The 116392-nt window shown below is 39.7% G+C and overlaps 2 protein-coding genes and 1 long non-coding RNA gene across 8 annotated transcripts; 2 read left to right on the top strand and 1 right to left on the bottom strand.

Moving 5' to 3' along the window:
• Positions 1-12129: 12129 nt before the first annotated feature.
• On the top strand, positions 12130-29231 carry c1ql3 (complement C1q like 3). The gene is made up of 2 exons (XM_003222087.3): positions 12130-13673; positions 25466-29231. The coding sequence occupies exons 1-2, from the start codon at positions 13059-13061 to the stop codon at positions 25643-25645; spliced, it is 795 nt and encodes a 264-aa protein (XP_003222135.3). The 5' UTR covers positions 12130-13058; the 3' UTR covers positions 25646-29231.
• Positions 28346-56566, bottom strand: pter (phosphotriesterase related). 3 transcript variants are annotated; one of them, XM_003221956.4, is made up of 5 exons: positions 56391-56561; positions 41702-42145; positions 37627-37892; positions 36354-36494; positions 28346-32882 (listed from the first exon to the last, which is right to left on the bottom strand). In XM_003221956.4, exons 1-5 carry the CDS (start codon positions 56553-56555, stop codon positions 32672-32674), a joined length of 1227 nt encoding a protein of 408 aa, XP_003222004.2. In that variant the 5' UTR covers positions 56556-56561; the 3' UTR covers positions 28346-32671. The 3 variants fall into 3 exon arrangements, with proteins under 3 accessions (XP_003222004.2, XP_062839862.1, XP_062839863.1); XM_062983792.1 differs by lacking the exon at positions 56391-56561 and adding an exon at positions 51109-51278; XM_062983793.1 differs by having other exon boundaries at positions 32738-32882; positions 36343-36494; positions 56391-56566.
• LOC103279107 (uncharacterized) lies at positions 56523-102543 on the top strand. 4 transcript variants are annotated; one of them, XR_010007105.1, is made up of 7 exons: positions 56534-56715; positions 57790-57930; positions 73269-73467; positions 75622-75767; positions 94758-96801; positions 98429-98575; positions 100412-102543. It is a non-coding gene; the product is annotated as an uncharacterized LOC103279107 (long non-coding RNA). The 4 variants fall into 4 exon arrangements; XR_010007103.1 differs by having other exon boundaries at positions 98429-102543; XR_001730405.2 differs by lacking the exons at positions 94758-96801; positions 98429-98575; positions 100412-102543 and adding an exon at positions 85513-86800.
• Positions 102544-116392: the final 13849 nt, after the last annotated feature.

Below are 116392 nucleotides of genomic sequence, written 5' to 3'. Positions count from 1 at the left end.
TAGGATTTCTAGGAATTGAAGGTCAAAACATCTAGGGACCCACAGGTTGAGAACCACTGCTCTAAGGGATCTCTCCCAAAATATTCTTTGATGGAAGTTGTTTCATTATTGTTCTCTGAACTCAAACAAAAAAAAAAATTGGTCATCCACATGACACCCTTGGTTTCTAAGATCTACTTAACGGGTCCATTACACCCAAATTGATTAAAAAATGAACAAATGCTCCTCATACACACCTGGCCCTGATCTCCCACTTGTGCATATGTTAGAAGTGGAGACATCTTGATGCCTACGACTAATTCAACATTTCTTATTATTTATTATTAAAAGTATTTAGTAAGACATTTTCTGCATACTAGGTGCCCCAAAGTAACGCTTGACAAAATTCATAAAACATTGACCAAATCCAATTATTAAGTGGCAAGTAGAGTAGACCTAATGAATTAATTGCTGTATATGGGGGCAAACGTAGGTCAATCAATGTATCTACTCTACTTGGGACTAACAATAGGATTAATGTTATTTTAAAAACAGACCCAAATCCATGTTTAAAAACCTTCCCTAAAAATAATAGTTTGGAGTGCCTGCCAGATGCGATGTAAGAATGTCTACTCACGAGAGAGCATTTCACAGTCAAAAGAAAGTTCTGTCTTGTGAACATAGGTGAAACATAAAACAATGGGACATTTGAAAGATATGCTCTTTCAAATGTTATTTGTTGGAGTAGGAGTTCAGATTGTGCATTCTTCTAAACACTGTTGGACTACAACATCCATAGGTCTTCACTAGTGGTTATGCTATACTATAGGTGTTGGGAGTTGTAGTCCTAAAACAACAACATTCCCTTTTCTCCCTTCTCATACCTAGAAAGGGAATTGGTGTCCCCACCCCATCATCTTTCTGCCTGAGGTTTCGCATCTCATTGAATTTCCAGCATCAACACAAACACAGTGTTTCTAATAAACCTAATAAAGCAGGACAAATGGTATGAAAATGTCATAAATCATGGCTCGTCGGCCATCCTGTCAAAAGCAACATGTTTGACTTACTGCAAGAGGAAGGAACCAAACTGAATCACCTTTTTAAAAAAATCATTTCACCCTGCAGCACATTTTTTGTATTCTGTTGGTGTTTCAAAGAGTTCTCATGGCTCAACTCACCCAAGCATTCATCTTGGGTAAAAATCACACCCACAAGTTTCGACAAGAAGCAATGATTCTGCCTCCTTTGCCATCTCATCCAGGAGGCTGCTCAGTTCCCTTAGAACAATGCCACGTCCCTCTTTCAGAGTTTACTGGGAATATTTCACTGAGCAATTTTGTTTTTCTTCTCTTTCCAATAGGCTAAAAAATCACTGGCTGAAATCCTGGATCAGGGGACATAAAGTAAAGTTCTGCCAGGCAGACCTATGCCATGTTTTGTTGTAGTTTTAAAAGATCTTTAGCCTTCTCTGCCAAAGAAGGCTGGTGCCTTACCAAACTATAAGTCCCAAGATTCCATAGCATTGAGACATGGCAGTTAAAATGATATCAAACTGCATTAAGGCTGGATCTACACTGCCCTATATCCCAGGATCTGATTCCATATTATCTGCTTTGAACTGGATTATACAAGTCTATACTGCCATATGATCTTGGATAAGCAGATAATCCTTGATCAGATCCTGGGATATAGGCAGTGTGAAAGGGGCCACAGAGTAGATGTACCCTTAGAGAATATCTGCCAACCCACAGCTATGATGGCTACAAGATTCTGAGCATTGTAGTCAACAAAGTACTGACATAAGTAGTCCCTTATTTATTTCCCTGCATTCTCCAGTGAAGGACCTCATTTGTCATCTGTTGTGACTATGGACAATTATGATACAAGAGAATATCAGCATTTGTCTAAACTGTCAAACTTCTCACACTTGCAAGAAGGAGTCATTAAAATGAGTCTTTCTTAGGTTTACTACTGTGCAACTACCCTTGTCTGCTGATGCTTAGAAATGCCTTCGTCTTCTCAAACAGGTGCCAAAAACGTTTTTGCAGGTTGAGCCATCTCTTAGCCCTGACAATTAGATCATATAAAAATCTATTCTACTAAATCTGAACCTTTCCTAAACTTCTTGCCCCCAATCTTCACACCCGAGGATCCTCCGATTATCACTTCAACAACAAAACCAACCAAGGACCCCTTGTTAGAAGAATATTGCTAAGAACAGAGCTGGCATTCTCCCAATAGAGTAAGCGGAGCAATTTATCAGTAATGCCTGTGATGCTCCAGCCTTATGTTGATGCTTAATCCCAGAGTCGCATCGCATCCCTGATAGAAGTGGGCAGCTTTAAGCAAAGGCGGAGAGTTTGCAGTTGGGAAGGGAGGGAGCAGAGGGAACCAAAGCAGTAAGAGAGAGAGGTATGCTAATTATCTTGAGTAGGGGTCTTTGCCAGTTTTTATCAAGGCATGTAGAAGCAATTATTAAAATTAATGCAACTTACCATGTGTTCTGCTTCTTGGAAAAGCTATTTTTGGCGAGAATTGCCATCTGTCCCATTCAGAACGATCAAGCACTAGAGTTTTTGCTCTCTGTTCTGCCTCCTACAGTTCCCACGTGTAGCTTTGCAAACATACTCATCTGCAAAGAAAATTCCTGAAGATTGAGCTTAGACACACTCTTAACTTTTGTTAAAACTGACAAAGGAGGAGGGCAGGCATAGGATGCCATTGCTGCTACTTCTGTGAAGTCCACATATTCTCCAAGGTGGAGATCAAATGATTGCCTCAGGGTCTCTTCACACATTGTAGTCCTTTACATTTTTGAAAATACACACCTAAATGTCAAAAGTGTGAATGGAAAAAAGACAAGTGTTTGACAATGTGTGATTCATGCAGCCATACTTGTCAGTTAGATGTAACTGAATGAAGTTCACTCAATGAAGTTTTTCACAGGAAACTCAGGGGAATTTTTTACTACTGTTACTACCACTACTTGCTTCTCCAGAAGCGACTCAAGTTGCTCCTGACACGGAAAAAAAAAAAACCTACTTGCATCACACTGCTCTTTGTCAGTGCTAAATTCAAGACAGCACAGAGTTCTAGGGCACCTTTGAGATTAACAGGTTTACAATGGAATGTGTTAGTGTTTTATTTAGCTCACTTCTTCAGTGGGGACAGCAAGGAGTTTGATACAGAGAAAGGGTGAGCATAAGTATTTTTGCTGTTAAATGCTATCAAGTCAATGTTGATCTATGTCAGCCTTATGAATGAAAGGCCTCCAGCTACCTTATCACATTGAGAAATTTCCCAGTCTTAGGACACTTCAGCCTCTTTTCAAGCATGGAGAGGCACTGAATTCATCACATGAGTTAAACTACTTCTGGCTGTCCTGCATAGTCCTCCGTGGTTGAAAAGCGGCAAAAGTGTCCTGAAAGGAGGAAACTCCAGCAATCGACCTCATCATATTGAGAAATTTCCCCCGATAGGACACTTCTACCTCTTTTCAAGCATGGAGAGGCACTGAGCTCATCATATGTTCCACGGTTGAAAAGAGGCAGAAATGCCCTGAATGGAGGAAACTCTGAACACGGACCAGCAATCATATTCAGAGTTCCTACTTTTTATCATACTTTACTCCCATGGTTCTAACTGAAAACAGGTGGGATGGGAACCATCAAAGTTTCACATCCTATTCCCAACCATCAGCAGTCTCTTGTACCCTATGGGTTTGATGCAAAACAATATGATCCCATGGAACGAAATGGTTTCAGCCTGTATCCTATGCAGGTTAATGCAAAACTGTAAAATCCCATGGGAAGAAATAGTTTTAACCTAGATCATTGTCTCTTATATCATATAGGGTTTGGGGCAGAACAATTTTATCCCATGGAAAGAAGTGGTTTTAAACTGGTGTCAGTCTCCTTTAATGTAGGGGGGTTTGGGCAGGGCAAGGGATCGCTTGGTTTTCAGATATTGTTGTTTTTCCTTATTAAAAACAAAAAGTAATACTGACCTTGTGATAAATGTAAGATGCATGTATTGCCAGCTCTTAAGTTTCCATGTGAGAGTGTGATGGGTGAGGCAGAACTGAAATGGGACATAAGTCACCCTTCCTTCAAAAGTCTTGCTCAGGTCTTGTAAACTCTGGGCCATGGCTCCTTGATTGAGTCTATTCATCTTGAATGTAATCTTCCATGTTTCCACTGCTCTCCACATTACAAAGTATTATCATATTTTCTATTGAATTATCTGTTTTCATAATATGCCCAAGGCATGACAGCCTCAATTTAATCATCTTGGCTTCTTGGGAGTGCTCAGGACTGATTTGTTCTTGTCTCTTTGGCAATTCATGGTATTTGTAGAACTTTGGTCCAGTACCACATCTCAGATAAGTTTATTTTCTTCCTATCAGCTTTTTTACTATACAGCATTCACAGCCCTACATAAGCCAGTGGTGGGCAAATGTGGCAACTTTTATGCCTCAAAATACTCTATTAGCAGTGGGCATGACAATAAGCAGAAAAGTGCCACAGATCCTGAGATAATGAAGGAGGTAAAACATTAGTCAATTGTGTCTGCTTGGAGATACTCTCTTGCCACTGTTGTGAAACCCTAGGAAAAATGCAACTCTTGGTGTAATGCACCAAGAGGCCTAGTTCTCCTGAATACTTTGCAAATTTGCAAACTGCCCTTGACATGTATTGGAATCTGATGCTCAGCAACTTATGGAAGCAATCTGTGTGGTTGCCACATGAATAAGCTGCCCATTCTTCTATCTGGAAAGAGGACTCCCTGGTTTGAAAGACTCCTCATTTTGATTATCATTTTTTTATTTTTACAAATGAATAATTAAAATGATTGCAATTTGCAAAGTAAATTACGCCATTAGCAACTCAAGAATTAATAAGCAGGGAACAAAGAGAATAATATATTGCAAGGCTGACAAGAAAAAAAATAAATCTCCCGGCAATTCACCACTCTTAGGATTTTAATTTTGAGTTCTCCACTCGCAGCTATCCATTCTTATTGCACATCTATCACACTCCTGATGAATATAAAGGACCACAGTATATCATGCCATAACACTATAGGTTGGGAGGAATGATACCATGAGATTCTAGCAGGTTTTTGAGGAGGTTGAAAAGGAACCGTAGATGACACTTTAGAGGAATTTGTCTCTACATCCTGTTACTTCCCATCATCTCTGCTTAATGGCTCTGGCATTCCCATTTCCATTTCAAAGGCATCCAAATTCTCCTTTCCCGGCCATTGAGCGACTCGAACAAGTGACACAGCTTTTAATAAAAGTACAGCATGATTTATACCACAGTTTATTCATACATATCAGGTTCTCTGTTTAATTTCAGCACTTTGTAAGAAGCATCTGTCTTCACCCATTTCCCTGCTTAATATTTACTGTTTGCCTCCTAGTTATAAAATAAAAGAAGAAAGAAAGGTGGCAAGCAAGATCCTGCCATGTGAATAAATATCCTCAAGTTAACTTTCTCAGGCAGCAGGTACAGGATACATCCAGTTAATGAGTGATGATGGAGCATGTGGTTGCAGGACTTAGAATTTTGGAACCAAAATCCCACCACCCCAAACCTACCTTTTCCTCTGTTCCAGCCATATTTTCCTTTAACAGAACACACAAATGACACACAACTTCTCAGGACATCCTGAAAGTAGTTGGGCCTCTGTCACTCCTCCACTCACCACTCTTTGAAAATGAGCTGAAAATGGAGAAAAAGCAGAGGGTGAGGAAAGCTTTAGATGAGAGACATATCATAGTTACTTATGATTCCAGGAGTGAAAACTGGGAATGATTCCTGTACCTTTAATAGTTATTTAAAAGAGGGAATTTCAGCAGGTGCTGCCTACTACCTGGTTACACAAAAATCAATACTTGCTAAAAATTTCTTATTCTATACAACTATTATGTGTGTAGGAGAACTCTATTTTCAGTCTAGCAACCCTTGTTACACATGTGTGAAATACATTTTTACTAAGAGAGATGAAATAATGAAAAGTCTTGCACACTCATTTGTTTTGGTTCTGTATTCATCATTTACTTTGCTATGTTTTCTAAAATTATTGTTCATTCCTATAGCATTCAAGCTGGATTTGTTTTAATGCTACTGGTTCTTATAAAGGCTGAATTTCTTTCAATTAATGAATACATTATAGTACCCAACATAATTCTACTCTCTTTATAGGCTGTCTAGATTATTGATATGCCATTTACATAATCATTTTATAATTCTGAACGTGGCCCATTAAATAAATATTCTTTAACTTGTGATTACTTCAGTCTTCAGATGCATAGTAATAAATAATTTTATATCCTAAGTGATTCATCATTCAAAGCCACTACACAGAGCTCTTGATTACAGATGGTTTAAGTTTTTTTTGAGAACTTAGACCTCTGTACATTTATTAGTTCTTTTCTTTTTCTTATCAAAAATGCAAAAGATTTAACAGCAAAACAGTTCCAAACTACATTTTTCTTTGATTTTTTTTCATTCTTAGAATCTTTTAGTACAATTAAGTATGCTACATGTAAATTCCTTCAAAATGTTATTTTAACAAGCAATATGAAAATACTAGAAATCTACCTGCTTATCTATACATCTATTTTTGTCTATCCATGTCTGTCTGTCTGCTTGCCTTCTTTCTTTATTTTATTTTCTTCTTTCTTTCTTTCTTTCTTTCTCTCTCTCTCTCTCTCTCTCTCGCTTTCTCTCTCTCTTTCTCTCTAATCTATAGAAGACATTAGATGTTGTGGTTGTATTCTCATTAAGCAGGCTGGGGCAAACTTTGAGAAAAACAGCTGCAAATGTTTTTAAGTTTTTTTCTTGATCCGATTGACCATCACCTTCTGATGAAGCACAGGTCCTGTAACTGAAATGGAGAATATGCCTTTCATTATTTTTTTAAAGGGTGATTACCCTAAAACTGGGGATAAACCTAGACTAGTAGTTCTCAATCTGTGGATCTCCAGATGTTTTGGCCTTCAACTCCCAGAAATCCTAACAGTTGTTAAACTGGCTGGGATTTCTGGGAGTTGTAGGCCAAAAGAACCTGGGGACCCACAGGTTGAGAACTACTGACTTAGACCCTCATGTACCCTCTTTGGTTCCCACAGTTATGATTTGCCTACAAGGTGATTTCAGATTACGGTGCTCCTATCACAGATTTTTCTTGGCAAGACTGATTCAGAAGAGGTTTCCTATTGCTTTGTTTTAAAGCTGAGATTGTGACTTACCCAGAACCGTCAGTGGATTTCCATGGCTGAACAGACATTTGAATCCTTGTCTTCCCGAGTCCAACACTCAAAAACATTACACTAATATGGTCACCCTTCTGAAAGCTCCCAAAACAGAGGAGGAAAGTTGGCTAATAAATTATTTAAGGTGTTCCTCACAAATAGCAAAAACCTGTTGATGAACTGTTGTTTTGGTGACTGCACTTCAGTCAGTTCTAGGCATGGCCAGCCAACCAAGGGTCACAGAACATTAAAATGGCCTTCTGACATAAGGTGCATCTCCTACTCTTACCTTAAAGCAATAGTTTGTGGAAATTTCCTCTTGGCCGCTCTAATTCAGCAGAGAAACTCTTAAAATGTATGCTGAATTCTTCTGAATGCCATTGTTAGCATGTCCAAAAGAGGCCTTTAAAAGGGAAATCACAACAGTGATGTCCTGAATGGGTAGGAAATGCAAAACATATCTTAGGACCTCATCACATTAAGTCAGCTAACATGGGGGACAGTGGAGGGATTTGTCAGGCATTGTGGCAAATCCGTGGGGCAGTGAGGGAATCTGGTCCATGCACTGCATCACCCACAGCACCGCCTTCCCCAACACACAGGGGAAGACATCACTGCAGTGCATGGACCTCCCCCCTCCCCCCGCACGCACATTCGCCTTATTGTTCCCTCGTATGATGCTTTCAGCACAGTTCATGAACAGAGACTCTCCAGAAGTAGCTGTACATTGTTTGATGGCATCCAGCAGGCTCCATCCCAACTGTGCTGAAAGCATCATACAATGGGTGAATTTGCCTGTGTGATGAAGTCACTAATGAATGAATGAATGAACTACCAAAGGATGGGAAGCAAAAATTATGAAAATCAAAACTGGAGGAGATGAAAGTAGAGAGTAATTCAATGGAAAAAGGCAAGAAGGGGTTGGAAACATTATAATCTATATGACAGTTTGAAAGAGAGCTCTGGATTTGGAACATAACAGTTTAGCTAGTAGCTGAACCTTTTATGACACCTACAATCAGATGATTGAGACAGCCACCATGCTTCTGCTGAAAGAATTAGCCTTCTGTTTATCTATTTGTCTGAATGAGGCAATAACAAAACAGTATGGATTTTGCATATTGTTTATATTATCTCCTAAATCGTTGCTTCCCTTGTGCCAAGCATGATGAAGTTAGAGAAGTCTTGAATGTGGGATGAGCTAAAGTCAACCAAGACAGCAACATAACATTTGTTTGTGTGTTGGACTGTGACTGGAGACAGGGGTTTGAATTCCCACTCAACCATGAAAACCCACTTGGTGAACCAAGGCAAACCACATGCTCTCAGCCTAAGAGAACTGAGCAAATTTTGCTAAGAATATTGTGTGACTTACTGTCACTATAAATTAGAAATTGTTTGCAGGCACACAATAACAACAAACTCAACCAAATGCTTATAGCAGGATTAACTTGAGGTGGTAACTGAAAAGAGTTTAACTTGAATTGTTCCATTGTGAACCTGAAAATACAGACTGTTGTTACAGATCAATCTGTGGCTGCAATTTAATATTAATATAAAGGGATACACTATGCCAGTACTACCCTGTTTCCCCTAAAATAAGACATCCCCAGAAAATAAGACCTAGTAGAGGTTTTGCTGAATTGCTAAATATAAGGCCTCCCCCGAAAGTAAGACCTAGCAAAGTTTTTGTTTGGAAGCATGCCCAACGAACAGAACACCAGAGCAGATCGGTAAATGTACTTACCATAGAGTGTTGTAAATGGAAATATTGCTAGTAATAAGAAATTCTTGATAGGATTCAGAGTTTGTCTGGTTATGCTGGTTTGTGATGACAACTACTGCACAGTATATAATAAATGTTCATTTTTTTGTTAAACAATAAATGTGAATTTTTCTTCATGGAAAAATAAGACATCCTCTGAAAATAAGACCTAGTGCATCTTTGGGAGCAAAAATTAATATAAGACACTGTCCTATTTTCGGGCAAACACGGTATGCAGCCCCATGCAGAATAGCAACATTGGACAACACTGCGACACAACAGGTGCCACTGTTCAATGCACAATGTATGGTGTCCAATACACAATATACAACAGTGTAACTCAGCTTATACTGCTACCAGTAGAATTCCTCCATTGTTTGACTTATGCACAGCCCTACTGACACATGTTTATTAGCCTGCCTGTATTTGTGCCTCTGTGTTAGTACATACAACTGCTCACTTAAGAATTGTTCCACATAATATATGATTCCCTGCTTCAAGTTTTAAAGATTGATATTAACAACAAAGGGGACCTACTACAAAATGTTGCACTGAGAAGTGTTCCTCTTTTCCAAGATAGGTCATTTCATTCCCTTCTAAAATTAGTTGGCACTCCATCCATCCTCATTGGACTGATGTGCTAGGGGGCAGCTTTCCCCTCAAGGTTAAGTTTTTGTACTTCTGCAGACTTTGAGATTCTGTTCTTCGAAACATACTCTTGTTTATAGTTGTTTATAGTTGCCCTTTGCAAGCAACCATTATTCCTGGGAAAGCTCAGATACAGTAGTAGTCTTAATATTCCTTAGTGCTCAGTTATTTAGTATATTTCTGGTTCATAATTTCTTCAAGGGGGTTAACTCTGTAAAAGTTTTGATGGTACATTTTTGGCTAGTTCTGGAGGAGGCGTCGTCTTAACCCCTCAACTCCCCCATTTCAGGGTCCACGAGTAGTGCCTTTTTGGCTAGATCAGGATCCGTATATGCCGTGTGAGTCCAAGTATAGTACATAGAAGTTAAGTCGTTTACGGTCAACTATGATGATCTGAAAAAGTTGGAATTTGTATAAAGATTGAAGAAAAATAACTCTAAGTCTGACATTCTGAGATTCACTTATCTCTACCCCACCTCCCAAGGAATAAATTTGTATTTGAAGATGCTTTCCTTTGGGAGGAATTCATGAAGCATAAACAAGAATGTGCCCCCCTCCCCAAAGTCTTTCACAGAAGAGCAGAGGAGGCCAAAGCAAAGAGATGGAGCAGGTGGATTGTCTCTTCACAAGATAACGACTTTATTAAAGGTTGAATTCTGACAAAAATCAGAAGAAGGAGGTGGTGGTGGGAATATTTACCAGTGCAAGAAGCAAAGACTTTTTATCAGCTTACTGATAGCGATAAGAAGCTGGGTTGGCCATAGCAGGGCCACACATTCTATGGCTTCCTATTCTCTTAGGGAAGAACGCAAAGAGCCGCTGACATTTCTGCTTAAAAAGAGGAATCGATGGATCTTTGTTACCCTGCTGTCTGTCTCTTTGACCTTATTGTGCTGTGGAAGAGAAAAGAAAGAAAGGGAGTCCAGAGAGGGGAGTTATAAAGAAGGGATTCATGCTAGGCAAGCCTCAGACAAGATCACACCTTTCTGATCAACGTTCTCACTGGGGATTGTGTTATTTGGTTGTTTTCCTATTTGCGGCTTTTGCTCATTTCAGATTCCTGCCTTGCTTTCTAATAAGTCACAGGCTTTTCCAGCCATCATCCCTGTATTGACAGGCAAATGTCACCCACTTTTGATTGACGTCCAATTGCTTCTGAATACAGAAATATGATTTAGGAATCAATTCAGCCTATTTGTTTAATGCAGTAGTGCTCTCTGTTGTAGCATTTGTAAGAAACATACTTTCTTAATATCCATTTCAGAAATACACTATTTGTTTTACAGAACTCAGGTGGCTTGCTCACCTTTACCAGCAAATGACATTCATTCGTATGTGGAGATGAGGGTGGGTGGGTGGGGAAAGCGTTATTTAAGGGAAAAGAAGTCAGCCAAACAGCCATGATCAGGGCTTGAGAGCAATACATGTAGATTTGGCACATAAAGGTATTCCTTGTCTTTAATGCATATATCTTGTGGCACATGTGTGTACATGAAATACCTTTGACTTTTAGCTAGAACTGCTTTCAAGGGTTTTCAAAATGCACTTTTGGAAAGGGGCAAGAGATCTTTTACTGATACCTGCATATTCTGCACCTGCTATGAAACCGATAGAAGCCCTACTATTCTCTGTATAGGTTTTCTACGAAAAGAAGAAGAAAAAGAAAAGAGCAAAAGGGTTAGGACTTCCTATGTGCTTTAGATCAGTGGTTCTCAACCTGTGGGTCCCCAGATGTTTTGGCCTTCAACTCCCAGACCAGAAATCCTAACAGCTGGTAAACTGGCTGGGATTATGGGAGTTGAAGGCCAAAACACCTGGGGACCCACAGGTTGAGAACTACTGCTTTAGATCATGGGTTGTAAAGTAGATGAAATGTGCTGTATGTGTGTGCCTTCAAGTCACTTGTCCACTTATGGTGATCGTGTGAATGCCATAGGGTTTTCTTGGGAAAGGGAGACTCTGAGATGGTTTTGCCAGGTTCTTCCTCTGGAAGGCAGGCGACAGCACCTGTTATTGGTCAGTGGTCTTCCATCCTGCTTAGCTTCCAAGATCAGACAGGGCCTGGTGCCCTTGAATACCCAACTCCATTCTTGGCTGAGATGCTAGAATGGGTCCTATGGCTGAGAGACTTTTTGCTGGGATGCCTGAGGCTGAGGTCTGTTGCCCTTGCATTAAAAGGGATATTTCACATGACAAGAGGGAGGCCTCTGGGGGAACCATTAAACAAGGGGTTGACCTTTACAGCGTGGATCAGTGATCTGAAGGTTATTCCAAAGGTGCTAAGTAGATCTCTCTCGCTCGCTCTCTTCCTCTTATCCCCTCCCTTGATTTTCTTCAGAAAGAAAAGCTTGTCATCACTCAGGGCTCATCCAGGGAAACACGATTTTGCCGCTTTATGAGAGAGGGGAGGGAAAAAAAGAAATAGAAAAGGAGAGGGAGAGAAAGAGGGGGGAGAGGCAGCGAGAGGGGGGGAAAACATTTCCCCACACTTGTCAGCGAGATGCCAAACTCCGGGTGAGTGGGACGAGCGGAGCAGATGCTGGGATGCGATGCCAAGGCTGCTCCCCTTTTCCCCCTGCGCTTTTTGGGTGCCTATAAAGGAGCCCGGCAGCGCCTTGGCCAGCCTCTCCTCGCCGTGGCAAGTGGTTGTGTGTTTGCCAGATTGACAGAGAGAGACAGAGAGATAGAAAAGCTCCAGGCTGGGCGGTAATCGCGGTTTAAGCGAGGCAGGCAGCTCCGGTTGAAGAGGACTTCTTCCTCCCTTCGTTCCTTCTCGTTCCACCTGTGAGGCGAGCAGGACTTTCTTTCCCCCTCTGGCGGAGTTGGTGAAGAACGAATGAGTGAGTGAGTGAGTGAGGGGTGGGGGAAGAAAGAAAGAGAAAAAAAAGAAAAGGAAGAAGAAGAAGAAGAAGAGAGGAGTCGAGGAAGGAGGGGGGAAAGCGACGTCCAGAAGGAAAGGCAGGAAGAAGAGGAAGGAGGGGGGAAACTGCGGGAAAGCAGCGTCCAGAAGAAGAAGAAGCCGGGAAGTTGATTCGAGCTGGCACGGGCGGGAGGGAAAAGTCGATCGCCAGCAGCAGCATAAAAGTGCGAGCGGTCCCTCTCCGGGCGAGCAGCTCCAGCCACCGAGGGAGCCACAGGTGGCCCGCTAGACGGACGACGGAGGAGGAGAGGCGGCCGAGGATCTGGCGAAGCCGGGGGGCGTCGTCCGCCTGCGAGGGCGAGCAGGAGGAGAAGGAGGAGGGCGAGAAGAGGTCGCCCCAAGCCCCAGGGACGCGGGGAGGCTGCTGCCCCGCGGCGATTTCGGCTCGAGGAGGTCCCCCGCCAGCCATCAAGATTTTGTCCAAAAGCAGGCAAGAGGATCGCCCTGCCCTGAGCCGCTTGGTGGGCAGCAGGCGCCGGCTGATGGCGGCCGGCGCCCTCGGGGTGGTGATGGTGCTGCTGCTGGTCATCCTGATCCCGGTGCTGGTCAGCTCGGCCGGCACCTCGGCCCACTACGAGATGCTGGGCACCTGCCGCATGGTCTGCGACCCCTACGGCGGCACCAAGGCGCCCAGCACCGCCGCCACGCCGGACCGGGGGCTCATGCAGTCGCTGCCCACCTTCATCCAGGGCCCCAAAGGCGAGGCCGGGCGGCCGGGCAAGGCCGGGCCCAGGGGCCCCCCGGGGGAGCCCGGCCCTCCTGGTCCCGCGGGCCCGCCGGGTGACAAGGGCGAGCCCGGGCGGCAAGGCTTGCCGGGCCCGCCGGGGGCTCCGGGGCTGAACGCGGCGGGGGCCATCAGCGCCGCCACCTACAGCACGGTGCCCAAGATCGCCTTCTACGCGGGGCTCAAGCGGCAGCACGAGGGCTACGAGGTGCTCAAGTTCGACGACGTCGTCACCAACCTGGGCAACCACTACGACCCCACCACGGGCAAGTTCACCTGCTCCATCCCGGGCATCTACTTCTTCACCTACCACGTGCTCATGCGCGGCGGCGACGGGACCAGCATGTGGGCCGACCTCTGCAAAAACAACCAGGTGGGAAAGGAAGGGTCTCGGGGAGGGGGGGCCTTGGTTGCTGAGATTTGAAGTTCAAAACACCTGGAGGGCCAGAGTTTGCGGATCACTGGGTTAAAGAATGGTTCCATGGGAAGGTTTTTTTTTAGTATTCCTGCTTAGCAAATGGGTGGTCGGGATCCCTTCAACTCCGTGCTGAATTCCAGCCAATTTTGACACGTCCTAAACTAGTGGTTCCCAATCATTGGCCCTCCGGGTGTTTTGGACTTCAACTCCCAGAAATCCCTGCCAGCTTGCCAATTGTTAGGAATCGTGGTAGCTGAAGTCCAAAATACTTGGAGGACCACTGTCCTAAACAAAGGCTGCATAGCTCTCTATCTGGAGAGTTTTCATGGTGTGTTCCTGCCTGGGTGGGACTGGATGGCCTTTGAGGTCCCTTCCAATTCTGTGCTGAATCCCAGCCAATGACGTCAGCAGAAACCTTTGAATGTGAGTGATTGGACTTCATCACCGAACGCTATTGTGATTATTTAGATATTGTAAAAGAGAGGAAGGTTCACATACAAATAAAATCAAGAGGAACTTCTTCAGCCATTTGATAGTGGAATGCTCTCTATGACGGAGCCTTCTCCTCTGGGGGTTTTTAAACAGAGGCTGGATGGTCTATTGCAGGCATGGGCAAACTTCGGCCCTCCGGGTGTTTTGGACTTCAACTCCCAGAATTCCTAACAGCCTACTGTCTGTTAGTGGGAGTTAAAGTCCAATACACCTGGAGGGCCATGTCTGGTCTATCGGGAGGGCTTAGGTCGTGTATTCCTGCTTGGGTAGGACTGGATGGCCATTGGGATCCCTTCCAACTCTGATTCTATGCTGAATTCCAACCAATAGTTTGATTAACTTGCGGCTGAATTTGAGTAGCCGCACTTCACCACCGTACAGCACTCTCTTTTGGTTACTGGCAAAAGAGAGGAAACACAAGTAAAAAAAGAAATGAAATAAAACCAGGAAAAACTTCCTGAGAGTAAGAACTGTTTGATAGCTGAATACGCATTTGTAGTGAACTCTCCTTTGGAGGTTTCTAAACAGAGGCTGAATGGCCATCTGTCAAGGGTGCTTTGGTAGTTTATTCCTAGCAACTTTATAACTCACTCAATCAGAGCAGCTCTTCTCGACACCAAGGAGATAATGTAGCGGCTGTCGTATCAGAGCTGGCATTTTTGGCTTTTGTTTCTGATAAAACTCCCGTGTAATTTGATCCTTCAGAAATTCAACAGGTGAAGCGAGGAAGCAGCATCTTTTCAGTTTCTGCCAGTGGCAGGCCATCAAGGATGTGCCATGGCTCAATTTTATATGGAAGTTGTAAGGTGTAGCCTTATCAACCAAAGAGTGCTGGTGCCTCACCAAACTACAACTCCCAGAATTCCGTGGCATTGAGTTGAAGTGGTATCAAACGGCATTCCTTCTATAATGTAGATGCACCCAGTCTTTAATTTCTTGATTTCCAACACCTTGGGACTCCAGACAGGATTGGAAAGCTTTAACAACCTTTAGGAACCAAAGACATGGGGCTTGTTCTGTTTTCTCCACTTTTAACAGGTCCCGAAGTTCAGACTTACTGGCAACCCAGAAGGAAAATAGGAGGATTTGTTATATGTTCCAATGGAGAAGGAGTTTCAGGTTAGGATAGGCAGTGTAAAGAGCTGGGGAAGCCCAAAGGAAAAGCTAATTAACAATTGTAGGCGGTAATATAATAACCATAAACTTCTCTGTCTCCGTGGGAGTTTCATTGAATATATATAGAGCGCTGAGCGAGGCTGGCTGCCTATTTACGACGCCTAATTAGCTTAAGTTGTAAGGAGAGACGTGGAGTGCATCTACATCGTAGAATAAATGCGGTTTGACACCGCTTTAACTGCCATGGCTCAGAACTGTTGAATCCTAGCAGTTGTAGTTTTGTGAGACACCAACGCTCTTTGGCAGAGAAGGTTGAAGACCTTGTAATACTACAAGACCTAGAGCATTGAGCCATGGTAGTTAAAGTATTGTCAAACTGCATTCGTTCTGCAGTGTAGATGCACACCCAGTTTTGCCTTGAAATTGTAGTTCCTTTGGCCGCAGTTAATAATGCGTTAATTATTCTTCCGATGACTTGAATAGGTTGAGCTTCCGAGTGATGGAGGACCTTTTCTGCAAACAGCGTGGGCGATTGCCACCAATCCGATGGTTTCCTGCCCAACGTGGGTTGCATTTGTTTCCTGGCGGGGAAAACTTTTTTTTCAAGGTCGTGGGAACTCCTTAGTGACTAGGGAGAAAGAGGAATGAGCGGCCAGGTTCTCTATAGGGAAGGGACGGGATGTTGGGTTGCAATTCCCATCATCCCCAATCCGCGCAAAATTAGGCAAGAATAATGGGGATAGTAATCCAATTATTTCTAAGGAGCTTATACATGCGCATCCCGTAAAGGAAGTGACTTAATTGGGATACGCTGCCTCGGTGCATAGTGGAGTCTTTCTCTGCAGATTTATAAACAGAGGCTGTATTGCCATCTGTCGAAAGGGCTTTGATTGTGTCTTCCTATATGGCAGAATGGGGTTGGACTGTATGGCCCTTGCGGTCTCTTTCAACTTGATGATTCTATGAAGGCAAAGCCGCAAGCCTATTGTATCTTATGGTATACAACTGTGTGCTTTGTGTCTTCAAGTCGCCTGTGACTTTATGGCAACCCCTATGAATGTCATAGGGTTTTCTTAGATAAAGAATACTCAGCCCCCTTCTACACAGCCATGTAATCCAGACTATTTGCTTTGAACTGGATTATATGAGTCTACATTGCCGTATAATCCAGTTCAAAGCAGATAATCTGGATTTTATATGGTAGTGTAGAAGGGGCCTCAGAGGTGATTTTGCCTATTCCTTCCCCTGGAATATAGCCTGCAGTCCCCTGGTATTCATTGGCAATCTCCCATTCAGTTACTAAACAGGGCTGACCTTACATAAACTCAAAAGCCCCATCTCCATTACCATATAAAATCCAGATTATTTGCTTTGAATTGGATTACATGGCAGTGTAGACTCACATAATCCAATTCAAAGCAGACAATCTGGGATCAAATACTGGATTATATGGCAGCGTAGATCCAGCCTAAAATGAGCTCTTGTGCTTTTAGTGTATTTAGAGGCCCCTTTCAGTGACAGCATTACTTTTAGTGTCATGGTTGCTTCCTATGAAATCCTAGGATTGTAGGTTTGTTGGGTGTTAGCCTCTTCTGCTAGAGAAATCAAGGTGTCTCACCAAACTACACATCCCAGGAAACAACCAAAGCACTTAAAGCAAAGGAGTGTGAAACTCTTAAAATTTTCCAGTGCAAGTGAGGCCCATATCTTGTCTCTTGTGGGAATATGGACCACTAAATATCAGAATAGAGGTGTATGAGTCTGTGCTGCTAGTAGTAAAAAACATATAGCCTCCAGTCAAGTCAGGCATGGGCAATTTCTACCGGCTGTTAGGAATTGTGGGAGTTGAAGTCCAAAACACCTGGAGGGCCCAAGTTTGCCCATGTCGGAGTCAAGTCATGCCTATTAGGAAAGCCTTGGATTATGAAATAATCCCTCAGTGTTTCCAAAACACCTTGTTCTTCCAGATGATTTGGACTTCAATTCCCAGAATCCCTGACTGTTGGCCAATCTTAGCTGGAACATCAGGGAGTTGAAGTCCAAGACATAATTACTGAAATCACAAAAAGCAAAGGAGTCTAATGGCACTTGTTCGAGATTGCAGCCTTCTGCAGAAGATGAATGCAAGGGCATATCCTGATACACAAATGTGGTGAAAGGATATGAAACCCAATACAAACACAGAAATTGCTATCTTTTATCATCGCTACTTGGATTTTCTTGGAAGGAAGCAGAAAAAGAGGAATAAAGTTGAAACTATCCCATTATAATGTGATTTCTGGTAGGGCCTGAGGCCTTCTATGGATGGCAACCATATGAATTTGATAGACTTTTCCTAGGGAAGAAAATCTGTACTTTTCCGGTTTCCATGGGCCCCTTCCACACAGCTGAATAAAATCCCACATTTTATGCTTTGAACTGGGATATACGGTAGTGTGGACTCTGATAACCCAGGTCAAAGCAGATATTGTAGGATTTTCTGCCTTGATGTTCTGGGTTATATGGTTGTATGGAAGGGCTCTTGGTCTAACAAATAGCCCACAACACCTGTTCTGTCCCTGTCAAATAACACAGGCCTGAAAAATTGAAAAGTCATAGGAAGTGAAACTTTAAAAAGGAATTTATAGGAATTTGGCATTTTGAATCCTATCATGACTTCATTTGAACATCACATTTTTCTCTCCACACAATTTACTTTGATGATTCTATGGTTGTAAGATGTGACTAAAAGGCCCCTTCCACATAGCTGAATAAAATCCCACATTTTCTGCTTTGAACTGGGATATATGGCAATGTGGACTCAGATAACCCAGTCCAAAGCAAATATTGTGGGATTTTTGCCTTGATATTCTGGGTTATATGGCTGTGTGGAAGGGCCCAGAGAAATCAGTATTGAAAGTAGTAAGATGTGGCTAAAAGTATTGACAATAGTAATGGCGTTGGTGACACTATGTGTTTATTGCATTTTTGAAATGCAGTGCCCCAAGATACATTTTGACAAATAGCTACAATATTGGGGGGGAAATGTTTCTTTCTCTTTCCTCTGCCTCATCTTTAGAGTCAGAAACAAAACACATCTAAACATTTTCCCTCAGAGAGGCAGGACTGAGTTTGAGGCCCCTTCCACAGAGCTGAATAAAATCCCACATTTTCTGCTTTGAACTGGAATATATGGCAGTGTGGACTCAGATAACGCAGTTCAAACCAGATATTTGTGGGCGTTTTCTACCTTGATATTCTGAGATTCAGGGTTGTGTAGAAGAGCCCTCAGTTCAAAGCAGATATTGTTGGATTTTCTGCCTTGATATTTAGTTATATGGCTGTGTGGGAAAGGGCCCTGAGGCAACTTCGCTGAGGAGACTTCAAACCCGCAGCCGCCATTGTGTTGCTTATCCACTAGCAGAATTTGTATTAAGAATGGCGTCAAGTATAGACATTTCAGCCCCACTTTCTCGAAATGGCTTCCTCCTCTCCCAAGAAGGAAAGGCAACAAAAAGCGCGGGCGTTTTAATGGAGAGCTCAAAGGAGAGAATCCCTAAAATAGGGCGAGGAAATGGCGGGAGGCTCCGTGGGTGGCGAGGCAAGAGAAACAACTCCCGCCTGTCTGGAAAGCCGAGTGTTAACGTTTCAGTCTTACACTTCAGGCTGGAACAAAGCTCATATTTAAAGCGCTGATGCGACCATCTTTACACTTGTGTGGGAGGACTAAGGGCCCTTCCACAGAGCCATAAAACCCAGAATATCAATAACCCACAATGTCTGCTTTGAGCCCAGCCCCTTCCACACAACTGAATAAAATCCCACATTTTCCGCTTTGAACTGGGATATATAGCAGTGTGGACTCAGAAAACCCAGTACAAAGCAGGTATTGTGGGATTATCTGCCTTGATATTCTGAGGGCCCTTCCAGACAGCCCTAAGGTTTCCCCTGAGGTTAAGTCCAGTTGGTGCTCATCTCCATTTCTAAGCTGAAGATGTTGTCCGTAGACACCTCCAAGGTCATGACTGCATGGAGCGCCGTTACCTTCCCGCCGGAGCGATACCTATTGATGTACTCACATTGGCATTTTTCGAACTGCTAGGTTGGCAGGAGCTGGGGCTAACAGCGGGCGCTCATTCCGCTCCCGAGATTTGAACCTGGGACCTTTTGGTCCGCAAGTTCATCAGCTCAGCGCTTTAACACACTGTGCCACCAGGGCCCCCCACACAGCCCTATATCCCAGAATATCAAGGCAGAAAATCCCACATTATCTGCTTCGAACTGGAATAGATGGTAGTGTGGACTCTGACAACCCAATTCAAAGCAGATATTGTGGGATTTTCTGCCTTGATATTCTGGGATATAGAGCTGTGTGGAAGGGCCCAAAGGCCACACTGCCATATATCCCAGTTCAAAGCAGAAAATGTGGGATTTTATTCAGCTGTGTGGAAGGGCCCTTAGTCTGACTGGACTAAATGGAGCTTGCTTTTGAGGAGAGGAGTAGCAATGTATAGAATGGAGGCACTAGGGGCCTTTCCACACAGCCATAGAACACAGAATATAAAGGCAGAAAATCCCACAATATCTGCTTTGAACTGGGGGCCCTCCCACACTGCTCTATATCCCAGAATATCAAGGCAGTAAATCCCACAATATCTACTTTGAACGGGTTATCTGAGTCCACACTGCCATATATTCTGGTTCGAAGTGGAAAATGTGGGAATTTATTCAGCTGTGTTGAAGGGGCCTTGGTTTTAAACTTGCCTCCTCAGAGGTTCAATAGGGTTCTGCTTAAACAGGTTGAGCATCCCTTATGGCAGGCCTGGGCAAACTTTGGCCCTCCAGGTGTTTTGGACTTAACTCCCACAATCCTGGCTTTAAGGGATTGTGGGAGTTGAAGTCCAAAACACCCGGAGGGCCAAAGTTTGCCCAGGCCTGCCATAAGGGATGTTCAACCTTGTAATATCAGGTTAGAGCTATACCATGGGACTGATGGTAGGCGTCAAAAGGTGTATATGAAAAAATATATATTTTAAAATAAAAAAAGATGTAAGTGAAAATGTTGGGATGTTCCAAGAAGAAAATTTTGGAGTATGTATTGAGAAAGGGCATGTAGTGTGGCGAGAGCATCATTACGTAGTAAAGGTTTTCCCCTGACATTAAGTCTAGTCGTGTTCGACTTTGGGGATTAGAGCTCATCTCAATTTCTAAGCCGAAAAGCCGGCATTGTCCGTAGACACCTCCAAGGTCATCTGGCCAGCATGACTACATAGAGTGCTGTTACTTTCCCACTGGAGCAGTACCCATTGATCTACTCACATTTGCATGTTTTCGAACCGCTAGGCTGGCAGAAGCTGGGGCTAACAGTGGGAGCTCACCTCTCTCACTGGATTCGAACCTGTCTCAGTCAGCAAGATCAGCAGGTCAGCAGTTTAATCCGCTGCACTACCAGAAGCTCCTGAGAGCATAATTACAAAGCTGTTATCCCAAGTTAGATAACATCCCTTCAGCCCCATTGTGTATCACAGGACGTCACAGCTGGACAAACATCCATATAAATTGTGTGCTAGAGGCTATAATCTATGCACACTTACCCAAAGAAAAGCACCATCATACACTGGTGGTCTGACATCTAATAAGCACACGTATATTTTGTTGCCTGTATCCTGGCATCTATCTGTAATTGGCTCATGCTTAATACTGTTGGCATACTATTACCTCTTCTCTCTGCATCTCTAGCAACCCTCACTCCTTATTTTACTCTTATACTGTAACTGTCTTTGCTTGCCAGCATTTTTAGTCATTGCTTTCTTCCCAATCCAGGCAAACCCACTGATGCACCTCTCTATTCTCCCCATGCTTCACTAAGGTTATCATTAAAGAGCATGGGCTCCTAGTGAGACATAGGAACAATCCATTCTAATTAGTCAACATAGTACTGCGGTGTGTGTATATTATTATAGAGAGTTTTGTGCATCTATATAATGGTTAGCATTCATTATAATCACTTTTGTCCGGGTAAGCAAATTTGATAATTTGGTGGACTAAGAGAACAAACAGAATTTGTGTTTAGGTAAGCACTGATGCTTCAAAATCACAGTAAATGTTTCGTGAATAACAATATATGCAATCAGGTGTATTTAATACCACAAAAGAGGGGTAGATAGGTAATATGATCAGCCTGTTTGTTGCAAGACTAGAACTCAAATATGTATGCTGGGGTTACCAATCTTTTTATCAGAGCTGTACATTTCTTAGGGGAAAAAATACCTGGCATTAGTGTACCAGGTGTTCTATAGAAAACATAAATGGTGCTGTTTATTTTCCTCCCTGAAAGCTCAATGATCACTGCTTTCAAGTTTACAGAAACTCCCCAGAATATTAGAGACCCACTCTGCCTTGTTTACTGTAATTCTAGGTAGCACCAGCAATAAGCATAGTTTTGTTGCACTCTGCTAAGATTTCACAAAAGCTAGTAGGGAAAAAATGGGACTTTGTGTCTGTATAAGGCATATAAGATTGAAGGGATTCCCCCCCCCCCCCCCCCGAAAGGCAGAATAATGAAGCTGAAATTGCTGAGCAGTGGTACTGGGGAATACCAGTGTACCGTAACCAGATGAGAGCCCTTTCAGTCACTTCAGCTTTGTGTTGAAAGCAGGATCACAGATGGGAGCATCAGAGGCTGGTAAATTAATCTGATATGCCACTTAACCTTTTGTTTATGGTTTTCTCACAAGTGCTGTAAAAATGAAATTATGAGGACATCAGTAGTAATTAATCAAATTAGCAAATGCCTCCACCATAAATGCTCTTTAAATCTGAGATCACATTGCTAAATATTAAATGCAGGGCAGTTGATTTTCATGTCTCACATGTATGTCTGACTCCCCCCAACTTAAAAAAAAAAGAGTTACTAAAATCATTATTTATTTTTTATGCTTGATGGAAATAAAAATAGAATACAGCACAATGCATGGCATATTTTATTATCATAAATATTAAAATAAGCCTGAAGAAAAACTAAGTACATAATCCCAGACATTTATAAATTGTTTAATATAGTCACTATACAAACAAAACAGACAAATATTGATCATGCAGTACAGAACTCAGTTTGTATTCATGCAGTTTCTTAAGCCATTTTAATATAATTAGTGAGTAGCTTGATGGGGAAGGGAGGGCAAGATATGATCTTATGTTGACAGATAATGAATTTTCAATTTTGGGGTTTGTGGATAAATTACACTTGTGATAGAGGGAAGAATGTTAGAGATTCAGCACAGATTCAGTAGGGAAACATCATTAGTGCTAGAAGTTTATATGACTTGCGTGGGGGGATTTATTCAAGAGCAACATATATTGAATATTTCAAGGACTCCCATGTAACACATTGCCTTTCTTAATGGTTATCTTAAACACAGAAGTGCAGAGAGTATAACATAATTGGTTTCTTCAGTTTTAATGTGCCCTTTATACCACTATAGCACAATGAAATGAACAATCATGAAACTTACGTAATGTACACGTTAATTGTTTTAATTTTGGGACACCTTTAACGTGAACAGCAATGCACTTAGGAACCTTCTGAGACTGTCCTTATAGCCTTTGAAAAGAAATTGCATTGGTTACCAACAACAAAAGAGGCAGAGAGCAACCATAAAGGTAACATACTGAGTATAGGATTGAGGTTAATGCAGATGCAAAGCATTGTTGTAGCTGTACACAAAATGACTGCAATCGGCAAAGTATTTTTAGGAGCCCAGTCAATAACTCTATCAATTCTTTTAGTGTAGACAGTGTCCACTATTGTAGAGTGTGCCCACTCTCTTTATATAATGATATATGAAGTACATTTAATGCTAAAGGCAGTAACACAATAGAGTTCATGGTACTTTACGGTTGAAAATGTGGTGGGGGCAGGGCAATTCATAGACACAGTGACATAAAATGTTATATAAATTCAGTATATACTATTAAAATATAGCTTGAATGGGATTTGAGCAATAATTTAAACAGCCAGATTTAATAAAATGCTGGTGTCAATTCTCTTCAGCTCATGCTATAATAATCATTCAAATAAGCCTTTTTTCTTTACTGTTTGAAGTATCAATAACGATCTTAGAGCAAGGTAGTTCCTAGGGATGAATATTTCTGTTGTTAATGGTCTGAGGCAATCAACTCCTCCCAGATGCTCATTAATTCTTAGGAAATGTACTGTTTGATAGTTATTGCTTAAGGAGTGGTCAAGATGGATTATTTCAATAAACAGGGCAATATTTTCTGAAGCAATGAATTCAAAGCAAGCCTGCTTAGATTGTTATAATAATATTATATGTACATCAGTTTAAATTAGAACATTTGTTAAGCAATAACAAATTGCAAATCTTTTAAGCCTTTGTGAATCTTGCTATATGATGCAGAAGAAGGTTTCTCCTGCTTCTGTGATTTCTAAGCTCCATAATACCCTATAAGATCTAGCATGGTAAAAAGTGTTATCCATTGTTAACATTTCTGTATTAATGTGGGATCAAATCACATGAAAATTTAATTTGAAAACCTATGATTTATACTTTCGAGAAGCATTTTTGACTTATTGTACTTTCCCTATTCCAGAAAGATTTTTAAAATCCTGCAGTTGTATGCTAGATCATGAATTATTTCTTGGTTCAGGTTTGTAAAACCAGAAAATCACTGACAGTTATGTATAACTGGGCTAGAATAAGAGCAGGTAACAAAGCAGATTGTAATAATATAACTTATAATAAAAAAGCTTTAAGTATTTTACTAGTGGGACCAAATTACATATAAAATATCTATAGCGTCGTATTGTATTAAACAAAATTATATTCTAATTTGAGTACATGCTGGAGATCAAGTTTGTAATTGGCTCCAAAGGATTAGTTTGCTAATTATATTAAATTCAATGTAGCAAACTTTAAATAACAAAATCTTAATTTTTATGACTACTAAAGCATAGTATATGATAAAGAATTCAGGATTTTAAATGTAATAATCATAGATTAAAATTGGTAATTTCTATTTAATGTCAATATTAATTTAATGAATAATTCAGTATGTTGTAGTTATTTTAAATCCTGATGTCATGGCTTTATTTTGCTTCGTATAGCTATTTAAATTTCATTTGATGTACGTTAGGTTGTAAAGTATGATTAAAAAGTGAGGGGCATCAAGGGATTATTTTATCATATACTTATATGTTTTCCACACTATAATTACCTCATACTCTTTTACTTAGAGCAAGCTGATTCTTATCCTAAACTATTAGGAACTATTAGGTGCAAAGTTTCTTGTCACTATTTGAATATGGACTGAGATCAAGATTATGGCTCTAAATAACATTACCGTCCATCCCTGCCCCGATTCAGTCTTTCAAATATTCTCCCTAATTTCAAGAGCAGTTTGTCATGTGTTGTAGGAGCTTAAGTTAAAGGGGACCAAATGTGAAGTCCACTTGGATTCATGGAACTAACTTCATGGTTCTTGATATCTTGGACCAAATCTAGAGTGTCATTTGGTTTCTACTGATAGACTAGAAAGTACTGAGTCTGAATTCCTATGCAGCATTATGTTCCACGGGGGTACTCTGAGGATAACACAGGAGTGGGAAACGTGCCTCCTCATATGTTATTGGGCTGCAGCTCTTGGGATTTCTCATCATTTGCAGGCTAGGCCTGTTGAAAGTTGGAGTTCAACAACATCTGGAGGGCCACTTGATTCTCACAAGCAGTAACATAAAATGAAAGAGCCTTTGCAACCCACATGTATCATCCTGAAAGAAAATGGGATAGGAATGTGAGAGGCATGAATGTGTCATGTTATTAGTTGGGGATTTTTTAAAACCTGGGCTTACAGAAGTGCAAGGATATAGAGGAAATAGGTTTGTGTTAATCTTGCAAATGAGCTAACAGCTGGTGGCTTAAAATTTAAATGTTTTTCTGCAGCTGAGTTGGCAACTGTTCTGAGATATGTTGATGATCCAAGCAGTAGTTTTTAAAAAAAAAAAAACAAACACAAAAAACAAACCCCACAATGTACTAATAAAAGACATTAGACCATACTGCTAGCACTGCAATTTCATTCTACAGTTATAAGAATTATTAATATTGTAAACTACATATTTTTATGTTTGCTTTCTTTAGGTGCGAGCTAGCGCCATAGCACAGGATGCAGATCAAAATTATGATTATGCCAGTAACAGCGTCGTTCTACATTTGGAGCCAGGAGATGAAGTCTACATAAAATTAGATGGAGGAAAAGCACATGGTGGAAACAACAACAAATACAGCACATTTTCTGGATTTATAATTTATGCTGACTGATAAGAGTCAAAAACTAAATCACGTTCTTCTAAGTGATGGATTCACATGGCAAAAATCGATGAATCAATCCCAGAGGATACTGGCTGTGGATACCTCAGTAATGGGGCCAAATGCTATCTGCCTCACATCTGTACAACCCAGAGTGTGTTTTAAAATATAGAGCAAGTTAAGCAGCTATGTGATCCACTATCACCAAAGCAAAATACTCCCTGTTATTAGTGTCCATGTGAAGTTCTATTTAAATTACAACTTTTATAAAGAGAGAGAAATCCTTAAAGCACTGAATAATTTCTTCAGCATATATGATATTTTTGGTGTGCTATGATCTTGCTGCTTTTATCCATCCATCAGCTTTGGTACTTGTGACTTACCTGCTAACTATGATGCGTGTGGAGCCAACTCATAGTGTATGGTGAGGAATGGTTTTATAATAAAAAGATGATGTAACTAAATCCCGATTATTCCCTGACAAAGGCTATTTGACTAGCCCTTACATTCCTTCACTACCTAGGAACAGAAAGTAACTTGCTTCAAGCCTTAGCTCTAATTTTTCTGTATATGGGTGACATGCAGATGTTTAATATGTCTGCAGCACAATTTTGTCTAGTTTTTGGTTTTATTAAAATATCTGTATCCCACCCTATATCTAAAGACCTCAGTTACCTGGTATTGCTCTATTCCAATAATTCTTTACAAGATAAGAACTCTAGTGTACACAATGATTTCCAAGCCCTATAAGGGTTGACCCATTCATTTTAAACTGGGGAGGGTGGTAGGGTGGTAGAGTTACTTTGTTTACATGATTTGTGCATGCTGATCTATTGCCTCCACCAAAGCAAATGTGCAACATGAATTACAAAGGAAGCCACAGGCATGCTAAAACTACATAAAACTACAAAGAAAAGCCAAAGAAAGAGAAAAAGCATGAAACATTTCAGTTCTGGGAAAACAATATTAATTGAAAAGCTCCGCAACACAACCTGATATTTTGAATGCTAGTGGCATCTGGCATTTTCTCTCAAGAGCTCTGATTAAATCCACATAGACACTTCTTGTAGCTCCCCTTTTGAGGTGACCACATAGTTCTCAAGCATTATGTGCATATTTTGCATTCACTATGTAAATATTCCCAGGTTCAGCAATTCCCACCTCAGTGAGTAAGAACCACTGGCCTATATGGAAAGAAAAATGAGTACTCAGGAACACTATTTTGGGAGGAATTAATCCGTATTTATTGGCCAATTTCTTAAGTGTAGTGTATGATGATGTGATGTAGGAATATTATTTCATCATACCTAAATGTTACCAAATGCAATTTACTTACTATGTCCCATAGAATTCAGACATTAGTCTATATTTGAACCTGATTGTATCTATACAACACCATTCATGTTCCATTAGTTGGGCTACAGATACATGGAAGCTTCTCCCTTGAGGTGATATGTAAAATCTCCATAGAATGTGCAATCAAACTGTCTAAGCTTAGTTAGTTTCTAACCCCACAAGATAAAAATATCAGGAAATCCCCTCAAAGTATCTGTATCCATATAAACTTGCAGCATTAATTCATGCTGCCTCTTTTGTTTTCAACTTTCAGGAAGTAGCTCCTCTAACATCTAAATAGAGGTATGTACTACTTGAGGTCCCTCCGGATGCTTGAACCTTGAGGAGCCAAAGGTTGGTCAGCCCCAGTATGAATAGACAGACAGACAAATAGATAAATGTGTACATACAAATGCAGTTGATCCACTGCATGGTTAGAGAAAATGTCATTCAAGCAACATACAAGATACACAACTACATGCTTATGATTTGTGTTCCAAAATCTATTTGTGTAATAAAGTTTTCCAAAAAAGCACAAAGGCTGGTATTACACTAACAAGGACTTTAGAATGGTTCTTGTGGCCAACAAATCGCCATTCCTTTTCCAGGACTGATTTGTTTATATGGAGAATTATTTTCTGATTTTTCTATAATAATCATGTAAAATGAGCCAGCTAGATATTTAAAGGACCCAATAGTATAGTGTTTTGAAAGTTGAACTAGGACTTAGCAGGATTAGAGTTGGAATCCCTGCTCAGCCATGGAATTGGAATCACACTCTCTCTCAGATACTCCCCCCCCCCCCACCAAGCAAATCTTGCCAAGAAAACAAAGTCCAAGTCAACTTGAAGAACTACCACAACAAAGATATTAAGATGTAAGATATGTCAAAAGCACAAAAGTTCGAAGTTGTATATTGGAATATTCAGATCTGTCTGTTCTTACTCATTACACCATTTACTACTGGCATTAGATGTTAAAAATGTCCTTCACATAAACACATTTTACTCAAATGTCAGGCTGCAAAGAAGGATATAAAATAACAGATCTCATACCAGTTTAGTTTATACTTTTAAAATACAAATGTTAACATTTGATATATTAAAATTTTCATTATTTGCAGCCACTGCATGGAAGATTATTAAAAATAAAATTATTAGGCCGCAATCTTATACTCACTTCACTGGCCGTAAGTCTCACTGAACTCAGTAAGACCTGCTTCTAGTATGTGAATGTAAAAGATTGCACTGTAAGGGTGCTAAACATATGATTTGTCTCAAAATTAGAGGCCTTCAAAGACTGCCAGATTGTGGAATAACATTATGTAATATATGTATTATATTAAAGGTTAAAATATGCAAAGGAGACATTCTCAAATGTGGAAAACAAATGTTTATTTTATGCCTATTTTTCTTATCAAGAGGCTCAGCAAATATTTCTGTTATATTTCCATTTAAAAATCCCTCAATAATGCTTTTACAAATAACATGTTCTGACAATTATTTAAAAATATAATACAATTTATTAAATGGATTGTAGGTCTTAAATTGTACCATAAAATTCATCTGTGAAGAATTTTTTCTGATTGTATGCTTCCTAGTTGTATCCTAAATACATTCAAGTCAAAGCAAAAACAAGTTGAAATTACCTAGAAGTAAAATATAAGATCAAAAGGTAAGGGATCGACTGTCGTGAATACAAAGCTCATACGTAGCACAATAACATACCTTTCTACTCTGAAGTAAATCCTCCATCAATGGGATTTACTTCTAGGCAAATGTGTACAAGATTGCAGCCTGAACATTTATTTATATGGAAAGAAGCTGAATAAACTGCATACCTAATTTCAGCTTAACAGAATATCTCAGGAGGAAAAAGTTGAAAATAAGGTTTAACACATTTTCAAGCACGCAAAATAGTATCCTTCTTTCATAATCCAGTCTTTTTCGTTTCAAAATATGTGTCAGTCATGTATTAAAAGATAGAAAATCCTCTCTCTAAACAAAATATGTTGAATCATCATTATTCCATTATCTTCTCCATTTCTTTTGAAGGCATTCAGGTTCACAAAGGAGGCTCCACCAGTCCATCCTATGTATCATAAAATTGTCCCCCATTGCAAGTCAACATACCTCAAAAGATTGCTTTTTATTAGAAAATGCAAACTACATTCTTCTGAGAATGGCACCAATGTATGAGTCTGCTGCAATGACTTACTTCCATTCAACATGAGCATACATTAAACTGATCTTTTTGACATACACTTGACTTCATGGTGGTCAAACTCTAACTGTCAAAGGTTCAAGGTTTCAAAGACTATAAGCCACTTTGCTGTGTGTATGTGAATTAAGTGAGGACAGTCCAAAGCAAGCAACATATCCTCAGTTTCTGCTAGTCTCTTTTTTCTCACACTCATTTCTTTCTCCACTTCTCCCTTTGTCCTCCCACATAGCAGGCAGGGGCCTCTCTAGATTACTTGCAAAGGAGCTTCTGAAATTACTATATATGTCCACTTATAAATCTAGAAATTTTAGCCAAAATTTGATCCCAAAAACCTGATCAATGTATTCATGGATCAATATAACGACTATACCAGGGGTCCCCAAACTAAGGCCCGGGGGCCGGATGCGGCCCATTGAAGCCATTTATCCGGCCCTCACGGCACAAGGGGGTTGGGCTAAATGACCCAAGGAGTCTCTTCTTCTCTTACAACCATCATCATCATCATCATCATCATCATTATTAACATTGAGGCTGGGTGGCCATCTGTCAGGGGTGCTTTGCTTGTGCCTTTTGGTGCACAAAGGCAGAAGGGGATTGGACTAAAAGGCCCAAGGGATCTCTTCCAACCCTCTTTATGATGATGATGATGATGATTATTATTATTAACATTGGGGCTGGGTGGACATCTGTCAGGGGTACTTTGCTTGTGCTTTTGGTGATTAAGGCAGAAGGGGATTGGACTCAATGGCCCAAATGGTCTCTTCCAACCCTCTTTTTAAATTATTATTTTTATTTATTTATTTATTTATTATTTATTTATTATTGCTCAGTGGCCAACTATAGTCCAGCCCTCCAACAGTCTGAAGGATTGTGAACTGGCCCCCTGTTTAAAAAGTTTGGGGACCCCTGGACTATACCATAACTCTATATCAAATAACCTATTTTTTCTCTGAACAGAATGGCAAAAGCAACAGCTTAGTTCTTCTCAATCGAATATGATATCCCTTCTGCTATCTCCACCATGATGCCACTTCTGGTCTTTTTGGATGCCTGGGCAGGAAAATGGAGGCAGCCAGGGGCACCCGATTTCCTAAAATGGCTCTGACACTTTCACCTCTGTGGGATGACACTAGTTATATCCACAGGTCATATTAAAATCCTTAAATTTAGCCCCCAAACCTGCCCTCGACACATGGCATGAAGGTTCCATATAATACAATGCTATCAACTGGATTTGATGGAGAGAATATTTTGTATACACTCGCTGATGGTAAAACAGCATGTGATACTCCATGAAAGGGGTCATTTCAATGTGTTTTTGATCAAGAATATTGGGAGATCAGGTGCTAGGGGATCCCAAGTGTTGGAGTGGACCTCCCCACTCCAGGGCCATGTGCTACAAATCCCCCTACCATGGAAGTGAAACTCATCCTGTATAACAGCCAAAGTCATATCAGGGTTTGCTTTATGTACCCAAAGCGTATTATGGAATCAGAGTTCGAAAGAGACCACATGGATATCTAGTCCAACTCTCTGCCATGCAGGAAAAGCACAAACAAACTACCCCTGATAGATGGCCATCTAGCCATTGTTTAAAAGCCTCCAAAGAATTTGCTTCCACCATACTCTGGGTCAGAGAGTCCCACTGCTGAACAAGCTCTTACAGTCAGGAAGTTATTTCTAATATTCAGGTGGAATCTCCTTTCCTGTAATTTGAACCAATTGTTCCGAGTCCTATTTCAAAGGCAACAGAAAACAAGCCTGCTCCCCCTTCCTGATGACACCCTCTCACATGGCTATCAGGATTTCTCTCAACCTTCTCTTCTGCAGGCTAAACATATCCAGCTCTTTAATGTGCTCCTCATAGGGCATGGTCTCCAGACCTTTGATCATTTTAATTGCCCTCCTCTGAACACCTTTCAGTTTATCAATCTCTCTTTTAAGCTGTGGTGCCCAGAACTGGACACAGTATTCAGGTCTAACCAAAACATAATAGAGAGGCACCATGCTTTCCCTAGATCTAGACACTATACTTCTTTTGATGCAGCCCAAAATCCTGTTTCTTTTTTTTAGCTCCTGCATCACATTGTTGGCTCATGTTCAACTTGTTGTGCACGAAGACTCCAATATCTTTTTCACATGTACTGTTGTTGATTCAGGCATCAACCATTCTGTTTCTTTGGAAACTCTTCTTCCCAGCCTTTTTCACAGTAATTATGCTCTCATTTCCCTGCACTGACTGACCCAATGAGTCCCAATTATGGCTACAAGCTTCCATCCCAAGACTACTACGTACTCCACAAATAAAGGAATCTACCCAGCCTTTCCCATACATCCAATATAGTAGGAAATGAATCTCTGGTAAACAGAAACCCAGAGGTTCGGTAGCAGCCTTTTTTCTTTTTCTTTTTGAGACTCCAGTGTTCTCAACTGCATTCATTTTACTGATGTGAATATTTTCCATTCTATTCCTCACAATGGAATTTCCAAATATGCTTGATTGAAAAACGTCACTGAAATCATTTTGAGTTGGCATTCTTACTTCATTTTATGTGGATGCTATTTAGACATACTTTTTAAAAGCCCTAAACATGAAAGTACAGCTGGACAAGTACTTCATTAAAAAAAAAAATCAGCCTGTTTCAGAGAGAGGCAATTTCAGACTAAAATTCTAGGCACACCTTTTTGTGACAAACCCCCGCGGAATGGGCCCTCCTTCTGAGTAAATATCCATTCAGCTCCAATATTAGGTGGAAATCCCAAGTCGCAATACTATGTGTATTTACTTGAAAATAAATTGTGATCATCTGGGTAAACATGTATAGCACTAAGCTACAAACATTTTCAAGCAGCAACTTCAAAAGGCTAATATTTTTATGTGTCTATAGCATTCAGATCACTATTTGAGAAGTGCCACTTCAGCATTGTATTCACTCAGCAGCCCCATGGCGAGAAAGGACAAGCTGATGAGCATGCACTGGGTTTTTTCCCTTTCTAATTCATAGGCATTCCAGAGAAATAGCTTACACATTCCAAGGGTTCCACCGAAAACAAAAGTTCCTGTACACAGGTAGACACCTTATCCACAACAAATGAACCTTAATAAACTTCAGCTAGAATCAGGGTTTAAACATGGTACTTTGGCCCCAGCCCAAGACCCCCACCCCACCCCCAGCTGGGACAGTACCATCAAAATTGCACAGTATGATGCCATTCTCAAGGGTACTGTATATTTAAAGGGATCTACCCTACTTGCCAAACAAAGATATTGGTAGGTTCAATGATTCTTTAAGAGTGGATCATTGTGTTTTAATCCACTCACCCCTGCAGGGGTCAAAAAGTCTGGGACAAGATAAGATACTGTAGCCTTTTGTAAGGATCAATTAATTACCAAAGTTGTAGGAATCTTCCAAATATTTCAAACTCTCCCAGCCCCAATTTCATTAAAGCAAGCCTGATCACAGTAATATCTACATTTTCCTACTTAAAAGTCAGCCATTGCTTGGGATTGGCCACCAAAAGCTGATTGATTTGATTTTGGGATATGCCTCTAACAAGCATTTTGGGAACAATGTTTTCAAGTATATGGGAATAGCCATGACCCCCGTATTTCTTTAGTCTATTCTTTGTGTGTATGTCATGTGCAATTAAAAGTTTGTCTTCATAGCCTTCATTAATCAGCATCCGAATCCTATAAAACACAAACAATACATATCCATCAGTGCATTCTTGATAACTTGGTATTTACGTATGAATATTTATTGCATAGGAGCCCCGGTAGCGAAGTGCGTTAAAGCACTGAGCTGGAGACCGAAAGCTCCCAGGTTCAAACCCCGGGAGTGGCATGAGCGGCTGCTATTAGCTCCAGCTCCTGCCAACCTAGCAGTTCGAAAACATGCCAATGTGAGTAGATCAATAGGTACCGCTCCGGTGGGAAGGTAACGGCGCTCCATGCAGTCATGCCGGCCACATGACCTTGGAGGTGTCGATGGACAATCCCGGCTCTTCGGCTTAGAAATTGGCATGTTTTCGAACTGCTAGGTTGGCAGGAGCTGGAGCTAACAGCGGCCGCTCACGCCGCTCCTGGGGTTTGAACCTGGGACCTTTCGGTCTCCAGCTCAGTGCTTTAACGCACTTCGCCACAGGGGCTCCTATAGGCATATTCATATACAATATATAATCATATATAAGTTGATCTCAAGTACAATTTCCCTACCCAGACATTAAAAAAGATCAGAAGAGAGAATGATCAGTGGGGGCTGGTGTTTCTTTTAGGTTCTCCCAAGACAACTAAACTCTTGCCTTTTGCCACTTTACTCAGAGAAGGGGGTGGCTTCTTTTTTTATAGGAGTTAAGGTACAATATCTCAGTGACTTGTGGATAAATCGGCATAGGTTTTTGGGGGTGTATTTTAGATTAAAATTTCTATACTTGTACACTCACCCCATAGTACTATTATTTTATTTTATTTTTTACCCGCCTCTCCTTGTGGTTCGAGGTGGGTTACAGTACAGCTAAAACACATAATTATTATATAAAATACACATATTAAAATGTATTTCTCTATATACATAAGTATGTAGGGCATTGTTTGATGCAATTCTCTGTATGTGTTCCCTGTTTTTATTTTGCTCAGTGAGTCCTGTTAGCAAAAACATTGTGATACCCTGCATGTTCTTTTGTTAATCGATTTGAGAAAGTTGGAAAAAACCCAAAACATTATTAAAATAATTAAAATTCATTAAAAATACTGGAGGTAGGATCCAAATGAAACCATTCTGCTGAGGGAACTGCTTCTGTCAGATGGACCAAAAGTGGGGAAATTCCATCTTCCCTCTACAGGCCCTGCACACTCTCAAAACGTGTTGTAGAGGACTGGAAAAAGCCTTAGGAACAGTTTTTTGGTGGGACGGGATGGGAGATGGGAGAAGTTAAAAATGACCTGTCATTATAATAGCCATCCACTAGTTGTTGCCTACAAACTCAAATTTAGGCCAAGAAAGGCCCAAAAAACCCAGTGGATAAAATTCTGCAGCTAAACATACTAGTTCAATTGCATATTCAAAGGCTGGCTTTGGGATAGTCAACATTCTTACTAGTATGGACACAGGCATCATAGCATAATGAATTTAGAAAACCTGTCCACATTAAATAACTGTGGTTCTTAGCCTGCAGAACCAGCAAATACTTGGAAGAATTTTATGATTACAAAAAGGAAGGAAGGAAGGAAGGAAGGAAGGAAGGAAGGAAGGAAGGAAGGAAGGAAGGAAGGAAGGAAGGCCCTTAAATTTCTCTCAAAGAGCTGGAGTTCGCTTTTCTAATCTCCTCTTGCCAATGGTTTGCACAATGTTTCAGTATTGTGATTTTAAAAATATATGGAATCATTCTAATAAAAAAAATTATAATGTGAGTATGTGCATTTGCTTATTTTGCCCTCCTCTCCAAATATGAAGAACAATAAGCAACTTTAAACAAATATTTGAGGAATTTCAGAGCTTTACATTTTATGTCTGGTGTTAAGATAGCATTATCATTGATACTGAGCATTATCATTGATACTGATGCCAACTTTCACTAATTAGTATTTAAAATATTAATAGTAGGATACTAATCTAATCCACTTTGCATATATTTGGATGAACAGATTAAAATAAAGAAACCACTTAGTCCCAATAACATACTTTCAAAGAGGGAAAAATCCCAGTTCTCTCTGTATAAATTTTGTAAAATTGTACCATAACAGAATTAAACCCTCAAATTCATTGAAATTAGCTAGTCAAAAATTATCTTTGTGTATAACTATCCTGTCTCAGGAGATATAGTTAAAGATCCAAATGCAATTCATATATTTACCAGTTTTTCACTCAACAGCAGTGGAGCTAAACATGAATTAAATCTAAAGCATACCTTCCCCCACAATGTTATTTATACAAATAGACATAGAGGTCAGTTTGATTTGTATGAGTATGATGAATACAAGTCAAACATGAGCTGACTATAAATTAACAGTAGTCTGCCAGTTATCCTGGTGTGCTCAGCAACAATAAACTGAATGCACAAAAAAATAACTTAATGGCATTTCTAGTATAAATACACACACTGTGCTGAGGAAAAGGCAATCTTGTATCCCTGAAAAACCTACTGCTACTTTTGTACAATGCAAGTTTGAGGAAAGAATTATGATGGAATCATTGTGGCTAGGAAAAAAGAACACTGCACTGTGAAATGAACAAAACTACTCAATCAATAGCATAAACATTACTGATAAGATTCTTCATACCTGCCTAACTTCCAATCATACATGACCAAGACGTACTTCCATTTATTACAAAATTAATTCCAGTTTAAGCCAGTTCTGGGAATGATTTCCTGATGTACTATTTCAAGTCACTGTGAAACAGGTTTACAGGAAGAGAGGTTGGTGCAGTTTGAACCATCACTTCCACCTCTTTTAAAATTTCCTTTCCAATGAGCACAGCAGTGGAATTTAGCAAGATGTCCTGGGAAAGACCATCATCTGATCAAACCCCCAACTGGAAAGTATCCCCATCCACATAAAAGTGGGCTGATCAACCAATACGGATTTCTCTGCCAATAATTTCAGTGCCAACCTTTATTTTGTTAAAATGCTTTTGAAATATATACACTTGCCTGACCAATTATCATTTTACTTTACAGATTATAATTTTGTGAATCAGATATGTGTAGTATGCAGGAAAGGTAAAGGCTTTGTACAATGAAGTAAATGTAACATTGATTAGTAAAATGAGGAGAGGATTTAAAATATTCATTCTCTCCACATGTACATCAGTTCCCTCTTGTTTTGCACAGCAGCCTTAAATAAGATTAAGGAATCTCTTTACATAAGTTTTAACTAAAATTAATGATAAATAGATCTCCCATCACTTGCATGTTTAAAAGCCGGTTTGCAAACCACAGTCACAACAAAATGTTATCCATACCCACTCATACCAATGAGTATTGCATTTATTCTGGACCTTTGAGGCTAAAGAGAAAGACTTCAAAATAAACTACAGTACAACCCACGGAAAGCCTACATAGTGGAATGCCATGCTGATACAAGTCACTGTCAGATTCATGCTGTGCTTACTCCAAGTACCTGTTTTTAATATCTGTAAATATTATTTCACCTTGACAATACCTTAAAATCCTTTCATTGTCACTTGGCATGTCAATATCAGGACACATTTGGTATAAAAGGAATTCTGTTCCAAAAAGATCGTATTCTAAATAGCATCCAAGTTGAGCAAACTCCAACAACTTCTTTTCATCAAAAATAGTCCTGTACAAAAGAGAAGCTATACTTTAAACTTGGTTAATGCCGTTTCACCTCAGTTTGCCACAGGTTTTTATCTCTTATCACACTTTTCAAATTTATCAAATAATGTTGTTTTGAAACAGGATTAATTTCTATAAAAGTCACATTAAAGCAATGTCAGAGATTCTGACCCAGACATGTTTACAAATATTGCTATTTTCTGCACATCTAGTTTATCAATAAATTAATTTGAAAGACTGTCACCACAGTGTGATTTCCTTTTTGTAGAATGTCAACTTTATATGATAAAGTAAATAAGCAGGGAACTTTTAAACACCCAATGTAAAAAAAAATCATCTTGAATTTTTCTTTCCAATTCCAATTATGTGATTAAGCAGAATGGTATCACTTCCAATACTACTGGGATTCTGAGCTCTATGAGAAAATTTTACTTTTGGGGATGGCTTTTACATGAAACAGACATACAGATGAACATCAACTAGTTTAACTATTACTCATCTTTGAGACTGAAAGTTACAGTCTGAACATTTACCTTCATACACATAAAAACAAAGGGCTTCAAGAGTATGATTTGCCCAAGGTCACATTATGAAAATCTCTCCACACCACTTGGAAATACTTTAATAAATTCAGGGCAGCCTTAACTCAAGAATTCTCACCACATGATTTAGGGGTGTGTTTTTTTACTTAATGCAATAATAACTTAAGCTTGCTATGATTGCATCACAATCTGTTACTATGGAAATGACTGATGTCACAAATACAATATTATGACTTAACAGCAGGATTAAGTAGTAGGAACAGATGGAATGAATGAGAGAAAACCCCTTGTTCCAAAACAACAGTAAGAGTCTCATTATTGCAAACTATAATTAATAGACCAGTCCCTTTTGAAAGAGTCGTCACAGCTGACACAATATCAGAGATTAACACATAGTTTTTCAAAATGCTACGTGAGAGGAGCAGTTCTTGGTTTTGGATCTGAGGCAGCTTTATAGACACCAAAACATTTTATTATTGTATATGGATGCTGAAGGATTGTGGGAGTGTTTTTAATTTACAAATCATTAGGAACATATTGGAGGTCTTCTATAAATGCACAGAGTTGCAAACAATGAGACAATACTAAGCTGACCTATCAAGATGAGACATGACTGTTTTTGAGACATCACCCCCAGCTTCCTGAAGAACGCGCATGATTTGGAAAGGTGAATCGCTATGCCTGCCAGGATGGATGATAACAGGACAGCCAAGCTGGGATTGGGCATGTGCTGTTGCCTGAACAACTTTATTTTCACTCTCCGTTAGAGGCCAAGAGCAGCCAATTTCTCCTATTACACCACACTTGATGTCGGTTCCATCCGCTCCATTGAGAACTTCATTAATGATAACATCTGTCAGCTAGGGGAAAGGACATGCTATTTTGGTGAAAACATTTTTGCATTGCATAGTAACATTGTTAGCCACTTTAAGTCTCCTTTAAGAGAGGAAAGTAGAATATAAATAATAAATATAACAATAATAAAACGGTTATCAGTTTAAGAACTCAATAGATGGGTCCCTTTCTGAAACTCCCAGATTTTGTTCCCATAAAATTTATTTTAAGAGATCCACATAAATATGGCAAACATTTCTGAAATGTTACAGAAGTCCATTTGTGACATATGATTACTTAGAGAGGGAAATGGAAGCACAAAAGGGAAAAATAAGAGAAATCCGGGATATTTCAGAAAAGAGTTTGGACACAGAGCTGGGAATATGCAGGTAAAATTGAAAGAAAAAGAACTAGGAACTTTCAGTACTTCCAGATAATTTTTCCACTTGCGCTTGATCCCTAATTTAAAAAAAAATCAGCAAGAGACAAAATAAAGTTTTGCCTTTCTATCCTCTCGGTAGTTTAAACAAGCACTCTAAGACAGCAGAAACTCCATATTATTCCAGATATATGAACTATTTGTAAAGTATGTTATGCATCAAGGGAAACAGATAGGATGAATTATGACTCAATGTTAAAATGCAAAATACCTTATGGGCAATTTCAGAATAATACGCAACTGAACTCTATGAACTAAAGCTATTTCCATTTTATTTTTGTTTCTTGAAGTTATGATGAATAAATCACCATGCTTTGTATATTTCCAAATCACACACCTGAACCGTCTGGATGCAATTTTCTTCCCTAAAATTGGCTAAAAGTTAATTTAGGTGCATAGGAATCTAACATGAGTTGGATTATTGGTTCAACTCGCTCAGCACCATCAACTACTAGAAATGGTCTTCAAACATTCAAGAGGGATTAGCTCTATATGAAATTACCTGTCATTCCCTGGTAGTCTCCCTATCCAAGTACTAGCCATGAGTTCAGATGTGCTCATGGTGGTAAAGTAAGTGGCATATGGCTCCATGCAAAATACTGGCTCTAAATGTATCCACAGATATAGTAATATTTTCATTCTAATTAGTGGTCACAGTTGGGTACTTCAAACTTCCTGAACAGACGGAAGATCTCCTAATCATTCTGATTAATCTAAACCTAAAGTTCTGACTAGCTGATTAAATTATCATGGCTATCATTTATATAAACCTTTCTGTCTATTCAACATTAAATACTAGATAGTAGTCAGCAATAGGGTCTCAATGTGGTTCGGTCCTACCCACCCACTCCCTGCCCCCCAAACATGAAGAATCTTCATACATACATTTTCTCTTAACCTAATTAGGTACTTATTTGAAATATTTATAAGCCACTTTTCAGGTTAAAATCTATCAAGGCAGTGTGGAAAATGGGGGGGGGGGGGCACAAAATAAAAAATGCAATATCCTCAACAGAGTCCTTGCATCATTTATAGGCCAAGGTAAGCAAGTGAGATTGTAGAAATTGCTTAAGGAAACTGAATTAACATTTATTTGTTGCAGATATGATTCTGCCCATAGTGACTGCCAGTACTTTGTACTAACTCTCAGTGAAAACTGCTAATGCAAGTTCTGGAAGGTAGCTTTCAAAAAACTACAAGCTAACAATATATGAGCAACAGTGTTTCTCCATTTTCTTTTAAAAGTTTAGAGTAACAACCTCTATTCTTAAAGCATCTCTTTTCCCACATGCTGCTGCTCTACTGATTTAGTTTAAATTCTTTAATGGAATTTTGAATGTATTGACTTGATAGGTGGAAAGCATAAATGTGGAATTCTCCAAACCAACAGTTGTAATGCTCCTTGCAAAATCTCAAACTAAATGTTGTAACAAGAAACAATAGCTTTCTGCCAAAATTAATGAAGAAAATAGTGCTTTATGCACTTTGAATTCCACTCTCCACAATATTTTGATGCAGTTGAATTTATCACTACTGCAATTCACAGACACCAGATTGTTAATAATACAGTTTCAGAAATGAATAGAACGAACCTAAAATGCATTATAGGGTGATGAAGGTGGAAAAACAATCTTCCTTCTCCTCATCTCCATACACTTTAGGTACATAGTGAAGTTCTGGGACCTTTGGAATTACTGACTGAAAAGCAATTTGTAACACAAAACGATTTCTGTCAAATGAACCTCTGCATGTGAAAAGGCATGGAAGCCACATAGAGATCAAATAAAGCTAATCTTAAGACACTTTTCAGAACCCAAACAACCAATATTTCTCCAGGGAAGATCATTAAACTGCTTTATACCTGAAATACAGTTCTACATATTCATTTTGGATATGAAGAACAATAAGTTTGATGAAATAAATTTCTTGTGGCAGTGTGGTTCCACAAACGATTGTGATAGAGACACTAGAAGGAAAAATTAACACAATACACTTTGTTGGGTTCTTGGGTTCCTTACAGAATCATAGAAAGATGGAATGGGAAGAAACCACAAGTGCTAGCCATTCCAACCCCCTGCCATGCAGGAAGACACAATCAAAGAACTGTCAATAGGCCTGCAAAGGAGGAGATTCCACTACACTCTGAGGAAGTATATTCCAGTCTCAAATAGCTCTTACCATCAGGAGGTTCTTCCTAATTTCTTAATATTCAAGTGGAATCTCTTTTACTGCAGTTTGAATCCATTGATCCATGTCCTAGGGTTTGTTTACACTGACCACTTAGCACTGTGTTCTTTTTTTGTCCTGGATGACGATTGGCGTTTTTATGTTTCATCTTGTCGATGAATTCTTGAATTGTAGAGTCCAGAACTGGACAATATAGCTATAGTGCTAACAGAAGCCTTGTGCTAACAGAAGCATACCTGAGGATTTCAGCACCCTTCCTCATATAAAGACCCTAGACCCTTTCTGCTTACAAAAGGGTAATTCCACTAGGAAAACTTCACTTATTTTCTTGCCAAATGAAAGAAAATGTATGTGGATTCTATTTTATAATTCCAAAAATATGAAAAATGCATCATGACATAAATTCTAAATACTATTTTTCCACATTAATAACATTGTGTGTTTTATAAGTAGTTCATGTATTATTAATTTTACTAATTTTAACAGTGCAATTAACTCTAAACACTGTTTAATGTATTTTTATAGAAATCCTGTTATTGATTTTAACTTGCTACAGTCCAAGGTCTAATGCAGTAAAATTTAATAAACATTATTAGAATCTACCTTACTATTAAACACACACATTGAATTCTCAATGTGGAGGATTTTAATTCATTCACATTTAAATCCAAATATGGTATTTTGATTGCCTGATATACCCATGTATAAGTTTAGAAATTTTACTCAAAAGCCCCCCAAACTTCCTGGGTCAACTTATCCATGGATCAGTATAAGTACTGTACCTTCACTACTATAAAAAAGGGAACCATTCCTTTTCTGAGTAGAGTGGTGAAAGGCAAAACCTTAGTTCATCCTGGGAGAACCTAAAATAACCACTGGGTCCTCCTTACTTCTCTTCCATGGTGCTACTTTTAGCCTCTTGAATGCCTGGGTGGGAAAATGGCAGCAGCAGCATTGATGCTTTTGTCTCTCTGCAGATGACCCTTAAATTATCCATGGATAACAGAAAAATCCACAAGTTTGTCTCCCAAAACCTGCCTTCAGTTTATACAAGAGGTTGACTTATACATGAGATTATGGTAATCAGAGTCCCTTCAGCTCCACCATGAGTCCCTTTATGGAGAGAAGGCAGAATAGAAATAAAGTTTTATTATTTTATTTATTATTAAGGGAGTGAGTGTTCTGATTTCAGTACATTCTGATACCTACCTGTTCCACAGACATAGCTCGCGTCTCAGGAGAATGAGTGGCATCCACATAAAAACCAGCTCCAGCGATAATATGGACTCCAGTTTCCTCTGCAAGGTGCTTTAGGGTCTTCATGTCTCGCATGAGCCCAGTGGTTGTATTTTCCACAATGGCCCCACCACCTGCTGCCTTGTAATGCAACAGTTCTTCCCTCACAGCATCTGTCTCTTGATACAATAGAAGATTCTCTTTATTGCTGTAGGGGTTCTGCTTAAGCCAAAATAAGTTCTTCATTTCAATGGATTTTTCTGACAGTTCTTCCTGACCAGGAGGAGGAGGGTAGTAACAGCAACTGAAGCTCATTGTCAAGTGCTCATGGGTCAGAGTTGAACCAAGCTGACTTGGCTTGATAAGGCCCAATACCGTCTGAATTTTACCCCTTTGTGAAGACATCTCTACTTTATTCTGAAAATATATAGAGAAAAGTATGGAAAATGTTTAAAACCAAATACTAATTTGCTCCTCACATCAAATAGCAGACTAAACATATTTAACACAGAGAAGGAAATACAAGTTTCATATGCAGGTGTTTGCTAAATGATTACTGTTAAAGGAGCAATAAAATCCATTGCATACAACAAAATGGTTGAGATAGCATTCACTCAAATTTACAGACCAATTCATATTGAGGAGGCAAGAAATAACCATGACTTTATGAACCTTGTAACAGCAGAAATATTCACATGGAAATGGTACCACAGGAAAGGAAGATTGGGAATACAGGAATGGATGCAAAACCATCAGAATAATAAAATCTTAAGAATTGGAAAGGACCAAAAGGGCCACAATCCAACCTCCAGCAATGCAGGAAAATATAACTAAAGTACTCCTGAATGATGCCCATCCAGCCTTTGCTTAAAGATCTCCAAAGATTTACATCTAATATCTACTGAATATACATGTGTATATTCCACTTGAACATGAGGAAGAACTTCCTGACCATAAGAGTTGTTCAACAGTAGAACTATGTGCCTCGGACTGTGATGAAAGCTCCTTCTTTGGAGACTTTTAAACAGAGGCTGGATGGTCATCTTTTGGGGGTATTTTGATTGGGCAGTGGGCTGGACTAGATGGCCATTCTATGTATGTCAACCTCATATACATGTCAAGGGCTAGAATTATACAGGGTACATACAGCACCTATTCAGAAGTAAGTCTACTTATTTCAATGGGACTTACTCCTAGGTAACATCAATACAACAGCAACTTCTAAATCAAAACTAGCACTTTGAATTGAGACTGAAAACAAGAAGGAATCCATGTGGCTTTCTTGAGTGTAACCAAAGTACCATCCTGGCAATTCTGCATTGGTTTGATTATGTGAATGAACTAATTATTTTTGATTAATTGCCAGTTAACATTACTGGCTACCATTCAAAGACATATCACTCTTTGAATATAATATTTAAATGTGTGTTTTAATTTGATATTTTATATATATACTGAAAGTTAAGACTGCTGGTAAGTTCCCCCTATACTGTAGATACAGAGTAGGTTATAACATTTAACAAGCAGGGCTATGGCTGTTGTTAGACCATGGTAAAAAAAAACATGAGGAATATCTTCCAAACCCTCTGTTTACACCATTTATAATTAACTCAAGCTCTCACTTATTTTTAAGTTTACTCCCCAAATTAACACTAAACATAGCTGACTGACTAGCTCAATTCTGATCTGCCTGATGGTAAACGCAAAGGCTTGAGGATATGGAGTTATAAGCCCCAGTCAGCCAAAATCATCAGTTATGAAACAAAATACATGTTTAATGATGTCCAGAGGACAGGACTAACTGGAGCATACATTATTGATTAAACAGAGGCCCTTCCTGTCTGCCTTTTAGCGCATAATACCATAAACATTGGTTTGTTACTGGTACAAAGCCCTCAAAGCAGATTTCCAGCATCTCCCCTTTCCTCTACGAACACAACAGAAAAGTTAAAAGTCAAAAGGGCAAAGTGCCCACAAGCTCATTTCTAGTTCTGAAAAGATTAACAAAACATCAAGATGGCACCCTAAAGGATGACCTACCCGCAACATGCTACTATAAAAAGAAAGCACCCGCAGAGAAACAAGTAGAATTCATGTTATACAACAGACAGGGACAGTCCGAGCTGTTTTGTGGAATCCCACCAAAAACAGATAAAGACATATCAATAAGTTACTGCATTCTTGTCTTATGTAGGACCACAAAATTATACAGATTAGTAAATAAAAAGGAAAGGAAAAATCCAAACTAAAGTACTGCTATGCTAATCTTTAAAGTAAAGCGTCACTTCCGATAGAACATCCCTTATTCAAAATTCTGAAATCCTCCACAATCCAAAGTTGTCCACATCAGTGGATTAGTAGTGACATCTTTGCTTTCTGATGAATCAGTGGGTGCAAGATTTGTTTCATTCACAAAATTATTTAAAATGTTGAGTATAAAATTACCATCATGCTATAGGCATAAGGTGTATTTGAACTAAAAATGAAATTTGTGTTGAGCCTTGGGTCCCATCTCCAGCGTTCTCATTAGATATATGCATATTTTCCAAAAGCCAAAATCCCAAACACTTCTGGTCCCAAGCATTTTGGATAAAGGATACTCAACCTACACCAGGATAGTGTGAAAATGGGATTGTAGTATAGTAGAGTCTCACTTATCCAACACTCGCTTATTTATTTATTTATTTATTTATTACATTTATATCCCGCCCTTCTCACCCGAAGGGACTCAGAGCGGCTTATAACAGTGGCAACCATTAGATGCCCATACAAATCAATATAAAACAGCACATAAAACAGTTAAAACTATTAAAATACATTGTAAATTAAAATATACATTTCAAACATAAAATCAACGTTCTGGATTATCCAATGCATTTTTGTAGTCAATGGTTTCAATACATCGTGATATTTTGGTGCTAAATTTGTAAATACAGTAATTACTACATAGCAGTACTGTATATTGAACTGCTTTTTCTGTCAAATTTGTTGTATAACATGATGTTTTGATTCTTAATTTATAAAATCATAACCTAATTTGATGTTTAATAGGCTTTTCCTTAACCCCTCTTTATTATCCAACATATTCGCTTATCCAACATTCTGCCAGCCCATTTATGTTGGATAAGTGAGACTCTACTGTATATGGGATTAAAGTGTTGAACTGTTTACTAATGTTAAGTAATATTCAGTTTGGTAGGGTGAACTGTAAAGCTACAACATGTAAGATTTCTGAGAGCATATCTCTAGTGTTAATCATTAAGTGCAAAATGTTTTTTCTGTGCAGCCACAGTTCCTTCTGATTAAACTCAAGTTCTCTGACTCGACTATTAATTGACTACTTTTCATCAGAGCCAATCTTTTGTTAGAGCAGCCTCCAATTCTGTGGAAGGTTCAGCGCTTCAACTTATGCTTAAAGTCCAGGATAAGAAAAGAATGAATATAATGGCACTAAATTGACTGCTTAACTCATTTAAAAGGGACATCGTCATTTTTAATCACAAACCGGGCTACTAAAGAAATGTTAAATCCTGCAGTAAGCTACGTTCGCAACATATATTCTTTGGCATGACTCCTTTTCAGCTCTAGTGAAAAACATTGCACAAATACATTTATAATACACATCATATACACACACACACACACACACACTGATGTTATAGATGAAACGGGCATAATTTTCTTTTGTTATCAATTCATTTACTTATCAACTACACTTGTAGAGACCTGTGGCTGTGGGTGTATTTCTCTAACACAGAGATCCTAAGTCTGAATTAGAAATACGTTATTTAGGCAAAGTGAGAACAAAAACACAGCAAAAGGCAACATTCAGTCGTAACTAACCTAATTATCATACTATCTACCTAAATACACAAAAACAATTAATTAGCTTAATTAAATAGTTTTAACTTTCAGAAAACTGCCTGCAGATTATGGAATGGGGGCAATATACAAAACTAGGGAGTTCTTTTTCAAACACCCTATATTTTAAAACTCTGCCAATTGTCTGCAGTTCATTTCCTGGAGCAAATCATGCCTGAACTCTCCCTAGAAGCCAAGATGGCTGAACTGAGGCCCCTTCCACACAGCTGTATAAAATTCACATTGAACTGGATTATATTATAGTGTGGACTCAGATCATCCAGTTCAAAGCAGATATTGTGGGTTATCTGCCTTGATATTCTGGGTTATACAGCTGTGTGGAAGGGTCCTGAGTCTCTTGTAATTTGGTCATATCATGTGAAAACATTGAATAGAGAAGGTAATAATGTTTGGTAAGTGAAAAGGCACTAGAAGTGGAAGAGCATATTCCAGGTGGATAGGTTCAATCCAGGAAGCCATGGCCCAGAGTTTGCATGACCTGAGAGGGGTTGGCAATGATAGCCCCTCATTCAAGGGGCCACCATAAATCGAAGTTGACTTGATAGCAGTTAACAGCCATAAAAAAAACAGGCCAGACTGAATCAATACCCCTTAATCAAATTACAATCCTGTGTCCTCCCACATGCGGCAATTGAACAGGTAGTTACTGCTGTTTGTCTGAACACAACTGAGAGAAGATCCACAGCAATAGGTGGTATCTCTGTGGGTAAATGGAAATGAAGTCCATATGGAAATTAATCACTCACGCAAGAAAATGAAAAATGCTAGCCTTCTCATTGATCAAGTGACCCATTCATTAGTGCAAGATCCATAGTCTTTATCCAGTCTGCAGAGATTTTGTATCTCACTTCCCCTGCCCTAAACATGAACCTTTCAACTTATGAAATAGAGATGATCATGAGAAAGAATGATAGAAATGCCCTGTGCATGCTACTTTCCAGGAGGGAGAATGGCACTTGAAGCTGGCCATACTCAATTTGCATTTTCAGAAACCAGCTGGGATGCCATCTCTGATTTTATGACCCCACCCCCAATACCCACAGGACCAGGACCAACAATTTCTCCCAACTGTATCCAACACATTATTTCCTCTATAGGAATTTCCTAGGCCCTCCAGGTAATTCTATGGCATGCTTCCACCAGAAATTATTATAGAGTCATATTGGAGGCACTCAAAATTTTCTCTCAGATTTTTCTAGGTCCTCCAATATGACTCTATGGTAACTTCTGTAGAAATTGTACATGTCAATAGAGTTTGTCATTATCCATGGTTTCTTGTTTCCACAGAAAATTCATGAACATGTTCCCTGTGGCTATAGGGAGGTCATGCTGCATTTAATATTTAAATTTGCAGACATTAAATATTGTAAAGGTTAGCATAACCTAACTACATGAACTTCACAATTACTAAGAACATACACTTGATATTGTGATTAATGGATTACAAATAAAACCGACAGAAGGGCTACAATAAAGTATAAAATATTCCTTTGCTAATAGTGAGCACTGGGCCTTTCTAAATCTCAAATTGCTTCATGGAAGTATTAACAACGTGCTAGCAGAACAGACACGCTGAAAGTACTTCAGTGCTTTTAGAAAGCATTCTGGTGGTAGAACTATTACTTACCAGCCAAGAAGATTCACTACAGTGTTCCTTAAGGGCACGGAGCTGGCAATACTGCATGTATATGACAGTAACTTCCAAGAAACCAACTGTGCACAAATATAAGTCTATTTCCTCATACTGTTTCTTTTAGTTCTTTGTAACAAATAAATCAACACCTGCCCTAGGCCATTTCAGTTTAGGATGATTCACATTACCTTCTGTTGCTGGTGTGTGCAATTAATATCGAACAATTCTACCATTAGAGGTGCCTTACATGACTTTAAATAAAATAAATAAAATATTTTTAAAATAAAGTATTACTTGAGCAAAAAGTACAACCCAAGAGCAAAGAACATTTGCCCTGGGCATTAATTTCTGATCTTTGGATCTCATCCTGCTCTACTGCATTTGTATTGTTATAAAGATATTCAAAAAGGCATACAATAATGTACATTATTCAGAGCTCTTCATCAGGCTACAAGATAGCAAAATGCATGAAGAACACAACAATCTTTAGAAAAACAAGGTCTACACTTCACAGTCTCTCGCGACAGAGACCAAATATTGAATGAATTATTCTCATGTATAAGTTGACCTCATGCCTAAGTCAAAAGTAGGTTTGGGGGCCAAAATTATGTATTTTGCTATGACCAGTGGATAAGTTGAGGGTCATTCAATGAAGTAGGGAAAGCATCGATGCCGCCTCAGAGAGCCAGCCATTTCCCCACCCTCACATTCAAGAAGTTCAAGTGGAAAGAGCAGAGAGTTGGTGCTTCTTTTCCTGCCTTTTGCACCTTTATTCAGAGAAGGGTATGGTACATTGACCCATAATTCAACTGACCCAGGTTTTTTGGTTCTTGAACATGAGTATATAGGTTAATCATTGGAAAATATTTCAAGCTGTAGATTACACTGGCATTCCTAGACAAAGATGTGACTCCTGACCCACATTCCTTCAAATATTACATGGGCTGTTATTCAGATCTGTGTCTTCTTCCAAGCTAAAGTAATTTATAGTAGGTCCAGCTGTAAGGGTATTTTTCAAGACATCTACATTCAATCCACAGTCCCATAAAGGCAATTGTTACTTGTTCCTAAATAAGTTGCACATGCGCATGAAATTAAACTGTCTTAAACTGTTTTGACTCATTTTAAAGTGTCTTCTTTTAACCTGTCAAATGTTTTCGCATGCTTTCCATCTTATTTAAAATATTTTTACTGTTTTAAATTGGTTTACACCAAGATCCCCGGCTGTCGGGAAAGATAGAAACATATTGATAAATGAACAAACAAATGTTTCATAAAGCAGTCTATTTCAGCAACTGTGCTACAAGCTTACTATCATTTTGGATTGTTCTTTGCACACTTTCCTGTTTAAAGCACTTGCAGCGCAATAGCTTTAAATATTTGGGGGGGGGGGGGAGAAGCATTGCTATACAAAACTACCAGGTATATTTGATGATATAGTTGGCCCTCCACATTTTCAGGTTTGATTTTTGAGGATCTGATTATTTATGGATTTAATTTAAAATACTCTCTTTAAAAATCTCTAGGTCCTCTAGTGCAATTCATGGCCATTTTCCAACAGAAACTGACCACAGGGTCATGCTGGAGGACCTAGAAATTCCTAGAGAGATGTTATCTCAGTTTACAAGCATACGTTATTTTTAATTTGTGGGTTTTTTTTTTACTTTCAAAAGGATTCTGTGCCCCTAACCCTAGCAACTGTGGAGAGCTGACTGTACTTTAATTTGGCATTTATCATTCTGTTGGGGAAAAGACCAAATCAGTTCAACCTAAAAGTAGACCAGAGACAAGCATGGACAAGAGTTTCCAAACTATTCACCAATATAGCCCAGAAGCAGAGAGCAGCTTAGACAGCTTGTGCGAGATTTGCAAATATACATATTCATTTCAATATAGAAAAATTGCATTTGAAATGCTCTTCAAGATACTGCTGCATCACAAACAGCACTATATTGAATAAGGTTTGTGCCAACAGAGTTGTTTGGATATGAGCCCTGAGTCATTATAATACTTTTGTAAGGAACACTCTCCCTGGGTTGATTTCCTATGGTAATCTCTTATTGCTAGACTATAATAATCACATACACTGTCTCGGCAGTCATTTTGACTTGGTAAGCGCATTTTAATGCTATTAGCACAGCACAGGCTCTCTACAGAGGTGCATTAAAATGTATTTTGTTGTAAATGGAATACAGAATTGTAACAACGCTAAATCCAGATTGCTGTGACTCAAAAATGGGGAATTGCAAGCATATCTTGGTAGCTATTTATTACATTTCGGCGGGGGGTAAAGTATTATCCCAGTTTGCTTCTTGGAAAAACGTATTGTCCCCATTTCTCTATGGTGTATTACAACAGGAATGGTCATACTGTGTCTTACAATTCTATATTACTTAGTTTTCTTTAAAAAGAGAGTATCAGAAGGTATTAATATTAATATTTTAAAGAAACATTAAACATGTGGTTTGAAAGCTTGTGTCATTTATGCTCCACTTTTTAAAAATGTTAGCAACCTTAGTAAAGATGCTTTAACCATCTCAGATTTTTTTTTTTTTTGCTGAAAAATATTAGCCTCACCGTTGTGGAAAAGGGCTATTTGAGGAATGGGGTAAATACAATCCATGGTTCAAACACAACCTCTAAAAATCATTTATATGAAAGCTATTTGTAAAAGCAGTGATTTGGCTTTCCAAGCAACATTTTTTTTAGCAAGAAATGTGATATTCCTACCAGGGTGATAGGTCAATGAGGCACACAGGAGGCTTAGAGGCAACAGTTGGTCCCTATCCCCTGGACAATTGTCCATTTGTAGTCTTCCGTCCCTCTAAGTACAAAAATATGCCCCACACTGATGTGGACTGAGACATGTTTCAAATGAGCACATACATGTATGTGTACACATAGAAAAAGCTCATTCTCCCTCTCATGACTATTGTTGTACACCAGTATCATGTAGCATTGGACTATAAGAGGGACATCAAGGTTTGAATACTTATTTTGCAATAGTTATCCATTGGGCAAGTCATGCCCTCTCTGCCTCAGAGGGAAGAACAAATCTTGCCAACAAAATCCTGTAAGTCAGAAACAACTTGGAGGCATACAACAACATGTGCATGTGTGTGTCTATATATTTGTATCAATATAAATTATACAAAATGGAAGTGCCATTGCTTTAGTTCTACACCACTGCCTTCACACTGAAAAAAAAACATATACTGTGTAAGCATGTAATGCATAACAGAAATATCCATCCAGCTGTTTTAAAAACCAACTTTGGCCCCATCTAACCAACCATGTAATGCATTTCAAAGCTAGCTTCGAACTACAGAGGCCAGACAATAAACTCCCACAAAACTGAACTGTGCATCAGTGCTTTGTGGTGTGTGTAATCACCATCTGGACCTTAAACTGATTCCAGGATTTCCTACATAACCATCTACATAGCAAAACCATTTTCTTCAACACCGGTTTGAAACTGCATTAAGTGGCAGTGTAGATGTTGCCTTAGTTTGCATCTTTTGTCAATATGCCCAATGTCTCTTACCATAGAACAGAGCCTGACTGGAGCCTGATACTCATTTTTCTTGGAATAATCTCCATGACTTAACTTTTAAGCAGTCACATGTAAGATGGTGCTTGCAATTGGGGTTTCTTATTTATATGAATCTCAGCATACTTCACTGTTCAGATGCTCTCTTCTTTTCTCTTTCCTCAATCCAGACAACTCAGGCTGCATTTTGACCAACCAAGCCAAATGTAGTCCACCAACCATGCATGAAATAGTTCCTGCTATTTTCCAAGGGCTAGAAAAAATAGGAACATCAAGAAACTGCAGGCTATCATATAAAGCTGCTGGGATACTTACATCATAAATCATCATGCCTGGAATAACAGAAGTAGCATGAAAAGTTTGCCCAAATGCCTTCTCCACTGTGTTTAAGGGATCTGTTGTAAGATTCCACAGGCTCAGTGAAATTTACTTCTGAGTAGCCCCATTATAGGATTGCACTGTTACCTATATTGCAAAAATTATGGCCAATTGTTAGTTCAACTACAGAAGACCCACTGAATCAGTGGGAATGTGGCAAATCAACCCTATTTAAATTGCACTGGCTGAAGGGATCTACTTTTATTGTGATTAACAAATGGATTTAGACCAGAGATTAAAGCATGTCAACCACAAACAAGTATTGTCAATTCCACACCTCAATAATAACAGGTACACTCTGTACCAAATATCTATATCCACACAGGATATTGTCCTAGATTTCACATACATACACAAACACACATGGTAACAGTGAATCCTATTTAAATTAATCACTTCTGGCCCAAGAAAAATAGTTACACGGGAGGGCCTAGAAAATGCCTAGAGAAGACATACCATATTTCATTGGGCAGGGATAAATGGAATTACAGTTACCTGACTTGCGTATACAGGGATTGTACTGTAGCCTTACTTGCAGTATTTGTTCAGTTGTACCATGGAATGCAAATAGAATGAAAAGGCTTTTAATACTCTTTTCCCTTCCAGCATATTGCCCACACTGGATCCCTCCTCTCAAATAAATTTCATGAATATTATTTTTTCCTTCTAACTGCGGTCAGAAGCAATAATCGTTATTTCTATTATGTTAGCCACTGATTTAATAAGTTAGTTCTGGTCACCTATACAAAATGTAATTAAACATTTGAATGCCACAGTTGCCACCTCTAATTATGACAACAGAAGTGATTGTGACAATGATGGCAGTATAAAGAACTTTGTGTCAGTTAAATCCTCGAATGAAGGGAAGGGCGTTAATAATGACAATTGACATTTATATAGTGGTTTTTAATACAACAAGCACAAAATACCTGACAGGAAAAGGCAATTATGCCCATTATAAGGTTTACTTCTCCAATCACTGAACATGTCCACTTAATATTTACAAAGGACAGGTTTTCAGCAGTCCTTTAGAATAGAAATTGAAAAGGATCAGACAGGTGGCTTCAGGAGAAAGAAATAAAGCAGACAAATAGAATTTTTATTTAGATCAACTGTGATTTCATTTATGAAGTATGCAATGAAATCCTTTCATATTAAAATGTGGTTCAACAAAACATTCTCCCCTAAGTCCAACTATTAACATCCACCAAATTAACAAAACTGTGGTATGTCACTTCCACTCCTTTAATGGGTCTAATCCAGTAAGGTTGAATTTAAACTTTTAACTAGTTTTTTTAGTGGCCTAATATATCCAATGGTACAATTAGAGATACTAATGTAGAGTACATTAGTCATCTCTACAAACAGAAAGTGCAAGCAACCTCCTCAAGTTGTATGTTTCATAACACAGGGAACTGCCCTCACTTTAAATGAATATATCAACTTTTCAGGCAAGTGAAAGTTCATATATTATTTAATCTTAGGATTGTCACTTATGCACCTATAAAACCTTGGAACAGCATATTTTAATTTGAACTGTTCCGCAAGCCCAGTATATTTTGATCTCGTATTCTTATGTTAGCATTTTGTTAGCAATTGTTCATTAAAGAAATAAAATTATGGATTTCTAGTTCCAATATAATGTTTTCCATAATGCTCTTCTAAGAAGAATTCTTCCTGGATTATTCATTTAATATTTTATCACTGTATATTGGTTTTATATGCCTAGGTGTCTCTATATGCATAAGTGACAACGGTAGATATTTAGTCTAGTCAGCTAATGTTATTCACAAGGACAGTATTCAATAAGGAAGTCAAAGCTGTAACTTTTCCATTTATCTAGCTCTCTACATCTCCAGCTCTTTTATTGAAACTGAATACGTACTAACTAGAATATAAGCATTTGGTCCTGATGCACAACTTGACATATGGGTATGTATTTATTTACCAAGTAATTAATAATGGCAAACAAGTATGTTCATCATGGCACTATTCATCTTCATATGCATGAGTCTGCTCATATTTTAGCCACAAGGTCCTGAATAGCATGACAATGCTTCTCTGTCTTTTAACATCACTACTTCCCAAGAAAAAAAAAGTGGTGATTTATTCTAGGCCAACCACAATAGAATAGAAAAAAACCTATTTATGAAATTGAATTACTTTATTTGAACAGTAGGGAATGAATTCTGACCCAGATGTCCAGTGAAGATCAGATCCTCTAGATAATCCTAAAGCATATGTACATATTAGGGCTGTGAGAAAAAGCAGAAATCCATTCTGTTTTAGTTTCAAATTTTGGGTGCCCCCCCCAAACAGATTTTGCCATTTTGCACACCCCTAGTACATATCCATTGACTGTGTCAAGACCGTATACTCAGCCCTCCACACTCACTAAAGTTAGGAGTAGAGGGCCCCTGTGAAAGTGAAAAATCACAAATAAGGAAATTGCTATTTTCTTACCTGAGAGAATCTAAGAATTCCTAGATCTTCCATTATGACTTTATGCTGGATGCTGATCATGGAATTGCACTGGAAGACCCAGGGCCCTTCCACACAGGCCTATATCCCAGAATATCAAGTCAGAAAATCTGCTTTGAACTGGGTTATCTGAGTCTACACTGCCATATATTCCAGTTCAAAGCAGATAATGTAGGATTTGTTCAGCTGTGTGGAAAGGGCCCTAGAGACTCCTAAAGAGGTGTTCACCATGGAGATCTCTAGGTCCTCCAGCATGAGTGGAGGAAATTGCCTATAGTTACACTAGATGACCTAGATAGTTCTAGAAATAACGTTTTTTTTAATCAAATCCGTGAATAATCAAATCCACAAAAGTCAAAACCAAAAATGTGGAGGGACAATTATATAGGAGCAACATACTGTTAACTATTCTAAAATTATCTAGCTGCACACCCATGTAATGATACTGCCATATGATAAATGGAGCTAAAAGTCAAGGCACCACATGTGAGCAGAAAAGAAATACTAACAGATCCCTCAGATGTCCAAGCTACTAAAGTCCAAGAATTATTTATCTAGATTTAAATCTACCAGAAAGGAGATTGCACAACCTGCTCGGGTAATATATTACATCACTGCCAAGTTTCATGCATAGTAAGCACATTTTCCCTACAGCACAAAAGACAAGGGGGAACACATTTCTGCATTCCCTGTAGTAATTTTCATAAGATTACAAGGACCCAAAGGCACTTAGTTCAAATCTTCACTCCATTTCACTTGGCATGATTATACACAATAAGAAAATCATGTAACATTGCATATTCAGTATAATGGAACCAAACTATATGATAACAGAAGAAAATATACAATTTAATGAAAGTATCAAAGTATGGTAAAGTGGTTTGAACACTGGATGAAGGCATTGGAGACCAGGATTTGAATCCCACAGGAGGATCTTGGGCAAATCACACACACTCTACCTCAAAGGAAATGAAAAGGTGCCACACACACCCCTTAGGATCATTACACGGGGAGGATATTGCTTTTATCTTATTTTATGGATTTTACTGATTGATGTTTTATGATGTTTTTATCTTTTTATGTATTTCTGTTTGATGGACTTTATATGCTGGTTTATATCCTGGTCCGCATTAAAGACCAAGGCGGTTTACAGCATACTAGCATATACATTCGTTTTTATAGGTTATTGTTTTACATATGTATATTGTTTTATATTGTGTTTTGTATAATGTTGTGAGCTGCTTTGGGTCTCGTTTAGGGAGCAAACCGGGATATAAATAAAGATTTATTTTAATTAATTATCCACATGCGTGGTTGAGAGATGGGTGCCTGTTTGATTTCTGATTGTTCAATGAATACCAGCTTTTTTCAGACATGAAATTGTTTCAAATATTGTGCATAAAAGTGCCTTCAGACGAAGTGTATAAGAGGAGCCTGAATACTCCGAAGACACCAGAAGCCATCTAATCTTGGAAGCTATGCAGGCCTAGCCTTAGTCAGTACTTAGATGGGCGACCTCTAGTTTATACTAGATGCCGGAAGCTATATTTCAGAGGAAAGAGCTGGCAAAACTCCTTCTTTTTGCCTAAGAAAGCCCTATGAAATTCAAGAAGTGGCCATACTGTTAGCTGTCTTGATGGGGGAAACCCCAGGACAGAAGAAATAATAATACTGTAATAATAAATCAACAGGATATTTGAAAGCATACATACACATATGTGCTTAAGGAGTACATTAGTGGTTCTCAACCTGTAAGTCCCCAGATGTTTCGGCCTTCAGCTCCCAGAAATCCTAACAGCTGTTAAACTGTGTTGTCGAAGGCTTTCATGGCCAGAATCACTGGGTTGTTGTGCATTTTCTGGGCTGTATGGCCATGTTCCAGAACATGGTAAACTGGCTGGGATTTTTGGGAGTTGTAGGCCAAAACACCTGGGGAACCACAGGTTGAGCACCACTGGAGTACATGAAACATAAATCAATTTCGTATGAAAAATTGGGTCTCCTTTTAAAACTCCTCACTTATATGTTTGCAAAAGTTGCAGAATTGGGGGTGGGAGTCCAAATTCCTAAATATTTCTGGTTATTTCTGGTTTACTCCACCTGATATGTATGTTTATATTGTAAGCCGCCCTGAGTCTCCTGATGGGCGAGAAGGGCGGGGTAGAAGTGATGTAATAAACAAATAAATAAATAAATAAATATTGTAAAGGGGTGAGTCTACACCAGGCATGGGCAAACTTCAGCCCTCCAGATGTTTTGGATTTCAACTCCCACAATTCCTAACTGTTAGGAATTGTGGGAGTTGAAGTCCAAACACCTGGAGGGCCGAAGTTTGCCCATGCCTGTTCTACACTGTCGAATTAAATGCAGTTTGACACCACTTTCACTGCCATGGCTCAAGGCTGCGGAATCGCTGTAGTTTTGCAAGGCCTTTAGCCTTCTCTGCCAAAGACCAAACTGCAGATTTCAGGATTCCCTAGCACTGATCCAAAGCAGGTAAAGTGGCGTCAAATTGCATTAATTCGAGAGTGTGGATGCGCCTAGAAGCCTACGATCGTTCGAAAATAAACTAACCCAAAGTATCCTGTATTGGCTGCGAGAAACTAATTTCAGAAAGCGGGCTGCTTGTTCCTCAGGGAGGGAAAAGACTGAAGAAACAAACGGCGAATTAGTTTAGGAAGCCTTAGAGAGTCCCCTCCCCCTCCACTGCCTTTCAGATCTCCTTCCCCGAGGCTCACCCTCCAGTGTTCCTTTCGCCGTGGCTTCTTCCTCTCCCAGACACGCGGAGTGGGCTTGGTATTCAAGGCCCCGCCGCCGTGTTTTCCTGAGCTCCGCCTCCCGCCTGGGCCGCCCCTGAGCCGGGCAAGCCATGCCCTTCTGGCCGTGGGGCGGAGGATAAGCATAAGCTCCCTCTCGGCTGAGCAGTGCAAGCCAAGTCCTGAGGCGGCTTAGTGACTGAAGGAAAAAGGCGCCAAAGGGAGACCTATAGACCTAGCTCAGGCCTGGGCAAACTTGGGCCCTCCAGGTGTTTTGGACTGCAACTCCCACAATTCTTACCAGCAGGTAGGCTTCTGGTCAAAGGAAATTTAGTATAATGCCAAGTTTTTAACTTTGTAGGTTTTTTTTAGACAGTATAACTGTATTCTGAATTCGCTTCTGACAAGATAAATAAATAAATCAACTTTACATGAATTAGTGCCAATAATATATAATATGCCCCACACATGGGCAAACTTCAACCCTCCAGGTGTTTTGGACTTCAACTTCCACAATTCCTAACAACCGGAATTGCGAGAGTTGAAGTCCAAAACACCTGGAGGGCCGAAGTTTCACCATGCCCGATATACCCTCTCTGTCACTGTGTCTCTCTTTATATATTAATCTACAGAGTGTCCCAAAAGTCACCATACATAAAAGTAATGGGAAATTGTAGCTAAATGTACCTTTATATTTGTCCTGTGTATGGAGACTTTTGGGAGACACTCTGAATATTCAGGGCAAATATGGCTGTGACTATGGGTGCATCTGCACTGTAGAATAGATGCAGTTTGACACCACTTTCACTACTATGGCTCAGTACTATAGGATCATGAGGGTTGTAGTTTTAAAAGGCCTTCCCTGCCAAAGAGTCCTGGTGTCTCAATATACAGTACTTCAAATCCCGGGATTCGATAGCACTGAGCCTTGGCAGTTAAAGGCTCTGTCAAAGTACATTCATTCCACTGTGTAGATGCACCCTTACCTCCTAATAAATAACACTTAGGATAGGTGCCTTAATATTGTCCGATCCTATTCCTGTACTCTTTGAAGCAAATCCAGTATAGTTCAATGGAGCTTACTCAACTACATTATCAGCCATAATGTATGAAGTCATATATCTCCCGTCATATATCCTTGCTCACGCATACATTTAGCAAGAGTCGTATTTAACAGATTTATTTTCAGATCGCATTTTAATAGTGCGTCATCCTGAAGGGCTTATTTGTCTTCTTTCTTTCACCCTCGTTTCACAGAGAAGACAATAGGCGCTCCCATTTCGCTTTTCGTGGAACATAAATGGAAGTCCCTCGTTTCAAAGGCTGCCATTTCACAACCACTTTGCTCAAATGTGTGCTTTTTTGTTTTTGATTTCCCTAGGATTCAACACGGGGGTGGAAGCACTGGGAGATACAGACCTACCTGTCAAAAATAATGGCTCTACTAGCTTGGTGTTGACAGTATGAGAGACTCTTTATGTGCTGCTCTTCCGTATTGAGCCGTAAGTGAGTGAAAAAAAAGGTATCAGAAGTTTATTTTTATACTGCTTCTCAGCTCAGTTGTTTCTAAAGCAGAGGGTCCACAACTCCACTACTATAGGCATCACTCCAAAATCCTTACGCAGTGATTATCTTTCTGTTCATTTCTCATTTTTCAAAGCAACCACATGTCTACCATATTAAATTAATTTCTGCCTTGCTAAATCCAGATAAACTCTGGGGCAGATTTCATGACAACAGAAAGCAGTTGCCCTTTCGCAAATATGTAATAAGATACTCTTTATTGATTGAGACTCGTAGGGTGCACCCACATCATAGAATTAATGCAGTCTGAGACCACTTTAATTCTTGTGGCTTAATGCTTTGAAATACTTTGGAGTCGTAGTTTTACAAGATCTCTGCCAAAGGCTGCCATATAATCCAGTTTCAAAATGCAGATGAACTGCATTAAACTGAATTATATAAGTCTATGACTGAATCTGGAGCCCACGATGGCACAGTGGGTTAAACCACTGAGTTGCTGAACTTGCTAACCAAAAGGTCGGCGGTTTGAATCTGGGGAGTGGAGTGAGCTCCCGCTGCTAGCCCCAGCTTCTGCCAACCTAGCAGTTTGAAAACATGCAATTGTGAGTAGATCAATAGGTACTGCTCTGTTGGGAAGCTAACAGCACTCCACGCAGTCATGCTGCCCACATGACCTTGGAGATGTCTACGGACAACCCTAACTCTTTGGCTTAGAAATGGAAATGAGCACCAACCCACAGAGTCGGACACGACTAAACTTAATGTCAGGGGGAAATCTTTACCTTTACCTATGGCTGAGGTTACATCCACTGGAATTGTATCAACTGTGGCATCTAAGATGCCCTAGCTAAGTAATCACTTCACTATGATATGCTCGTAAGTCTTTAATGTATCAAAAGAAGTGGTTTTCTAACCTGTACAAATGCTTTTGCTAGAATGTAATGAAGGCCAATTTTGCTTTCTAGAATTCTGGCAAATCATGAAACAGCATGAGATATGCAGAAAGAGAGATGGGACATTCCCTCTAATGTTTTTATGAAGCTTAATCAAAGAAAACTAAATTATTTATCTTAGAAGAAAATAAAGTGAAATGATACATACAAAACCTGGCATGGCTTACAGGAGCATCTGTAGAATTCAGAATAATTTCCTCCCATGTTTTTCATCTGTTAGCATTTCAAGATGATAGTGTCATTATTGTATTTAGGCTACAGTGCACATTTACTTGGATGTAAGCCCCTTCAAATTCATTGTCACTAACTTATTTTAAAACAATAAATATTTATTAAGCTAATAAATATCTCATGGGCCTTATTTTTGAGTAAACATCCTCCTAGGATTCAATTGCATAATGCACATTACTTTGGAGAAATGCATATATTAAAATACAAATGTTAACACAGTCAACTTCAAGTGTTAATGTAATGCAAACAGGAGGTTGTTACATATAACATCTTGCTTATGTGTTCTTATTTTTTAAAAAAATTGGGAATTTTCTACTCAAAAATGTGTTGGGGACTGCAAGTCCTAACTGGATTATTTTGTATGTTCACAGGTGTGTGTTCTGCCAAAAAAGGGCAGATCTATTTTCTTTTGACTGAAAACAATCCCCCATGTGGCTCTTGCATTGATTTATTGCCAGTTCGGTTCCCCTGGGCAAGGAAGATAGAAGGCAAATTTTTGTTTTAATTGTGATCCTCTTTTATTTTGCTTCTTGACTGAAGATAAATAAAATGTATTGCACTTTAAGGATGAGGCTGTATTATGCTATTCCACATATTAGATTACTGCAGTCAGGCAAACTGAACAAGGGAATAAGTGTCTGCAGAGAGGAAATGACAACTTACCATATATACTTATGTGTAAGTTGACCTCATATATAAGTCAAGAGCAGATTTCAAGGTGAAAAATGTGGATTTTGAAATTACCCGTGGATAACACAAGGTCATTCTGTAGAGAGAGAAAAACACCACTGCCAACTCAGGGGCCCAGCCATACCTGGCCACTGCCACGGTTATTTTTCTACCCAGGCATTAAAAAAGGTCAGAGACGGTGCCTTATCAGAGAGAATAATTGGTCCATCCTTTAAGTTCGCCTGGGAACTTTTCTAATAAAAGTTAAGGTACTCCCATTGACCCATGGATAAGTTGACAGGTTTTTTTGGCTTGATTTTTGACTGCACTTTCTAGACTTATATATGAGTGAACAGGATAATCAAAATGGGATTTAGTCCCTAGGGCCCATCTAACTGTTTGGAATAAAGTTTATAAGCAATGCAATGTATGATGCAGATATCCAAAGACTTTATTGCCTGACAGTAGCAGAATTATTATCGGCATGAGTACTCTTGTTATCTCATTTCTCTCCATTTGTATGATAGTGCCAATTTGCTGATCTATGTCCTGCAGATATACTTCCATATACCCACATAACCCAACACCATTGCACTTCCACTGTTCAGTTGTTTTTTAAAAAGCAATTCTGCAATTCCAACTATGGTTAAATTTTTAAAAATATTACTATAAAGTTTTTAAAGCATGGGAAGAGAGGAAAATCATGTCCCTGATATTCAGTGCTAGCATGCCAGCACAGAAGTGGAACAGACCCACTGCAGAAGGTGGGTGATAGGAACATGGTGAGATTAGCAGCTATTGGTGACGTTTTGCCCATCAGTTGTGGGGGACAGGTGAATTGTAGGAAAGAGGCAGACTGGCAACAGGATGCTTATAGTTCAGTGTCATTTTGTCTCTCCCATTCAATAAAGTCCCAAGCAGAAAACATGCTTTTTTCACTTCATATAGCAGTTTGCAGCCAATGAGGAGTGAGCTAGACAAAGCCAATTGGAAATGCTACAAGTTATATGATGGCCTATATAGGAGGATGCACTTGGTCAAAAACATATGAATGGCATAGATAGAAGTCAACAATGAATTTTCCATCTGAATTCAAGTGAAGAGCTGACAACATCAGTTCCATCCATGGTCTTGTTCTAGTATTAATTAAAACTCTTGCAAGGGACTACAGTAGAGTCTCACTTATCCAACATAAACGGGCAGGCAGAATGTTGGATAAGCGAATATGTTGGATAATAAGGAGGCATTAAGGAAAAGCCTTTAAAACATCAAACTAGGTTATGATTTTACAAATTAAGCACCAAAACATCATGTTATACAACAAATTTGACAGAAAAAGTAGTTCAATACGCAATAATGCTATGTAGTAATTACTGTATTTACTAATTTAGCACCAAAATATCACGATATATTTAAAACATTGACTACAAAAATGTGTTGGATAATCCAGAATGTTGGATAAGCGAGTGTTGGATAAGTGAGACTGTACTGTATTAAATGTTAATACTTTGCCATAGCCCTTCATTCAAATATCTTGGCTGCATACTACAATTCTCCTATGTTCTTATGATGAGTAACCAAAACAGGTTGAGAATTCCATATCTGGAATTCCAATATACTCCAAAAGCTGAAATTGGCCACATGCATGGCTGAGAGAGTGACACCTTTATTTTCTAATGGTTCAGTGTACACAGACTTTGTTTCATGCACAGAAATATTATATAACATGACCTTCAAGCTATGTATATAAGATGCATATACAACATGAATGAATGTCACGTTTAAACTTGGGTCCCATCTCCAAGAGATCTCATTATGTACACCTGTGTAGATGCAGGTATTCCAAAATCCAAAATAATCCAAAATTCAAAACACTTTTGATGCTAACCCTTTTGCAAAAGGGGAACTTGACCTGTACTTTCATTCAATTGCAGGCTTTATAGTTCAGTGAAGCCATTATTGTTGAATGACAACAAAACAAAACTATGTCACTCTGCCATAGAACAGCATATCCTCCTGAATTGTAGGAGATGCTAGAGGATATAGATTTAGAAACTTACTGTCCACAATTAAAACTAAAACAAAAAAGCCCTTAGAACTAATTGGTGTACACAGAGCTGAACAGAAAAGGGGAAAATAACAATTGGAAAACATGGGAAAAAATAGGGAGCCAGGTTAATGTAGTGCAAAGTAGACCGACCTGTTTCTAGTGAGTTAAAGCCTCTATAATCAGTAATATGAAAAGCAGGAGTTCCATCTAACTAAATAAAATGGAAATACATGATGAGACTTCTATCTCTTATCCCACAGAAAGCCCTATTATGCCAAAGTAAATTGTACCAAGTATCTTAAAGTGGTGCCTGTCTCTTCTAATTTTATTGACCTAGCGAGTGAAGAACCCCATATAATAGGGACTGTAGCATCTGATTAGGGATGCAACTGATACAAAAAATTGCAATTATCACACAAAGAGAGAAAAAGGTTATTATTTTGATATAGTGCTATAAGAAATGAATGAAAGAAACACGCATACATATGTACACTTCTGTTGATATTGGTGAAAAGTATGTCACTATTGTTTTTCCATTACACAAAGGTTTTGCAAGCTTGCCACTACATTTTAATGGAGTTCCTTTCAGAATGCCTTTGTCCATCTACAAACACTACTAGAATAAATTAGTTTGCTTTAGTGCACTCCTATGAAAGCATCTTTTCAATGGCTCTGAAAATAGAGTCACTTCCCTGGGTTTATTAGTTTATTATTGCTCTGCACAACTCAAGATCATTTCTTAGACTTAAAAAGAGGCTTGGTCTTTTTTCCTTTTTGCTGCTTTATATTGTGAATTTAGTTTTCATGAAAAGTGTCAGATTAACAGCCCCAGAGATTTAACTCTATTTATCTGCAACGCAGCTCTAGTACAACCAGTGGCAAGTCAGGATTTATCAGTCTGCTGTAGCATTTGCACATAATGTTGATGTGAACAAATGAACTGCCATAGTATGTCACATCAAAAATCCCACACAGCACCATTTTCTATATCCAATAATGGCCAGTAATGGATTCATCGTAAGAAGTGTTCAAGGAATCTTTATAGCACAACACCAGCATCATAGATGTTAAGACCACACTATGGTAGATGTATTAAGACAATTTCACCATAAAGTTACTTTTCTGGTCATGGGCCACTAAGGAAACTATCCACTTAAAATCCATATTCATCTTCTATTTTTTAAAATGTAATATACTGTATTTTTCCAATTCTAAGATGTCATCAATTTTAAGATGCACACGAATTTCAGTATCAACAACAGAATATAGATATATGGGTGGAAATGTGTCTTAGAATTGAAGAAATACAATAATATTCATCAAATTTCATCTGGAATCCTGTGTCCATTTCTGGGTACCACATTTCAAGGAGAATATTGGCAAGCTGGAAGGTGTCCAGAGGTGTCATCTTTAGGAAATTGCTGAGTCCTCCAATGTAACCCTGTGGTAACTTCTAAGGAAAGTATGCTATATAATCACCTGGATGACCAAGCAAATTCCTAGAGAGATTATTATTCTCCCCTGGAATAATAAAGTGAAACTCTGGTGTCATATGGGCTTTGCTGTAATTTCCATGGTCTACAATTTGACACTCAAAAACGTTAACAGGAATGCTATGATGTAGTGTCAAGCAGTAGCATTACACTCCTCTTTCTACCTAGTTAGAATACACTTTAACATGATCTGTCTGTATCCCCAACCAACAATGACATAACGAAACATCTAAGCCAGCCATATATGTGTTCTGGAAACACTGCACTGAATAATTCTACTTACTGGTTTGTACTTCCTTGGTCTTTCTTTTAAAGAAATGACAAGTTGAATACATTCCTCACCCCCAAAATGTCATTTTATTATACTGAATGCATTGTTTTATGTCCCCTTTGCTGCTTATAACTTTTACTGACAGTTACAGATCTCAGTAGTGCAATTTTAATGACATCATTCAGAAATGGAGCTTATACAAGTGTACAAGTTAACACAGGCATGTGAATTTTTCTTTTGGTGTCCACCAGTGCCCACATGCATGCATTTGAAATGCAGTGCCAGTCCATTCGTTATTCAAAGATTTCTCCACCATTGTCAAAGGAGTTCTAAACACTCTAATAAAATGTAAACTGAAATCACCTGCATCCATATGTTCTTTATTAATCGAGGGAACTAAAAGGAAAAGTGTTGGCCCTTTACATTTGCGTGTTTTACTTTTGTGGATTTGATTAATACATTCCCTCTAGAAATCTCTAGGTCTTCCAGCATGGTTCTATGATCAAATTCTCCCACTTCAAAGCCAATGAGTGATTCCTGACTGATTAGGACAAAAAGATGTAAAATCATGACATGGCCAGTTGCCACTCAGGGCAAAATATTAACAGAAGAAGTAATTTGATTCAAGCTACAGAACCTGAAAAATATTTGGATGGTTATTTCCAGAATCTACAACCAGGTAGTTTCAGGAAATTCTGGAATTTGGAGTTCAAAAAGGTAATTTCCCCAAACTCTATGTCATGTCTTTCACAGGGACCTAGTTTTGTTTGTGTCATCTTTAAAATGCAATGATGCTTTTTCTGTTGTTGGTGCTTGGTTAGTTTTAAGTTCCAGTTGGCTAGTTCATGTCTTGAATTTAGATCTAATTCTATTACTTTTTTTATATGTACACTGTGAAAATATGTTTACCCCAGGCTACACCTATTTGCATTTAAACTTCCCAAACTGGGGACATAGTATTTGCAAACCACTCCTTTGAAATATGACTGAGAAATATATTTGCACAGTACTATTATTATCAAGTCTATGCGTGAGCAACAGTTAGAAGGGAATACATAATTTTTCATTAGGCCAGGTAAATTTTCACCGTTACTTCTTTTTGTTGTTGTTTGAGAATAAAATTGTCATTGTCATCATTGTTGTCATCATTGTCATTGTCGTCATCATCATCATCAAGAGTAGGAATGGAAACTGATAAGCCAAATAGCTTTATTATCTCTGAGAAACATTTACTTTTAACTCATAATTTGTTTGCAGTTACAGTTGCAACCAATGAGTTCAGAAATGGGGAAATGTACTGAACAGGTAAAAACATATTTGAAATTCATGGGATTGCACCAACATTGGAGGCTAAAGATTGTAGTCAAATACCAGTTATACTTTTCTTCTAAACGTATATGTGTATGCGCAGGAACACACACATTCATTATCTTTTCCATACTTTCTCCAGGCTTTATTCTTCCTTCTTGGTGGTCATTCTTATCTATACATCCCATTTGCAGCTGTTCATTTCCAGGGACTCACACAGAACAGAACAAGAGAAGAATCCAATATCTCACTGAAAAAAATTAATTCATTCTGCTTCTTACATTTACCTTGGAATATGTGTGTGGGAGAAGTAAAATAGCCTGGGAAAATAGTTATAGAACAAGTATCAGGTGGAGGAAAGAAACTCACAGGATTTTCATGGCAAGATTTGTTCAGAGGGGGTTTGTCTCTGCCTACCTCTGAGGCTGAGAGTGTGTGACTTTACCGAAAGTCACCCAGTGGATTTTGATGGCTAACCCTGGACTCCAGAGTAATAATAGTTCAATGCTAAAACCACGTTGTGCTGGGTTTCTAATATGAAGATAGTCATGGATATATATTTAGATTCATAAAAATGCAGAGCTTGACCCAAGAGATTGAAATTCATTTTTGATCAGGTCTGATTGGGTTTCTGCCTTGAGAGCTTCTGTTATTTCTGTGAAAATATGCTTTACATTCAGATGAGCTAATTATTATTGTTCCCATGAATGCCCAGGCAATTAATAATGATTAATTACATAAGTTAAATGTCACCATCTATATTTGATTTCTGAAAGGATTTCTGATGGCAGCTTTGCTTGGAGAAGAGAGCCGTGCCTTTGGGAATATATATCAAATGAATACTTAATAGATTTAGGAAACAAGGTGTGTCAAAAGGCCAGGAAAGCAGAAAGGGCTCAAATGTTTATGGCCGAATTTCCGGGTAGCACTGGAGGCCCACATTTTCCCAGAATGCTTCTTCTTTTACAATTAGGTCAGTCATTTATCAATTATTTTCAAAAATGAAGCAGGATCTTAAAATGTGTATCTCACAGCCATTATGTTTTATCATTATTTGATTACCAGTTCTGCAAATAATGGCAGCATTTTAACCTGTATGCAGCTGTGACTAGCAAAATCGTATCATCATGAAGAATATATAATGAACCAGGCTAAATCAGGCAAAAGGCTAATCTCACCCAGCATTCTTATTACACAGTGTCCACTTGGTTTTCTACAGAAACTTTCAGTAGGGATATGAACATAAAAGCTTTCATTCACTTATGCTCCCAAAGAAGTACCATATGTACTCATGAATAGGCTGATGTTATTTATAAGCTGAAGTCAGGTTTTGGGGCCAAAATTAGGAATTTTGATATGATCTGTGAATAGGTTGGAGGCACCACAAAGGCCTTTACTACTCTACTCTGAGAAGAGGATGGTTTCATCCTGAAAAGAGTTAATAGTACAGTGTTTCCCCACTACTTCGTGGTTTGCTTTTCGCGCCCTTGCTGTTTTGCGTTTTTTTAATAAACACTAAAATAATAGTATAAATTATAAAATAATATTATAAATCCCTCTTTCTACTTCCTTCCTACAGAAAAGCCTAAGGAAGGAAGGAAGGAGAAGCTGAAGGGAGAGAAAAGGAGGCTGAAGCTTGAGAGGCGAGGAGGGAACAGAGATGCTACTTGCCAGTGAGGTTGTAAACAACACAAATATAGCATCTCTACTTCGCGGATTTTCACTTTTTGCAGGTTGTTTTGGAACGTAACCCCTGCAATAAGTGAGGGAACACTGTATACCTTTATTTTTATTAGAAGAGAGAGGCATCCCTTTCTCTGAGTCATTCACATGTTAATGGCAGGCTTAGATCTTTTGTGGATCTTTTGTGGATCTTCTGTGAAACCTTTGATTGTAAGCTATTTTGAATCCCATTAGGCAGGAAGGTGGAATGGATGGATGGATGGATGGATCAATCAATCGACATGTTGGTGAGCCATCATTCTGTAATGGTTTGATCACTAGACTACAGCTCTGGAAACCAGGGCTTGAATCTTCACTCACCCATGAAACCCACTAGATGACCTTGGTCAAATCTCATTCTGTCATCCTCAGAGGAAGGCAGTGGCACAGCTCTCCTGAACAAATCTTGCCAAGAAAACCCTGTGATAGGGTTGCCTTAGAGTTTCCTTAGGTTGGAAAGGACAAGACACCAAGAACCAAGATATGTTGGTGCTGGATGCAATTCTTTGAATGTAGTGGGATTAACATAAAAAGCATAGGATTAGACTGTGCGAGAACAGTTTCATTGTTATTCATTCACCACAAATGCAAATCAAATGTAAATTCTACATGGAATAGAGTCTGTATTCATTTTAAAAACAGCACTCTTTCACTCCCTATCCAGCAGCATAACAACTTTCAAGGCACACATAAACCTTCCTATTCATGGGCAAGGGAAATCTTATTGCATAGGACTTCAGTATTCCTGATGTTCATGCAATCAGAAGCACTGCCCCATGAGATGTATTCTGGCATGAGAAAATGCAGCAAAATTAAACATTCAAAGGGGTAGATTGGGACCACTTGAGAGCTCCAGTATATTTGGTCTATTCCGCTGCTATAAATCTTATCATTTTAGAAGAAGGAAGTGGTATGGATATTTCATTTTCAGGATCAGTTTTCTTGCCTTTGGAACCCATTCATTTTAGTATAATAAGCTACACATTTTTAAAAGGCACAACATACTGGCAGTTCAGGACTTTTAGCACATTAAAACTGATCAGAAATCAACAGCTATCTTTGAGTAAAAACTCAGACCAGCAGGGTTGTCAGAGAAAGTACCACCCAAGTGGTAATATGTTGGAATTTGCCATCATACAAGGCGCACTGAAGTTGTTAATTTATTCAAGAGCACAACGAGTCCAGGGGCTCATCTACACAAATATAAACCTTACTCACTGTGATTTGGATCACAGCTGTCCTCATGGCATTCCTGCACTCTTATAGATTCCATGGGGTAAACCAGATTAAGAAATGTGAGTGAGTGCTCTGGAGTTTCCTTGAAACTCCAGAACAACCCTGCAACATCAGGGCAGTGTGGACAACAGGAATTGGGTCCAATTGACCAAACCATTGTCCATACAGGGCATTTCAGCCACCCCCTTTTCTCTGCATTCATCAGCATGGCTTCTTCCTTCTCTCTAGTTGTGTAGACACCTCTACTGATGGCAGCATGGGGTGCCTAGGGTGGCCAAGAGCTCACATGGAGTTATACAGCCATCTCAGAGTATCAACAGTGACATGGACAGTAAGGTGACCATCCAATGGAGCTGATGAAGTTTCGAACAATGTAGACCAGCTGGGCTCTAAGGCCCCATCTACACTGCCATATAATCCAGTTTCTGAATCCAAATTATTTGCTTTAAACTGGATTATATGGCAGCATAGACTCATATAATACAATTGCTAAAAATGTGCTACTCTTTCATGTCAGCCCTTTTCCAAACCTACCATTTGAAGGAGCTGCCTTAAGCTCCATCTACAGTGCCATATAATGCAGTTTCAAACTGCATTATATGGCAGTGTATGTGGGACCTTACTCTAATGACCTTATTAGAGTAAAGCTGGACCTGACAGGGGCACAATACAACATGAGAGACCTGTACAAAAGGTTGATTCTTTTTCCTTCAAAAATGAGACTGTTCAAATCAAATGCGCCAAATTTAATAGGAAGTTGTCAGCAGCTGCACAAGTGGGAAATAAGTTTTCTATATTTATTTACCTTCAGCATGACATTCAAATGTGTACACATTACTCCAAGGCTTGTTACCATGACATTGCAACACAGACCTGTTTTTGTAATGTTTATTATTAACTTGAGATCAATCCTGACATAGGTACACATGAATTTTTAACAGCTACGTTGTAGCCTTTTCATCCCAGTAGACAAAACACATTTTGGTTTTCATATAGTTTTGTACAAATTACATCAGTCAGCTACATTTATTTCCTCCCCCTGCCTTGTCAGTAATTTATTTCCTGAAAAGTGATGTATGCATTTGAGCAATAGTATATAGTCAGTCTCAAAAGTGTTGATATTGAACTAGGGGCAATGTATTTGCCTTGAGGCTAAAACAGAGGACATGTGGTTTTTTCAAAGGAGCCCCAATCATGTGTCGTCATAGTAAGCACTGATCACAGAAAAAATTCCTTACCTTCCAACATTCTGAAATTTCCTATTCACATTGCTGGAGATAGTCTTAAGTATGTCAATATATCAGAAAATCTACAGTTCAGCAAAGAGCTGACCTGTATGTTTTGAGAACCTTATACAATATAGTTCTAAAGAAAGTAAGATCTGAAGTATCAAGGCAGATAATTGAATAGTAAAGTTAGGATGATCCATGCCATCATGCTTCCAATTTCTTTGTATGATTGTAAAAGTGAACATAGTGAAGAAAACTGATATGAGGAAAATCAATAATTTGAAATGCTGGAGAAAAGAACTATGGTTAACATAAACTGGTAAAAAAGATTAATCAATGGATCATGGGGCAAATCAAGCCTGAATTTTCTCTAAAAATGAAGGACCTCATCAGACGCAGCCACCCCACCCCTCATTTCTACACACTTGAAAAACATTTTAAAGACAGTGTCTGACAGAGCCCATTATACTAGGCAAAACTACTTCTACCATGGGACTCCATCTTAAAATGGGTTTAAACTGAATGAAAACAGATTTTTGGAGTCAGGGAGCAATTGTTTTGGGAGCTCCATGCAGAAATGGCTAAAGGTGATTTAGCCATTTCTTGGGGAGAAGGGCGGGGTAGAAATATCAGAAATAAATTATTTTAATATGGGATGGCACCTGTCAAATTCCCCCATTTTAGATTGTTGTAGTGACATTAAAGAATGTTAAAACTATCTTGATAGTTTTATGGTGATTTGAAAAAATATTTATTCTTCAGGAATTGAGCAATTTTGATATTTTATTTATTTATTTAGGGGGACTCAGGGCGGCTTACAAACTATGACAATAATTCAATGCCAGATTCAAACAATAACAATAACAGTAAAACACAATATTGTAAAACTGTAAAAACATATACATATTAGTTATAAATAATCTTTCACATAATTAAAACATATCAAAGATCTAGCACCAACTAACCTTTATAAACATTAAACCAATTGCCTTCGCCCTTCTTAACAGATTCCGTCATACTTATGGGTTGTATTACCATATATTACCAGTTTGCTGTAGCTTCTTTTTTAAAAGACCTAGATTTTGGATTTTTGCCATTGTGAGGTTTCCCCTTTCATAATTAGAAAAAAAAGAATGTGGAATACACTTACCCATGTGATCGCTCAGAAAGCAGAAGATTTCTGGAAAATGAAGAGAGTATATCATGTGTGATGACAGCAAATGGATTATGAATTTTTCTTAAAAAATGAAAAGACTTAAAACACTATGGTAAGAAGATGATTCCTTCCGCTTTATGTTCCTAATGGGATGAGGTCTTAAGCTGACTAAACTTTGGATACATCTTGAGAAAGCATGGCTCACTAGAAAAGATAATAATGCTTGGGTCTGCAAGACCTGAGCAGGGTTGTTGATAATCCAATCATGTACATGCATATTCTAAATCAGAGATAAGCAACAGACAAGGCTGCATGTTGTATGGGCCACAGCAGCATTGTAGCTCTATTACTGAACATATAGCAGCATGTGCTTAGCAGAAAACGCAAGTTGCAGGTGATTGACAGGGAGCTGAAGAAACCGACAGATGAAACAATTGTATAATTAGGTCTCGTCACTTACTGTAGAATGCCCTGCTGAAGTTTGATAGATATAGGCAAAGTGATGCTAATCATTCAGGATTGAAAGAACAGCTGGATTAGTTAGCTGTAATGAAGTAATGCTGACCAAAAGGGCAATGTGACTTGCGATTTGTTGAGTCTTCCACACCAACCTATCAGAGCCTGTAAGTGGCTCAAATTAAAAACAGTCCAGTAAGTGTGTTGCACCCCTAGGCTGCAGAGACACCTTAAAACCACACTGGAGCCACAGGCTATAAGCAATGCAAGCTGTTTATTGAAAATAATATGTAAGCATTAGCAAATCAAAGTTTTAAAGTCAAAACATGGTTTTAGTCCACAAGGTCCGAGGCACTTGAGAATTTTGAAGCAAGGGTCCATAGAAATCCAAACACAAGAATAAACTTCAATCAAGGTAATCAAAATTCGTCCAAGGAACAGGATCATGAACTGGAACAAAGAACTGGATCATGAACTGGAACGAAGAATAGGATCTTATTCAAATTGCAAAGCTTTAAAGGAACATGATTTGATAATCCAAAATATCTAGGAACAAGAACTGGAACAAAACTCAAGATACAAGGCTTACAGGAATTTGGCATGAAAGTCCAAAGAAAACATGAATCAAGAGTCCACGAAGCAGGATCAAACCTCTCGATGAGCAAAGTTACCACCTCTGAGCTCACTCTAAGAAGCAGTTCCTCTTAAAGCTAAAATCAAGACCTCTTTCCATGGGAAGTTTGCTCAAAACCCTTTCTCATGAGTAAACGTTTGCTCCTTCTCAAATCCTCCCTTTCTTGTCTCTGTTAACATATTGCTTTCTTTCTGTCAACCTCATTACTCTTATCAAGACTAGAATGCCCATCTGCCAAGGGATAACTCGACCTTGATTCTCCCAAGAAATGCAGTTGAAGCTGCCTGCTCGAAACCATTGTATGCCTGCTCCCAGAATCCGCAGGAATAGCAGCCTCATCTAACTCTGGCTGTACAGAATCATTTACCTCTGGCTGCATGGGAATCCTAGGCCCCAACCCAGATTCATCTGACAGGTCAGGTGCAGGTACTATCACAGACTGAACAGGCCCAACCTCAGGCTCACCTGACAGCTCAGAGGCTGGAATACAACAAAGTGGACTTTGTCCCAAGTTATTTTGTAGATACCAGTGGCATGTTGCTTTGAGTGGTGGCCTATGACTTTGAGGGACCAGAGTTCAAATCTCTGCTCATTTATGGAAATCCCTTTTTATGGGCAAGTCACACACTCTCGCCTCAAAGGAAGGCAATGGCAGTTGCTCCAGAACAGATTTTTTCAATCGCCCTGAGCTCTAACCATGGACTCTCAGTCATCACTGCTGTTTCTCTCCAGGCCCCTGACTACTCCATTACCATCCAGTGTACAATCCTAGCCCTGTCTTTCATTGTCTCACTTGGGCCATTACCTCTTCTCTGTGGTGGAAATGATTGACAGATAGAGGCATTCAGAACGTTCAGCAGGGGTTCATCCAGGTTTAATTTGAAATTGCAAGGAATGATCCAAGACTTCGTTGTTCAAAGAAAGGGAAGATCTGGTCCGAGCATGCCAAAGCTCTGATGTTCCAAATTGAAGACACACAAAGATGGGTAACAGATCAGAGGTTTTCATTCTTCAATGATCAAAGAAGGATGGCAGGGAAAGGTTCTCAAATCTTACATACCCTTATGGCAGAGACTATCTGTATTTTGTCATGGCACTAAAACAATATACTTTGCTCTTATTGGCTTAGTATAAACCATTTGTTTCTCATTGGTTTAATATACATTAAGGCAATAACAAAGAGGGTATGGTTTCAGCCCCTCTTCCCTGTCAATTCACATTGTAATAGCAGCAATAGCCAACGTAATGGAAGCAACCAAGTATTAAAATCAGAGATGTTTAATCAACACTTTCGACATCAAGGAGACATAATCCACCAAAACTGACATCAGAATTGGACTCCCCAGATTAAACTTGTTTAATTTATGATGTTTCCATTATGATGATAATTTGTGCTTGCCTTAAAAGTTTATACTTTAATTTCTCCTAAACCATCAAGTATGTTTTGAATAACTATGTACCAAATTAAAGGTATTTTATGTGGTTTCTAAAAAATGTAATAATATGTGTAGGTCATAGGCAGACCATCATGTTGGTAGAACTTCCTTCCTCCCATTCTGCATAGTGACTCGTAAGAAGTGACAAATGTTCAACCCCCCCCCCCCCCCCAAAGTGGCTTTGGAAATGCATGTGGAGATGTAGTAGGGACAGAGATCAGATCACCTATCTGATTTTTGTTCATTTCCACTGTTTCGCTAGCAGAAATCCATTACAGGATGTGTACTGGCCTTTGAGTTCAGTGTAATTCTATGCATGCTTAGTCAGAAATGGGTCATGCTATTTGCAATGGATTTTTTTTTTAGCAATGGCATAGTGTTCTAGTTTTAGATGGATATACTGGAGTGAAGCTTTTCTCTGTGAGTCAGGTTGTGAAAACTAGAGAAAAGTTTATCTTATTCTGGTTCTTACTGTTATTTCTTTCTGCACAGGATAGAACACAGCATGTTTAGAATATTCCTGGAACATCTGGAAAGAAAGGAAACATTTCAAGGTTGACTCTGTTATTGGTTACCTCTCCCTTGTCAAGCAGCAGTCACTTTCAATGGCAGGTGCATGGTGATGTGGAAGAGGCAACTGTCGGAGCCCTTGGCTGTTCCCCTTCACTGGAAGAATTGGCATCCAAAAAAGGTAACTAGACCTAGCTTTGGTTCTAGGAAACCTACCATGCATCCTCTAAACTAGCCTTTATCAACATTTTTTATCCTAGAAGAACTCATGTAATAACTTTTAGGTTTCAGGTAACTCATACATAAAAATTATTTTATTTACAGCTTAAAGCATGATAATATTTCAGTGACAATACCTCATGGAATGCCTCATGGTCTCTCTTGGAACCTAAGATGCCAGGAAATCCTGGCTGAGGAGACCTGCCTTGAACTATTCCACTTCCCCAACTAATATTAAAGTAGAAGCCAGCTGTCACTGAAGTTGCCTTCCTCAAGTGAAATGGAAAGATGGCACTATTTCTTCTTTGCCTCAGGAAACAATATGCCTTGGAATGGCCTTGTTCAATGTACCTCCACTGTGTGTGTATGTGCCTTCAAGTTGTCTACCATTGCAGAGTGACTGCATGAATTTGATAGTGTTTGGACTGGATGGCCCCTGGAGTTGCTCCTATTACTTTTATTATTATTACAAAGGCTGGATGGCCATTTGTTGGGGGTGCGTTGATTGCACTTTTACTGCATGGCCGAAAGGGGTTGAACTGGATGACCCCTGGAGTTTCTCCTATTACTATTACTTTTACTACTACTACTACTACTACATTTCTACAGAGGCTGGATTACCCTCTGCCAGAGGCGTTTTGTACTTTTACTGCAAGGCAGAAGGGAGTTGGTCTGGATGGCCATGGGGTTGCTCCTATTTTTTAAAATGTTTTTATTAAATGTTTCTGTACATAGAAAGAGTGAGAACAATAGTGGGTATAGCAAAGATAGAAGAAAGGGGAAAGAGAAAAAGAAAAAAAGATAAAAAATAAGAGAGGCTCCTATTTTTATTATTAGTAGTAGTAAGTAAGTAAGTAAGTAAGTAAGGTAAAGGTTTCCTCTGACATTAAGTCCAGTCGTGTCTGACTCTGGGGGTTGGTGCTCATCTCCATTTCTATGCCGAAGAGCCGGCATTGTCCGTAGACTCCTCCAAGGTCATGTGGCCGGCATGACTGCATGGAGCGCCGTTATCTTCCCACCGGAAGGTACCTATAGATCTACTCACATTTGCATGTTTTCAAACTGCTAGGTTGGCAGAAGCTAGAGCTAACAGTGGGTGTTCACTCTGCTCTCTGGATTCGAACCTGTGACCTTTCAATTTGCAAGTTCAGCAGCTCAACGCTTTATCACACTGCGCCACCAGGGCCCCCCAGTAGTAGTAGTAGTAGTAGTAGTAGTAGTAGTAGTAGTATTACTACAGAGGCTGGATTGCTATCTGCCAGTGGCAGTTTGTGCTTTCCCTGCATGGCAAAAGGGGATTGGACTGGATAGCCCCTGGGGTCTTCCACTGAAATACTGTCAAGTTTATGTTGGTTAAAATTGTTCTTCATTTTAAATATGATAATCAATCATTCAATCAATCACTTCCCATGTGTCATATTTGCAAATATGTTTACATAAAACTGAAAGAGAATCCAAGTACAGAATCATAATTAAAAGTGTGACATTGTAAAATCTGAGCGCCAGGTGAATTGCCCTGGTAAAAGAATAAGCCAAGCCAAACAACATCCCTGGTATAGGATAATGATTGTTTCTGCATTGTTTGCCTGATTGACCCTCATTTTTTGAAACAGGAAAATATAATTTTCCAGTTCAGAGAAAAGAACCATTTCAATCTGGGACTTGGACCTTAGAGGTGGCATAAAATAAATACATATCTACATACCTACATATGCACAGGAAGTCCATACTTTCATTTAAAAAGTTTCTTTTCATTATAATTGCTTTAAACGGAAAACAAAGCAATCTTCCCTCTTTTACAAGATACCCTCACTTCCTTTGGCTTTCCCAGTTATTAGTACGCCTTTTGTTGTCGTTGACAAGAGGGCAATTTTTTAAAGTTTCACCACAGCTCTCCTTTTCAGAGAGATTTTGTTAACCGTAAGTATAGCAAGCAAATTAATTAATGCTCAATTATAGCTGCCATCTGGGGACTTTTGAGTTAGATCCATAATTAGGCTAAATTAATGCATCATGTGCTTAAGAAATTATGCAACACCAAATTAATTAATCATGATTAGAGGCCTTTTATGACACGTTTGCCTGTCAGTTAATTATTATTTCCTCTGCCCCGCAGAAACGAGTACCGAGGCAGCCAAAGACGAGAGCTGAGGAGGGCCTAAGAATATCGGAAATAAAATGTGTGACAACATCGAAATGGATCTGACATTTTCATCTCCTAATTGTGAAACTGCTGCATGTTTGGGTTCAGCGAGTTTCATGGTAAGCTCGTTAGGGTTGTGTAAAGGACGCAGGACTGATTGTATGAACTTCCCAGGAGATGCAATCTAGCTGCTGGCCCATGTCCTGACTGTCATGCCAGTCTATCAGTCATCCACTGACCTTACTCAGGCAGGGTAGACTTTCAATGAGAATGAAGAAATGATTTTTCTCTCTTGATTGTCTTTGGGGGCTTCCCCACTCCTTCAGTCGGCTTCCCCCTTCCCTTGATGGCATGCAAATATCTTATGCATGTCATTCCTGTTGGGAATAAGGAGGATGGGCAGCAAAGGTTTAGCTAGCACACAGGGGCTCTTGAAAACGAATTTGTAATAATTGCTTTTATATTTATTTTAACATGATTTTTAGGCTGCTTGGTTTAAGTCAATGTTTTGGGCCTCATCTATACTGGCCAGTTAATTCAGGGCCAATGATCTGAACTGGTCTCAGAGGGTGACACACACACTTTTCCGAACTTGCGGCAGTGTGGAATCAGAGTCCAGATGATCCAGCTGGGTTAAGACCACATTGGCCCTTCTGGACTGTCACTTTACGTCTGTGTTGCCATTGCCACTGTCAGACAGCCACAAAGCTCTGTGAGAGCTCCTAGCCATTGCAGGTGCTCCATGCTGCCATCAGCAAAGGTGTCTACATGAGTAAGAAGGAAGGGGGATGTCAGCACGGGATGCTGCTGATGGTCAGAAGCTCTCATGGAGCTCTACAGCCATTTGGCAGCAGTGACAACTAAGATACGGGCCCAATATGTTCCTCTTTCCCTGCACTGATGAACACAGGCTAAAGGGGATGGCAGTGGTGGCCCATATAGACATTAGACCAGGCTGAATCCAACCTAATTCTTTTGTCCACACTAAAGCCATGGGGTGTTTTGGGGTTCAGACATACTCCAAAGCATTTTCAATTTTTCTTACTGCTTTACTCCATGATATGCATTTAAAGTGGTCAAAAATTATGGGGACAGCTGGGATCCAACACTCTGCACCGGGAAGGGGGGGTCGTACATCAACAAAACAACACAAGACATCTATGACAGGGTGGATAATGGCTGAGAATCTGGGGTGTCTTACTTCATTCTTCCTACTCCATTCCTAATTTGGATTCCCTCCTCTTTATTTCCTGTTGAAAGCATTTCCAACCTGTGTTTCCTTCCTTAGAAGCAGCATCCCCCCCAATCCTTTCAGTTCATCCTGTTCACTATAGTACTCCCTGCCACAGCAACAGATGGCTCGCATGCCAAGGAATCCTGACTCTTCTCCAGACCAGAAGGGTTGGTACTCATTCACACTTCTTTCACGCAAATGTTAGCAATCACTCCTCTCATTGATCTCCAGAGCCATAATTTCACAGAAATATGCACCCCAAATAATAGTGACAGAGCTGATATTCCATAATGAATTTGTCTACAAATATAGACAGATTTTACAGGATCATAACCATCTTGTTTTTCCTGAAGTCTTTATGTGTCCTGCCAATAATAATTGAACTCATTTTATTGCTCGCATGAGCTCCTTTGCCTTTGCAGTTGTCTTCTCTCTTTGCACTCAAATGCATACATGCCAACTGTTCCAATTTGGCAGACACAATCATGATTCATCCCATCATTCCACTTTTTCAGTTGATTTTCATGTTGCTGATTCCTTTTCCACTTTTCTCCTTTCACCTTAGCTTATTTCAGTTGCTGCAAACTAAGCTCAAAGTGTAAAAGTAATTTGTACTCAGTTAACTCAGCAGGAGGAAGAGGATGGGAGAAGTAGGAGTCTTGTTCTTCCCCGTAGATGAAGGATTTTTATCACACAGAGGTGGCAAACTGGCATATCACATGAAGTTGCATAATACCTTTCCGCAACAGAGCCTTCCCTAGCTATTGACAGGGAAAACCCATCCATAAACCCTGGTGTCATGAGAAATGTTGCAGTAATGAATATGACCATACCTGTAATTTCTCGAGACCATCGGTTATGCAAGTGCAACTGGATGGTACCTTCATGCAATAATGTCCTCAGGCAAAAGCAAACTGCTGCAACTCTTCCTAGCTTGTGTGTTCTTCTTCGTTAATATATTTTGGCAATTATATTGTGATGTTGCTGGCCACTTGTCCCACTGTTTTCACAAGAAAATGGGAGAAAGGAGCTTCGGGACCAGGTTTTAGCAAATGTCCTGTGATCCTAACCTTCAATGCCAAATATGCTTGCCATGTTTCTAGGATGTTCTCTGAGTGTTTTAACATCAGATCAAATTCAACAGGTTATGTGTTTCTCATCACTGTTGTCTCCATGGTGAGACAAGCGTCATTTGAGTGGGTTCTTCTGTCTTAATGTATAGGGGAAAAATTCAATATGCATGATTTCTGCTGCCATTGAAATAGCAAAAGTTGCCCTTTGGGAATTGCTCACTTTTATGCAACTTAATGATGCAAACCCATTGCATGTTAAAGTAGAGCACCTTGTTAAGCCTTCAGAATATGATTGTTTTTGTTAAAAGATAGTGTTGGGCCCCTTATTTTGAATCAGAGGCATGAAGAAGCAGGGACTAACCATGCCATGGCACTCTCTCCCCTCCCCATTGACTACAGGTGGATAAAATGTGTTGGATTGCATTTTTCTTGAATTGCAATGGTACTATCAGATCAGAAGGTCTCTGTGACCACTGGCACTTGTTATTAGGGCAGCCTAACAGTATAACTGGCCTAATAGTAAAAGAGCTTTCTGGAGAAGACCAATGGAAAGTTGAGGTGTGCATTTGATAAATCATCAAGAATGGAAGTCAAAAGGAAGCTTCAGCAAATGTTTCATGTGCTGAAACTTACTCAAACCAAGAGGACTTCAGTGTTTCAAGTTTCTGTTTAATTTCAGTTGCCTAAACAGATACAAATAATTGATATCAGCAGGACTTACACTTTGCCTTACATTCCAGTAAAGTGGTGTGGTTGCTGTTTCTTCCACCCATGAATGAATTCTGTGTTACTGTGGTAACATCTATAGTAACATTAGATAAGTGGAAAGTTTACTCAGAGACAAACTGCACATTAGAATTCTAGCTTTCGTGGCATCTTTTAAATCCAGCAAAGGAACTAAATTAAAATTTCCACTAAATTTCATTAAAAGATCTATATAGTACGGCAACACTTTCTTTCCCCATAAATGCATAGAATCCTAAAATCATAGAGTGGGAAGAAATCACGTGGGCCATCCAGTTCAACCCCTTGCCAAGAAGCAGGAAAATTGCATTCAAAGCACCCCCAACAGATGGCCATCTAGCCTCTACTTAAAAGCCTCCATAGAAGGAGCCTCCACCACACATACCATAGGAGTTACTAGATTTCCCAAAATGACTTGTGGATGGAGTCTTGAAAGCGCTACCCTACAAAATCATGGGATTTGTAGTTTCATGATGTACTGTCAGTTCTCTTCCAGAGAGTTCTAAGGGAATAGAATAGTACTCTTTAGCAGAAAATTCTAAATAACTCACCAAACTACACACTCCAGGATTCCATAGGAAGAAGCCATGACTGTGCAGTGGTATTAGATTGCTATAATGTTGTGCTGTTGATATACCCAGTTGTAAATAGAAGATTTCATAAAATTTGGCATCAACCCCCTTGCTCCATAAGAAGAACATACATTGGTAAGTAGATGATTTTAAGCTCAAAGTAAGAAAATTATCTCCTGTGCTTTTCCAGGCATGTCTACCATGTTTTCCTCTGATAATAGTCCTGCTTTTTATTCTGAGAAAAGGGGAATTGCTATGATTTTTATCTTTGGCAACCTGTCTGTACATCTGTTGCCAGAACTCTGTTGATGAATCAGCGCTCTGCTCCTTAAAATGAAGTAGGCAGATGTTCAGATAATGTTTCTATGGTGCTTATTTCTGAGTTAACGTGAAGAGCTATTGCTGGCATAGGAGTACACTGAAAGGGGGGGGGGGGAATTGAACCAGCAAGTTTTCTCTTCCCCAGCAATGAGGACATTAAGACAGGGTTTAGGGCAGGATACAGAGCGAAATGTATGAAAGCAGAGCTGTTCCACTGGAGAAGTGGTGGCCAATTGCAGATTGTCTGGGGGTTGCCTTTATCCCACTTATTGCTCGAATGCCCCTGTGGGTACCCTTTCATATGCAATATCTCTTGTAGGATGTAAAGAAGCCACCAAATAAAGTAAAGTGGTTTCTTCTCCACTTACTTCTTTTGTTATCACAAAGTGTCTGACTGGGTACATGTGCAGCTGGAAAAACAGCTAATTGAAAACCCTGAATTGGGGCTTTTCCTACTCCCTGTCATTCCAAGTAACTCTTTGTTAGACAACAAAAAGGAAGTGGCATAGATAAGCTTCCAGGCTCATGCCAGTGTAAAAGGCCAAGAAATCCACAGCACCAACGATAGAAGTTCAAACAAGACCAGCCTTTGCATGTGCCAAATTCCCTAAAAGCACAAGGAAAGTTAATCACAAGCAAGCACCCCTTGTCTGTATATAGATTGGCTTGTGCTGGGAAGGACATGGCAAAAGAAAACATCCACATGTCAATCTGGCTTGTGTGTGAAAATATTTGTGTGGGGGCATCCATGTGCATATGCAAAGATATATAATATGCACAGTGTATTCTGTGATGCCTCTGAAATTAAGACTCTCTCCTGGACATGCTACCAGTTCCATTATCCCATAGGATCTGGAACTACCTGCTACCTGTTCCATTATCTTATAGGACCTAAGGGAAGTTGCCCTTGTCTTTTCAGCTTCCAGTGGTACATGCAATCTTCCATTGCTTTGTTATCCATTACAAGAATATCCATATTTTAATTGAATTGCTATCAGATTCCTGATTCTGCCCCACTACTGTTGTTTTGCCTTTGACATGAACTGATAAGGACAAAGCTAGCACAATTAAAGTTTCTAGCATGGAGAGAAGGAGGGTGGAGTGAAGGAGGGCAGAGCTGGTGCATGCCACCAGCAGAGCAACATGGGAGGGCTCCCATGTTGCTATTGCAATGCGTGGGAGGAAGCCACCACACATGCTCAACGCTTCCCCCCATCTGATCACTCTCGGTTGTAGCTGGGTGATGCGGGCCATGGGGCACTGGATTACCCAGGCTTCTCTACAAAGCGGAGCAACCTCTGCGGCCATCTGATGAGGTTGCAAGTGTCATCTGTAGAAGACTGAGATATACATCTTACACAACTGCAGTCTTCCTCACTATTTTGGCATACATTATGTTTTCTATTTATGCATTCTTATAGTTGCATATCTCTCTATTAATTTGCATATACAAATTGCATGCATATTACCACCTTCCATAATTATTTTTTATGGCAATGTATAAGTGGTCGACCTTGAAGAAATTCAGGAGAGAGAGGCAAACACACCAACTGGAATCCTCTTTGTGATTTATGGTAGTATATCTCTGGATATAAGCATAGAGCTATTTTCATGCATTGTGCAAGGAATTATTCATTGTGCAAGAAAATGTTACTCAAGTTGGTTTTCAATACATCCTTGAACAATACTTTGGCTCTGATCCTATAATGGCAGCTAGATGATGCCTGGGAGCAGTTCTATCTTCAGCCGAGGAGGCCACTGTCAGGCCACAGGGGTGTCTCAGAGAACCCTTCGCTTGATGTTGGGGAAAAGGAACAGGCTTCCTCCTACCATACTTTCAGAGTTAACATCCTTGTAAAACTTTGTACTCTGCCATTGTCTATTAGCATTTTAACTAATGACATCTGGCCTGGTTTTTTTTAATTCATCAGTTTAATACATTTTGCAAGCTGCTTTGAGTAGGATAAATACATGGAATAAATGAAGATAACAATTGTTCTTGTTTTGGGGGTTGCTCTTGGTGTCTGCCTGATTTCATTTCTCAACATGTTGCCTTAAATGTTTTTTTGTATAATCTAAACCAAATACACACAAATTTAACAATAAACCAGTCACCACTATTTTTTTTGGCAAAAATATAGTCCCCCTGAAATTACATTTGACTTGACAAAAAGGCAATTACTTCATGATCTTACTACAGTAACGTTATTGAGCATGGTATATACTTGGACAGTGTTAGTTTCGCAACTAGGATTTTAAAGAGTGATCCTGAGACATAATAGAAAAAAGACGTAATGGGTCATTTGGGTCCACATTACCATCTTCCTTTCAGTCCTTTTTTTCAAGTAACCCCCTCTGACTCTTGATCAATAATGCTTCACTTTTCATGTCACACACAAGGCAATTCTTCTTATTCACTGTCACACATTTTCAATTCAAATTAAAAACCTATTATGTCAGAATTGGTTTCCATGAGCACTTTCAACGAGTCAGTTGATCAGCAACTGGCTATCCTGATATAATGATGTTGTGAAATGGCTCTCTCTCTCTCTCTCTCTCCAATGGAAGTTGATCACAGAGTCCCCACAGAAGACTTAGCACCTCATCAGATGGGGCTTTTTTGGTGGCATATGCTGGTTGAGCCCTAGCTGAGCCCTATATGTGGGAGGGGAAAGAAACAGTTTCTCTATGAAGTATTTTCTTCTGAAAAAATCCTGAATGAGGAGGCTCTAGAGTGCCTCAAACTCATTGGAAATGAAAGGAGTTAAGTGTTCTATATTTCTTCTTAGGGCCCATCTATATGAGCCACAATTGGCAATGCTGACCCAGAGTGAGGTACTCCGGATCAGCATCACCATGGTTGGCTTAGCCAGCTGCCCAGCCGGCTCAGGGGCTAGACACCATCCACACTGCATGCTTTCAAGTTGGTCCAACAGATAGATGGTGTTCACCTGAACCAGTGGCATCAGAGCTTCTTCGGCACTACTGGGCTACTACTCTTACATTACCCTGTCATTTGGGGGTTTGTGCTAACCACTGGGCATGAAAATGATGCTGGACGCCACTCAGTGCTTGTAATGATGATAGCCAAAGCAACAAATCCATGAGAAAGAGGAAAGGAATCCATCCTTTCTTTTGCCCCTTCTTTCTCCAATCACCTTGTTGCTCCAGCTAGCATCACTCCAGGCATCGACTAGCAACATTTTCATGTCCAGTGGACCCTGCAAAACCCAGAACAACACGAGCAAGATAGGTGCCATCCCCTGTTCCTGGGATGCTCAAGCACAGGGAAAGTGAGATGGTGGTGTAAATAGCCACAGCAACTTTATGAATAGCAAGCAGCACAACTGTTTACTTGCCCAAAACATGGATGAGCCCTGACACACTTCTTTTAACACAGAACAAGGCTGTGTTAAACTGCCTTCTGCAGTGTTATGGTGAATGACCCCAGTGAGTTATTTGGCTGCTACGGAGATGACCCCCTCCGTTTAATGGGCTAGGGACCTCATCATACAGCTGACCCCCCCCCCCCCCCCCCTGGGCAAAATGGAAGGTGCCTTGCAGCACCTCACAAACCTTTCCTCCTTTTCCCATCACATGGGGAGAACAGGACAAGGCACATTGGCACCATGGCTCGGCCACCATCAGATGGAGGAAAGGGCAGTAACACGTGCTGCCGCATTGCTCTCTTCCTCATCAGAAGGGGGAAAGGGCAAAAAAAAAAGCCTTACCTGGTGTTGTTGGCAAGGAAGTGTCTTGCAATGCTTCCTTGTCACTTCAGGAATCAATGGGGCGGGGTCAAGCCAGCATTGTGTGATAGCACTTGACAGGCCCCATCCCCAAAGAGGAGCAAGGGGCCAAAAGCCCCTTGTGTAATAAGGTGGTAGGACTTCTAGCCTATTTACATGGTATGGTTGCTATGTCTGAATTACATCTCAGTTCAGTAATACCTGTAGAAAACATTCACATAAGATCACTCAGAAACAGACTACTCATGACAAGAGAGACCCTTGACTGAGTTGAACTTACACTGAAGTCCCATTTATTTGAATTAGTTTATTCTACATACAAGTAAGGTTGGACCCAATCTTCTGTTTCTTGCTGATTTCTATTTTCAATGACTTAATAAATTATTGGACTCACAGAATTGGAAACATCCAGTCCAACCCAGTGGCATTCAGGAATACATTACATTAATTCTAATACAGTGAATACCTCATTTTGTGCAGTTTACATTCTGCCTTGTTTGCCAGGAACCTCATTCAATAAAAACCAGATAACATCCATGGGCTTGTCCCATTTGATGATTTTTACAGGTTATTGTGCAACTTGAAATGTATATATGGATGATATAGGCCTGGATGTACAACCACTAACAGATAAACAAGCTGTCCCAAAAGACAACTGCATCGGATGGTTGGTTTTGCCTCATACTGGCCTTACAAACAGAAGCTGCCCCGGGGAGATGAATGTGCCAAGATAAGTTATCTGGGGCTCATAAAATCTTTTTTAGAAGATTGAAATAAAGTCAGTGCTTGCAGAAGACAAATCAATTGTGACATTTCTGAATAGAGTGCGATGCATTTAATTAGCACAAGACATACTGGCAAATGCTGAATTACCCAATAAATCACTGGATGCTGGAACCCATACAGAGCTGGGAATCAGCTGTCTTGTGAGATGTACAGCAAGTGCTAATAGGGAGATCTGGCCATTTCTCCTGCATTTTCTGCTAAATTTCATTCATTTTGACATTTACACACCAGGTCTCTATAATTATTTCAAAAATCCATCCACCAAAGCTTTACCAGATACAACTAGAGTTGTGTATATGTGCAGGGAAGGGACACAAATACAGCATGAAGCGGAATGATAGCATCAAGCACCTTCTTTATGTGTGTATGTGTTTAGATTTCCAGATCTGCAATTTGTTTTGCCCTTGCCTTAGGTGGACTCTGGGGTGCTTGCCTGGAATCCTAATGACAAAGACAATATATGGCTTGGGAAGCTTAATAGATATACTCCCAAGCATAAGACTGAGAAGAGTGGGTCTTAAGACAATAGCAGCTATTATCCTTGACCCTGACAGTATTTTGTGCTATACTAAGAAGAAGTGTATTGTGGCTAGGTGGATGGCTGAGATGAGGCTTGTGTTGAGGTTTATGGCATAAGAAATGCATGCCCAGTTTTTCTTACTTCATAGATGGGGAATGTAACTCCATGTTTTGTACTTTGAGAAGAATGGCTGTATTGACTGAAAGATTGTGGGCTTTCATGTCCATGAGTTGTAATACCGCTTCGTGTTTTAGTCCATACTTTACCAGAGCTATTGCAGGTTCTGAACTTATTTGACAGACAAGGTCCTGCATGTTGGATAACTCAGAATAAAGCACAGTGAAGATTCACCATTCTTCTGACATGGAAACCAGCACTTACCACTGAGAACAATTGTTTTGTGTCTTCAAATCATTGTGAACATAACATTGAGTTTTCTGCTGCTGAGAGACTGTAACTCACCCAGTGGGTTTCCAAGTCAGGATGTGAACATTGGTCTCCTCAGGAGTCTGTAGAATTAATACAGTTTGATGCCATTGTAGCTCGATGCTATAGAACCATGGGAGTTGTAGTTTGGTGAAGCACAGCACTCATTGACAGAGGAAGCTAAAGACCTCATAAAATTACAACTCCCATGATTCCATAGCATTGAGTCATTACAGTTAAAGTGGGGTCAAACTGCATTAATTCTACAGTGTAGCTGCACCTCAGTTTTATGTCTCAGATGCAGGAAAATACCTTCCTAGGCTTAATTCAAGTTCTTTTGCATGCATCTGAATTCATGCAGCAGTGTCTGGGGTTGGCAGATATAACCCAGTGTAACACAGATGACAATCCTTATACCTTGAACAATTTTTCGTTTTAGATATTAATGTACAACTAATAACTAGAATGAGAGACCAAATTGCCAATATCCGCTGGATAATGGAGAAAGGTAGGGAGCTTCAGAAAAACATCTATTTTTGTTTTATTGACTACTCTAAAGCCTTTGACTGTGTGGATCATAATAAATTGTGACAAGTTCATGGTGGTATGGGGATACCAAGTTACCTTGTCTTTCTCCTGAGGAATCTGTATAACAACTAAGTAGCAACAGTAAGAACAAGGTGAAAGAAGAAAGTGCAAAAGCTGGGTTGCAATTATATATATATATAAACAAGATTATGGCAATCAGTTTGATTGATAACTGGCAAATAGGGGGAGAAAACATGGAGGCCGTGACAGACTTTGTATTTCTAGGCCCGAAGATTACTGCAGACGCATACTGCAGCCAGGAAATCAGAAGACGTTTACTTCTTGGGAGGAGAGCAATGGCCAATCTTGATAAAATAGTGAAGGGTAGAGACATCATACTGGCAATGAAGGCCCACATAGTTAAAGCAATGGTATTCCCCGTAGTAACCTATGAATGTGAGAGCTGGACCATAAGGAAGGCTGAGCAAAGGAAGATGGATGCTTTTGAACTGTGGTGTTGGAGCAAAATCCTGAGAGTGCCTTGGACCGCAAGAAGATCGAACCAGTCCATACTCCATAAAATAAAGCCGAACTGCTCACTGGAGGGAAGGATATTAGAGGCAAAGATGAAGTACTTTGAGCACATAATGAGAAGACAGGAAAGCTTGGAAAAGAGAATGATGCTGGGGGAAATGGAAGGAAAAAGGAAGAGGGGCAAGATGAATGGATAAAGTGACTGGCTTGTCCATGAAGGAGCTGGGGGTGGGGATAGCCGACAGGGAGCTCTGGTGTGGGCTGGTCCATGAGGTCACAAAGAGCTCGTAGTGATTGAATGAATAAACGACAATAACAGTAACTAGAAGTAGATCTGTTTAGTTGTTTTTCCATCTTAAGGGCTTGTCTGGAGAGATATTTGATAGAATGATGCCATATGCATGGACTACGAACAGTCACATTTTTGAGACTAATATGTTTGTTTTGCCACGCAACAACTGTTGGCCATTCCAGACAGGGCCCAAAATACAAGTATGTCAGACTTTTATCTAAGGCTTCCCAACGACACCTCAGATAAAATAGGATTAATTCGGGACAAAGCAGGTAAACCCTGCTCTGTCCCGAATTGAATAGATGCCCCATTAGAGCTGGGCCTTCCTGAAAGGCCCAGGTCTAATGGGGTATGGGCCCTGTGGGGACAGATTCCTGAGACTGCTTCCTCAGGAGGCCGGTGGGGGGGGGGGGGGGGGAGTCACTCTAATATTTGCAATTTCTCTGTGTCTGTCTAAATGTATTGATCATGTGATTGTTTGTCCATGTGTGTTTTCAAATGTGAAAAAGAAATCTGAATATTGCTTTTCACTACACAATGAAAGATTAATAGCAAAATGAAGTTAGTTTAGTCCACTCAGTTAACACCCTATACAAATGGCTTCTTTCGAATTCAATCTGGGGCAGGGGGTTCTATATTGTATACCTGTGTACAATGGTGTTGAAAGAGCTTAAGTAACACTGGATTGTCCAAATACCGGTTTATCTATATGTGTCATGAATTCAAGGCTATCATTCTGTGCTGCAGCCCTGCTGTCAGAACCTGAGCCAGAAATGCAATACTTTTAATAAAGTGAGATAATTGATCAACTGACTTGGCATGGCCCGAGCAAATACCCTCCACTATCATACCCACTATATATTTTGAGTGGACACTGTATGAAGTACATAATTATTTGTTTTTGAAAACTTTAAACTAAGTGCTTTTTATTCAGTGCATTATATTGGGAATGTAGAAGGTGGTAGCCATTTGCCATTCCACAGTGTCCCAAAAATCTGCTTGATATTATCTCCCTTGGTATTTGCAATGTGTTTCCTCTGTTTGTGCAGAGAAGAATCCACCTTGTCAAACAATGAGCTATCACTGTTGGGAGAATCTTTTTGAAAATGGAAAAATCTAAGAATGCATTTGAAGAAAGAAGCTTTAGAAAAGATGAAGCAAGCTTGAGAAGAAGCAAGTTTTAGAAAATATGAGAAGTACTTTTTTGATCACTTGTAGTATACTGCCATGTGCAACGTTCTTTGGGTGGCCCTCAGCCCCATGTTGACAGGAATCTAGGGAAGACAGAAGCTCACTCTCTATTGAATTCTTCACTGCTTAAATATTATCAATTCTGACTGGCAGCTGTCAAAGTTTGGATATGAGGAATCTTTCCTAGATCATCCTGGATATGTTGGGGATTCTTTGCATACAAGAACACATTCTGCCACTGAGCTATAGGTCTTCCTCAGATCCATGGCTTCTTGTCATTAAACTGCAGACCCACTTTCTCAGTCTCATCCAATTGCTCAGGTTCATCCGTTTATTTTGTTTATTTTGTTCCTTTGGATGCACGGAACAGGAAAGCCCCTCCCGGTACAAAAATAAACTCGAGAGGAAAGCAGGCAGGAGTGGGTACCAGCTCCAAGCCTGCTTTTCGGCACCATATAGAAGAGAGAAGAGGGATTGCGCTCAAGGAAACCTACTTTGTGCCACTGCTGAGATCTCTGCAACTGTACAGACCCAGAAAGGCCCTGGCAGGCCCAAAGCGCACAGACTTGCCAGGGCCGCATGTTTTGGATCTACACGCCACACACACACTCTCTTTTCACGCTCGGTTGCAAGCCCATGTGCTTTGGACCTACACACCACACATGCACTCTCTTTCAAAGGAGAGTGTGTGTGTGGTGTGTAGGCCCAAAGCGTGCGGGCCTGCTAAGGCCTGCAGCTGAGCACTGAGTAAGGAGCACTCCTTACTTGGCACTCGGCTGCAGGCTCTGGGAGGCCCACACGCTTTGGGCCTACATGTCACATGCGCACTCTCTTTCCATGCTCAGCTGCAGGACCTGGCAGGCCATGCACTTTGGGCCTAGATGTCACATGCACACTCTCATTCCAAGGATGAGAGTGTGTGTGGTGTGTAGGCCCAAAGCTCGCCTTTCATGGTTGCAGAGCAAGGCCACCAGCAAATGTGATGGAGGGCAAGCCCCGGCAAGCCGCCAACAAACACAGTGTGTTCCAGATCCACCCCAAGGATCCTGCCATGGGTCTGCCCCCAGCTCCAATGAAGAGAAATCAGCAGCAGTGGTGCAAGGTCAATTTCCCAATTGAAGGGGGAAATGGCAGCAGCCCTAAACTGAGAGGAAGGGAAGTGCCAATGGGACAAAAATATTCAATTATTTTCAGTTGTGGGACAAAAAAGCTCATTCGGAAAAGCGCCTGTTTTCGGAAGCAGCGCTTAAAAACGAAAATGGGTCCATATGAATGAAATAAACAAACAGATAGCAATCCTATACAAATTCATGAGACTAGTGGATACATATGGATAAAATCCCCCGGGACCCTTCTGCTGTTAAATTTGCCTCCCACACGAACATAGAAGGATAGTTCTAAAATGGATGCTTCCACTTCAGAAACCATGTGAACCTTCAAATAATCAGATATGTGCTTATCTACATTCATAAACTAAACACTAAAAAAATGGCAACACTGTGCTATCTGGACCTAAGTAACCACCCTCCAATCTCTCCAATTCCACATGGTCCTGATTTGTTGTACAAGAATGCTATCGAGCCAAAATTTAGGGGTTCAAGAACACATTGCAAAACATTTTTCCATTGCAAATGCAGTTTTTAAAAGGTTTAAAAATTGCCTTAAAGTCTAAAAGAAGCATTTTCACTTTGAAAAGGAAGGAACATTGGCTGTTGCAACGTCATTAGGATCAAGGCAAGGATGAATTATTTTGAAGGTGTGGATTTGCCCTTAGTTGTATTCCTCCATCATTTCTTCACTAGGCCTCTTGTGTGTTGCTTTGGCCTAATGAAAACTATAGTTGTACTCTCTGCTCCTAACCTTGATCCTCTGTTCCAGGAGGCTGCAATGTCTACCATGCAATGAATCTGCTGGCCCAATCAGAATGTTCAAACTGTAGCTTGGATAGCTCATTTAAGACTTTGTTGCATGAAGTTGCTATTCCATGGCAGTTATGTAATCACTGATAGAAGCTACATATTGGTATAAGCACTTTCTCTGCTGCACGTTTTTCCGTACATGCAACTGTGCTGATTTGCTGAACCATGATCCCACATTCGAAACTTTCATATAACTTTGAAATCCTGATCTTTTGAAATTCCTCTGCTCCATAGTTTTGGAAAATAAATTATTTTAAAACAATTTCACAATTCCATGTATAGTGAACAAAAAAATTCAAATTCCACTGAAAAATATAAAAGATCTAATTTAGAAGTAACTGGGGGGCGGGGGAGAAGACGAAGAGAAGCCCAGTCCCTGAGGTCACTTTAGTCCTGACATGCTTGCACAGAAGCAAAATGGACCCATTGCAGCAAAGAAGGTGATGAGAACAAGTGTTTAGCAGCTATAAATGGGTTTCCCATATCAATATCAAGGGATGTGTTAATTGTAGAGAGGAAACTTCAATGGCAGTTTGCCTCTTTTGTGTGATAAAGTCCTCAAGGTTCATTGGAGCTACAAGCCTTGAAGTGCCTTCACTCTTCTCTCCTAAACTTTCTTCTTCAGGGAGCCTTATGCAAGAAATGTCCCTGCCCAGCATTATATGGCAATTTTCTGCCTAATGGTATTGTTGGCCCTGTAATTCCTAACTGGAGAACACTGCTAGCCCTGCTTCTTCCAGGCATAACTACAATCAGTCTGGTCCTGCATATCATTTACAATGGCTCTTCATGAAAACAATACATTAGTGCCAAACAGTTCACAACTTGCCGTCCTGAAAGTCTCCAGCTATATTTGAAATCTGACAATTCACTTCAGCCAGAAGAACTTCCAAATATATTTTCCCTTATGATTTCAAATGCAGCTTGACATTTTACATTTCTCTCTGTGTGTATGTATTTGTGTGTGTGTGTATGTATATATAGGCAGGGAGGAGAGCATGTTAACAGGCTGATGGCATTTTAATTATTTTATTGAATTGGCATTGGTTCAGATTGCTTGGTAAAATGTTCAAATGCATGTCAGACTTAGATTTTACTCTGCAAACTGGGCCCCAGAGGCTTATTAATTAGAATCATGACAAACTATAAAGCAGGGGGTACTTATTGATTCCGCTCAGGAGAAGACCAGGACAATCAAAAGCAAACATCCATCTCCCTTTTCATCTGGGGTTCAGAAGGTTAAATACTATTTGTTTCAGATCCCTGGCATTAGCTCTGTCTTGGAAACATAAAAAGGAACACAATTAACATTCAAGCGACATTCAGTTTTAGTATGTACTAAATTATTCGAAAGAAGTCTTTGTTTGTAACTTAATTATAGTCTAGATAGTAAACTATTATGAAAAAGGTTGGGTTTGGTTATATTTACATTGTATTACAGGGTTGGGAAATATGTAATCTCCTAATTGACCCCCCCCCCCCATCCCTGCCAGCTCTATCTCCCATTTAAGCTATGGAGAACCATTCCATAGATAATGCAATTCTTCTTTAAATTAAGACCCCTGTGTGTCTTGTTTAGCTAAAAATAAGTAGGTGCATCTATCTTCTTTTGATTTTGGGAGGAGCACATGATGTGTCCCATGCTAAAGCAGGGGTGTGTGTAAGTCTTCAGAATCCAAGGAATCTCACACAAAGGAGTTGGATTGCTAAATTTTTCTCACTCTAGACCAGTGGTTCTCAACCTGTGGATCCTCAGGTGTTTTGGCCTACAACTCCCAGAAATCCAAGCCAGTTTACCAGCTGTTAAGTTTTCTGGGAGTTGAAGGCCAAAACATCTGGGGACCCACAGGTTGAGAACCACTACTCTAGACAATCCCTCCCAAAATCTGAGGAGGTAGTGGCTGAAGCAGAAGAAGTGATCCTTCATCAACAGAATTTGACAAGACACTGAAAAGACACATACAACCTCTGAAGCCTGAGAAGAGATGAGGAAAAACTGCATATAAACGGTTGGTTAAACAGAAAAAACTGTCTAATCAACTATCAAGTATCCAGAGACAGCCACCTATAATCTCCCAGTGACTACAGGGAATCTTTATTGTTCTCAACTTTTTACCTTTCTACTGACAATATTTTTCATATTCCTGCATTTCTTGCCATTCTTGACCCCTGGGAAGAGTCTACACTAGCTGCTAAATCTGGGGCCAGTCCAGAGCATAAACCCTTTGGACTGGCTTTGAAGGTAAACATTCAGCCAAATCATCCATGCAAGCTCCTGGCCATACTAAATCAAGGACCCCATTCTGACATCAGTAAGGTGTCCACACAAAAGGAAGAAGGATCCATCCCTTTCCCTGCGCTGCTGACTGCAAGTAAGGGTGATGGCACTGGTTTCCCATCTAGCCCTAGGTATTTTTCAAGTGTAGGCGAACAGAATTTTGCCCCCCCCCCCCAAACACCAATCACTGAAAAATAAAAGCATTGGATACGCGAAAATGTTTGATAGTAAGGAGGGATTAAGGAAAAGCCTATTAAACATCAAATTACATTAAGATTTTACAAATTAAGCACTAAAACATCATGTTTTACAACAAATCAACAGAAAAAGCAGTTCAATACCTTGTGGAGGCAGGCCGCAGGAGACAGGAGTTGCCTCGATGGCGCCCCCAACAAGATGGCGCCACAGGCAACTGCCTAGTTGGCCTGGTGGTTGAACCGCCTCTGCATCTAGTCAGCAGATTTGTCCATTGTCTAGACTTTCCAAAAGCCACAGCATACTCTGGAGTTTCCAGGAAACTCCAGAGTATCACCAAATTTTGTGCAAAGCAGGATAAAGCCAGTTTAACCCTATAACCCCTACAAAACCTTTGATACTCATCAGAAGCCAGTGAATTGTGTGAGAACAGCCAAAGATGAGTCCGGGGTTTTTGGGGTTTTTTTGCCTGTGTAGAGTCATCCCTGAACTGGTTAAATCCAACCATTTTCTGTGTCGTATTATTCTCTCTCCCTCCCTCCTTCCCTCGCTCCCTCTTTCTCTCAGCTTTGGATATCTGGACTATTGACTTGTGCAATAACTTCTAGACTGGCTGAGACCTTGTTCCTGTGCTTTCCTTTGTCTTCTTGGAATACCTGTGTGGGACCGAAATTGGACTGATGTGCCTGTAGCTGCTTCCCTTGAATGGAACTCCCTCTGGATATTTGCTGTCCATAGGGAAATGTCATTGAGTGTGTAAAACAAGTCTCTGGATTCTCTAAAGTGGCCCATCTCTGGATTTATGGATTAACCCTGTATTTTTTGTTCTTAAAAAATCAAAGACATTGAAAAAATCCTTGTTTTAAAATCGTATCCTAGTTCATTATTTGAGCATCTATTAATTTTACTTAACTTTTTTTTTTAAACCCTCTTATCATTGTTCCCAGAATATGTGTGAGACTGCCATGTGGACAAGTAATGTTTGCATGTACTAAAAGAAAATTAAATTTTAGTCCAGTAATAAGCTGCAGGAAGTTGCATTTTTCAACGTAACATTAAGAAACATTTCATACATTGACTGGTGCCAAAACATTCATTTCTAAGATCTGGAAATATTCACACCCTCCCACGCATGAAAAAAAGTTTTTCATTGCAGAGTTTCTAATTCTGTTATATGTATAAAACTGTGTGAATGTCTGTAATTTTTCACCCTCTAGATCATTGATTCAAACATGCCTGTGTAAGTCCTAAAATATTTATTTTAAATAATTTCTCACTTTTTATTTAACTGATTGAGATGACAGCACAGAACCATGTGGATGAGATTGGAAAAGTTACTTTTTTGAACATTCGTTCTCAGAATTCCCAAGCAAGCATAACTGACGGCTATGCTGTTGGAAGACTGTATGGATGTAGTTCAAATAGACAATTTTCCCCAAGCTCTATCTAGTCCTTCAGGTAGAACTATATCCCTGACACGTAGAGTCTTTGGACCAAAACCATCTCTCTCAAATTACCACAAAAAGAGCAGCAGATGTAGGAAAATATCAGAACCAGCATAATTTTTTAGCCCACATATCTCTTTCCATATATTCTGACTCAGGTTCTCCACAAAAATAAATAAATAAATAAATAATACTTATTTATTTATTTACATTATTTATATTCCACCCTTCTCACCCGGAGGGGACTAAGGGTGGATCACAGAACATATACATGGCAAACATTCAATGCCGATAGACATACAGAACAGATAACAGAGGTATTATGTCGGCATTTTTCCAACTTTGGTATCCTGGAGGTTGTGCTTGATTCTAGCCACAGGAGGTGCTGACGCTTCATCCACTATTATGACGAGCTCTTGATCACAAACTTTCCTCCTGTTCTCTGATCGCCAACATTTCTGGTATTTCCTATTATGGTGCTGTAAAATACCTCCCCAATTAAGTGGTGCCTAATTTTTCTACTCTACTCACAGCTGTTTTCAAACCGCTTAAGTAGACAGTGAGCTGGGCTAAAGGTCAAGTTCTCACCTCGATCCGGGCTTCACACTGCCAACCTTTCAGTTGGTAGAAATGTATTGATGCTGGTGACAGGCAAAATTGACCATCCTATGACACTTGGATCTCTCTTCAGGCAAGGAGCCCACCGGATCCCATCACATGATGCTGATCTACTTCTGGTGGGGTTCTGTGCCTGTGGAGAGAGCCAAGCATCACAGAAGGCAACACTGGAGGTTCCCCGTGTTGCATAGAAAAAATGGGGAAGTTGAGCAGTGACACCCCCCCCCCCCGTGGGAAAAGGTAAGAGGGCAGTGTGGGCCCACACCCCCTACCGTGCCTCACCTGATTCGCCATGAACCATGGTGAATCTCCCCATTATCACCTGGATCAAGGATCTCAATGTGATTTGGTCCCATTTCTTCTATCCATTGTGCATTGCCTCATGGTCCCTTTCAGGCTCAGAGAGGAATATGAATTAATGAATTAGCAAATAAATGAATATTGGCTGGGAATTATATGAACTACTCCAGGATATCTGGAGGGCACACCTGGAGGTTGAAGAAGTGACATGATAGCCAGATATAAATATTTAAAAGGATGTCATATTAAGGAGGGGGAGGCTACATGGCCAACTATTGGGGGTGCTTTGCGTGTGTATTCTGCACAGCAGAAGTTGGACTGAATGGTGGTCTCTTCCAACTATGTATATGGTTTTATGGGCATATGTGTATTTTCTTCTTTCAGAGAGACTGCGTTTTCTTACTTTGATAAAGAGAAAGAAAAGAAAAAAAAGAAATGTGAAAAAAATGACAAACAGATGAACTGCGAAAGTTACCGGATGACAAATTGAAAGTTAAGGCTGAAGTGGGAATATGGAAAGATATTACTAACTGAAATGGCACAAGCTTTTCATGGATGAAACAATGCCAAAACGAGTGGGTGACAACGGAGGTTCAAATGCCTGCAGAAATTATTACTGTTAATATTACTTTGTGTTAATTACTAACATTTTTTATCTTGTATTCCACATTTACTCATGAACCAGTAAATATTCTAAATACATTTGGCAGGTGGAATATGGGTTTGCTTCAGCATGTAGTGAATGTTCAAGTGAATCATAGACATTTGAAAACAATTATCTCCAGCGCTAAGAAAAATTCCTGTTATCGTAAGTTCAGTATCATGTGGCCACCTTAAAGACATGATTCCTCTGAGTAGGTAAAACTTTCTAGCCTTTATTTTCGATATGTAGAAGTAAGGATTATTCATTTCCACCCAATTACAAGCATTCAAAATCAGAACTAGCCTGATATAAATATGTTGCTAGAATGGGCTACTAAAATGAGGTTCGGGTCTCTTCCCTCTCAAAACCTTTCCCCATCAAAACAAAAGAAATATGACCTCCAAGAGTCCCAAGACTCTTAACAGATAATGGAGGGAAGCCTTTCCAACCTTAAAACAGGCAAAGCTAAAATTGGACTTCTGACAACTATTTTTGTTTAGGTTCCCTAAGTCTGGTGCAGTCATTGGTTGTCCTCTGAGCCATCTGACTTTGCTCACTCCTGGGATAAAAGTCTGGGCAAACATAAGTGGCTCTGTGTGCCAAGGAGAACCTCCATTGAGGTCAAGGACTCTCCCTTGCCAAGTAAATCAGACATTTAGCAACAGGACCATGCATCTGTTGTGGGAGAACCACTGGAATTGCTTGAACCACTCACCAGCTCTCTTTTATGTGAAACCTCCAGTGCAATTCTGTTGAAAGCTCCCAGACCCAGTATAATCAAAATATAGGGTTTGCTATTAGACATGAATATGTGGGTTGTACCGTACTAACAGAGACAAAGTCTTCCCCAGCATCTGTGCACAGCAGGTGAACCCGTGGGGGTATAGCCAATGCCATGTGGCACATGCAATTCTATCATCCAAGAGATGGGAAAGAGTGAGAGGCTCAGAAGTATCAGCTAAAATAATGGTTGGCTTCCCTGAGAGCAGAGTGTTGAGGATATAAAGAAGAGGCGATATTCTAGGGCCAGACCTGATGAGAAGAAATGTTACATGCAATGGTACACAGCTCCAGATCATGCTGGAAAATGGAAAATGTTTTCCCAACCACCAAACACACATAAACCTAAAATAGAAGGCAGGTAGCAGAGAGGATCAAGCAACCATCAGTAGTACGTAGTGAGAGCCTTAGAAGGGACCACCTTCTTCATAGCCCAACATTATAGCCTCCTGGCTTTTCAAGGATTCACACCTTATTAGTACTACAGTTATGGAATGTCTATTTGCTTTCAGATCTGAGATGAAGCAATAAATCTAATAAATCTAAAAAATCTTATTTTTAATATGGTAACTTTGGTGTCATAATGGTAAGACCAACAATGACTATTCTTATCCTTCCCCAGCCCAGAAATAAAAGAAGTCATATTCCAACATGTACTACATCTCAACCTATGCTCAGGCATGGCTGAGACTATGCTACAAAAGCAAACAACAATGCTATGTAACAGATTATAATGCTCATACATGCCTCTCAGAGTAGTTTACCTTTTTGAGCGTATGAACTAGTTTTTAGATTCTTGAGAGAATTTATCCAGGTAATCTACTGTTGACTTTTGGAAGAACATACAATTTACAAGATATAATGTGATTTGCAAACAGATGCTGTACAATTCCTAACTGGAGTATTTAGAAGAGAACATGCTTTAGGGAGATACGGCTGACTGCCAAGGACTATTTATAAATAAGTAGACGGCTTGCTAGAATGTCTGGAACATCTGGGTGCAATGTAAGTATAAATCTACAACTGAGACTATCTTTAATAGCAACAAGTTGATAATGGTAACAAGATAACTTTTTCTATAATCAAGAGTTCAGAAAAGAAAAATCTTTTTGGGACTATAGCTCCCTGAATCTCATATTTCTGGAAATTATAATGCAAAAGAAATATATTTTTCAAGATAATAAGCAATGCTTTCAGGAGAGTCAACATGGTCATGGTTTGAATGTTGGACTATGATTCCAGAGTACTTAATTCAGATCTCCACTTGGGCTTGGAAACTCAATGAGTAACTTTGAACAAGCCACATTCTCTCATCCTCAACAGAAGGCAAAGGCAATCTTCCTCTGAGCAGATCTTGCCAAGAAAACCCCATGATAGGGTCACCATAAATTGAAAATGAAATGAAGGCACACAACAACAAAATGTTTCCAGACCGGTAATAAAAGCACAGTTTACTGCTGACAGATAAAGAAGATAAAATGATTCACCAATCTTCATGTCAGTTATCAGTAATTGCCAGGAAATGGCCACAACTATAAATGAAAAGGTTGTATCATGGCTACTTGGTTGTTTGTTTAAAAGTAACCTTTGCCAAGAATTCACAGTATGCTGGATAAAGCCAAACACCTAACAGGCCCTCCATCCTGTAATCCACAGTAGACAATTAGAAGGAAAACCTGGAAGCAAGACATGAGCATAATATCAACTGGTGGCTGTGATGTCAGTGGGATGGTGAATTCATTCTAACTTTTAGGACATCATCACATGGCTGGTGGTGGCATTCATCTTCAGGGAAAGGCATGGGGCCCTCGTCTGCTGACCAACAGGGCAATAACATGGAGGGAAGCGAGGAGTGTGAGGAGTGCATGTAGTGCACGAGACTTCTCCCCTTGGATCTATCAACACAGGAGGCATCCCATGTTGCCAGATCCATGCCAGTTCTATGGGGGAAGCTGCGTGAATGTCCTGCCAGCTGGCGAGGCAAGGGCCTCATGCCTCGCTCTGAAGAGGAGCGCTACCACCAGCTGCCGGCAGCCATATGATGAGGTCCTTAGCCTAAGGTTCAGGTAGCAGAGTCATTTAACAGTCAAAATTGAGCCTACCAAAGAATTTTTAAAAATCAACGTGTGCTTTAACTACTGTAGCAAAGCCTTTGATTGTATAGATCATGAAAAATGGATTGCTGTTAAAGATATTGGTGTGCCATGACATTTTATTGTCCTGATATGTAACCTTTACTCAAGACAAGAGGTTACTATTAGAACAGAATTCAGGAAAATGAAATAGTTGCCAATTGCCAAGGGGGTTTGGGCAAGACAGCATATTTTGACTCTGTTTAACTTATACGTTGAACATATCATGCATAAAGCAGGATTAGATTTGGAGGAAGGAGGTATGAAAATTGGAGGAAGTAATATCAACACAAGATACACAGCTTACACCGTATTAGTAGTAGAAAATAGCAAAGACTTGATACAAATACTGAAGAAAGTACAAAAGCTTTCACAGCTAAACAGCTAGACAACAAAAATAATGACCACAGATGATTTACATGACTTTAAAATATATGATGAAGATATTGAATACCGGTAGTTCAAGGTTTAGTTCTACATTTTGGATTGTCTCTTCATAGTATTTTCATGGGAAAAGGCATTCAATAGACTTTCATCCATTGACGAAGTACTGCTCCCATGACACCTTGCCATTGACCAGGCTAAATGCATCTGATGTGAACTACAGTAGCAAAGATTCACCAGACCAGCTTTTAACCTACATATGTGTGAGTTCCAGCCTTTTTTAAACCAAGATTTGCATTGTTGACTCTGTAAGTTTTGAAAAGTCAAATCCACTCCATGAGTTCTTCTAGGCACTAGAGACTAGGAAGTATGACTTTTGCTAATATTTAATAGTGATATTTTTGTTTATACAAATTCATCAAAGAACTCCTGTGTAACCATTGACAACCAGGGTTTCATACATCCTGTCAAGCTTGAATGTGTAGGCTCAGGAAGAAAAATTGTCCAGGCAGGAATATCTCTGGCTCGTCTAATTAGTCCAGCGGTATAAATAGCAAATTGCTTCCTGTCTTCCTGACTTGTGTACAACATAAGCAAGGTTTAAAGCAGGTGAGCTCTTTGTGTGGATATGACTAATACTAATTACTCTGTTATTTACAGCACTGTCATGTCCCATGTATTTGACCCTATGCATTATGTTCCTGGATGCACAAATATGCTTCAGGAGCTATCAGTTGCAAGTGAACACACTAAATACAGGCAAACAGAAGATTGGGGCCCAGTCATAAAAATGGAGTGGGAGAGTGAGATCAGCAGTCAAAAAGCATATTTTAAGAACCCAACATGGCTCTTGAAACCTATTTGACATGACCTGGGAGCCTTGATGCACAAAAAACCATAAATATTTTAATGACTATTAAGTAAATAGGCCCGATCACATTAAGGACCTTTTCACACGGGTCATTTTTGCCCCATTTTGCCACTTTTATGTGCTGCAAGGATGGGGCCTACTATGCACCATTACGTAATGCACAGCAGGCTGTGCCCGCATTCCTCACAAAGTGAAAAGGAAGTGCCAAAAGGTGCTTTCTCCTCCACTACAGAGAGGAAAGTGTAGTTTTGATAGCTCCAATGGAGCTACCTGCACTTTCCTCCCTTTTTTGCCATGTAATGACAGAAAAGGCAGTGGGGCAATGCACGTTGTGGCGTGTTACTGCCCGTTCTGCCATCTGATTGGAGGGGGAAAGGGTGCCAACATACTCTCTCCCATCCCCACTGTGTAATGAGGGGAGAAGGGAGGGCACGCAGGGTACCACGAGCCACCATGAGCACCTTCCCTTTCGCTAGCCATTTTAGGCCATGTGAAGAAGTCCAAAACAACTGGTTTATACACTTCTTTCAACATCTGTTCTTTTCACATGCCCAAAGCAATGCTTTCTTCTGTATTTTCCAAGCTGTCCTTCTCCATTACTACAATAATAGTAAATTCATAATAACAGTAATTGAGTAAAAGGTAAAGGTTTCCCATGACATTAAGTCCAGTCATGTCTGACTCTGGGAGTTGGTGTTCATCTCCATTTCTAAGCTGAAGAGCCGGCGTTGTTCATAGACACCTCCAAGGTCATGTGGCCGGCATGACTGTATGGAGTGCCGTTACCTTCCCGCCGGAGCGGTACCTATTGATCTACTCACATTGGCATGTTTTCAAACTGCTAGGTTGGCAGGAGCTGGAGCTAACAGCGGTTGCTCACGCCGCTCCCAGGGTTTGAACCTGGGACCTTTTGGTCTCTAGCTCAGTGCTTTAACGCACTTCGCCACCGGGGCTCCTAACAGTAATTGAACCATGACCCAAATTGTTCCAGATCCATTCTTTGATAACTCTTTTTATAACTAATTTCTTCCTGATCTTCAAAGCACCATATCTTTCCATGCTTAAGTCAATTCCATAGTCTTATAATTGCTTTGCTCTGGAACTTCATCATTTGCCCTTCCATTCTGTTCTTTACATGCACAACTCTCATTGCTGTTTGAATGCTGATGGAGATGGCGTCTGTGGTATAGTAACTGCCCCTCTCTGAAATGATGATACTTTCTGGCAGCCCTTCCCAACCTGCAGATTTAAGATGGAGCAGAGTTTATTCCTAATTTGTACAGTATCTCAGGAACAGCTGCTGCCCTGGAAAAAGCCAATCCATCACTGAAGACTCCCAAGTGAATCAACTGCCTTGGAAAGAGACAAAATCCATCACTTGGTACTCCAAATGTTTTGAGTGATGAAATGACTATTCTCAGCAAGACAGGAGGAATGCCTTGTATAGTCTTCTTCCATTAGACTATACAGATGAATGCCTTTGCTAGTTAGTTGACTGGCCATGGGTCCAGCTTGACAGAGAGTAGTCCATCCTGTGAAGGTGAACACTAGTCAAAATGGGATGCACAAATCAGTCTGTATTCTAGCTGTGTCGGTTTTGCATACATTGCCTGCTGAGCTTTTTGCTTCATGGTGTTACTCTTTGCAATGCTAGAGGGCTGAATTTGGGGTCTGAAGTGGAAAACTGTCAAAATAAACCAGACTAGAACTAAGAGAGCCAGTGTGTTGTAGTGGCATTAGTGACTAGAGTGAACAGTCATATTCAGCCATGAAAACCCACTGGACGACCTTGGGCAAATCACTCTCTCTTGGCCTTAGAAGAAAACAATAGCAATTTTTTTCTGAAGAAATTTTGTTAAGAAAACCATATAATAGGATTGCCAAAATTTGGAGTTGACTTATTGGCACATAACAAATCTAGAACTGAGAGGATATGAGTGCAAAAATAAGGTCATGGTTGTATATGTGCAGAACTACAGAGAGCCTTCAAGTACACTGGAGAAGACAGACTGTTCATTCATTCAGAGGGAACACTGATGGTTTAAATTGTAGAAGTAGAGAGTAACACAAAAATGGGAGGAAAAACATAGAGTGTTACCAACCTAAGGTAAAAATATGTTGAAACTGATGACAGGTTATTCAGTTTCTTTGAATGTTTGGGTTTTTTTAGACCCAAAAAATGTAGATAGTTTAATCAGTGGAGGCTGATCGTGAAATACAACAGATTGTTCCAAGCAGCATGTAGCAGGAGGTGCTGAGCAAATGAAATAAACAATGTGTTACTAAAAGAAGGTCTCTTTTACATAAGCCATATGCATGGCACATTTGTCCATGGTGTTAACATTTAAAAGCCTCCACTTAGGTGACAGCGTTCAAACACAGAAATGCAGAATAGAAGAAAAGCCTTTTCAGATGAGATCCAAAGGGGTCTTTAATATAGGAATGTCCTCCCAACCCAGCATCCACTGGATGGACTGAACTATAATACCCATTATCTTCCAAGGCTAGAAAGAATGGTAATTTTTTAAAAACCTAAAGTACCACAACCTGCTTCTAACAATGAGTTGTCCAAGCACCTTTAATGATAAAGTGTGTGGTTGGGAATGAGTACCAACATGTTCTATTATAAAAACATAATTTCCTCCTCTCTCCCTTAATCAGCAATATTTCTTTTCATCAATCCTACCATAAGAAAAAGTGCTTCAGGAACTGATTTGGATTACAACGAAAGCAGTAGTGTAGTGGCACTGGGGCTTACAGAGTTGAAATACCAGGACTTTCTGATAGAGAGAATTATTATGTCCTCTTTCCTCCATGTGACTTCTTTGTTCCCTTTCAGCTTAGCCTCAGTAACAAGGGGAGCATTTGGCCAAGATCTTGCTGGCAAAGGATACATCCCCCTGCCAGTCCCTCTGCCTGGAATATATCTCCATCTCCCCAACCTCTATGTATTGGTTTGTTAGTACAATGATCACCTATTCCATATGATTACCTTATATTTCACTCTAGGCCTTCGACTCCACCATAGAAACATAATCTGTGTTAGGTCCTGGACTATAAGAACTTGCTCTGATACAGAAAGAGTTATCTTTTTTATTAAGGGCATAATTGATGAATTATGGGGTTGCATCCAGACTCATCTCTCTGCTTTCCTTTTCACTAGTATGTCAGGGGAGGGGGAGAGATGTCAGCATTGCCTCCCTGCATAAGAATTCTACTCTTGGCATTTGCAGAAGGTGAGACATTGAAATTTGTTTTATATATTCAGTGTTCCCTTAGTACCTTTTGGAAGCATTTACTTTTTCCTAAATGGCCATTTGAAGTTTTACATTATTGCAATGCTAAGAATTTGAGGAAACTCTGTAGGAAGATGTGATGCCTCATGGGCCTTGTAGTCCTGTTCCTGGTACTATTGTGGCAGATGAAGATGAAAACATGGGGTTTTCGCCGGTTCAACAAGAGCTGGAGTCTCTTCACCTGCCGGATGTTGACATTTGCCCTCAAGAATTCAGTAAACCAGGCCTTGGGCAGTACTCCCCTCCGTTTCCCAGGAAGGAATCTTATTCTAAAGACAGGGGAGTCAGAGAAGCTAATCGGAGAAGTCTAAGAATCGCTGCCAAACAAATGGCTGATTAGGTCTGCTTCCCTTGGGAAATTCTAAGGAGTCTTGCATCTGGACAGAGTTGGGTTTCGCTTCTCGTTCTCTAGGGAAAGAGATTGTTGGCGGGAAAACGAGACCCAATATAGGGGTTTGGCACGAGAGATTCCTTGCGGAGTCAATTGATCAGCTTCAGGAGAGAGATCGTGTGTGGACTTCGTAATCCCAGTTCCTTGCTTCCCGGATCGAGTTTCAAGCCTTGCCCAGCCTTGCTGTTTAACCACGGACCCTGCTCCATGCTTCACGTTTTGCCTTGTCTCCAGTCACGGACCTAGCCAAGAATCAAGTTTATTTCCAGCCTTGTTGTCAAGTTTCAATGGACTTCTAAGACTCTGACATTTCCCCACACTATTGCTTGGCAAGAGTGTGTGTTTCGGTCAAGTGGATTAAAACTTTGAACTCTAATATCATTTATTGGACAATACATTTTTGGACTATATTTGACCTCTCTTGAAAGGTCTGTTTCTGAACTATATTCTTCACTTGTTTTTGTTGATTTTATATATTACTTTAATAAAGTTATTAGATAGAGACTGGCCTCTGTGTAAGGTTATTGGTGCCCAGCTGCCAGGGTTCTGACAGAAGACAGAGAATTTTTATTTGGGAGAGGCAATTCCTTCACCACCACTTCCATACCCACATCACTGTGTTTTCTCTCAGAACAGAGACTTGGCTGTTGGGCTCAAATGTCTGTTCTTGTCTTGTGTGTGCATATATTTCTGCCTAAAATGGGAAGAAATCTAGGCTAGACCCTATAAAGGAGCTATCCATGGTGTTCCTCAAGTAGGTTCAGTACTTTGGATAGTTCTTTTTAAAATCACGTTAAGAGCTAGAGTGGATTCATTGTACCAGTGACACACATGCCTTCTCCTAGAACACATGTGTTGTGCTACCTGGAGGTTTCAGGAACAATGCAGAAGACAAAACAGAAACAGTAGCACTTGTATCTTTCCCCCCAGGACATTGCAAAAGATGTCCACCTGCTTATTTTTTATTTCGTGTCAAAAGCATTGCACAATAAATACATTTTAAAATGACGAAATAAAGGAAATCACAAGCAACTTAAATAGTTTTAGACCAAAAGCGGGCAACAGCAACCGCATTGTCTGTAGCTTTAAACAACTCCTCCTCCGTACATGAGGCAGGACATTGTGGGCAAGCATGCATATGTGGAGTTGTTTGTTCTGCTCCACAGTCACACAAGGTGGAGGATTCCTCCAGGTAGTGCTACTTTGCCAAGTTGTCTTTAGATCTGCCCACTCCACTTCTGAGTCTGTTCAGGGACTTCCAAGTTTCCCATTCTTGGTTTGCCCCTGGAGGAAGACCCTCATGGGGGGCCATCCAGTTAGAATTGCCAAGTTTAGCTGCCCAGAGGGACACCCTTGCTGTTGCTGGAGGAACATCAAGAGGAGTGGTGGTTCTCATGAAGCCCTTCCTTGATTTGAGTCTGGTGGGAGGAGGCTGATAGTCATGCAGTAGGTGGCTTTCACAATGTTCGACCTTATTTCTCTCACAGTTAGCAGCAACTTCCCGTCGCACATCAGGAGGGGCAATGCCAGCTAACTTGTAGAGTTTATCGACAGGTGTAGGTTTAAGGCATCCTTTGATTATTCTGCATGTTTCGTTTAGTGCTATGTCCACCTGCTTCGCATGGGCAGACTTTTGCCAGACAGGACAGGCGTACTCAGCAGTTGAGTAAGACAAGGCCAGGGCTGATGTTCTTATTACTTGTGGGTCTGCACCCCATGCACTGCCAGTCAGTTTCTGCAGGATGTTGTTGCGTGCAGCTACTTTGTGCTTGGTGTTCATGCAGTGTTTCCTATATGTTAGTGTTCGATCTAGGGTGACACCAAGGTATTTAGGATGGAAACAGTGTTTGAGCTCTTGGCCTTCCCAAGTAACTTTCAGTTTCCTGTTGGCTTCGCGGTTACGTAGGTGGAAAGCACACACTTGTGTCTTGGAAGGGTTAGGCTTCAGGTGGTTCTCTTTGTAGTAGCTGGAGAGATCTTTCAAGGCATTAGTGAGTTGGTTTTCAACTGTTTCAAAATCTTTTGCATGTGTTGTTAGGCCAAGGTCATCAGCATATATAAAGCTCTTTGTGAGTGGTGGTAGTGTCTGATCGTTCGTGAAGATGTTAAACAAGGTCGGTGCAAGAACGCTGCCTTGGGGTAAACCATTCTTTTGCCTCCTCCACCTGCTTTTCTGGTCCACCTACTGAGACCTGAGAAAAGGAAGCAATGTGAATGCAGTGGTAAGAAAGAGCTCTCACCTCTTACCAACAGAAGAAGAATGTGAAATCAGTCACCACCATGGAAATAGAGAAGCAGTGAACCAGAGATCAAAGTCCTGCTGAAGTGGGGACAAATGTGTCACTCTCAATAGCCTGCCTCCTAAAGTGGTCTCCTCACTGAACTTCATGGCAGGGCAGGCGCTGGGCTGGGCATATTATATTTACCAATATTGAAACCCACCTATTCATTCCATCTTAACTCAAGAATTTTGTCTGTGGGCCTGTCTGTAATTCTTCAGTACTACACAATATGCAATTGAGATTCTTTTCTCATCATTTTAAAAAGCCTCCAAGCATCCAGATGTGAATGATGTCTTCTTACCCTTTCTTTTTCACAAATATGCTTATTCTTTTTCCAAATGTTCTCACTTACAAAATTAAATATGACTGTTTTTAGACTTGGGCAACTATCCATATATGTATGTGTGTTGCTTTGTTAGTACAGTGATAATCTATTCTAAATGATTCACTAGGCTTATATCTCAAACTGGGTCTTCAACTCCACCATCTATGTTGGATGCTGTAGTATATGAACTGCTGGCTCTGATGTATCAAGATTTATCTGATATTCTTATTTATATAAAGATATGATTTGCTTACCCAACCTCGATTCCTTGCACAATGGAACCATGAGTGCTACAAAGTATTCATTTGATCTTGCTGGATATGTAAACCTATCCCCCAAATATTGTAAACTGAACCCCAGTGTGTTATTTTATGTTTCCAAAGGCACACTTAGAATATATATTAGAAGAATAAATGAATTATTTCCCATGTTAACTTAATTATTCATTGTAACTTCAAATTGGTTTGCTACTTTGATGTCTTGATTTTGCCTTGGCAAGTTGTCCAAGAACATTGTGGTACATTGTACCCTGTTGTAATGTTGCAGAAAATTAAAAAGGTGGATAGAAAACTGTAGGCAAATGTTGAAATTAAACTTCTGTTGTCCTCGAAAGATAGAATATATGCCTACAGATTTTGCTTTCTTTGATATGATTCACCTCAAAACAAATGATTTAGCTCTGCATTGACATTTATCATTTAGTAGCAAAGCATGCCCATATATGTGTAGAATCACTCCTCAAATCCTGCTCAAGAAAATTGTTACTGGAGGCCATTTTATCTTAATACATTGACTAACACTATTGCTTAGATAAACCTTTTCCACAAAGCTCATGAACCCTATTCAACATGGACAAACAGAAAGATGAGGAGAGTCCACAAAAAAGAAATCAAGAAAAATCATACTATAAGATTCTTGCTCTGTAATAACTAGAAAACTGAAAGATTTGGTTTTGTGAAGATGTGTTAGTACAGTTAACCATACAGACAATAAACTAAACTAAATACTGTATCAAGATCCACCAAATCAAGGAAGTAGAGTCTGCAAGTGATCATCAAATCTTTTCTTTTGCAAGAGACTTGCTGCTGCAGATCTGGTCTATACATGTTCTGATATAAATCAGTGCATACATATCAGTGCATAAATGTATATATATAAAATAAGAAATGAGCCTTTGAGGGAGATTTGCTGCTGGTGGTTCTCTTTGGGGGTCGCAGAGACCTCACGAAAAAGAAAAAATAAATTGGTGAGCTATAAATCTCTGGGGTGGGGATGCGTTGTTCAACAACATCCATCTCAAGCTCGGTTGGTGGGAACAAGAAAGAGGGTCTTCCTTAAGATAACAATGAGGTGATGTGTTGAGTTAATACAGCCAAATGTGTCACGTTATTATCTTACCTGCTGTTTTCTACTTCAGTTTAGGGTTTAAATACCCTAAAGACACTAGGACCTGTCTGATTTTGGAAGCTAAACAGGATCAGCCCTGGTTTGTATTTGGATGGGAGACCACTAATGAATATCACATGCTACATTTCAGAAAAAGGGACTGGCAAAACCACCTCTGAATATTTCTTGCCCTATGAAACTCTAGGGATCACTTTAAGTCAATAGGCTACTTGAAGGTGCATACACTCTTTCCCACACGCATATTGTTTGCATTAAAGTCACTTGGATTTTTAAAATGTTTAAATAAGAATTGAACTGAAGGACACCTTCAAACATCGAACACTCTTTTGGAAGCAGGGAACATGGCTACACTAAAACTGATTTCAATTTGTGTTATGATGTTTAGAGGACTCTACAAGTTAAGGGTGTTTTACTCAGCTGACTAGAGCTTATGAACACTGTTTGAAAAACTACAATTAACAAAATCTCCCACAAATATGCTGGCTGGAAAAATCTGGGGTGTACTGTAAAACTCACTTCTTTGAGTGTTACTCCAAAACCCTCTGGTTGCGACTACATCCAATGAGAAAGGAAGCTATTTTAATTAATTATTTAACTTTTAGAATCTGTATTATCACTTGATTTTATCGTATTTTCTATTTAACACTGAGGCACCAAAGATGATGCTATTTTATTAAAATTTAGCCTTATTAAACTAAAGAAATTATTTATTCAGAGTGATATTAGGAATTACTGTTAATAATTAAGAATCAGAAATAATAAAAGAAGCTACTGGTATTTAAATTATTTCCCAGAAGAAAAAGTGATGAAAAGTAAATTAAAACTCTACTTCTTGCTCCATCTAAATTACTGGTGATAATCATTCTGTTTTTCATTTACCATATGAATGTCTAAGATAAGGGTCTTTAAAATTCAGTTGGTCCAGTTAGTTATGGTGAAACCAAGGAATGTTGCATACAAATAGCAAATTAATTCTCCAAAGCAAATCTTTATGTCACCCAAAATAATACTAGACTTTAGTGGAACTCCACCACTTGCAAAAGTATTTGGGAAACTCCCCTAAATGGGAGAGGCCCTTCCACACTGTTCTAACTCACTTCGGCGCGGGTTCCTGTCTATACCATTTCACCAAACCCCCGGGCTTTCCTGGGGGCTGGCTACATGTCATCCCGATTGAAATTGGGATGGCATAAACTCACACAGAAGCCCCCCAATTTCCCACTAAAACTTACTTCCAAAAGTCAGTGGCCGCAATAAAGAATCTCCTCATGTCTTCCTAGCTTGAGTAAATGATGTCTGAAGAGATGGGAGAGGTGAAGAGGAGCATTTCTCCAAACACCTTTGTCTTCTCTTGCATCATTTTCTCATGCCAGAAGGATGCGAGGAGAGGAGTTATGGCAGCCACTGACCTTTTAAAGTAAGTTTTAAGGGGAAATTGGGGGTTGGAGGAGAGTAGGTGGGCACCCTCTCGGACCTTTGAGCTCCAGGAGTCCAAAAGGTACGAGACGGCTATGGAACTCACCCCTGGGACATTCAGGAAGGCCTGGATCGAATGAGGTATTTAATTAGTTTGTTTTACCAGCATCGTTTGGACGCCACCAGTAAAAACTGAGATACGTCCCATGTTTTGAGACTGTGTGGATGAGCCCCAAATGAAATCAAGAGGCATGCAAATGGTGAAACAGAAATCCTGTTGTCATATATTTTGTTATAGGTTTGATTTTACTGAATGCTCTCCAAAATGTTACAGATGTAAAATGTGATACTTGAAGCTAGGCAAAATCTGAGTATGATAGCAAAAGATATGAATGAAGAAGAACATACAAACTAGAAGAGAGTGTCGCTGTTTGTTTTTGCCTTAGCCTGTTTGGAAGATCAAGGGTTTATCTTTCCTTCTTTCCCTGCTAATTGAATGGAAACTACGCTGTATACATGAGTGCCCAGGATTTTTTTTTTTTAGAGTTATACATATTTAGTCAAAAGAAGCCAACTCAAAACACCTGGTTCAACTTATCCAAAGGGCACATTGGTGCTTTCCCCTCTCTGTGGAATTATCATTGACTTATCCATTGGTCATATCAAAATCCATAGTTTTGGGCCAAAAAAGCTGCCGTCAACTTATATAATTTGTATACAATGTTCCCCTGTGACTTCGCAGTTTGCTTGTCGAGGACTCGCTGTTTGTCAGGATTATTTATTTATTTATTTATTTACCCACCCCTTTGCTACTTTTAATAGTTAAGTGGCCTTTCTCCCCCTTTCTCTGCCACTTTGCCAGAGCAACATGGCAGACACGAAGCAAGGGGCCCACCAGCGCTGGTAGGAAAGGCTTCACTCTCCCCAGGGCTTGCAAGGGGGAGAAAGGCCACTTAACTATTAAAATAATGTTTAGATATTAAAAGAAAAATATTGTCCCTACTTTGCAGATTTTCACTTGGTCCTGGAACGTAACCCCCACGATAAGTGAGGGAACACTTGATGTGTATATATGTGTACTTTTGCAGATCAGCCACTCCTAGCTTGCACTGCTATTTCCCTGCAATGGGTTCAAAAAAATCCAGAAGCAGCACAAAACCAGAGATAAGTAGGAAAAAAATGTGAAAAGGAGGAGAGAAAGAAACTGGGAAATTTGAGTAGTGGTTGAAAAAGAGGGGCAATAGAAGAGTAAGACAGACTATCCCTTTCAGGTTGTGATGGAATGTATACTACTTCTGGTTGGTATAGTGCCATTTACATCTTTAAAAGGTAGATTTAACACATTTTAAAATTAACACATTTTAATAGCAAGCATATGATTTCATGAGAAGGGTAAAATGTATCTAATTTCCAACAAGAATCCAATTTAATCCCCACATTTTGCTTAGCATCTTTTTTCCTTATGAAAAATGAATCTCTGTTCAATCTAGTTTACCTCACTCCTAAGTGGTTAATTATAACAATTTTTTTGTTCTTGGTTCAGATGAAGGCAGGCTGGAGGGGCGGAATCCCCTTGGAGACATGTTTAATCATTTGGATCTAGTCGGACTGTGTTTATTCATTCCTTTTTAGTCAATTAGAGAGAAAATTAGATTTGATTCGCTCACTCTGATTGGCTTAATTGCACCAGTTACAGCGAAAGCCCAAATAAAATTGTAATAAATGGAGCAGATGTTTAACCTACTCTAGCAAGATCTTTAATAGTCAGTTCCAATTGCAATTTACATTCAGCAATTTAATAAGACCCCAAGGAAGCATATTTGATTGTAGAGCAAGCTGTTTATTTCACTGCATTAAGGAAACAAGAGCATTGTGACAGATTATGGGGCAGATATTTAATTTTAATAACCTTTCCCCCCCCTCTGGGGCTTTAATCTTCCATTTTGCTATCCTTGACTAAGGCATGTGCACATGTATGTTACATCTTTAACAAATCTCATATTAGAGAACACCAAATCAGGATCCTAAACGTGTGCCACAAGTCCCCCTTTCAATGCCAAATAAAAACACTTTCTTCTAATTATGAATAAAACAAGATGGAAGAAATTCTATTAGTGTCACACAGGTATTTTGCTCAATAACTGTAGATAATTATTCTATTAATAGTGGATCCAAGGGGATTTTTCTCCTTTTAATCAGACTCTTGTGGCAGGCACAAGAGAATACCAGCTCTGTGCTATAAAGTGCCGGAATCCTATTGATAGTAAAAACTAAAATAGGACCATAGAATCAGTGGAGTTTACACTAGATAGGCAATTCATTGGGAGACTTCTCACACTTCACTATTATACTGCTATTATTCTACTTTAAATACCATGATTCCATCCTATTGTTTAGAGGGGCATTTAGAAAACTCAGCCAGAGCATCCTTATGTCTATCAGACTAAAAATCTCCTGACTCCATAGGATGAAACTATAGCAGTTAAAGTGGAATCAGAGCCCTAAAAGGGATTTTATTTTTACCACTAGATTTGGCCAATGTTTCTTCCATATATCATATATAGAACCTTTTAGCATTTTCCGTAAGCCTTTTCATACTAGATACAGTACTATAATTCACTGCTTCTTAAACTGTAAGTACCAGCCCCAAATGGGATCCCCATAGCTCAATGTTGGGGTCACAAAAATGACAGCAGTAAAAGTTTTCTGAATGCCACCTAGTGGCTGTTTTAGACATTTGCATGAACCTGTTTTTAAGTGTTTGCAGTGAACTCTGAAAAAAGTGCTTCAGCTGTATTTCATAAAAAGGAAAACCAGACTGTTTATTCTCAGTAAACATTTAATTTTATACCTATTTTATATATCTATATACCCAGGGTCACATAAATATTTCTCAGATGGAAAAGGGTCTTGGGTGGGAAAAGGTTAGCCCTACTATAATTGCACTCACTGCATCCTATGGAATTCTGGGGTTTATAGTTGGCAAGATACTAGAGATCTCTGATTAAGATTTGAAATATTGGTGTAGTGGTATCAATGTTGGGCAATGATTCTGGAAATCGGGTTTGTATCCTTGCTTTGACATGGAAACCCATTGGGTAGCCTTGGGCCAATCTCTGGGCATCTGAAAAAGGAATGGCACAAATTGTGGGGTTACTTTAGAGTCGCAAACCCTGGTCTTTTCTTTCAGTGAAAGCACTAAGCAGTACTGTTGAGTTCTCTCCCCAACTATTGTTGCAGTTAGTTAAACAAGGAGGAACTAAGTGCAATAGGAGATTGATCAGCACAGTGGGAGTCCCCAGATGGCGTAGTGGACTAAGTGACTTGAAGGTTGGTTTGCTGACCTGAAAGCTGCCAGGTTCAAATCCCACTGGGGAGAGTGCGGTTGAGCTCCCTCTATCAGCTCCAGCTCCATGCGGGGACATGAGAGAAGCCTCCCACAAGGATGGTAAAAACATCAAAAACATCTGGGCGTCCCCTGGGCAACGTCCTTGCAGACGGCCAATTCTCTCACTCCAGAAGCGACTCAAGTTGCTCCTGACACGAAAAAAAAAAAGAACAGTGGGTTATGGTGAATATCCAGAATACCAAGGCAGAAAATCCCACAATATCTACTTTGAACTGGGTTATCTGAGGCCACACTGCCATATATTTCAGTTCAAAGCAGAAAATGTAGGATTTTATTCAACTGTGTGGAAGGGGCCTCAGACAGTGGCTGGTCTTTTGCAATCATTTACAAACTGAAGTTTTCAGAAAGAAATAATTGTGAACAAAACACAACAGCACCTTTTGTAGGGGCAAAGGTTTTGTTTTAAATACCAAGCACATTTGTCAAATTCCTGGTCTACTTTTGGATGTATGGATGAGGTGAGGAGAACTATGCCAAAGAACAAATTACTTTTGTCAAGTCTATGCAGCTTTAGTCTGTCCTATTAAAGTGATTTTTGCTAGGACCGCAGATAAGGTCAGTGCCCTGTGAGCTTCCACAAACCAGATAAGCCAAGACAGAGAACAAAGCACTCTAGGTTGAAGGCAAACTATAGAGGTTTACTACAGTTTGACCAAAAGGGATGCAAGTACCATGTTGCCAGTCAAAATGCAAGATACTTCACTTTGGCAGAAAAAAAATGAAATGCAAAGATACAGAATGGGGGACGCCTGGCTCGACAGCAGTATATGTGAAAAAGACCTTGGAGTCCTCGTGGACAACAAGTTAAACATAAACCAACAATGTGAGAGGGCAGCAAAAAAAGCCAATGAGATTTTGGCTTGCATAAATAGGGATATAGCATCTAGATCCAGGGAAGTCATGCTACCCCTCTATTCTGCCTTGGTCAGACCACCCCTGGAATACTGTGTCCAATTCTGGGCATCGCAGTTGAAGGGAGATGTTGACAAGCTGGAATGTGTCCAGAGCAGGGCAAATAAAATGATCAAGGGTCTGGAGAACAAGCCCTATGAGGAGCGGCTTAAAGAGCTGGGTATGTTTAGCCTGCAGAAGAGAAGGCTGAGAGAAGACATGATAGCCATGTACAAATATGTGAGGGGAAGTCATAGGGAGGAGGGAGCAAGCTTGTTTGCTGCTGCCCTGCAGACTAGGACGCGGAACAATGGCTTCAAACTACAGGAAAGATTATTCCACCTGAACATCAGGAAGAACTTTCTCACTGTGAGAGCTGTTCGGCAGTGGAACTCTCTCCCCTGGACTGTGGTGGAGGCTCCTTCTTTGATGGCTTTTAAGGCTTTGAATGAGATTTTCCTGCTTCTTGCAGGGGGTTGGACTGGATAGCCTGTGAGGTCTCTTCCAACTCTACGATTCTATGATTCAATGTACAAGCATACCTTCACAGTAAAATAAAAGACATTTTATACACTTTTGACAATTATTCAAACTTCCTGCACCTCCTCCTGAATGGCTGAGAAATGGGCTGGCTGGGATCCATGCAGGGATTGGCCAGAGGTTTCTCTGATGTAACTGGGAGAAGAAGAGGATCACCATGGCAGGAAGAAGGACAGGTGTAAAGATCCAGTCCATTGCAGAGATGCCCCCACAAAGGGCGCAAAACTGAAGAAGATGAAAATGTGGGTATGCAGATGATTCCTTGATTGATTTAAGTGTCCAGTTCAGTGAAGACCCGGAAAACAAAAGGTGGCAATCCTGGGTGACCAGAGGCTTGGCTTCCCTTTCAGAAGCTTCATGTATTCATATTTGTTTTGCCTTCTCTTCCATGAGAACCATAAGCTTCCAGCCATATTAAAGAGGTAGACAGTGTAAACAGACCCCTGGCGATGAAGGGACTATCTGTCTCACATATGTGCACAAAGAATATGATCTAGCTTGGGAGATCACTGGGGGAGGGGATCTGTCTAATTGTTCACTGATCTCCATTCTCAAAAGCTTAAGTAAAAAGAGGACACTGAGTGAAGCAGATGCCTTCATAATATATTTGATACATTTTATACATTTCAGAATTGTTACAGTACACAATTAATACAAGTTATACAAGAAATATCATTCAATACCTTTATTAAAGGGTTTAAATAATACATAATTTGGGGTACAGTTGCTGCTGGGTCCTTCCAGAACTTCCAGCAGCTTCAATATTGCGAAATGCAGAAAGAGCAAAAAAAGTTTTAAAAAATAAAGATAAAATCCTATATTTTGATTGGAGTTTCACTGAAGATCTGGATTAATTTGAGGAGAGAGGTGCCATGGCTCGACAACACTATCACAAGGAAAAGTCCTTTTTAAAAAAGTAGTTCATTACATAATTCATTATGAGGACCAAGTAGTAATTCATTACTGTAAATGCTGCAAAACAAAGTTAATAATTTCTTACTTTAAATTTTAAAATACATGGCTTAAGAGTGGTTTGTTGCAGCTGTGCACCCTCAATTGTTTCTGCTTATGGCAAAACCAAGGCTGGATCTACACTCTTATATAATGCAGTTTAAAGCTTCATTGTATGATCATTGAACTGCATTGAACTATTTTATATGGGTGTACACTGACCATATTAATACAGTTTCAAATTGCATTATATGGCAGTGTAGATCGAGCCAAAGTCAGTGGGCTTTTCTTAGCAAGATTTGCTCATGAGAGGTTTGCCATTACCTTTTTCTGAGGCTACAGGTATATGATTTACCCAAGGTCACTCAATAGATTGGGGTTTTTTTTTAATTCAATGTGTTCTAACAGTATGAACATTTTGTTCACTATACACACATATTTTATTTTAATTCCCACACGTTAACTTTTGAAATGCAGCATTTCCCCTTGTTACTAGAAAAAGAAAAAGAATTAGCAATGTTGCTTGCAGTGTGTTGTCACTTTCAAGCTCTCCTTTGCTTTCAGAAACAAAGAAAACTCTGCTCCCAAGAACAAAAAAGCTTCTGGCAGAAACAATCTGTTTCTGCTACCAATGGCATTATGATTGGTGTCACCCATTAGGATTGGTGTCACCCATCCAACTGAGCAGTTGGTATAAGGCACGTTACAGCAGGAGAGAAGAGGAGAGCAATAGGGAGCAGTGAGTATACTTTTCTGCCAGAGAGTGCTCATGCCTCACCAAATTGCATATCTAAGGATTGCATAGCATTAAGCCATGGCAGTTGAAGTGGTGTCGAACTGCACCAATTCTACAGTGTAGATACACCCCAAGAAGAAAGATATTCCTAGCACACACTTTCCCAGATGCAGTCTAGTTCAAACGAAGTGCTACTTTGAAAATGTATGCTGGAAATTTCCATGAAATGTCTTCTTCCCAGTTAATCTCAAAGATGCTGCTGGGTTCTTTTTGTCTTTTTATGCTCGAACCTGTGGACGTAGCTATTTCTCTGACAACTTCTTGCCTTTTACACTGTTGCTTGTAAAAGTGCAGACTCCTTCATTAAAGAAGTACCCATTACACTTGGGAGGCAAAATGAAAAGCTGTGATCTGAGATGACAGTTGGTTTACTCTTACGAGTTGATCGCAGCATCGCTGCACCATCTGCAGGAAGCCACACAGGCAAATGTGTCATCACATCTAATAATGAAAAGAAGAAACAGACAGAACGTGCGGGAGAAACAGGCTGCTTTAATTACTCCTTTACTCTCTGCGCTCGTTCAGAATTCCTAGGCAAAGTATTGCGATATGAAGCTAATCATTCAAACAAGGATGCCGTGGCTATTGAACATGAAAGCAGCAGAAAGGCCACCAAGTTTTGACCTTGGGAATTAACCTTTCTTTGCATGGTTTTCAGAACACATAGAAAGTTACATTTCAACATTTAACATTTTTAAACAACATGAAAAAATAAAACCTACGGCGAAATAGCAGCCTATGCCTAACACCTCCAAATGTTAAAAAAAGGGGGCCACTGGAGCGCCTTCTGTGTTTAAAATGCCATGGCATATCTGGGTAAAATAGCCTAATCTTTTGTGCAAACAAAACAGGATGCAAACCTGCCTTACAGTTGTATCTTTGTCTGTATTATTGGAAGTTTTTGTTAGTTGTTTCTTAGAATGCCAAATGGGTCATAGAAACTTTACAGTCCTCCACAATTGCAGTTTGGATTATTCACAGATTTGTTTAAAATCTTATCTGTAGGAATCTCTAATTTCTCCAGTGTGATTTTTCAAATCAAGTTGGTATCTCCAAGTCCTTCAGTGTGACTCTAGGCTCCACTCCCACTAGAAGTAGACCCTAGATTTGTGTTGGAGAACCCAGAGATTCATAGAAAAAACATATCCATCAAATTCGCGAATAATCAAATCCACAAAAGTGGAGAGTAAACAGTATATAGTTGACAGGACTAGGCTTGCAAGGACCTTTTCGTTTGACATTTGGAGGATGGAACAGCTAGCCCCGGGGCTCAAGGCAGGCAAAATGGTACATACAGTACATCTCTTTTCTCTCACTACCATCTTCTATCCCATTCTGATGGCTGGAAGCAGAGCTAAGATAATCTGGTCAGTAAAATACAGACCTCTTTTCTGCAGTATCCAAACATTGTTGGGATGTCTCAGGCCCCATTTACACTGTCATATAATGCAGTTTGAAATGGTCAGTATAGAGTCATACAGGCAGTCCCCAAATTACAAACCAGA

This window comes from Anolis carolinensis, chromosome 6 (assembly GCF_035594765.1).
Source record: "Anolis carolinensis isolate JA03-04 chromosome 6, rAnoCar3.1.pri, whole genome shotgun sequence".
NCBI lineage: Eukaryota > Metazoa > Chordata > Lepidosauria > Squamata > Dactyloidae > Anolis > Anolis carolinensis.
Note: the sequence above shows the minus strand (reverse complement) of the source record. Positions and strands in the feature narration are given on the sequence as shown.

Excerpts from the sequence above, each read along its gene's own strand:
- pter (XM_003221956.4), bottom strand. The coding sequence starts at position 56,555 with ATGCTTATCCTCCGCCCCACGGCCAGAAGGGCATGGCTTGCCCGGCTC. Across the intron at positions 42,146-56,390 it reads GGCGAAAGGAACACTGGAGG|AATAAAGTAGAGATGTCTTC; the intron begins GTGAGCCTCGGG and ends ATATATTTTCAG. Across the intron at positions 36,495-37,626 it reads GTCATGTCTCATCTTGATAG|GACTATTTTTGATGAAAAGA; the intron begins GTCAGCTTAGTA and ends TCTTTTGTACAG.
- c1ql3 (XM_003222087.3), top strand. The coding sequence starts at position 13,059 with ATGGCGGCCGGCGCCCTCGGGGTGGTGATGGTGCTGCTGCTGGTCATC. Across the intron at positions 13,674-25,465 it reads ACCTCTGCAAAAACAACCAG|GTGCGAGCTAGCGCCATAGC; the intron begins GTGGGAAAGGAA and ends TGCTTTCTTTAG.